Source organism: Melanerpes formicivorus, unplaced genomic scaffold (assembly GCF_026170545.1).
Source record: "Melanerpes formicivorus ecotype bairdi unplaced genomic scaffold, bMelFor1.0.p_v2 SCAF_13, whole genome shotgun sequence".
Lineage (NCBI taxonomy): Eukaryota > Metazoa > Chordata > Aves > Piciformes > Picidae > Melanerpes > Melanerpes formicivorus.
The window spans coordinates 17173901-17295796 of record NW_027142365.1 but is presented as its reverse complement, the minus strand read 5'-3'; the positions used below and the strand labels follow the sequence as shown (position 1 = coordinate 17295796).

General features: G+C 43.3%; 1 protein-coding gene across 1 annotated transcript; it reads right to left on the bottom strand.

Moving 5' to 3' along the window:
- Window positions 1–1152: 1152 nt before the first annotated feature.
- On the bottom strand, window positions 1153–120383 carry DNAJC1 (DnaJ heat shock protein family (Hsp40) member C1). Its single transcript, XM_068146341.1, has 12 exons — window positions 120093–120383; window positions 74701–74802; window positions 73753–73799; window positions 67136–67301; window positions 66112–66209; window positions 64920–65013; window positions 53861–53951; window positions 42767–42933; window positions 17623–17742; window positions 3838–3886; window positions 2720–3195; window positions 1153–1572 (listed from the first exon to the last, which is right to left on the bottom strand). The coding sequence occupies exons 1-12, from the start codon at window positions 120255–120257 to the stop codon at window positions 1504–1506; spliced, it is 1644 nt and encodes a 547-aa protein (XP_068002442.1). The 5' UTR covers window positions 120258–120383; the 3' UTR covers window positions 1153–1503.
- Between the last annotated feature and the right edge of the window lie 1513 nt (window positions 120384–121896).

Genomic DNA, 121896 nt, shown 5'->3' with positions numbered 1-121896 from the left:
TTTATGGTTCCCTCACCTCTCTCTGAGGCCTCTTGCACCTTTCTGAAGTTAAGGTTTCCTGGTATCTCTTGCAAACACCTCATTTGATCTCACTCAAGACTCCTTCCTAGGTGTATCAGTGGCACAGAACCAGAGTCATGGATCCATTAGCACACAGAGAACCAGAGCACAGCTTCTGAACAGGTTTAGTTTCCAGCGCAGTTAACCGGAGCAGCTCTGGAACAAAATTGAGATTGGTTATTTCTTGTCTAGCACATCCCATGCTGCCATTGCTGTTACCAACTACCATCTAGGTGTAACCAGAACCAGGATCAAAGTGCTCCCATGGGCAAAGGGGCACACATGGAACTCTGGTCTTCCCTGAATTTTGATGGCAATGGGATGAAATGTTGTGAAACGCTGACCTGTCAAAACCAAGGCAATTGGCAAACAGTTCCTGGGGGCTTCCACAGGAAGTTAGCAGATCTTCAGCCACCAGCTTCTAAGTTGGAGTTCATACACACCAGCCTCTGATTTTTCATTTTGAGTTAAAGCTCAAAACCTTACTAGAATCCTGGCATTCACTCAGAATTGGAGTGGTAGATAATGCTTTCACAAAGCCCTTAATGTTCCTGGCAAAAGACAACACTCACTGAGCAGATTTACTGCCATCCCTTACAGCCCCACCCCCACCTTCATTCCAGCATTTTAAGTTTTGCATGGATTTTCCCCCAACTATGAGAAACAGAAGAACAAGTAAGGGTTACTCACTTTTCTTCAGATATAAAAATCAAACTCTATTTAGTGCAAGGTATACAAAAAGCCCTAGATAGAACTCTTGGCCCAATAAAGGTAGCTTTTAAGCCTCACTCTGTACTTAAAACCTGCTCATGAAGTCTATGCCTTCTATATCTTAATGCCTTTAGTGTGTTCTTACCTATTTTGACTTTGGCAAAGTCACAGCACTATCAATATCCCTGTGGGGCTGGTAAGGAGCCTGCTGGTAACAAAGCTCTGGTACTGCAGGGCACACCAACTTAGCTGGAAGTTAAGGTCAGAATTACTGCTGCTCTCTAACTACAGCCACAATGACACTCCCAGTAGCAGCAGATGTGCTCAGAGGGCTATGGTCTTGGAGTCAGAGCTGCAAGAAAGCAAAACTGCGAGTGCAGAGCTCCATTCATCTCATGCTGAAACAGTTTCTGAGCAGTTCTCTTTTCCAGAACAAACTCCTCACATTCTGTGCATTCATTGTATCCAGCGGGGGTTTTCCTAGAGGTCCAACCATGTTTAAATACCTTGCTGCCACCGTCAGACCTCGGCAGGGGCAACTCTCCAGCACACAAACACTCCTCCATTCCTCAACACACAGAATCAGCATGACAGTAGAAGATTTATTAACACTTTCTTTTCCTAAGGCACATGATGTATAGAAATACTGAGGTACAAAAACGCAGCGGCCTGCACGTGAGCTTGAAACCCCAATCTGACCAAGGAGGGCTCCAGGTCTTCTGCTCAGCACATTCAGCTTCTGGCCATTTTTTTCTTCTGTACCAGTTCAACAAGCAGCTTGTATCTTGCTATGCACTCCTCCTGAAAGGGAAAACAAGAGTGTTCCTTCAAGGCTGGCATTTTAGTGTTGCTTTAACTCCACGTGTGCTGCCTCACTCCAGAAGAGGAGGTGGGTGCCAGGGGTTGGGGGTGTTTGGGATGTCTTTGTGGCTCAGGGCTTTGCTTTATTTGGTGGGGTCCTTTTGTTGTTGCTTCGGGGGGTTGTTATTTTGTTTGGGTAGGTTGGTTTGGGTTTGGTTTGTTCTTTTTAAGTTGTGACTGCATTTCAGGAGGAGAATCTTTGTCTAAGTGAGGAGCAGATTAGAAAAATGAACTTTTAGATTCTGTTTCTTCATGGGTAACTGGAGTACAGAACCCCCAGCAAGCAGCTGTTCCTTGCTGCTGTGAAAGCAGGGCTTGAACAGTTGTGCTGCAATATCCATTTCAGAACAGTTACTCTGGTGTGAGCCAGGCTGCAGATGGGTTCAGAGAAACCTTTATGGTGAGCAGCACAGCACCTAACTGACACCAGAGACTGCTGAACAGCTTCAGAGAAACACTCCAAGCCCCCAGCCACATTTCCTGCCCCCTCACACTGCCTGGCACAAACAAAACAAGGTTTTTTCTGGGCTACAAGGATGAGGAAGCACAACTAAGCTATCACAACTCTAAGGAGATCTAGCACAGGACCAACTCTAGCAGTGCCAACACTACTGAAAGAGATGATACTTACAAGAAGAGCATGGGACAGATTACTGAGCATGTAACACTTGCAGGTGGGTTACTCATTTTGTTTGTTCATTGAGATGGGTTGAGAAAGGCATTGCAAAAGTGTAAGCAAAGCGGCTCACCAACATTTGGTTACTAACTTTGAATCAAAATTTGGCTTAGGATCTAATTTGTCCTGCAACTGAAGATCTGAAAGGCAGAGGAGAGGTAGGTGTTTTAAATGAAACAGGAGGCAGCTCAGCAATTTCTGCAACAGACAAACTAATGAAATGAAAAGGTGTTTCAGATGAACCCAACAAACATGACAGCAACACTCCCTAGGCTGATGATGCCTGGGCTGGGAGGCTAAGTGAAGACCTCAGCTTCCTGCACAGCCCTCATTTCTCAAGGTAGATCAGGCACTGGCAGCAGATGCATTTCCCCTCTCCTCATACCTCAGCTCACCCAGAGGGAAGCATACCTTACTTTTTCCAGGCACACATTTGGCTATCTTATCCCAGCGATCTGCCGTGCCCTTTGGGTACTGCTGCAAGGCCATTTCCAGAAGTTTCTGCTGATTTTGAGTCCACAGTTCTTCTGGGGCACGGCTCTTCTCCCTTTTCCTGCTCTCATCATCACTCTCTTCCTCCTGCTCCGTGTTATCAAAATCCCTTTGGCGTCTGCCCCTGCCCTTCTCTTCGGGCACCTCTTTTGTTGCCAGCAGACCCATGTCAGGCGCTCTGGCAACCTTCCGTTTCCGATGTCTGCTTTCACTCGGGGTGGTCTCCTTGTGGTCTGTCTGGACATTCATCTGCTCTGAGATATGATCATAGCTCTCCATCTCCTCCTCTTCCTCCCTTTCTCGCTGGGTGATGATGTGGTCTGGCAAATTCACATTGGCTTTGACGTTCTTGGAATTCTGGGCCAGCGTTTTAAGCTCGGAGAGCCTGATGACACCTGTGGGAAGCACTGTTGTTACACCTGGGAAAAAGGAGAACCACAGGCAGGGGACTGCCTGCAAACAAGGTGCAAAGAGGAGAAAAGGCTCTTCTGGATTAAGAGCTGAAGGGAAAGGTTCATTAAGAAATCACAGAATGGTGAAGGGTGGAAGGAACCTCTGGAGATGTAGTCTCACTCCCCTGCTACAAAGCAGGTTCACCTAGAGCAGGTTGCACAGGAATGTGTCCAGGTGGGTTCGGTCTCCAGAGGAGGAGACTCCACCACCTCTCTGGGCAGCCTCTCCAGGGCTCCAGCACCCATGGCATTTTCATGAAGCAATGAACTTTGCCAACTAGCAGCTTTCCTGGCCTCAGTACCGGTAAATTACCACACCAATAAAACACCAGAAGAGCCTGAACAAGTGAACGGAGCCACAGTAAAGCCATACTAAAGGCTTCAGTAGAGAAGCCTGGGAGGGTGTAGCTAACTGGAAGCAGTCCCTCAGGACAGCCAGCAGTCCTCTCTTTGCTCAAAGTGAGGCAAGGCTGCAGAAGTCTCTCTGCAAAGCCTGCCTTGAACATGCCCAGTGCACTGTGTTTGTGTGGCTGCAATCCAGCCACTGCTTTGTGTAAGCATCAGTGAGGATCTAGAGGCACCCACCTGGAGAACATGTCACAGAATCCTTCAGTTGCTTGGCTTTCATGGTAACCTGCATGGAAACAACAACAACTATTAAAGGACTGTTAAAAATGACATTGTTTGGGCTGCTGAAGGGCTCAGTAGCAGCTTCCTGCAAAACACTGAACACAGATTAAATACGAGGCTGATGTTCTCTTGCTGGCTGTATTACTATACTGCTTGTATCACTGTAACCAGAATACATCACAGGTGATACTCAAGTTTCATTTTCTTTCACTGTTAAACCCTGATTCCATAAGCTAAAATACATAAATATCACACAATCATAGAACCTTTCCAGCTGGAGAAGACTTCTAAGATCATCAAGTTCAACTGCTGCTGCACACGAGGAGAGGGAAAAGAAGGCACCACATTCTCTATGTGAGTTTCTCAGTTCTGAGCAAAAGAACAATGTAACCCAGGCAGGTCCAGATGATGAAGCATGCTAAGGGACAAGCATTCAGTCCCCAAATCAAATAGAACAGCCTGACTGCCAAAGATCTCCCCAAACCCCCCTTTTCCCCCTTCCTCCTTTTTTCCTACAAAGGGTTAGAGAGAAAAGTAATTATTGAGGGAAATTCTGTTAGTTCAAAGACTATGCTAAGGGAAGAAAAGAATTCATTTCTTATCTCATTAGTAGTCAGTCTCAGTGACCCAAAGCAAACTTCAAAGGTGAACACAAGCCAGTACCACCTGCCCCCAACACAAGAACATCATGGAACTGTTGGAGTGGGTCCAGAGGAGGCCATGAAGATGATCAGAGGGCTGGACAACCTCTGCTATGGGGACAGGCTGAGAGAGTTGAGGCTGTTCAGCCTGGAGAAGAGAAGGGTCTAGGGAGAACTTTTAGAGCAGCCTTCTAGTACCTGAAGGAAAACTGGGGAGAGACTTTTGATAAGAGCTTGTAATGACAGGACAGGAGGTTATGGATTGAAGCTGGAAGAGGGCAGATTTAGACTGGAAATTAAGAAGAAATTCTTTCCAGTGAGGGTGGTGAGACACTGGAACAGGTTTTTGAGGGAGGTTTGGATACCCCCTCCCTGGAATTGTTCAAGGCCAGGCTGGATGAGGCCTTGGGCAATCTGGGCTAGTGGGAGGTGTCCCTGCCCATGGCAGTGGGGTGTAACTGGATGATCTTCCATGTCCGTTCCAACCCAAACCATTCTATGATTCTACACCTGGGATGCATAACCTTTGATTGCTGCCATTTGAGGTGTTAAGCCTTGTTCAGTGTGAGGCACTTGGGAGTGTGCTGCCCATAAGAAGAATAAGTCAGATCCCATGTGGGGTCATGCTTACCCACAATATGAATAATTGAAACCCTTAGAGCCACAGCTTAGACCTCTGCTGTTTTAGCCATCTAGTGCTAACAGTAAGTGATCCTTCACTCAGGACAGCACAAGAGAGCAAAGCTGCCAGGGGGCTCTGTGGCTGTTTGCTGGAAAAAGAAGAAAACAAAGATCCAGGAGTTTTGTTCTACAACAAGATTCCATAGTTAAAATACTTGGGTACCACCTGCTTCTGGTCTGTGGGGCTCCTCCCCCCCACCTTTCTGCCCATGAAATTGCAGGACTTGGCTTTCAAAAGAGGCAAGTGCTGGATCTCTTTAAGGAAATGACAGCAAGACTTACAGTGAAGTGGTTTGTTTCTCCTGCAAAGTAAACCTCACTTCTTACTGCTTTACTATCACCACTCACAGCTTACATCAGGAGGTTATTTGTCTGGTATTCATTGTCTTTTTTCTTTCTGGTCAGCTTTCTTCTTCATAGGGAAGACTCTGCAGGTCCTTGTGCAGGTGCTATGCACAGTTCATGTTTACTCCAGTTCTTTTCACTCAGAGTTCAGGTATCACTTACTCAGACTTATTTGACCACTTGCTTCAGCTGTCACTGCCACTGACAGAGGGCAGGACTCACAACATGTCAGCAATAAACTACTGAGGATTATTAGCAATCCAACCTATGGAACATAGGAAATTGTATTTCAGTTTGATCTGTTTGAGTTTAATCATTGCTCTTGCCACTGAGAGAGTTGGGGCTATTCAGTCTGGAGAAGAGAAGGCTCTAAGGAGACCTAATTGTGGCATTCCAGTATCTAAAGGGGGCTACAAGAAAGCTGGGGAGGGACCTTTTAGGGTATCAGGGAGTGATAGGACTGGGGGGAACACAGCAAAACTAGAAATGGGTAGATTCAGATTGGATGTTAGGAAGAAGTTGTTCCCCGTGAGGGTGGTGAGAGCCTGGCACAGGTTGCCCAGGGAGGTGGTAAAAGCCTCATCCCTAGAGGTGTTTGCAGCCAGGCTGGATGTGGCTGTGAGCAACCTGCTGTAGTGTGAGGTGTCCCTGGCCATGGCAAGGGGCTTGGAACTAGATGATCCTTGAGGTCCCTTCCAACCCTAACAATTCTATGATTGTACACAGATTTGCAGACTCTTCTGTTGCCAGCTCCTCCATACTTTCTGACACCCTTGATACCCATTTAAATCCCCACTGTGAGCAGTGTTATCTCCTAGCTAGTTCTTATCAGTGGTTTTTAAAAAGAAATCACTAAGTTATGCAACATTGCTCCTTCTACTCCATTTCTTATCATAACTTGCTCACATTATTACTTTTGCATTAGCTAACAGGTGCCATGCTTGGAAATCCTGTTATTCAAAGCATGAAGCAGTTGTAGAATTGCTCTCCTAGTCATTATTGCTGCCTGTTCTTGCATAATACTTCCAAATTACAGTTTTCATGTCTATTCAATTATGAGTTTTATCATGGCTGTGAAGAGTTATGCTAGAAGCCTGCTGTCACTGGCAACAGCTTTCACCAGAGCATTAGCCAGCCCTTAAGAAATCCTGGGGATGGAGATACCTCAAATAACAAGGATCAAGAGTGTGAAATTGATTTAAAATAGAAAAGGGCAGATCTCCTCTTCCTGCAAGTATCAGTACTGCTGAACAGACACACTGCATTAAGGTATAGGAATCCACTTTAGATGTTGCTGTTTCTATGGCCAAATCACCTAAGCATGCCTGTAGCCCACCAGGGGTAACAGGAGTCACACACACAGCCAGGTAAGCACATGAATGGTGAAACAGGTTCTCTCAGATGACCAAAAGGAAGATGCTGGATGCAAGCAGTGAAACCAGCTTACTGTGGGACCTGCAGAAAGAAGCCACAGGAGCAGTTGACTTCTGAGAACTCCTTTCTGAATTCAGTTTCAATAGCTCTTTAGCTACAAAAAGAGACTTCATTGAAAGCAAGTGGGATTAGTGGGCTGATTTGATTCAGTGAAAGCCAGACAGAGCAGGTCTCCTCATGTACTGCTGACAATTAGTCCAGATCACAAGGCTAGCTTGCTACTCAGAAAGACACCTAGCACTAAAAACATTCCTCATTGTGACCATCCAGATGTTAAATCTCTTGTTACCCTGGACACCTGCCATCTCTTTCAGATGGGACAATCAATGCTTCAGAGATATACATGAGGGGGGAAAAAAGAAATTATTCAGAGTCAGCTTAACAGACTCTCAGTAGCACAGGCAAAAGTAAATTTTGCTGTCAGAGGAATGAGAGGCTACCTTTCACCCTGCAGGGAAGGCAGGCATAAAAACCACAGAATTGTGACAGCTCTAGAGGGAAACCCCTGTAAAGTCAGGTACAGTGATCCTCTTGATGCCATCAGCCCATCACTTCAGCTGACCCCTCCAGCCCAGCTCTACAGGATAACACCAACAGGGCTTTGAAGCCTTTGCCATTTGGCTGTCTCCTATCAATCTTCTCTGAGCAACAATCCACTCTCTTTCCCATAATAGGACACTACTTTGATTAGGATTGCAGCAGATAATGGAGAAGAGGTGGCTACCTCAGCAGAAACCTTTCAATTTGTGAGTTTAATTATGGGGCAGTTTAAGATGTAGCCTGCCAAAAACAAGGCAAACTTGGGCTGAATCACCAGCTGAGGAACACTCTCCAGGTTAATTTAAAGCAGCAGCAGAATTGCTCCTGTTTTCAGGAGACAGGGAGAAGATGATCTTGGCAACTGGAGTTCTCATGAAGTTGGAGACTTCATACTATGGTGGGGTTGTTTGTTGTTTTGTCAGTTAAAATCCATGTTTGAGAGTCTTTAGCTCAATACTACAGGCACTCATGTAACAGAGGCTCCAACACTGAAACAACTGCTTGGACATTGTTTCTTAACTGCTGATGCAAAATCCATGAATGAAGCTGGAGGTGGGGAGATTCAGGCTGGAGGTGAGGAGGAAGTTCTTCCCCATGAGAGTGGTGAAGCCCTGGAATGGGTTGTCCAGGGAGGTGGTTGGGGCCCTGTCCCTGGAGGTGTTTAAGCCCAGGCTGGATGAGGCTGTGGCCAGGCTGATGTAGTGTGGGGTGTCCCTGCCCATGGCAGGGGAGTTGGAACTAGATGATCCTTGTGGTCCCTTCCAACCCTGACTGATACTATGATACCCTTCCTGGGAGTAAGAAGATTAATTCTGCAATGGCATTCTAACCCATCTCACCAGGATGTATATGGGACATGACACGGATTCAAGTCACTCTAAGAAGTTGCAGTAGCACTGCTTAACCACCCTACAAGCAACCTATTTGGAATTAGTTGTTCTAATGTCCTCTGTAAAACCTTTCTTTGACTGAGATGCATTGTTCTGCCCAGTTCTGCAAAGCCTGTAGGACTGCACAAAAGGAAACTGTACAAGGAGGCAACTGCAAAATAATTTTCTCCTCCCCTCCAAGTCTCAACAGAGGCATTCTGGTGTGTCTGTGGGATTTGACACATGTTTTGAAGACTCCACTCTTAGATTGAGGGATCTACATGACCTGCACATGATCTAAACCCCATCCTGGATATTCATAACCTCTTTTGGGCCTTGATCCAGAGCTATATTTTATACTTCAATAAGCAACTGAAGAGCTACTGATTACATAAATATATGCAAGCTGCTAAGGGTGACTGTTTCAGAACATCCACAGTATAACTGAGTTAATTCAGACAGAGGATACAAAATGAAATGTCAAACAGACTTTAGGAAACAATCTCCAGAAGCAAAAAACCCTAATAAATTAACAAACTTTTACACACTGATCACTTCCCACATAGATGTTTTCTTGCTGGCAAGGTAACAAGCTTGCATGTCTCAAAAATAAGAAACCTGTGACAGAATGGCACATAAAGTACAAGTGCCAACTCCCAGAGTCAGGAATTAAAGACTCAAAATGTCACTTGGCCATACAAGAGATACTGCAAAAAGACAGCTTGGAAAGCTGCCTGGCAGAAAGGGACCTAGGGGTTCTAATGGACAAGCAGCTGAAAATGAGCCAGCAGTGCCCAGGTGGCCAAGAAAGCCAATGGCATCCTGGCTGGGATTAGAAATGCTGTGTCCAGCAGGAGCAGGGAGGGGATTGTCTGCTGGTACTCAGCTGTGGTGAGGCCACACACACCTTGAGTACTATGGTCAGTATTGGGCACCTCAATACAAGAGAGATGTGGAGGTGCTGGAGCCAGGGCAGAGGAGGGCAAGGAAGCTGGGGAAGGGGCTGGAGAATAAATTGATGAAGAGCAACTGAAGGAGCTGGGGCTTAATTTGAAACAGAGGAGGCTGAAGGGAGACCTCATGTTTCCCCACAATGACCTGAAAAGAGGTGGTGGAGAGGTTGGTGCTGGTCTCTTCTCCTAGGTAATCAGTGATAGAAGAAGAGGGAAAAGCCTCAAGCTGTCACTGGGCAAGTTTAGACTAGACATTAGCAACAATTTTTTCACTGCAGGAATGGTCAGGCATTGGGGATGTGGTGCCCAGGAAGGTGGTGGAGTCACCAACCCTGGATGTGTTTAAAGGTGTTTTGGATGTGGTTCTTGGGGATATGGTTTAGGGGTGAAGCTTGCAGAGTAGGGCTATCAGTTGGACTTGGTGATCCCGAGGGTCTTTTCAGTATCACTAAGGTTGGAAAGATCATCGAGTCCAACCTGTCACCACAGACCTCATGACTAGAGTAGGGAGGACACTACTGCCCACTGCAGGCTTGAACTCACGACCTTCCCATTAAGGGTCTTATGTGCTACCAACATGAATGTTCCTCTGTGTGTGATTCTGTGTGAAATAAGCACTGCTCCTCCCCCAGCCTTGTGCCCTTGGGGTTTGGAATAATTCAGACTGTGTGCTCAGGTGCAGCCACCTGCCTATTGTCCTGCTGCCTGCCTTACAGGTTTTCTGTACAGGAAGCAACCCCCCATCAGCCCCTTTCTGCAGCACAAGCGCACGAGATCAGCGACTGCAGCAGCAAACAGCAATCAGTCTAAATCCTGCAAGACAAGCGACTCTAATATTACTTCACAAGTATGAAATCTGAGATCTCTTTGCCTTTAATTTAAAAAACCTGTACCTAATAATCACATTAAAGTCTGTTTGGCATGCCAGACAGATTTTACTTCCTCTGTTGTTTTTACAATTTGAACATCCTTTGTAGTCACTGAAATTAATTTCTGCCTTTCAGCAAATATTGGTTTTCAACTTTTTATCTATAGAAGGTAGCTATTGTCAAGTACAATATATTGCTATGATTTCACATCTAAGTGCTTTTTCTCTCTCTCTTTTTTTTTTCCAATTCAGTAAAAGCTGGCAATCATTAGTATAAAGCTTCATAAGGCTTAGCATTTGTCAAATCAATATCATTTCCCCCCCCAAAATAGAAGTTTTGAAGCATTAATTATTTGTGCTATGTGATAGGGTGTTCACAGCACTGAGGATATTCAAACATGACTTTTTGCTTTCAAAATGTCAATTATTTCCCCTTAAGTACTGGAGGACAGGAATGAAGAACTAACCCTGGAGCAACAAATTCAGCAAGGAAAATGGGTCAGAGAACAGATGTTTAGAGGATGACGGAGCAGTGGCACAGGTAACCAGGTCAGCAGGCAGGAATCCTGATCAGAGTGAACTGCATTCTGATTCCCTTTTAGGATCAAAATACTTGAAAATCTAATTTATAACACCAAGCAACTGCAATTAAAAAAATAATCACTTCAGAAATTGTGGAAGCAGTCAGTTGTGAGAGCAGTAAAAAAAGAATTCTACTAAAGCAGCTGGAAACCATTTGTAGGGGAAAAGACTGCTGAAGTCACAACACACGTGTATTAAAATGACAATTAGCCATTTAGGTAATTACACATACTGATCAGATGAGCACAACTAATCTCATCTATTTCATGCTGATTATCCATTGGCTGTTAAAAGATGTTTTCCTGAAGGAGAGGCCAGATAAACTTGCCCTAGATTTAACATGGCAAAAGTTAAGGCAATAAGCCCTCTCGCAGCACTTCTGCACTAGGCTGCAAAGCACAGGGGGGAGCTTGCAAAGGCCTTTCTGCTGGTATCACATGAGGCAGCATAAACAAACAGCAGAGCAGAATGAGCTCACAGTATCACCAAGGTTGGAAGAGACCTCAAAGATCATCGAGTCCAACCTGTCACCACAGACCTCATGACTAGACCATGGCACCAACTGCCACATCCAATCCCCTCTTGAACACCTCCAGGGATGATGACTCCACCACCTCCTTGGGCAGCACATTCCAATGACAAATCACTCTTTCTGTGAAGAACTTTCTCCTCACCTTGAGCCTAAACTTCCCCTGGCACAGCTTGAGACTGTGTCCTCTTGTTCTGGTGCTGGTTGCCTGGGAGAAGAGACCACCCCCTTCCTGGCTACAACCTCCCTTCAGGGAGTTGTAGAGAGCAATGAGGTCACCCCTGGGCCTCCTCTTCTCCAGGCTAAGCAACCCCAGCTCCCTCAGCCTCTCCTCATAGGGCTGTGCTCAAGGCCTCTCCCCAGCCTCGTTGCCCTTCTCTGGACATGTTCAAGTCTCTCAATGTCCTTCTTAAACCGAGGGGCCCAGAACTGGACACAGGACTCAAGGTGTGGCCTAACCAATGCAGAGTACAGGGGCACAATGACTTCCCTGTTCCTGATGGCCACACTATTCCTAATGCAGGCCAGGATGCTGTTTGCCTTCTTGGCCACCTGGGCACACTGCTGGCTCATGTTTAGGCAGTTGTCAATCAGCACCCCCAGGTCCCTCTCTGTTTGGGGCCTCAGGACCCTACAGCATGGGCATAGCTGGTTACAATTGGACTATTGGCTGGCCCTTCCCCAGGGGCCTCTATCACATTGTGTGGACATGCCTGTGGGGATGGTGAACCTGGTGGGCATACCCACGTGGTAATCCTTACTTGTGCAGTATTTGGGGAACTGCAAACAAACTTCTACAACACTCCTAATTTGAGTAGCAGGGAAAGGAAAAAGAAAATCTGAAAGAAGACTTTGTTAGGAATTACTAGATTTAAGATCAGTCAAGCTAAGGTACATGCAGGGATTACTGACCAGCTATGGGGCCTGTCTGGCTTTAATTTTCCATTTTTAAAACCGAGTTCACACATGCTTCCAATTGCAAAGAAGGTTTGGTTTCCTTCCCCTTTCCTCCTAGATAGCTTGTACTTGCTAGTCTAATCACAGACCATATGAAAAAGGAGGACCTAACCTCAGGCAGAATCACTACATTAATGTTGTTTCTCCCAGATGTTTGTGCAACCTGTTCTTAAAGGCTCATAAGCAGGGAGACTCCACAGCAGCTTATGCCACTGCCTCGCCATCTCCACTGCATTCTTTGCCCCTCGATGTCTGACTCTGCATCCTGTGATAAAATCTGGAGTAATTACTTTTTGGCTGTAAAACTAACAGTGCACAAACCACTGCTTTACAATTCTCTTTTTATGTAGTGGAATACTTCCATCATCAGTTCATAGCTTTTCTCAGTTCAACAACAGGAAGTCCTTCAATCTTTCCTTGCAGGTCCCACTTCAGAAACCCATTCTCTTCATTCTCACCTGGACTCTTTGCACTGAATCATGTGTTTAAGGGCAATACTGAAAACTGGACACAAACTAAGGGTGCAGATGCAGGGTTACCATCCTTCTGTGTGTATATTCCCAGTAAGATGCTTGCCCTCTTCACAAGGGCTTGCTAATTGTCAATGTGTGTCTAGCTTCTTACCTCTAATACCCAAGGTTCCTCCTGCTTTTCAAGAGCCACCCCTGGCCAGTTGTTTGACAGATTGAGAGAGGTTCTCCTCCCCCTCTACTCTGCCCTGGTGAGACTTCACCTGGAATACTGCATCCAGTTCTGGGCTCCCCAGTTCAAGAGGGACAGGGATCTGCTGGAGAGAGTCCAAGGGAGGGCTACCAGGATGATTAAGGGACTGCAGCATGGCCTGATGAGGAGAGGCTGAGAGACCTGGGGCTGTTTACTCTGGAGAAGAGAAGACTGACGGGGGATTTGATAACTGTCTATAAATATCTGAGGGCTGGGGGTCAAGAGGGAGAGGACAGGTTCTGCTCAGTTGCACCCTGGGACAGGACAAGGGCCAATGGATATAAACTACAGCACAGGAGGTACTCCAGGCTGAGGAGGAACTTCTTCACTGTGAGGGTCACAGAGCACTGGAACAGGTTGCCCAGGGAGGTTGTGGAGTCTCCTTCTCTGGAGACTTTCAAGACCCATCTGGATGTGTTCCTGTGTGACCTGCACTGGATTCTATGGTCCTGCTCTGGCAGTGGGGTTGGACTCAATGACCTTTGGAGGTCCCTTCCAACTCCTAACATCCTGTGATCTTTTATTTGTGAACATGGACTTGATGATCTTCGAGGTCTATTCCAACCTTATCAATTCTATGATCATCCTGCTGTGTGTCCTTGCCTACATTCCTATGGTAGCTTTACCCTAATTTTGACAGCTTATTTTTCCCATTTTCAGGGAATTTGGCCTTTTGGAATTCTACTGGGTTGCCAATAAATTTTGAGCTCCTCTTTGCTTTGTAAGATTTACGTGAGCTCAGCAGACTCTGAGGTATCAAAGTCTCATTCTAGAAAAACTAAGGAAGAATTTTCCAAGCTGAACAAATCTCTCTGGAAATGAGTTAGACACAAACTTTTGGGGCTTCCTTTGTGTGTGAAAAAGCAGTGTTAAAGCTCTAAGCATAGAAACTTTGCTTCATGCTGCTCCAAAACTTATTAATGTAACGGCAGGAGGAAAACTCAGAAATGTATTTTTAAACCCTCCAAAACAAACCAGAACCCCCAGAACCCAGTTAAAATAACCCCAGGAAGCTGAAAAGTTCACAGAAGCCAAAACCTCATTGTCCTCAATCACTTCATCCTGCTAAAAAGTGGCCAGTGGAAACGAATGTAGTTTGATGTAGGAATTTGTAGGGTAGGAGTTAAGACAATTGCAAATGGAATCTCTTTGGAGTGGTTAGGAGTAAAGGGTCACTGATGCCTTTCTGGTATGTAGGAATGGGTTCAGCTTATTCTTTAAAAAGTATTGAACCATTTCCTAATACTGAAATGTTTTCTCTGACTTAATTTCTGCTGAGGAGGAAAGCTTTGAGACAGGAGCAATGATAGAAAGATCATTTTGGAGCAGATTCCTTTGAGCTGCCTTTCTGTTAACACCTATTTAGCTAATCTACTGTTAAAAAGGGTTTCAAGACTTAAAAATCACATGGAAACACACAGTCTACCTTCTCAGTCTTTTGCACTGTAATTCTCTAATTGTGAAAGGAAAGCCCAAGCCTTACTGCCCTTGATACTTCATAGGAGGAGAAACAAGCAGAAAGTGGTCTCACATAGGTGGTGTTGGATGATAGGTTGGACACGATGATCTTGAAGGTCTCTTCCAGTCTGGTCTGGTCTATTCTATTCTGGTCTATTCTATTCTACTCCTGTGCCACAGAAAATGTTGGAAAACCAAATTCAAATTTGTCCTTGAACTTTCCTCTTCAGACCCAGTGCATTTGCCAGAAAAGACACTTCAAACTCCTTCTGACCTGTTCAGTTAGCTGTAAGCAAGGGATTCCTAAACTCCACCAGACAAGCTGGGTCAAAACAGGACCTCATACACTCAAACTCCCTGCACCTCTCCCAGTGGAGGCAGGGAACAGTTGTTTGGGCCACCCTGCCTGTGCACACAAATACCTCTTTTTCTGTGCACAAAGTTTGGCAAACCCACAAGTTTCCCCTGCAGGTTTAGTGTAACATTTCTTATTCAGTCCTGCTGATGTCCTAGCAAAGTAAGAATCTTTGCCGTAAACTTAGATGTTATTCTATGTCACCTTCAACAAATCTAAGGGCTAAGCTCTACATTCTGTGTAGAACAGGCTGCCCAGAGAGGTTGTGGAGTCTCCTTCTCTGGAAACTTTCAAAACCCACCTGGATGCATTCCTGTGTGGACGACCCTAAGTGATCCTGCTTTTGGCAGGGTGTTGGACTCAATCTCTGGAGGTCCCTTCCAACCTCTAACATTCTGTGATCTTGTTCAGTAGAGGAGTGGATAACAGAATTGTTAGGGTTGGAAGGGACCTCAAGGATCAGCCAGTTCCAAGCCCCCTCCCATGGGCAGGGACACCTCACACTACAGCAGGTTGCTCACAGCCACATCCAGCCTGGCTGCAAACACCTCCAGGCATGAGGCTTCCACCACCTCCCTGGGCAACCTGTGCCAGTCTATCACCACCCTCATGGGGAACAATTTCTTCCTAACATCCAATCTGAATCTACTCACTTCTAGTTTTGCTCCCTTCCCCACAGTCCTATCACTCCCTGACACCCTCAAAAGTCTCTCCCCAGCTTTCTTGTAGCCCCCTTCAGATACTAGAAGGCCACAATAAGGTCTCCTCAGAACCTTCTCTTCTCCAGACTGAACAACCCCAACTCTCTCAGTCTGTCTCCATAGCAGAGCAGCTCCAGCCCTCTGCTCAGCCTCATGGCCCTTCTCTGGACACATTCCAGCACATCCAAAGAAGGATATGCATCTGAAGCAGTTCTACTTTCAACAGTTCTGATGCTGATGAAATAACAGTTTGACACCCAGAGAAATTTCCAGGAAGCCTTTAAGTGTTTCTTCTCAAAACCCAATAGCTGCAGCTCTATGCAACAGGATGATAAAGGCAGCAGAAACTCCAATAAGGAGTCTGTGTCAGGAAAGCTGAGCTAGCACTGCCAACAACTGGAAATTTAGAGAAGTAAAAACTTGTGCAGAGAGTGCTTACATTTATCATATGGTTGGAGGTCACTGGAAGTAAAAAGGATTATACTCAGAGACTGTTCTCCATACCTTACAATCCCTGAGAATTCCTTTTTTTCACACAAGCACAATCTCTTTAGCACACACACCTTGCTTCCATTTATCTTTCCAATTCACTAAAAAGAAGAGCACACTGCTCAAGACTTCTCACTTAATGGAGGACACAAGCAGCTTTGTTTTGTCTTTCCAGTACTGGATGGGTGCAGGTATGGTGGCCAAAACAGATTATAGAACAGATTCTGATTAAAGAATGTTTTGACACCAGCCTCGAGGAATAAAGCAGGCAATGGGTGCAAAAGCCAATCTTAACTCAATGTGAGTTTAGTGATGCTTCCATGTAGAACCATTCTGCATGGCTGTACTATCAATATGGAGCAAATTGATCTTTTTTTTCCCCAAAGCAACCTCAAAAGATCTTCCTCATGCACACCACATGCTACCAGGCCACGTGAAATAGTTTTGCTGCTAGTATCTGGTCTGCAAAATGCAGCATCCTTTTGAGAAAGTCACTGCACTTTAGGGTTCAGGTGCTTCAAGGAGCATGATAAGCAACACTAAACAGAACAATTTCATCATGGTTAGCAGCTTCTTGCTTTCATCCCCTTATTTGCAAATCTGTGTAGCTCTGAAACAACAAGAACACAAATGGCTTGTTTTCTAGTATGGGTGAATAACAGAACTGTACAGATGCATTAAGTCCTTAAAAATAACTTCTAAACCCATCTTTTAGTGGTTATATAAAGGGAAGGGGGGAAAAAAATCCACTTAAGTAATATGTAAATTGTCCTGAAGGCTCTAATGGGTCACATTTTACTCTAGCCATTATTTAAGATAACTCCTGAAATATAATGAAGACCATCTCATCTCAAAATGTACAGCAACAGATTTAAACATTATTCTCATTAACCCCTCCAGAGCCTATAAAATAGAGTCAGCTGAAAGGGCTTTCAAATGGTCCTCAGCAGACACTACATCATGTCCTGGTGATCTATTGCTTGCAAAGGGAAAGTCTTTTACAGGCTGCCCCCTAAGGGTTTTAAGATCGTAACACTTAAAATCCGCCAGTATAAGCTTTCTTTGATACCTGCTACAATACCATAAAATATGAATTAACAGGGTATTAATCATTTTACACCCTATCATTATTACCCCTGCTATAATCCAGAAAAGGGACTGAAACAGTATCCAGTGTAGCTGGTTTTAAAGTTTGCAGAGATATTCCAGTTTAATTAATGGAAACCACCTGTCCAAACACTTTGGGCTCATCTCCTAAGGACAGCCCCGACACAGAGATGTAATCTTTACTCAAGTCACAAACACTGGCCTGCAGGGAAAGGAGGCTGCTACAGTCCCCAAAGCTCATTGTTTTGCTGTTGTTGGGTTACAGTAGCTCGAGTTGTAAGCACCAGAATCCCCCATCCAGCTGATCAGTTACAGCTGTTAATTGTGGAGGGAGAAACTGGCTGACATCTGCTTCTTGCGTGGTTAGTTAATGGTTCACTTCCAGGTCCTAAAAGGATTGTAGCCTCTCTCAGCAGACAATGTCTGCCCCATGCACGTCTGCCTTCCACACTGCCTGTCTTGTTCTGGTTTGTCACTCTCTACACAATGCAAATCCGAGTGAACTCACATCTGCCACTGATCGACCCAATTCGTGAGCAATCTTTTCCCATCGACCTGGGGTCCCCCCTGGGAACTTAACCATACTTCTTGTCAGCTGGCTGAGGTCCTCCTCTGTCCATTCAGGTGCCTGTAAAACATTTGTAAAACATTCATTACACAGGGATAGTGGAGATATTTTTGTGAGGTAATACACTTAAAAAATCCCTTTCAAACCAATTAATCAAATCATGTAAAAAAATAACTGTTTCAATTAACTGGTGTAGGACCTCCCTGTGCTACTGCCAAACCCACAGCAAACCAGCAGACCAAGAGTAAGACATTAAAATCCTTAACACCCCCAAAAAACGCATTTGATACATCGTACACATCGAGACATTTAATTTCTATCAACATTTATACAGTGGAGATAACAGTGCAGGCAAAAAGCAACAGCACTTTAATTGAAGATGAAATCACGGTCCAAGATGCAACATTTTAGGTGTCTGCTGCATTGCACATGTCAGACTCTTCAAAGACAAAGGAAATGTGCTCGATTTTTACATTTTCAAAGAAGCCTCTACACAGAGCAGTCATTTCAGCTGTTGGGCACTGTCACCATCCCGTTTTAACATTCTGGGATGACTCAGGAATGAAATCTGTTGATTCTAATATTCCATTAAGACTATTAAGCAACACCCCACAGCCGCCCAGCCACGGCTGTGCCACAAAACCAAACCAGAAGCTTCCACTACCCAGCGCCCAAAAGCTACAGGAATGTTTTGCTCGAGCACCTAAGACGATCTGTTAAAAAGAAAGAAGCTGTCTCCATCGAGGCCAAATAAAAGTGAACAAGCAAGGAACAGACACTTACAGCAGTTTAAGGCATGAAATCCAGCCTGCCTCAGAAGGCAAGATGCAGTAACCACCTCTGACATTTGCAGCATCTCTGGCAAGCAGCGTGCAGGCGAATCTTTGTCCCCATCAGCACTTTGCCGGTTTATTCCTCTTTAAGGAAGGCTTTATGACATACCTCTCCTAATCAGCATTTCCGATAATGAACAGGCACATATCAAGCAGTTTGCATTACAGAGCCATCAGCACAGAACAACAGTCAGAGGTGAGTGACCCCAGGGACCATCTCCACAACTACAGCAAAGCTTCTCCCTGACACTAATCCTGCCTGTCATTCTCCCACTGTGCTCTAACCACGCTGACATCCGCCTGCCGCACTGCAAGCTTAACGGGGCCCTTCCTGACTTTTTACTGTCTCCCCCAATCAATGGTTCAAGCGTGCTCTTTTCACCATGTCCAAATGGCAGCTTCACTCATAATCAAAGTGCATTGCTCCTGTTAAAGGGCTTCCCGAAAGGCTCCACCATTTGCATTCATTTGCAAAGCAAACTACTTTTATTCACTTTGTTCTGCTATCAAGAGTGTTCCCTGAAGCAGATAAATTGGCATAAATACAACCTGCCACTTAAAAGACAGTAAATAATAGCCAATAGTAGCAAGGATTTCATCAATCGTCCTAGTTTGGATCCATGTAGTCCTTTATTCACCGCTGAAAGCCTCGGACATTCATATTCGGATCGTTTCTAATACAAGGATAAAATGAATTATCTATGATGGGATGCTTAAGTAACCTGGGTGTGGGAGAGATCTCACACATACATTACAGGCATTATCATACAATCATACTCTGGCCTACAGAAGTAGTGATAAATACACAGAAAAATCTCTTAAGTTAACACAAGTTAACAGAATCCACAGACTTACTCATTGCACTTCACACCACGGGTGTATTTCATACCAGAGTATTCCTCAGGAGATTCTAGAAGGGAAGATTTGGGGGTAATGTTCTCACAAAAGTTTTCAGCACTGTAATTTAAATGATTCTTTCTTCCCAGATATTTGGTTAAAGGCCTTTTGTTCAGAAAAAAAACCAATCAGACAAAATTCATACCTCAAAATTGGCCTTAATATGCTGTGAGCTGTAATTTCCTATTTAATTGCTATCAAAAACTTTGTAGGGGGGGTTGGTTTGGTTTGGTTTTGTTGTTGAGGTTTTTGTTTGTTTGTGGCTTTCTTGTTTGTTTTGTTTGAAAGCAAAGCCAGAGCTATTCTCTTACCATACCCCAAGGCACATCTAAGCAATTACACATGGAAATCAAGATCATCTTTTCAGCTGGAAGTTTTCCCCTAAGTTTTATTTTCAGCCTTTTTTTCCCAGTAAGCTTTGAGTTTTCCCTGCGTGCTCACAGCTTTCCAAAGTATTTGTAAGTACTGCAGAACTCAGAACGTTATCTTCATAGAATCAATAGTTCTCTTCCTAACAGCCAAAAGTCCAGTCAGCCCTGTAGATCTAATTCCACAGCTAATTCACAGCACAAGAATTCGTCAGCTACGTTAAACTACCAACTTGTTCGTTTCATTTCAAGATGCCTGATTTTAGGATGTCTACATTTGGAAGAAAAAAAAATCTTTGCAAAAGCTTTCAGGAAACCCACTCTCAAGGGCTCAAGCTGTAAAAGAGCTTTTGTGAATTTGCAGCTCCTCAGCAACAGTTAATTGTGTCTTTAGATGCAACAGCGCCTACTGTGATCCAACTACTACAAGCAGCTATGAGGGTGGTCATGGTGTGAATGTATTCTCCCCGTTCTAATCTGTAGCCAACTGTAACTGTGAGAGTCAAATGAATGCATAAACATACTGCTTTGTCACCTAAAACCATGTGTGTCCAATATTACTGAAACGCTGGGCCAAAATTCATCTCTACAGTAAAGCAATGGAAGATACCACATGGTGAGGGGACAGCTGTTGTTACGACACAAGCATTCAGATTTTGCATCAAAAAAGCCCCATTCTGGGATTAACTCCTCATTCTGAATGCAAAATTAAAAGTACAGAGTTATGGTTCTCCAGTCTTTAAAATAAAAAAGGAGCCACAAGTGCAGATACAAAAAAAATTCATGGCATTCCCATAAATAATAATCCTTTACCATGGTTTAGCAAACAGAGCTGGCAGCACTGAAGGATTAGCTCACGCAAGCCACTAGGCACCTTCCAGAGAAAAGAAACAGGAATGTGGTTTATTGTTTAGCACCACCCTCACACGTGCATCTGCACTTAGCACTTCCACACTCCCTCCCTGCACAGAGTTGGACACTGTTAAGATTTTTTGGGGGTAAATCTCAGTCCTATTTTCAGTAAGATCCAAAGGAAATTTGCAGGCAGCAAAGCACTTCTTGCCAAGGAAAGAGATCGACTCGTTCAGAGCTCTTAACATTCACAAGCATAAAACTTTAGCCCCTTTAATTGATAAAATTAGAAAGTGGCTAGTATGCTATATAGTTTATACAGAAACTTTCAGTATGTATAGTTTATATGTAAGCTATACAGCTTATAAAGAAACTTTTACAGTCATTCATATCGACTTGACAACGTGAGCTAATTGGATTTTTTGAGAGTAATGTTAAGCTTTAGACCATTTCTTGCTGTAGATTCCATTAAAATCACTGCTGTATGGAAGTTTGGATAATGTTTTCATTCTGGCTAGGACTTTGTGCTAGGCTTCATCTAATTTTGGTGATTCACTGATTTGAGCATGCCTGGGCCATGACCTTGCAAACAGGCAGCATCTATTTAAAAATACCTGTGCGTACATTTGTAGAACAAGGGTCCTAGTAAAATCCCAGAGGTCAGGGAACATTTAACCTACAAGGTGGTGGTGTTTGCATCCAGTTACTCTGAGCAGAATGTGAAGGTTTTCCTGATTAAATTTCTTGCCCATAAGGTCCTATTTTTCTTTCAATACACTTCTATATTCTCACAATTTCTTGCTTTACCTGCAAGAAGTCTGAATTCAGTCTCACCACCTCTAACACACACCTGGCACCGCAATCCAGCTGAACACTGGGGATCTGCTACAGCTCGAAAGATCTCTTGTGAAGCTCTAAAGATCTGCTACAAGGTATTAATGACCTGAACTCACAGTATCACAAAGGTTGGAAGAAACTTCAAAGATCATTGAGTCCAACCTGTCACCACAGACCTCATGACTAGACCATGGCATCAAGTGCCACATCCAATCCCCTCTTGAACACCTTCAGGGATGGTGACTCCATCACCTCCCTGGGCAGCACATTCCAATGGCAAACAACTCTCTCTGGGAAGAACTTTCTCCTCACCTCCAGCCTAAACTTCCCCTGGTGCAGCTTGAGACTGTGTCCTCTTGTTCTGGTGCTGGGTGCCTGGGAGAAGAGACCAACTCCCTCCTGGCTACAACCTCCCTTCAGGGAGTTGTAGAGAGCAATGAGGTCTCCCCTGAGCCTCTTCTTCTCCAGGCTAAACAATCCCAGCTCCCTCAGCCTCTCCTCACAGGGCTGTGCTCCAGACCTCTCCCCAGCCTTGCTGCCCTTCTCTGGACACCTTCAAGTGTCTCAATGTCCTTCCTAAACTGAGGGGCCCAGAACTGGACACAGTATATTCAAAGCCACACGTACATAGAGCCCTTTGCTCCTACAAAGCTCTAACTCAAATCTGGGTTCCACCAGCATGGTTTGTATTAAGGAAGCCAACAAAAACAAAGGCAGCTCTAACTGTTTCAGGGTAATGGTCATAGTAGGCCAGGAAGCTCATAGTTTGGGCTCAATGTGTGCAGCTGCAGAAACTTTACAACATTGTGATAACAAAAAATAAATATTAATTTTATTGTTCACCCTTTCCAGTCCCACTCTGCTCTGGAAAAACAGGGACCATATGCAGGCTCCAACAGTAAGAGGACGGCAAGCACACAGTTTTCTCATGCTTCTTCTCAAACTCCCAATTATTTTCAGCTCAAGGAATTCCTCTAGGCTGATGTATTTTACTCAGTAACTCTCAACTAATTTTTTCAGTATTTTGTTTCCAGTCTCCCCTGATACTATGCAAACTTTCTGGATTTGCAAGACCAATTTATGAGTTGCACACATCTGCTACCCCCATTATACAAGGAACCATCTAATGTTGCCTGGTTTGAACATGGCTCCTGCTAGCTTTGATGGCACATTGCCCTTTGCTTTGAGTGAACCAGCAAATAAGACCACACCTATTGACTTCATGGTTTTGAACAAAGTTTTGTTTGCCCTCCAGACTGTCTCTTCCTGGCTAAAGAGTCCTAACTGGCTCAGCTGGCTCCTCATGTGAAAGCCATTTTATGTGTAATACAGCCCATGAAGCCTTTTCCTAACCCACCTGCCATTCCCTACCAACCAGCCTCTTTGAAATGAGGCACCAAACTGCATGCAGCAGGAGCAAGCACAAGTTTACACAGTGGAATAAGGATTCTCCTGCTTTGCTCTCTATTCCTAATTTCCAGCATTTGCATCAGTTTTTGGAATGGGCCTGAGATGATGTTTTCCATCAAGCCAGCACTGGTAACTCCTAAGATCTGACTCCTCAAGGATCATGGCTTGTTCTGAGCTCATCTTCTTGTGCATGGTTAGGACAGTCAGTCACTATATCAGCATTTGCATCACTGTATATTTACATGCTGGGGAAATTTTCTGCCAATTTATTGCCCAAGCAGTCTAACCCACAGGATGACTCTGCAGTTGTCATCTTTGCTGTTCCAAATACTGCTGCCATTGATAAGCTCATTCAGCTCTAGGCTCAGCTTTTAACCTTATTATCATGCTTGCTATACTATATGACTACACTCAGCAGCATAATTGCTAGCAGAAACTCAGCTGAACCCCACCGCTAACCTTGCTCTACTCAAGGAGGTATTTATTTCTGCCCTCCATTTCCCATCTTTTATCTAATTACTCATCTGGGAAAATATCCTTCCTCTTATCCCAGGACTGCTTTCTTTCCTTAAGAGCCTACAGGCCTTGTTAAACTCTTCTGGGAGAATCAGGAAGAGTTTCCAGATCAACTTCTCCCTGAGCATTTGTTAATCCTTCTATAAAGCCCAGAGGACTCAAGGCAGGACTTTTCTTTATAGGAGCAATATTCAGGCCTCAAAGCAGGTCTCATTCACCTGGTGTTCACCAATTCTATTCCTTATTTCAGTTTTTGATAGTTTTTCCTAAATAGATGTCAAATGTACAGGCCTGTCCACGTTCCTGAATTCCCCTGACAACAAATAGAATGACATATTTGCTATCTCAATCCTGAGACACCCAAGAAAATCAGCAATTAATTTAATTATTAAATCCTTTCCCCCACACACTTTGAACTCTTGATTGCATATCCTCTGGTCCCAGTAACTTAAACAATTTAAACAATATATTACATAGGTCTAAAGGACCATTAGAGATTAATTCTAGACTTTTTCAAAGCAGCTACATGTAAATATGAAGATAAACTCAATTATCTTCAGTTATATCATAAGCTTGTCAAGATAACAACCTAAGCATAATGACTTGGGTTCATACTAATCCTCACACAGGAAGCTTTCAGCCTTAAAATCTTAAGCAATATACATAATGTAAAGAGATAAAAGCTTTGAGAGAAGAGTGAGAACCTAAGAAAAGCAGCATGAAGTTTCAGCTGCCTCAGTATCAGGCCTTCTGCTATGTGCAGCAGCAAATGTTCTAGAATGGAGATTCTTCCCCTCAGCTCCTCAGATCAGATTAGGGATTTTCTAAGCACAAAGTCCAACCAGTTCCTGTTACAAAGCCAGTGATGATGATGTCTGCTCTCCTCATCCCATTTTTGCTCAACACTGTAAGTGGCTTTCTCCACACATTCAGTCTGCTCACCACACCTGCTGCCCTGCCATCTCTCTGGTCAATGTATTTCTGTGCTGCTTTACAGCTCTACACATAATACAGGAGGGAGAAAGCAAGAACAAAACAGAACACTTCCAGTAACCAGTGTTGTTTTCATTTCTGAACACACACTTGAAGACAATTTTGCTGCAGTAGGAGAATCTATAGGAAGAGACAGGACTCATGAGGAAAGATTTTTCTAGACCTTGCCTGTTTCACAGATGCTCTGATTAGTGCTGCCCTGCAAGTCATAGAATCAGAATAGGTTGGGTTTGAAAGGACCACAAAGATCATCTAGTTACAATCTGCCTGCAGCTCCTACTAGACTAGGTTTTTCATCCCACCTGCCTTTGAACAGTTCCAGGGCTGAAGCCTCTACAACTTCTCCAGACAACCTGTTGCAGTGCCTCATCACCACCATGGGGAGGAACTTCTTCCTAGTATCTCATATAAATCCAGCTTCTTACAGTTTGAGACCACCACCTTTCATCCTGCCACTCCATGCCTTTGTCAAAAGTTCCTCCCCAGCTCTCCTGTAGCCCCTTCAGGCACTGGAAGGCCACTCTCAGGTCTCCCTGGAGCTTTCTTGTCTCCAGGCTGGACAAACCCAACTCTCTCAGCCTGCCTTCCATAGAAGAGGTGCTCCAGCTCTCTGATAATCTTTGTAGCCTTCCTGGACTTGCTCTAGCAGTTCCATGTCCTTCTGCAATGCTGGACACAGCACTCCAGGTGGGGTCTCACCAGAGTGGAGTAGAGAGGGAAAATCACCTCTCAACCTGCTGGCCACCAGCAGAGAGGGTCACCACGCTATAGACCATTTCAGTACTGAACACATCTTTGTGGATGTCCAGGAAACTCCTCCAGGAACATTTTGCAATCATGTTTTTATTTCCTGTTCTTTAACTAAGCATTGAAGATCTTCCTTTTCATCTTACCATTACTCTGTCTCTACAAGAAGTCTTGCTGACAGAACCTGTGTAAAGCTCTACAAAATTGAAGCACTAGGTCAAGGGAGGTGATTCTCCCCCTCTACTCAGCTCTGGTGAGACCCCACCTGGAGTACTGCATCCAGTTCTGGAGCCCCTATGACAAGAGGGATCTGGAGGTGCTGGAAGGTGTCCAGAGAAGGGCCACAAGGATGAGCAGAGGGCTGGAGCTGCTCTGCTATGGGGATAGACTGAGAGTGTTGGGGCTGTTCAGTCTGGAGAAGAGAAGGCTTTGAGGTGACCTAATTGTGGCCTTCCAGTATCTGAAGGGGGCTACAGGAAGGCTGGGGAAGGACTTCTCAGGATCTCAGGTAGTGATAGGACTAAGGGGAATGGAATGAAGCTGGAGGTGGGGAGATTCAGGATGGAGGTGAGGAGGAAGTTCTTCCCCATGAGAGTGGTGAAGCCCTGGAATGGGTTGTCCAGGGAGGTGGTTGAGGCCCTGTCCCTGGAGGTGTTTAAGCCCAGGCTGGATGAGGCTCTGGCCAGCCTGATCTAGTGTGGGGTGTCCCTGCCCATGGCAGGGGGGTTGGAACTAGATGATCCTTGTGGTCCCTTCCAACCCTGACTGATACTATGATACTGTAAAGCTCTAATAATGGAACACAAACTTTTCTGCAAAGTCACAGTGGCTTTCTGCTATTATTTTAAAATTGCCCCATCTAATAGTATCACTTGCTTCATAATTTAAACAAAAAATAAATTACCCACCATGGGCTTCATGCTAACCAGTCTGTTGTGCCCAGAATCCCCAATGAGGCTCAGAAACTGGTGTCCTATTTCCAGCTCTCATTTCAGGGCTCATTTAAGTAATTGCTACAATATTAACAGCAGTATTAAATAGATTTAATATTGAGAGTTCTTTTTAGGTCAACTAATGGTGAAGACAATTGTTCCAAGCAGTTTCTTGTTCATCAGCTTCAGATGAGTGCTTGAGTTGGAAGCACTCCCTCCCTGCTTGCCTTCAATACGTGACATTGGTCTCTTCTCTGAGCTCCACTGTAGCAAGTATGAGGGAAAAGGATTTTTAGCTCCAGCATCTTCTTGAAACCTGCCTTATACTCTCTCTCATCCACTGCTTCAACAAAATCCTAGGTAGTGTTCCTTCATCTATTTTCTTTCAAAAAAAAAAAGGTAGAAGAGTTTGTTCCTGGGCCTACCTGCTTTTGGATTTGCATTTGACTTGCAAATCTTACCCTCTGTTACTAAGCCTTTCCCTTTCTGAAGCTTCCCCCCCACCCCCCCATAACTTAACAGCTATCTTCACTTTTTGGTCTGAAACAAGAGTAGCTTAATTCCACTGAAATGGGTGTACTCTACTGGCTACCACAGTGATTATTCACAAATTTGACAGCATGTCTTTAAACCCCCAAGCAGTCTGTTAACCCATCTGAACTGCATGCTAACAGATTACTTTTAAACACTGACAAAACCCAACAAATCTGAGTTCCCTTTGAGAGCTTAAGTAGATTACAAACCAAAATGCAAGTGTGTCCCCACATTTCCTGGAAAACAAAGCCAGTTGCCATCTACTCAGAAACACCAACTACAATCTTTATTTACATGCCACAGCTAATGCAAGTCAAAAAGGAATTATTATTGGGCTTTCTCATTCCTAAGCTGTGCATCTCTATGTACCTACATATATGTATATTGCTTCCTTCACCTCCACAGGAAGCCTGAGTGAGCAATAGATTGTCCCACCATCACCTTCAGCGGTATCACAATGTGCTGCCAGGTTACTAATAGACTTATAATAAGCTACACCTTAACACTGAAAGATTTGTGTCCTAAGAGAGAGACAAGAAGCAGGGGAGGGGGATGAGAAGGAAATACAAACATAAAATAGAAATATAAATGAGACTGAGCTATGTGAAGCAGTAAGGCAATTTTTTAGTTATGTATGTTCAGGAAGTTGCAGCTACTTAAAAACCATTGGTAATCAGTCATCTGGCAGAAAAAGTGGCAAACAGTGACTTAAAAATGAAGCACTGGATGAGCTATGTACTCACAAAATGATTGCTATCATACTAGATTCATGCCGGCATCTCTGGCTTTCACTTCCAACCACAGGTCCTTCTGTGTCTTCCCCCAAGACTGAACTGAGCAGACAAATGCAACAGCAAGTATTTTTCTCTCATGAAGGCATCTACTAAGCTAAAAGGTCCCTCCAAGTGTCAGTGAATACCATTTCCAACCCGTGGATATGCTCCACAGATATTCTTTTTGCAGGTAAGTCCCAGAGAGCTCTTACAAGAAGAGGCTGCGGGAACTGGGGTTGTTTAGGCTGAAGAAAAGGAGGCCGAGGGGAGACCTTCTCCCTCTCTACAACTCCCTGAAAGGAGGCTGGAGTCACATGGGGGTTGGTTTCTTCTCCCTAGTAACAAATCATAGGATGAGAGGAAACAGGCTCAGGTTGCCCCAGGGGAGGCTTAGGTGGGAGATTAGAAGAAACTTCTTCCCTGAAAGGGTTCAGAACCAGTGGAACAGGTTGCCCAGGGAGGTGGCTGAATCCCCATCCCTGAAGGTGTTCAAGGACAGGCTGGACAGAGCCTTGAGCAACCTGGTTTAGTGGAAGGTGTCCTTGCCCGTTACAGGGGAGACTGGAACTAGATGATCTTTAAGGTCCCTTCCAACCCTTTGGGGAAGAATTCTCTGGACATCTTCCCTCACAACTACTGGAGTATAAGATTACCAGCATCTATGATTGCACAAATCCCAGATTTCAAGTAAAACCAGCAATTACAGTAACCTGCAAATCTACCTCCACATGAATTTTTAGAAGTTACCTATTGGGTACGACAAAAAATTGGTTCAATTTACAACACTAACCATAGAATTGTCAGAGTTAGAAGGGACCCCTGCCATGGGTAGGGAATACCTCACTCTAATCAGGTTGCTCAGAGCCACATCCAGCCTTACAAACCTCCAGGGATGGGGCTTTTTCCACTTCCCTGGGCAACCTGTTAAGTAAAAGTTATTGAGTTCTACTCAGAGCTTACTCCCTCAGTGATTTCTGAAAAACAACTGTTCTTTCCTATGGTATAAAAGATGACAGACACGTTCCAGATTCACACACACACAAGGGGAACATGGGCAGCCGGGTATTAATTTACTTTAAGTTTAGGCTGGATGATCTGGAGGGAACGTGAGTGGAGGAAGAGAAAATCCTAATATGGAGCTTCACACATAGCAAGGTCCCTCTAGTAATAATATAAAAATAGGCTAACCAGTTTTTTGAATGCCTCCAACACCATTTTCTTCCATAAAAAGGAGCTAAAGATAAAAAGCAGTAAAGCAAAGTCTCTAGCAATACACACCTGAAACAGGTTGCTGCTCTGCAATTAGCTTTCACAGTCCAGGTTCTCCCAGGCTTTGATTCTGGATGTAATACCAAGCCTTCTTTAACCTATAGCCTTAAATATGCAGGAGAGTTTCAAAGGCCCACCTCTATCACCATACAGCCATCTGAATATTCATCCTGTGAAGTAGATTTTGCTCAAGAATGTGGAAAGTAACTCAAAGTACACTGTGTTTTATGGCTTCTGAAATTAAACTGTTCTGCCATATTTGCATAGTCCAAGGGCATGAGACTGAACACATCCAAGTCCCAGGTTCTGCACATTGGCCACAACAACCCCAGGCAGTGCTACAGGCTGGGGTCAGAGTGGCTGAGAGCAGCCAGGCAGAGAGGGACCTGGGGGTGCTGGTTGATGGTAGGATGAACATGAGCCTGCAGTGTGCCCAGGCAGCCAGGAGGGCCAATGGCATCCTGGCCTGCAACAGGAACAGGGAGGTCATTCTGCCCCTGTACACTGCACTGGTTAGGCCATACCTTGAGTCCTGTGTCCAGTTCTGGGCCCCTCAGTTTAGGAAGGATGTTGACTTGCTGGAACAAGTCCAGAGAAGGGCAACAAAGTTGGTGAGGGGTTTGGAACACAGCCCTGTGAGAAGAGGCTGAGGGAGTTGTTTAGCCTGGAGAAGAGGAGGCTCAGGGGTGACCTTATTGCTCTCTACAACTACCTGAAGGGGGGGTTGTAGACAGGCAGAGGTTGGTCCCTTCTCCCAGGCAACCAGCACCAGAACAAGAGGACACAGTCTCAGGCTGTGCCAGGGGAAGTTTAGGTTGGAGGTGAGGAGGAAGTTCTACACAGAGAGAGTGATTTCCCATTGGAATGGGCTGCCTGGGGAGGTGGTGGAGTCACCATCCCTGGAGGTGTTCAGGAGGAGACTTGATGGGGTGCTTGGTGCCATGGGTTAGCTGGTTAGGTGGTGTTGGATGATAGGTTGGACTCAATGATCTTGAAGGTCTCTTCCAACCTGGTCCATTCTATTCTAATTTAGTCTTTTTCTGTTTGTCATTACATGGAGGTAAAAAAAGGTTCTGTCTTGCTGCATTCTCAAAACCAAACCTACTTTTCTATCAGACAAGCCAGAGGAAAAATGTCCCAATTAAATGGTTCATAAATATAATACTAAAATTAGTATTTAAGTCAATGTAATTGAAGGGAAATTAAAATGTAGTTTTTAATTGCATGTTACAACTCCAATGGCAGCACTTAGCAGAAAGTGTTAACTCATTCAGTTTTTTAATTGTGAGCTGCTTCATGGCAATTGTTTTAACACAGGAGAAAAAGTGAGCAGCTCTTCAGTGAATTTGATTGTAGGACACTCAGGCATGCAGATCAAATAAACTACAGGTTGAATAGGTAATGAGGCTTGGCCTGTGATACATGAACGTGGAGACAAAAATCCCAGAGAAAGGGACTGCATGGACTTGTTTAAATCCCTCTTGCATTTTCAAATGCAGTTTGAAAAGTATTTCCATTTTGATAGAGAACTTAATGAATTCTATTTTGTTGTTCTCATAAACCTCACTAAGGAAGTTCTTAGTCCCTAAGAGTGCAGCTGGCAACTTTTTGTTTCCTAACTACTTGATACATCAAATATCTGTGGCCATGTTGTTACATTCCCTAGAGAAGATGAGCCCAAAGGCATGTAGACACATTAATGTGCCTGATTAGTCTTTATTAGTAAGGAGTATTTTTCCTTGCAAGGTTGTTATTTGTCTCCTGAAACACTAAGCAGGCTTAGCAAGCATCAAATATTTAACAGCAGTGGGCTGTAGAATAGAATAAACCAGGTTGGAAGAGACCTTCAAGATCATTGCGTCCAACCTATCATCCAACACCACCTAAACAACTAACCCATGGCACCAAGCACCCCATCAAGTCTCCTCCTGAACACCTCCAGGGATGGCGACTCCACCACCTCCCCGGGCAGCACATTCCAATGGGCAATCACTCTCTCTGTACAGAACTTCTTCCTAACGTCCAGCCTAAACCTCCCCTGGCACAGCCTGAGACTGTGTCCTCTTGTTCTGGTACTGGTTGCCTGGGAGAAGAGACCAACCTCTGTCTGGCTACAACCCCCCTTCAGGTAGTTGTAGAGAGTGATAAGGTCACCCCTGAGTCTCCTCTTCTCCAGGCTAAGCAATCCCAGCTCGCTCAGCCTCTCCTCACAGGGCTGTGTTCCAAACCCCTCACCAACTTTGTTGCCCTTCTCTGGACTCGTTCCAGCAAGTCAACCTCCTTCCTAAACTGAGGGGCCCAGAACTGGACACAGGACTCAAGGTGTGGCCTAACCACTGCAGTGTACAGGGGCAGAATGACTTCACTGTTCCTGCTGGCCACACTGTTCCTGATGCAGGCCAGGATGCCACTGGCCCTCTTGGCTGCCTGGGCACACTGCAGGCTGATGTTCAGCCTACCATCGACCAGCACTTCAGGTCCCTCTCTGCCTGGCCGCTCTCCAGCCACTCTGACCCCAGCCTGCAGCACTGCATGGGGTTGTTGTGGCCAATATGCAGAACCTGGCACTTGGATGTGTTCAATATCCTGCCCTTGGACTCTGCCTATCTGTCCAGCCTGTTGAGGTCCCTCTGCAGAGCCTCTCCACCCTCCAGCAGATTGACTCCTGCCCCCAGCTTGGTGTCGTCAGCAAATTTACTGATGATGGACTCAATGCCCTCATCCAGATCATCAATAAAGATGTTAAAGAGGATGGGGCCCAGCACTGATCCCTGGGGCACACCACTGGTGCCTGGCCTCCAGCTGGATGTGGCACCATTCACCACCACTCTCTGGGCTCGGCCCTCCAGCCAGTTCCTAACCCAACGCAGCGTGCTCCCATCCAAGCCACGTATGCTCTGCTTTAATCCACCCTGGTGCAACACAGCCTGTTATGGGTGTTTTGAAACCATTACCATGTGGTATGAAACCCAATCAATACTTTAAATCATCCCCAACTTCCCAGACTGCGTCATGACGAAGGAGATATTACTGCACAGCTAATCCTGCCAACCACCTGCTCTGCAGTGCTGGCCTCTTCTCTCTCTCTCCTGTCTTTTGTCCAGCTTTTCTGTTCTGCTTCCTGGCACATTAGCAGGTGGAGACCTTAGCTCAGTAACTTCTGGATTTTTACTCTTTTTTTTACTGCTGTCAATCTGTTTCTCCTACTTCCATTCAGCTTAAACAACTTATCCAAAATTGGGGTGGGGGGCAGGGGGGAGGTGTTGTCCCCCTATCTTCCTCAGTCTAGTTTCAACTGTCTCCATCAGAAGCACTTCAATACCACAGCTGATGTCTAAATAATATTACAGTATCACAGTATCACTTAGGTTGGAAAGGACCTTGAGGATCATCGAGTCCAACCTATCAACACAGACCTCATGACTAGACCATGGCACCAAGTGCCACGTCCAATCTCCCCTTGAACGCCTCCAGGGATGGTGACTCAACCACCTCCCTGGGCAGCACATTCCAATGACGAATGACTTGCTCGGTGAAGAACTTTCTCCTCATCTCGAGTCTAAACCTCCCTTGGCGCAGCTTGAGACTGTGTCCCCTTGTTCTGGTGCTGGTTGCCTGGGAGAAGAGGCCAACCCCTTCCTGGCTACAACCTCCCTTCAAGTAGTTGTAGGGGGCAATGAGGTCACCCCTGAGTCTCCTCTTCTCCAGGCTAAACAACCCCAGCTCCCTCAGCCTCTCCTCATAGGGCTTGTGTTCAAGGCCTCTCACCAGCCTTACACATCAAATGCAACTTAACTCCTCCACTGGCAGTGCCATCCTGCACTGCCAGTAATCAGTTACTGCCTACAACACTGGAAATAAATCACCTTTCAGGTCCCTTCCAACCCAAACCATTCTCTGACTCGATGTCCAGTCAAGACCATTACAGTTAATAAAAACAACAGCAACCACCAAACACACACTAGAAGTTACTTAGTACCTACATTCTCTATTACTTTCATTCCAGAGCTCTAGCAATCCATATTTCCAATGTGAATTACAACTGCCACCTAGTAAATTGTAAAAATTGAAGCATTTTGTATCTACATTTAGTCAGTAGCACTTGCTCTATCACCCAGTGACCCCTCCCCAGATGAGAAGGGAGGCTCAGGAAAAGGAAAGACCACCCACAGGTTGAAATGAAAATGGAATTAAATAGACAAACTAACACCAATGCACATAAAAAGTATGCAAAGTTAGACTCAGCTTACCAAAAATGCAGGAGTCAGAACATCCAAGAAGTTAATCTTCAGAAGCAGAAGGAAAAGGAGCAGGCTCATGAGGAGTCTGAGGAGGAACAGGAACCTGAGTAGAAGGCTCCTTTCTCATCAGCAAACTTCTCCACACTGAGTGTGATACTGATGGGACACACCTGTAGCAAATTCAGCTCAGCTGTCCTGGCTAACTCAGAGCTGCTGATGGCCTGCAGTCCCTGATGTTCTGTCCCAGCAAGGTCATTGTGTTCATGTGTATGTGTTTATACAAATTAGTGAACCCAGATGCACCCTTTAACTCATGATTAAGAAGAGAACACCCATAAGAGAACTTTGGATAGTCAGAATGTTGATGGTCCCTCAAAAGGGCTGTGTGAAAACTCTGATGCTATACAACACATTAAATCTGCTGCTTTTCTAAGAACAGAATAGAAATTAACCAGGTTGGAAAAGACTTTTGAGATCATTGAGTGCAACCCATCACCCAACACTATCTAATCAACTAAACCATGGCACCAAGCACCCCATCCAGTCTCTTCTTAAACACCTCCAGTGATGGCGACTCCACCACCTCCCTGGGCAGCACATTCCAATGGGCAATCTCTCTTTCTATGAAGAACAACTTCCTAACACCCACTCTAAACAGCCCCTGGCGCAGCCTGAGACTGTGTCCTCTTGTTCTGGTGCTGCTTGCCTGGGGGAAGAGACCAACCCCCACCTGGCTACAGCCTCCCTTCAGGTCGTGTAGAGAGCAATAAGGTCTCCTCTGAGCCTCCTCTTCTCCAGGCTAAGCAACCCCAGCTCCTTCAGCCTCTCCTCACAGGGCTGTGCTCCAGACCCCTCCCCAGCTTTGTTGCCCTTCTCTGGATGTGTTCCAGCAACTCAACATCTTTCCTAAACTGAGGAGCCCAGAACTGGACACAGGACTCAAGGTGTGGCCTAACCAGTGCTGAGCACAGGGGCAGAATGACCTCCCTGCTCCTGCTGGCCATGCTGTTCCTGATACAGGCCAGGATGCCATTGGCCTTCTTGGCCACCTGGGCACACTGCTGGCTCATGTTCAGCCTACTATCAACCAGTACCCCCAGATCTCTTTCTGCCTGGCCGCTCTCCAGCCACTCTGACCCCATGCTCACCTTGTGAAAGCCCAAGGGCAGCAGCAAGCCCCAGAATTTCCTTTCACACTACTCAGCTGGAAACCATGGGAGAACCTCCCCTCCTTCACAATTTACATCCCAAGGACAGACACTGCATTTAAGAAATTCTGCCTGAACAGAGGTTCCAGAGCTGCATCTGAAAAACTCTTGTGTGTCTGTCCACAGAGATGACAACTTTGTACCACTGACTTCAGCTGTTGGGTAGTTTTCAGCTGAGCACTACAAATGGAAAACACACATTGCAAAACCAGTCAGGCTGAATTATGGCAGCAAGTCACATCAATCACTTCTTCTGGGATATAGAGTCAGTTGAAAAACTACTGAAAGCTAGAATTTGACACCACAGCATCTATAGCATGGTGTTGAAATCTGTAGGTTATTATTCTTGTCTGTACAAGACAAGAACCAATGCTACTATATTTAATTAGACAGGAAGTTTAAAAACTCAATCACAATCAGGAAACATCACGCAAATGTCAACTGTATGGCCTTAATCCAACACATATGCAGGGCTGATTGGGTTTGTAACTAGTGTGTAACTGTTTATACACCATATTGTTACTATCTTTAGGAAATGTCCTTAGGGAAATATGTATTTGGCTGTTTGTTTCCTCTGCAAGCTAGACTAAATTTTGGTTGTGCTGTGAAACATATTGTTTCCAAAAAAACTTTTTCCCTAGCTGTCACATCAAATAATTTCCTCAGATCATTTAGATGCTTTTTAATAGTCTCCGTAAAGGCTCACAGCGTAACTCTCCTGGCTTGGACAGATTACGACAGCCCTCCACCCAAACTAGTTCTAGCCAGCCTGAGCATGGTACATTTGAAAGCAGAATGTTATTGAAGTGTTACTATTCTATAAACACTGTTTTACTTTCTATAAATACAAGAATAAAGAAATAAAGCTTCCCATGCTTTGTTCATGCTGGGGAGAGGCCTTGAGCACAGCCCTATGAGGAGAGGCTGAGGGAGCTGGGATTGTTTAGCCTGGAGAAGAGGAGGCTCAGGGGTGACCTCATTGCTCTCTACAACTACCTGAAAGGTGGTTGTAACCAGGAAAGGGTTGGTCTGTTCTCTCTACCAACCAGCACCAGAACAAGAGGACACAGTCTCAAGTTGCACCAGGGGAAGTTTAGGCTCGAGCTGAGGAGAAAGTTCTTCACAGAGAGAGTTGTTAGCCATTGGAATGTGCTGCCCAGGGAGGTGGTGGAGTCCCCATCCCTGGGGGTGTTCAAGAGGGGATTGGATGTGGCACTTGGTGCCATGGTTTAGTCATGAGGTCTGTGGCGACAGGTTGGACTCAATGATCTGAGAGGTCTCTTCCAACCTTGGTGATACTGTGATACTGCTCACCTATACAAACTAATAGGCTGAAGAGAGAAAGGCAGACAAGGAAAGGCAGATTCCACACTCTTACATAGCAGCTTCCCAGTTAGCTTTTATTCACTATCTTTATGTATTCCTGAACTATTTTAGGCAAAAGTCCCTAACTCTTGCTCAACTCTTAGTACTTATCCCAGTCATGACAACTTTCTCCTACCAATCTGCAGCTAGAAGAATTTATTTTCTTCACTTTGTATTTACAAATACATCTTTTTCTTTGATGTATATCTGCCATAAAACTGGGGAAAAATTACTTGAGATGGTAGTTAAAGAACAGATCATCATACTCTTAGAACTTTACTCTTCCTTAAGAAAAAGCTGAGGATTAAATCCAAGAAGTTTATTTAATATTGCAGATGGAATCAGATTTCTGAACTAATGATTTGATATTCACAGCTCAAAAGCAGAAGGGTCTTATTCTAGATTTAAAGATGTGGAAAGGATGAGCCAAGGGAAATTCAATTAAAAAACCCCACCCAAACACATTTATTCTCTCCTCAAAAATTATTCAAGTCCACAATAAAGTTCACAGTAGCTTACATATTTAAAGATGGAAGAACAAAACCAAGGTTATCATCTGCGTTTGAAGAGATACAATTCAAAAGGTCATAAATGCATTCCTTCTAAACAAAACATACACCAACTGGCTAGAAATATGCTAAATCCACTGATTAGCTGGAACTCCTCTGCTCTGGTTCAACAGTCACATAAAGAAACAATAAGAAGGTACAAACCCAACAAGCCTTTGGCTGTTAAGTATGGTACTTGAATAAAAACCTGAAGATTTTCTGGTTTTCTTTTGCTCATTAGATTGACTTGGTGGCAAGGAGAGAGGAAGAGCAAAAGGAATAGAATCACTACGATGTATTTTAGAATAAGCAAGGTGCCCATCTGCTTTTTGCTAAATCCAGTCCTGTTCATTGTCACCTCACAAACACAGGACACAAGAATCACAGAAAACATCTGCTTGGAAGAGTCCTCAGTGATCATCCAAGTCCAACCCTCAACCCAGCACTGAAGGGTCAACATTACACCCTGTTCCTAAGCACCAGGTCCACACGCTGCTTAAACACCTCCAGTGATGGTGGCTCTACTGCTACCCTGGGCAGACCAATCCAGTGTTTGAGAACCCTTTCAGTGAAGAAATATTTCCTAACATCCAGCCTGATTCTGCCCTGGCACAGCTTGAGTACCTTTCTCCACAGTGTTTCAGCTGTTAGCATCACCATTTTATCAAGATCAAACCTGCATACACTGTTCAGTACTTGTTCACCAACCTCAGGCAGGAATCAGAGTATATTATACAGCTAGATTTAAACATCTGTTTTTAAAAGTGTGTGTGCAAGGCAAAAGCTTTTTCACTAACACTAAAAATTCTTAAGCATGATAGCTGTAGGAGTTACTTCCAGGATATGAAGTGTAGAGTCATTTCAAAATGCAACCCCCATTACTCTACTCAGGCTGATTACAAAAGGGTTGCCAACGACAAAGCCTAATAAACCACAGGAAAGCCTGGAGTCTTCTGACTTCACCCTTTCAGTACCACTCCAATGCAGATTTTGGGGTAGTTTTCTTTTTTTTTTTTTTTAAATGAAGTCTCTTTTCAGTGACACTACATTGCTGAACAGTTTTGTAATGGCATTCTGAGATTTTCACCTCGGGGTTACCGAATTCAATATGGCCCAGATCAATAGTGACTCAAAGTCATCACCATTTGATGAGAGTGTGGAGCTTAGGTTAAAATGTATTATGAGCTTAGATTAGCTCCTAGTGAATAGCTTCATAACTGACACTAACAGGTATGGCTGCTGGCAGTCTCAATATAGAGCCTTCAATTCGACGGGCACACAGTGATTTGCTTTCTCCACCTACAGCAAGCCTAGGGTGAGACACCAGCAGGGCACCATGAGGAACCTCAGACTGCTTGCTTGTACCTGTCCCAGGAATAAGAGAGATTGGGAATACAGACACACTTTTCAGATATCCTACTTGTTTCACTGCTTTGAAAAAGAAAATCATTTCAAAACTAGATGACCCCAAGCAGCACACTCAAACCAAAATGCCCCTCCCGCCTCCAAGCCCAATTCATTAAACCAGCTGGTTTACACAGCACCTTAATCCTGCTACCATACAAACTGCTTGCTTCAGGAATTAACATTTTTTAAAAGCCTAGAAACTGTACTCAGGTAATCTGTCATATGATGGCTGATTAGAACAAGCACCATGTTATTTGCTACTAAAGAAAAAGCATACTCAGATTTCACAGCAGCACAGATGTGGGAAGATTCAAGGCAGAAGAGAGCAGGTGGCAGGCTAGCTGGCAATTATGAAACATGCAAGATTATAAGATGACTAAAATTTAATTGTCAAAACTATACTTTTTAAACTATCAAAATAACAACAATTTAGGATTTCTGTGGCATTTTGCCTTTTAATGTTATAAAGCAGAGAGACCTCCTTTGTACAATTCAAGTTAAGTTCCACAGCTAGCTATGAAACAAAACCTTCAGGATGAAAAAGCTCACTCGGGTATCAATATCCTATTTATGAAACACAGAGCTTTGATGGCCCAGGCTGGGAAAGACAAAAACACAAACTGCATTTTAACCAGAGAAGAGCTCAGCATAAGATGACCACAGCCTACAGTTCAACAACTGGAAAACAATGGCAACTACTCTGTTTCTGCACCAACCAATGAACTCTGTAAAAACAATGCTTATGGGTACTTTTGCTTCAGGGTACTTTTAATAGTCCTAATTTAAGGGTAAAAGTAAAGGGTAGCAAATGGAACAGATTGACATTATCTCAGCTTCTTGAGCTCTGTGCACAAAAATAGTTTTGACTATTCCTGCTTTAGTAAAATCAAGCCAGGTGCTCCTGCAATATCAGAAACACCCAAATGCCAAGACGTGCTGTAGGGTAACATGAAAAACAAAAATAATGAGAAACATGATTTTCTAGCCATACATCTGGTCCACCTGGATGGGATCAGGCACTGTCTTTCTCTGCCTTTATCTCCCCTGTACAGAGCAAATAAATATCAAAAGGTCATTAGTATCCACCCCTCATCGAGCCAGAACTTGGAACTCTATCTTCAGAGATGAGCGAGTCAAATAACGATACGGAATGAAGAGGAGATCCCGGGGGGAGAAGATGAAGAATCTGTAAACCAAAAGGAATTATAATCCTGGTCCCACTGAAGAGAGAGATAAATCTCCCATTGATTTCTCAAGGGCCAGGATTTTCATGCAACAACAACATTATTCACACAAACAATGAACTCTCGTGAAATCAACCTGTGTTACAAATCATGCGAAACCCAACCACAACAAAGAACGTGAGATAAATCCTACCGGGAGAGAAATTACTTGGCCATGATTCATCAACAGAATGATTCCAGAAATACATCTATTCTTGCATGAATAGTTGCAGATACGACAGAGCAAGATCAGATGGAACAAAAAAGGCCTTCTAAGAAGTTGCTCTTTTTCCTTCCAGCTCTACCCAATAGGTTACCCAACAGCAAAGCGAAAGTTTAGATGGTTAGAGAGTATGGCAAGAGTGGCTTAACACCATATGTAGGCCACAAAATGATGCAGCTGAGAAGGAAGCCCATGGTAACACTCCCTCTAAATTTCCCTTAATTCCTAACTGCACAGAACACTTTTTCCAGTCAATTTCTGGTGACAGATAAAGGAAAAAAAAATAAATCAGAAGCTCAAGCTAAGTAAATTAAGATTCTTATCTCCTCCTAGCAACCCAGAGGATCTAATCTGGGAGTACAAACCCTCAGTGACAAAACAAAAACAATTTCAGAAATAAACTTTTCCAGTACTTGCTTTGAAGAGCTTTGTTATCAGCATGAGAATGAGCTTTTAGCAATTGCTCTGCATTTTGTAGTCACAGTTGGCATGAGCACAGTGCTATATGAATATGCAGTTTAATGCTGGGTAAGGATGATTTCCCACCTAGAAGAGGCCCTCAAGTGTCTCACTGCTTCACTTCCACGCTCTCAAATACAGCTGAGACTGCTCACGTTGTTTTCAGCAGAAGGAGTTAAAAGAATGTGGTACATGTTCACAGAGAAGTTTCCCAACTGCTGTAGGTAATGTGTCCGCTGAGGCCAATTGTATGAGATTCAGCAAGGCCAAGAGCCAGGTCCTGCACTTGGGTCACAACAGCCTGATGAATGCTGCAAAATTGTCCAGTGGAAAATGATCTGGGGGTGCTGGTTGACAGCCAGATGGAGAGGCTGAGGGAACTGGGATTGTTTAGCCTGGAGAAGAGGAGGCTCAGGGGAGACCTTACTGCTCTCTACAACTACCCCAAGGGAGGTTGTAGCCAGGAGGGGGTTGGTCTCTTCTCCCAGGCAAGCAGCACCAGAACAAGAGGACACAGTCTCAAGCTGTGCCAGGGGAAGTTTAGGCTGGAGGTGAGGAGAAAGTACTTCACAGAGAGAGCTGTTAGCCATTGGGATGTGCTGCCCAGGGAGGTGGTGGAGTCACCATCCCTGGAGATGTTTAGGAAGGGACTGGATGTGGCACTTGAAGCCATGGTTTAGTAGTCATGAGATCTTGAATGACAAGTTGGACTTGATGATCTTTGAGGTCTTTTCCAACCTTATTGATTCTATGAGCCAACATGAGCCGAGAAGGCCACCAGCATCCTGGCCTAGATCAGGAGCAGTGTGACCAGCAGGACCAGGGAAGTGATTATCCCCCTGTACTCAGCAGCAGTGAGGCCACACCTTGAGTACAGGGTTCAGTATTGCGGGCCTCACTACAAGAAAGACATTGAGGTGATGGAATGGGTCCTGAGAAGGCCACAAAAATGATGCAAGAGCTGGAACCTCTCTGCTGTGAGGCTGAGAGAGTTGGGGGTGTTCAGCCTGGAGAAGAGAAGGCTTCCAGTGTTTAAAGGGGGCTTACAAGAAAGATGGAGACAGACCTTTAGAATCACAGAACTGTTGAGGTTGGAAGAATCCTTTGGAGTTCAAGTCCAACCATTTGCCTAGAGCTCACAATCCCACCACTACTGCTAAACTGCCATCACTCAACCACATCCCTAAGCATCACATCTATGCATCTTTTAAATACCTCCAGGGATGACGACTCCACCACCTCCCTGGGAATTCAAATTACTGTAGTAACAAATTTTAGGTCTGGCTAAAAATGGAAGGATGTAGTCTTCACAGGCTTGGAAACAACTAAGGAGTAAGCAAATGTGCAGCACAGAGGAATCAAACAAATGCCAGCAGCAATTTATTTCACTATTTTGACACAGAAGTCAGAGTGTTGCCCTAACTCCACCCCAAACACACCACTCTTCTCATCTTAGTCTTACAAACAAGGTACATTTCCAAGCCAGGAGATTAATTTGTAACCCTTCTGTTACCTGTGTTTGTCAGTTCTAGGACGAAAATTATACATTTTCAAGCCAACATGTTTTAATAAAAGTTCCCAGCATATAATTAGGCTAACTGCCACTACAAACCCTTCTCTCTAGAAAGAGCCTCAACAGTAGGCACAAGTCATATTGTTAGGACTTTGCCTTCTGTCAGATGAAACACATGATGTATATAAGCCATAATCAAGAGATAACTGCACCTGGGAATTAAGAAGTGAAGGTTGTTTCTTCCTTTTTTTTTTAAATAGAGAAGGATCTATTCTTGCAAGCAAAATATTATTAACTGCAATTAAGAGAACGAACCAAGCCTCATAAAACTTGAGAGCACTAGGTTCCACTCATTTCTAATGAGCAAGAATAGCAGTTATAGTAGAAATCAGAGAGAGCCTTCCTATATTCTAATCAATCACATCCTATTATAACAAGATTTCTGGTGTCATTGCACAAATCACATTTGTGAGAGACAAAGTTGGCTCTTGTGGTGTGACTCAACAAAGATAAAACCACTTGCTGCTTGCCCAGACAATAGCTGATATGTGTTGGGAAGGAAGGTGCAAAGATCATGTAGGAATCCTGTCTACCAATCCTGGATGCAAATCACCTTGCAATTGCATCATGATAACACTGGACTGCAGCTGGCCTACAACAATGGACCTAGGACCCAGCCATCAAGCCTTCAGGACAAGACCTAAGGATGACTTCCTGGCCACTGAATTCCTGAGGGACAATACTTGGACACATACCTAAAGACTAAAAATCTGTATAAAAGACTTGAGCAACTACTGGTTTGTTGAAGAAAAATGTGGGGGACTGTGTCCCCCAGACTGGATGATTAAAGGAAGAAAAGCACAGGAGATGAAGGAAAACACAGGAGAAGGAGCATGCTGCTGAGAAGGAAAAGCCCAGGACAATGCTGCTCCGGAGAAAAGAGGCCATGGAGCCTGGAAGAAGCAGACTGAACCCTTCTCTGTGTCCTAAGTTCCGCCTGCTGCAACTCCTGGAGCTGAAGTGGCTGCCCAGAGGACCACACCTCTTCTCCAGCCAAAGCCTCAGCACCGTTTCTCTACAAACCCAACATCTCCTGCAGCACCTTTCCTCCACAGACTCAAACTGTCTTGGAGGGTGAGGGGTGTGGTAATATAATTCCTTTCCTCTTCTCTCTCTCCCTCTCTATTTTCTCCCTCTCCCCTTCTTCATTTTGCTCTATTTTGTTAGAATTGTTAATCTTTCACCTTGTATAAATCCCTGTTGTATACAGTGATTCAATGTGTAGTGTCCAATCTAATGATGGTGTACAACAGATTTGTGCCATTAAGAAGCAGACTGAACCCTTTCTCTGTGTCTTAAGTTCTGCCTGCTGCAACACATGGAGCTGAAGAGGCTGCCCAGAGGACCACAGCTCTTCTCCAGCCAAAGCCTCAGCACCCTTTCTCTACAGACCCAGGTTGCCCAGAGGACCACATCTCTTCTCCAGCCAAAGCCTCAGCACCCTTTCTCTACAAACCCAACATCTCCTGCAGCACCTTTCCTCCACAGACTCAAACTGTCTTGGGGGGGTGAGGGGTGTGGTAATATAATTCCTTTCCTCTTCTCTCTCTCTCCTCTCTCTCCCTCTCCATTTTCTCTCTCTCCCCTTCTTATTTCCACTTTATTTATGTAATAAACAGTCTAGCTGTTGATATTTTGGCCTGGTTTGTGCCTCTAATTTCACATCACGAGAATATTCAAAAGAACCGAGCCTCTTTCCCTCTCCGGACTGAGACAACATTCATCATCAATATCATCTTTTCCATGATGTCTCTGCCTGACAATTAATACTTCTCTAGACTGCAAGGTGGTGGTACACACACAATATTCCACTTAAGAGGTGAGCAAGAGAACCAACATTGCAAATGTGTAGCAACATGAAATATTTTGAACTTACCTTCTTTTTTTGTGTCTTGTTCCTGCCTCCCAACCAATCATCCATCTGTTCCTCAATCTCTTCAATTGAAGCTCCATGATCATATGATGGGGTATATGAATTTAATTCCAGAGCTGTGTATGCAGGGAACTCTGATTTGGGTTTCCTGACTTTAGGTTTCTTCTCCTCTATACAAAAGTAGAAAAGAAGCAGGAAAAGTGATGCTACTAATACTGCAGAGAAGAACAATTCAGAAGCAGACCTTGCTCCTCACCTCTTAATGCTTTGTTAATATTTCCACTGAGGAAGTGGCTTCAATTTCTTTGTTAAACATCTAGTTCAGAGCTCTACACAATAATTCCATTTCAATAAAAAACAAATAGCAGCACCCATTAGCCTCTTTTCTCTCTGAACCATGCCTTAGAGAGCCAAATGAGACCCTCAACATCACCATTAGCTCTCGTCACTGCTGCACCATCTGGCAATTGTAATTAGTACAGGCAAAAGCACAGGGAGCTGTTAGATGATGTCAGAAGTCCAGCTGACTTCAAAGAAAGTGCCAAAGGTAGGAAGGTTGAGTTTTAGACAATGTTGCATTGGTCAGCTGTGCTGAGGAAAAGCTTCTGAGCCAGGAGATAGCTTTTGTACTCTCAGATCCTTGTAACTACAAAGAGTTCCATTCTAGCACTTACACATTTAGGAAGACTCAACGTTGGATCTCATTTCTCAACCTGATCACTGTTCCCTGCTTTCTGTCCTTCAAATGGTAATAGGCTGCACCTTGTGTACTGTGTCAGTTCTGGGCCCCTCAGTTTAAGGAAGACATTGAGACACTTGACTGTGTCCAGAGAAGGGCAACAAGGCTGGGGAGAGGCCTTGAGCACAGCCCTGTGAGGAGAGGCTGAGGGAGCTGGGATTGTTTAGCCTGGAGAAGAGAAGGCTCAGGGGTGACCTCATTGCCCTCTACAGCTACCTGAAAGGTGGTTGTAGCCAGGGAGGAGTTGGTCTCTTCTCCCAGGCAACCAGCACCAGAACAAGGGGACACAGTCTCAAGCTGCACCAGGGGAAGTTTAGGCTCAAGGTGAGGAGAAAGTTCTTCACTGAGAGGGTCACTGGAATGGGCTGCCCGAGGAGGTGGTGGAGTCACCATTCCTGGAGGTGTTCAAGAGGGGATTGGACGTGGCACTTGGTGCCATGGTCTAGTCATGAGGTCTGTGGTGACAGGTTGGACTTGATGATCCTTGAGGTCTCTTCCAACCTTAGCGATACTGTGGTACTGTGATAAATGGAAGCAGCAAGCTTAGAGGACAAGAAAGTAGTAGCACAACCACCACTACCTAAACCTCAGCAACTGAAAACATATGCTCTATATATGATGGTCTCAAAAGGTAGCTTTAAGAGTGATTGAACTTTAGGAAAGACAAGAGGATGAGGATCAGAAACAGCAGCTTGAGCATTCTTCTTGAATTCCTGAGCTGCAGAAAGCAGCCATAAACCTCAGGTATGCCAAATGGGATGCTTGTTTTTTCCTCACTGTTTTAAAAACATGCTGTACTCACAAGAAGTGGATGTCCCTAATCATGTTACTGAAACCAAAAAAGGCTTATCTAATGGCTGGCTGCAGCTAAAAGAAAGTGCTGCCACTTTTCCAATCTCCACTGTGTCCTTATCTTCTGTTTGTGCTTTGACAGGCATAGAATCACAGACTGGACAGGAACTTAACCAACCACTTAGCAAACCAATTCACTAACCTAGTAGAAAATGATTCTTTTAGACTTGAAAGGAAAAAGAAATACTCCAAGTCACTTAAAGGTGGTGGGCAAGGAAAAAGAGAACCACACTTTTCAGCAGCAGTGAGCAGAACAGCTTTGAGCCAACCTTTGCAACCATGCTCTAAGTGTTCTGAGCATCACAGGAAAATGCCTGTTTTCCATTGAAACCTTCTGGAAAAAAATCCTGAAGAGGACAGAGGGACTGCTCCCTACAGACTCTGATGCAGAATTCCTTTTCCTAACAGTCTGTGTGCAGGAACAGCAGAGTGAACAACTCCATGCATTTGACACACTCCTAGGAACTGAATATTTATAAAAACAATAGATGGGCATCTGATCCATGACTATAAATACCTGAGGGGTGGGTGTCAAGATAGATGCCAGACTCTTTTTGGTGGTGCCCAGTGACAGGACAAGGAATAACAGGTATGAGCTGGAACACAGGAGATTACAATTCAACACATGGAGACACTTCTTTGCTGTGAGAGTGACAGAGCCTGGAGCAGGCTGCCCAGCGAGGTTGTGGAGCATCCTTCTCTGGACACTTTCAAAACCCACCTGGATGCATTCCTGTGTGACACACCCTAAATGATCTGGCTCTTGCAAGGGGGTTGGACTCAATGATCTCTGGGAGGTCCCTTCCCACACCTAACATTCTGTGGAAAGTTTCATGGCACCTTTCAGAAGTCCAAAAAGAAAAGGAAGTTCATACAGATCTTTAAAGTTAAGAGAATGACTAAGGATATTGTCACCTTTTAAATGTACATTGTTTAGAGACCTGGTTTAGCAGGGGGGAAAAAAAACCTTTAACTTTGCTTGCAATTTTTAATATTTAATATGTAATATTTAATAATTTTAAATATTTATTATGTTACTATTAATATTTAATATTAATATTAAGTTACTTAAGAGTAACTTAAGTAGCAATTTGTGTCTGGAACTTTTTGGTAACCTTCTATAGGCATGCATAGCAAATATAATGGAATGGCATCTGCTCCCCCTCAAAAAAAACCCCAAAACTAAAAGGAAGTCCCAAAACCTTAACCAGAATTTCTCTCATTGTTCAGATGTTAGTGAAGATAATATTGGTGCAAATTTATTTTTGTTTCAAAAGGTATTTTAAAAAATAATCAATTCACATATATTAACAGTAAAATCACCTCATCTGTCCCCTAAACTGCCACATGTAATAACTTCTGGAATCAGAGTTAAGATATAGAATAGAATAGAATAGAATAGAATAGAATAGAACAGACCAGACCAGGTTGGAAAAGACCTTCGAGATCATCAAGTCCAACCTACCACCCAACACCATCTAATCATCTAAACCCTGGCACCAAGTGCCCCATCCAGTCTCTTCCTAAACACCTCCAGGGGTGGTGACTCCATCACCTCCCTGGGCAGCACATTCCAATGGCCAATCTCTCTTTCTGTGAAGAACTGCAGCCTAACATCCAGCCTAAACTTCCCCTGGCACAGCTGAGACTTGCAAGGATAAGTAACAATGGTTCACCTGCTAGTTACTGCCAAATGCATACTCTGGCTAAAAAAAATCTAGGAGGTGACCTTCAATGACATTCACCACTTGTGGCACTGTGTGTGTTGACCTGGAATTACTGAGCAGTGGAGACACACCAAGACAGTTGGATGTTCCTGTATCTTGCACCTCATCAGCTACTGTCTGCTACCTGTCCCTCAAAATATGCAAATAGTTACAGCCTGCATGCCTCTAAAATTTCAAAATGAAGACTACAAATCACCCAGGTTCTTTCTGTAGCCATTCACAAGTAATTCTGTGGCAGTATTTCCAGAAGACACTGCACCTTACTTTAACATGAGGTATCAAAAGTCGTATCTAGGCTTTCTTCAGGCATTTAGGTGAGAGAGGATGATATAGGTAAGACACCTACTGTTTGCTGACCATCAAAAGAATGACAAATCCCACCTGGAGAAGACAGCTGTACAATGTGAAGCAAGAACTCAACCACAGTTAAGACTTGTCCCTACCATGTCCCACACATATACAAAAAGATGGAGTTCAGCATAACCTTACTGGGATAGTAAATTTAGAAAAAGAAAGAAAATCAACAGAATTGAAGTCTCAGCATGTTGGACACAGGGCTCCCAATAGCCCACTGAGAACTGTTTCACCTCAGAATGTTCAAAAGCCACTTTTCAGAATAGGAAAGCACATAAAAGGGGGTGCAAAGGTAACATTAGAAAGGATTTGAGATAGAGGAAGGTCAGAAGTTATGTTCAGGGCTTGTACTGTACAAGATGAAGTCTCAGCTTAAGGCAGCCAAGCCGTGTTGCGCTTTCAGTGAAGAGGGACAAAGTACAGCCAGCTCAATAAGACAGAGAATAGAATAGAATAGAATAGAATAGAATAGAATAGAATAGAATAGAATAGAATAGAATAGAATAGAATAGAATAGAACAGAATAGAACAGAATAGAACAGAATAGAACAGAATAGAACAGAATAGAACAGAATAGAACAGAACAGAACAGAACAGGTTGGAAGAGACCCTCAAGATCATCGTGTCCAACCTATCATCCAACACCACCTAACCAACTAAACCATGGCACCAAGCGCCCTATCAAGTCTCCTCCTGAACGCCTCCAGTGACAGAGGAATAGCTTGCTCTCAAAACTATTTTCTGGGAACATTATGTATTTTAATTGCCAAATGAGACTGCAGTCACTGAGTTTATGAAAATAAGTAATAACTAAAACAAATTAAAAAGAAAAAAGGAAAAAAAAACTATCCACACCCAATAAACCAAACCCCACCAAAAACCCCAACCAAAATGCAAGCCATTCAAAGTACAGGGAAATTTTACTTGCTAGCTGATGTAAATGTAAAGCATTCAGATAACTTTTCAGAGGAAAACAAAAAAAAAAAGATTTCATATAGAAAGAAGAAAGAAAATAAACCAAAAGCCAAGTGCCAAACTTCTGCAAAGTAAGTATGACACATCAAGCTGGAGCTTCCTTTGTCTGCAATGCTTCTAAGCTTTAGGCAGCAACAAGAATTCACAGAATTCATAGAAAATATGGCCCAAAAAGATAGTGATGTCTTGAAAAGAATCACAAAAAGAAAAGGGACAGACTGACTGGCATCTCAGGTTTGACACACAAGAAGTATGACCACACACAGGGGTAGACAGCAGCCACTAAGACACTGCGTGGAGATCTCCTTTTCCTTCACCATTGTTCATCCACCTATGCAACTCCACCTATGCAACTCCACCTATGCAACTCCACCTATGCAACTCCACCTATGCAACTCCACCTATGCAACTCCACCTATGCAACTCCACCTATGCAACTCCACCTATGCAACTCCACCTATGCAACTCCACCTATGCAACTCCACCTATGCAACTCCACCTATGCAACTCCACCTATGCAACTCCACCTATGCAACTCCGGAGGACAACTACAACGTTTACAGACTAAAATTTGGTGAAAATGAGAGAGAAAAATAAAGGAATCACGTGCATGTAGAGCAACACAGAATATAACAGACCCAAAGAGTCATGGAAAAATGATACTAAGGTTTTGACAGCCTATTGAAATAAAAAAAGGAGCAAACTATATTCACTATTACTGCAAATATGGGACAAAAAACTTGTATGTTTAAAATAGATAAGTTCCTATACTCAAAAATCAAAGTAATTATACACAGAATCAAAAGGATTGTATGAATCACAGAATTGCAGAATGTTAGGGGTTGGAAAGGACCTCAAAAGCTCATCCAGACCAACCTCCCTGCCAGAGCAGGAGCACCTAGAGCAGATCACACAGGAACACATCCAGGCAGGTTTTGAATATCTCCAGAGAGGAAGACTCCACAACCCCCCAGGGCAGCCTCTTCCAGCATTCTGTCACCCTCAAGGGAAAACATTTTTCCTCCCGTTTCCACAGAGCTTCCTCTGCCTCAGCTTCCACCACTGCCCCTTGTGCTGGCATTGGGCAGCACCAAGCCGAGCCTGGCTCCAGCCTCCTGGCACTCACCCTGCACATCTTTATCAACATGAATGAGGTCACCCTTCAGGCCCCTCCTCTCCAAACTGAAGAGGCCCAGCTCCCTCAGTTTCTCCTTGTAGGAAAGATGTGAATGCATCACAAGTTAGAGACAGATATATACATCTGCTGTACTGAAACCTGGAGGCTAGTTTATTTTGGAGCAAATAACTAAAAATGTGCTGTGATGAATCCAATCTGAACTACAAAAAACACCCAACCAACCTCTCACAAGCTGTAGGGCTTTGATGATGTTCACCTTTTTCTGAGTACCTACTCTTCCCAAAGCTTCCTGTTCCCCCCCCAACACCCCACCATGACAATATGAAAGGGTTAGAACTAAAGCCTCTTTCAAAGGAGCCCCATAATGCTGGATGCTCGTGGAATGCTTGCCATAAAATCTGGAGGAAGGTTTGTGGAGTCAGGCCTCATGCAGCCTAGCTGAAACAATTGGAAACAGCACACAAGCTGGCAAGCAAGTTCAGAATCCTTCCAGCCGAAACAATCAGTGAAAAGGATGATACTTAGTTTCCATAATTAGGCTTCAGAGGTAACAATTAAGTCATCAGAACATTCGCACCCAGGCCAACCACAACAACAGTGCATTCCATCAATTAATTTCCTCTGAACCTGCCTGTCAGCAGAGCATTACTGAGCAGGCACCCAAAGGGTGCATTTTGGCAGGGATTAATCCTAAACACAATTACCCAAGGTGTTTCTCAATTGGTTGGAAGTAAATGTAAAGCCATCTTCAGTATAGTGCCAGATGGCAGAAATTTGCTCCAAGTGGTTCACAGTGAGGAGGGAAGCACAGGAAGAAGTAGGACTATGGACTGGCTGGTAGTCTGGAACCCATCAAATCAAAAGTATATTTGAAAATTACACACTTAAGGACCTTATGCCACATCTGCACTTATGAGAGACTGTGTGCAAGGAACCTTTGATGTAACAGCTTGCAGTTATGGTGGACAAGTGATCTGAAAGGAGGTATCAGAACAATGGGAACTGAGGTAATCTGTGATTCTGTAAGCAGAAGTAACAGAAGAAATATGGCTTTATAATCCAAAGATGACAAATAAGACTGGATGGCAATCCTGGGTCCAATACTTACCACTACACTGGAAAATTAACTAGACAGAAAGGCCACAGAAACTAAGGGCTAAAGAAATGCTTTACATCAAGAAAACCTGCAGATAAATAAAACTTCCTCTTTAAGCCCAGAAAAAAAATGCTTATAATGAAGAACTGTAAGCTAAAGCTGGAGAAATCCATAATGAAATTAAGATGTAACTAGAGAACAGTAGAAGTAATTATCTGAAACCATGAAGGGCTGAAGATATCTCAAGGTTTTCTGATCAGTACTGTAACTTGCATAACAAGATGCTAAAAGCTGAAGTGCCTCCCTGGCACACAAACAGACAAATCATGGGAATCAGTAGTTTTAGTTGATTTTTTTGCCTGTAAGAGTCTGAAATAAACACATTATACTAGATGGCCTAGTGGTGTCTTCTATTCTTAAGTTTCATGAAACAATGTAAAAAGCTAGCCAAGCAACAAGCTATACCCCAGACTGGAAAAAGGGAAGCTATAGCCCATGCTGTGTGGAAAGGGGGAAGCACCAAGCCTTAATTCAGTCCAATGTGCTAAAGTCTGGATTTTTCACAGCAGGCACTCAGGTATGGCATGTCCTACTACATAGCCCTGTACAGAGATATAAACACACTAGAGACACCATCATGATACAGGAAGAATAGCAGTCATACAGCCACAGGGGTAATAATTTTGTACTTCAGTTAAAGCTTGAATGAGGGGGGTGAGGGGAGGAAAAAACCAACCAAAACCCCCCACAAAAAAAGGGAAATCTAACTAAGGACTTTCAAGATAGTTTATAACAAGAGTTTCTTGCCATAAATTGTTCCTGGTGCCTTGTATATCAGGGCAAGAATTCTGGATTTACAAAGCAAATGCTTGGTAACTAGGATGTCGGTGAAGCTCACCTGTAGTACCCAGCAGGTCCTTTAAAGATAGGCTCTAAAGAAGCATATCTTAAAAACAGATTTATGTCTTTGTGCTGAAGGCTAGGGAAAGCAAATACAACATGAACAGAAAGCAAGGACACTATCAAGGCTAAGGATAAAGAAAGATAAATGTGTTTTCCCCCCAAACAGACGTGGCTGAAAAAAGTACTATGAAGAGCAAGAGAGGAGCGGTAGAGCTGCTAGAATTTGCCTTGCTAACTACTGAAACTTGCCAATTCCAGTTTAAAAACTGGTAATCATCTGCCTCCACTGACACTGTCTGCCTAAGTCTTCTCAGCTTAATGACTCCTCAGTTCAGTTAATACATGCTCTATTCTGCACCCTATAACTTAGAAGAACAGGGCTATTTATTGCTAGAGAAGCATTCCCTGATACACGATTATACATATGTGACACTACAGGAGAGGAAGAAGCTAAAAGGAAGTTTATTAATTAAAGCACTTCCATTTTAAAGTAAATTTTGTGTTTGGGTACCTAAACATGAAAAAGGCATGAGAAAAATATAAGGCAATCCATTTCTATTTCTCTACATGTTATCTACCCAGTTATCTGTAATCCTATACAAACCTTCATGGTGCTTAGAACCATGAAACTTGCATTGTAAGTTGCTTTTTTTTTTTTTTTTAAGGTTTATAGCTTTTTCCTGAGGTTTGGGGCTAATGGAACTGGGGTTGTTTAGCCCTGAGAAAAGGAGGCTGAGTGAAGACCTTCGGGCTCTCTGCGAGTCCCTGAAAGGAGGTTGGAGTCAGTGAGGGTTGGTTTCTTCTCCCTAGTAACCAGCAATAGGATGAGAGGAAATAGCCTCAAGTTGCACCAGGGGAGGTTTAGGTTGGGGATTAGAAAAAGTTTGTTTCCTGAAAGTGTTTTCAACCACTAGAACAGGCTGCCCAAGGAGGTGGTTGAATCTCCATCCCTGTAGGTGGCTGCAAGAGGCAGAGATTCAGTGCTGAGGGGCGTGATTTAGCTCCAGCCTCGGCAGAATTAGAGAATGGTTGAGCTTGGTCTTAAAAGTCTGTTCCAACCAAAATGATTCTGTGATTCCATACTTCTAAGGCACTAATGACAATTTTGAACAGACTGAGAAGTGATCAAAACCACTGCCTAAGTTCCAGAAAAACACATAAAAATTGTGCATAATACTGCCTTACCAAGAAGTTACTTTTTCACATGCCTTATCAACAGCATTTCAATGACACCTCAAATACTGTGCATCCTTTCTTACATTGCAAATTGTATTTTCCTCCTCCGGTACCCTTCTCTGGTTTTAGTTCAAGCTGCCTACAGAGTTTCAGCAGGAAAGCTGAAACTGGCAATTAGGTCATGAAAAAACAAGCAATGCAAAACAGCCATTGCTAATCTGCAGAGATACATTTACTCAATTAGATAGATGGAAATGTTATTATGAACTCACATTCCAGGGTCTCTAAAACCAAGAAGAATGGGGGCAAATAAAATGTATGCTTGCTGCCTTATAAACTTTCTATGCTAATTGTGAAGTGACAATGCAGACCAACACTGAAATAAGCAAATTTGACAGATGCTTTGCATGCAGCCTTCAGGAAGAAAATTATTATCCCTCCCCCCAGTAACATAGATGCAGCTCTTGCTCTTCTCTTGGGACTCTTATTTCCTTGTTAGAAATGTAACTGTCAACTGATTCTGCTGCCCAGAAGCAGCACTGCTGCAGCTGACCAAATGACCAAATTAATTCCATGTTAATTTTCAAACCCTGCTAATTACAGGTGGTGACTCTCAATCCTTCCTCTTGCTCCTTGCCAGCAAGCCTACCAAGGGAGGACAGAGTGCCAGCCAGTGAGACTGGTGACGACTGGCCCCTGCTCACATGAGTGACACTGGGTCGCCTGGCAGACATGAAGGTCACATGCCGTGTCACCATATCACATCCAGCAGCATGACAGGGGACAGGGTGGTGCTTCTGTGAGAGGTCAGGGGTGACCTGGAGGGGGATGTGTGCTAAACCTGCACCTCATGTGTGGGTACTGCTGCTGGAAGCACCAAAAAAGCCAGTGACTCATATGTGACACCTGGCAGAGGAGAAACACAGAAAAGCCCACATGTGGTCTTCTAGTGAAACACAGGAATGTCCACATTACAATTTTCATGACTTTGTACTTTCATTTGCACTTCTATTTTCAAATCCCAGTCCTTCTGGAACAGCACTTCCCAAGGAAGAACACATGCCAGCTATTCTGAACAATGGCAGTATGTTACTAGCTGACAATTTAACAAGTTTTTAATAACCCGAGTCAAGACCCTTTTCAAGGGCCCATTTTGTGGCAGGTATCTCAGACATAATAGCAGGCCTCCCTTACAAGCATTAAATGCAGTATTTTGCTAGATTTGGCCTGGGTCCATGATGTTCACTGATGTGCTGAATGTTACCCATTTTCTCAAAAGAGACTCAGCTGTGGGTAAGTTGGGAATTATCACTGGAACTGGATCACTGCTGATTTACAGAATTAATGGATTTCAAGTGCTTAAGACTTATGCATACCCCAAACTAGCAAATTATTGCAGCACACTCAGTGCAGAATAAAGCAACTCAAAAGCATGCACTTTAGTACAGTAAATAAAGCAAGAACACATACACAGACAGACAAAAAACCCAACTTTTTTAACTGTCTTCAGAAGAGGGTAGGGTTAATCACTGGCAGAAGTAAATAATTGGAAGGAAAAAATCACCTATAACTATTCTGAATATTAAGGGAAATGCTAATATTTTTCTCTGGTCTTTTATAGGAGTGTAAAGTCTTTCAGGCATTTATTTCAACAGCAGCAGGAATCCATCTTCCAAGTCTCCATCCATGCTTTTGGAAATTCCAATTGTGTTCAATTTCTACCACAGAAATCAACTCAATACAGATGAAGGAAGCATTAAACATAGTGTTTGAAACAAATATTTAAGGATCTAGAGAATACCAGGATGCTCAAAAAAGCAAGAGGTCACTTCTGAAAGCACATACTCTGCTCTAGACATCTGAGATTTCCCTCTAGTGCAAAGCAGCATTTCCAGCAAAGCATGCTTGTGGTGCTACAGTATCACTGTCACATGAGCTTTATGCTTCTATAGGAACAAACCAGCTGCCTACTGCAAAAATTAGTCACAAAATTAAAAGCTTCACATTAACAGCAGTAGAGAAATTACTATAAAGCATGTATTTTAGAAGATGATACAAATGTTTATTCATACACATCTGGTGTAGTAGGTATATCACATTACAGCTTTGTTTATTAAGACAGTGGTAAAAAACTCACTCTGAAGTGTTTCAAGTTCAGCCTTAGCCAGGGCATCTTCTTTCGCCTTCATTTTTGTTTCTTTATATTCTATATATAATTGTCTGGCATCCTTTAAGAAAATGTTGCAATGGCATTAGCATCCTTATACAAACAAGTTAGTGCAATGGCTCTCTTTAAACTTCTCAACCTCACCAAAAAGAAATATTCACATACATTCATTTCCTTGAGTTACAGCAATGTGCAGCACAGAAAGCATTTGTTCAGAGTACAGAATTCTTGTGAAAGAAAGGTTCAAATGTAATTGTATTGCTGTTACCGACTATGAGGCTCAACAACCTGCAAAGTAAAATCATTAGGACCACATTTCTGACCACTACCTACAGCTTTGCACGAGGCCAGACTCTCACTTTGCTCACATCAGCAATCTGGGAGTTCAAGAAAGAAAGAATAGTTTTTAATCAGAGTTGTGTGTGCAAGGACAAACAAGAGGCAACTGCCAGGCAGCAGTCAACTTGGTGTGCACAGATGATGGTGCAGCTGCATGCTCCAAAATCCAACTTCTTCCCTTTTGTTTTCCTTTCCTTTCCTTTTTGTTTGTTTGGTTGTGGGTTTTTTTGGTTGACTGATTGGGTTGGGGTTTTGTGTTGTTTATTTTAACCAACTTCTACACTGCTATTCAAGTGCTGAAGATATATATTAAAGCTTTTTTTTTTCCCCCCTCCAAGGATTAGACTCTAATCTGAAATCTATTTGGCAAATGTACAAATAAAACTAGAAGCCCCATCACAAATCTCTCCAATAAGGTACACATTTCCAAACTCTGATGAATTAATAAGCACAGATTTGGTCTGAAAGCTTTCCAAGGTGAACAAATAGATTGCTGAGGTTTGAGCTGTGAAGAGTTTTCTTTCTCCTACTTGGCAGTTTGAGAGATTTCTGTACTCATTCAAAGAAAATGAAACACTGAAATGGACCAATTATTAGTCATCATTTCCAAGCATGCAGAACATCTCTTGTAGGAAGTAAAAATTACAGCATTAGACAAACCTAATTTTAGTTCCTTATAGCCAAAAATAATTTCATTCTTGTTGTTACATTAACAGTTCCATTTCTTATATATAGAAGTGTAATTTCAACTTTCATGCAGGAAGTATTGTAAAGCACCAGTAAATAGTTTTGTAATGTCAACTGCAATCCCACACATTTGAACAAAATTTGGTCTCATTAAAGGCATCTTAATAAATTCTGAAAAGAAAAACTGAGTCAAGCAGCCATTGCTGCCTCTAATGGCAAAAGTCATCCAAAACCACTGGTTCCTCCAAAGTCACCACAACAGTACTCCTTTACCTTAGACTGGCACCTACCCCTTCAAAGATACTTGAGGAAGGTGGAAAAATAGGGCAGAATCATGATGCAGCTCTGAGCAGAGCTTGTGTATTTCGGAGACATCTCACCAACACAAGCCAGCACACCTGAAGGCTAACCCTGACAAATTCCCACAAAAGATCAGTAAGGCTTCACCTCCTTCCAAAATATCTCTTCTTACTCTCTAGTTGTCTCTGTATTTGGATACAGGACAAGGAAAGCTGCATTTCTCTGCCACATTTGTGTTGGAGATCACCATGCACAGAAGAAATGTTAAGGAGCCTACATAACTTTATGGTGCTGGAATGTAACAGATGAGAGCAGTTCACATGCTTACAGCTTTGGTTTTGGGGATGGGAAAGAGGTTGGGGGCTGGGGGGGGGGGTTTGGTAGTTTTACTAGAATTGGATCTAAAAAAAAGAAAACCCAAATGTGTGTGGGAGGCCTACCATTAACAGCAGCTGTGAAGGCTCTGAGGAAACATTTAGTTTCTATGTTAGAACACTGAATTACAAAACCAGGCTCGGCACTGGTTCTCCTTTCAGCTTATCTGAAACATGAATTCCCTGCCACATATGGAAACTTTTCCTTCTCCTCTCCAGATCTGGATTATTTGCATCATTAAGAAACAGAAAGAGCCCTAAAATGTAATGGTTAACTTCTGCTGCAAGTTGGAGACATTTGGGTTGTGTGGCATACTCAGGACTCAGACACTAATACCCAAAAAATGCTTTTGTTTAAGGCTACGATTTCAAAATGGCTACAATTAACTGGCATTTAAATTTAACCCATTTGACACTGAAAGCCAATATTTGATGCTAAATTCTGGTGTAAAATCCATTATTGCTTGTGGGATCTCCAGACAGCAGGCACTAGGGGGTAACTGTCAATCTCTCCAGCACGTCAATCACGGAACAATTGGAAATGTGGCTTAGATGAAAATGAGACACAAAAGCTGAACAACAAAGAAAACTAGTCAGAAGCACACAGATGAAATTTAGTGGTACTGTTGCTTTATAGATAGAAAATGGATTATCACTGCAGACCGAGTCATATGCAGGTAACAAAGGCAACATTAGCCTTTTATCTTATTAATCAGAGTTTATTATGGCTGATACCACACAAAAAAGGAGACTGCATATTTTGAGGCACACAAGAATGTGTACAGATAAAGCAAAGCAAAAATAATAATAATCAAAAGGGATTTGGGGAGCTTTGAAAAGCAAATCCTTCCCACAAAAGCCTAAGAAACATCTCTCTACAGATTGTGAAGAAGAATTAAAAGACATACCTGAGTAAAGGTTTAAGCCACAGACACAAACTGTATGGCTATTAGACCTTAAGTCAAAATCAAAAAACACCAGAGAAGAGTTTAAAACAGGAAGTTCTTTGAAGACAACTTCTGCCTTACCATAAATCAGCACACTTCAATGTATTCCTCATTAGTTTCCCATAGTATCTGTCTAAAGAGGAATATTAGTTTTCAAGCGTATTTGAGTTTGGTAGAAAGAGAATTCCAAAGCAGATTTCTCTTCAGATTTTTCACTTTTCCACAGCAATACATTTAAGCAGTCATTTTGCCTCAATAAAAACATTTTAGGGCCCCAAACACAATGGCAATACAGATACATCCCCTTCCAAGCTCAGGTTCCTTCGTCAAGATTCAGTAATGATTCTTCTAGAGGATCTTTCCCCAGACAGCTCAAAACACAACATCAAAATTATACCTGGTGTATGACAGATAAAACATAAAATCCACGATTTTATCCTTCTGGGAGTGGACAGAGGAAGGGGAGACACAAATACAAAGCTTGGAATTGTTCTAACCAAAAGCTCCAGCTCACCTAATCAGAAATATTTTGTTCTCAATTGCTGGAGTATCAGAAGTTTTGAAACCAAACAAACCCCATCAAGACTAATAGAGTATTTTTCTTTCTTCCCCATCAAAGCAGTAACATGCATGGAGTTAAGCAAAAGTAATAATGAAGAGGGCTTGTAAATGGCAGTTTATTAGACTAGGATTTCCAAACATGTTTTCCAAAAGAAACAGAACAACAACAAAAAAGAACACATTAGAAACACAAAAATGCTACTGCTAGAATGTCCATGTCATATTTCAACTGCCATGTAAAGGGAGGTCCTGTAATTACCCTCATATTTAACCAAAACCATTCAGAAACCTTGAGGAAAACTAAAACTGATAGACAAACACTTCATGCATTTTCAGTTGTAGCCAGAAATAAGAATAAAGAACACTGAAAGACTGTTGTTCCTTCTTAGATCAATATCATCTTGTGTCAATAAATCTGAGGCTGCCAAGAAAAAGCTGCACTTGAGTCACAGAGAAACACAGAAATTCCTGCTACTGGATTTTTGAGGGCTTTTTGTTGGTTGGTTGGTTTCATTGTTCTTGTTGGGTGGGTGTTTTGGGTTTGTCTGCTGGGTGGTTGTTTTATTTGCTTTGCTTTGTTTGTTGTTTTAAAAATCCCCAGACACAGGATTTAGCCAAACTGTACTAATTATGAACCTAAAAACTTCAGAGTAAGACTCAGTCACTCTCATTGGCTTCTGGGGAGGGCAATGAGGTTTTGTTGGTTTGTTTGCTTTGTGGTTTTTTTTTTCCCCCTGCCAGTTAATCTTCCTGGCTTTAGGGTCTACTTCAGAAAGACTACAGGTTAGGAGAAATAAGGCAAACATTGCAAACAACTCACTGTAGTGGCCACATGTAAAGCTTCATTACAGAATGTGTGATAGAAGCAGCTTTACATTTTAGTTCTCTAGGTGAGGGACTGATTCAGAGTTTATAGTTAACCGGTAACTTTGCCACAAACATACTTAAAATCAGTATATTGAAATAATTTTAGGTACATTAACTTTTATTAAATCAATGTATAGGCTTAATGAGAAATAAAAGGTCCTGATTAATTTGCCTGAGTACAGTGTTCTTGTACAATTTGTACCAAAAAAAGGGAGAGAAAATGGAGTCAAATTAAAGCTACTGCAACACCCAACCTTCAATTTGCTATTTCTAGGCAATAAAAATGCCTGCCATTATACCAGAGCAAAAACCACTCTTTTGATGGGTTTATAAACTAGTAATTTCAATGTGTTGTGGCAAGAAATAATGTTTTTAAAAACCCTTAAACATTATGATTTGTAATTCTCCTTGGCACTTTTCACATGTTTACTCAAAGGCAAGCTAGTAAATAAACAGGAATTACATTACTTCTTCCTTTAGAATCAGAAAATCTTGCTTTGATTAGAATGATACCTGGTGTGACCAAGCTTTTCAGCTGTCTGCAGCCTGTGGGCAGTGTGGTTCCCAAGCCTCAGATACACTGGGAGAGCAGCAGCAGGCTGGGTCACTAGACTGTCTGCTGGGTATTCCACACCTCCAGAGGGGGAAACTGAGGCCAGGCAAGGCCTCCCTGGGACCCGCTCTCATCCTGTGAGGCCTCACACAACATGGATTGGGAGGCAGTACAGAATCATAGAATGGTTTGGGTTGGAAGGGACCTCAAGGATCATCTAGTTCCAATCCCCCTGCCATGGGCAGAGACAGCTCACACTCCATCAGGTTGCTCAGAGCCACATCCAGCCTGGCCTCAAAAACCTCCAGGGATGAGGCTTCAACCACCTTCCTGGGCAACCTGTTCGAGTGTGTCACCACCCCCACGGTGAAGAATTTCTTCCTAACATCCAATCTGAATCTACACATTTCTATTTTTCTTCCATAAAAATCTTTTTGTATCACCTCTTGGAACTGTTCTAACATGTATGCTGGGATAGCAGACATACAGTCAGTGATCTGAAGGAGCTGAACAAAATTTGCTGCCACAGAACAGCAGGCAGCTGAAGGGAAATTTCTTTAGTGAATTATATTTACTTAAAAACTTCTACTATGCAGCAAAGCACATTTTGTCTCCAGAGCCTCAGACTCTACCCTGTTATTTTTGCTCACTTGCATACACCCAGAATACTTGTTTTACCATCCACTCTCCTCTGACCTGCTTCTAAGCTTCCAATTGACCTCAGGGTCAAGAGCTTCATCCCTACTTTGGTTCTCCCAACAGCTGGGAAATAGCAAGAAACAGAGCAAATTGGCAATCACTCGTGCCACACATCCTGCAATTGCTTGCTCCCCACAACTTCTATCAGCATTTGTGCTGTACAGTAAGTTGGAACACCTCAAAACCCTGTAAAGCTGGAATTAAGGAGCTTTTAACCTCACTGACTTGAATAAATCCCTTCCAAAAATATTTCTTTTTTTTTTTTTTTCTTTTTAAAGGCCAAAGTTATTAAATGCAATAAATTTTATTTTAATCTCAGATGGTGATTTTTATGTAGTCATAAGTGAAGAGAAAAAACAACCCACGTAAAGGTTTGCTGACTTCATGAAATCTTGCTTAAAAGCTACCTTTGCCAAAGGAGATGCCCTGCTGGCAAAGCCTCTTGAGTTTAATGACACATTGCCAATCCGTTTAAGGCCAAAGCTGAACCATCTCTAAACAGGTGTTGAAATGTAATCATGGATTAAGAGAAAATCTAAGGACAAAATGCCAAGAAATTAAACACCTCTGGGTCACCAGTTTGAATCTGTTCCAGGCTACTAAATCAGCTACAGTAATTACTGTCTGGTAGTCTACAGCAAAATAAATTACTGGCCTTTTTGTTTTAATTCACTCTGCGTTACACATCGGTCTTTTATAAACAAAAGCTGAAGGTTTTGGTGATAATCTTACTAGGGTCTACCCAGTGCAGCAATGGGTTGAGCTTGAACTGCTTCCTTGCTACTGGTGAACCACCAGAGAGGCTCTTCCAACAGTTCCCTGCTAAGGTGTATGCACTACAACTGCCCTGTTAGAGAATACAGAATAAAGAATTAACCAGGTTGGAAAAGACCTTCGAGATCATCGAGTCCAACCTATCACCCAACACCATCTAATCAACTAAACCATGGCACCAAGTGCCTCATCCAGTCTTATTTTAAGCACTTCCAGAGATGAGAAGAGGAAAATTTTCTTAATGAGAACCCATTCTTGTCTGAAGCAAACAGAAGTACTTTCTGCTTCACATGAACATAAGGAAACACTTTTTCACTGTGAGGGTGACAAAGCCCTGGAGAAGGGTCTCCTTCTCTGGAGACATTCAAAATGCACCCAATGTGCTCCTGTGTGACCTGTGCCCCAGGTGATCCTGCTCTGGCAGAGTTGGACTTGATGATCTCCAGAAGTGCCTTCCTACCCCTAACATTCTGCAATTCACTACACCAGGGACAACAGCAGGCTCATCATTTAACTAATAAAGAAAAATACTTCCTAGTGCTGACTGGCAATGAAGTAGCTGCAGAAAATAAAGGCATCCACTGATAAGCTCAAGGTGAAGGAAAAGTAGTTGAGAGGAACACTAACAATTATTCTTCACAAATACATCCTGCAGTGTTTAACATTTCAAAAATAGGCCACTTCTCTTAAGTTGTAGGTCTGGGTCTCCAAAGTTAAAACTCTAGTTAGCTTTTGGGAAAGAAATTGATGAGAAGCTGGACGAGAAGCTCACCAGGAGCTCTCAGTGTGCACTTGCAGCCCGCAAAGCCAATCAGAGCCTGGGCTGCATCAGGAGAAGTGTGGCCAGCAGGTCAAGGGAGGTGATTCTCCCCCTCTGCTCAGCTCTGCTGAGACCCCACCTGGAGTATGGCATGCAGTTCTGGAACCCCTATTACAAGAGGGATCTGGAGGTGCTGGAAGGTGTCCAGAGAAGGGTCACGAGGATGAGCAGAGGGCTGGAGCACCTCTCCCATGAGGACAGACTGAAGGAGTCGGGGCTGTTCAGTCTGGAGAAGAGAAGGCTCCCAGGTGACCTCATTGTGGTCTTCCAGTATCTGCTCAGGATCTCAGGTAGTGATAGGACTAGGGGGAATGGAATGAAGCTGGAGGTGGGGAGAGTCAGGCTGGAGGGGAGGAGGAAGTTCTTCCCCATGAGAGTGGTGAAGCCCTGGAATGGGTTGTCCAGGGAGGTGGTTGAGGCCCCGTCCCTGGAGGTGTTTAAGCCCAGGCTGGATGAGGCTCTGGCCAGGCTGATCTAGTGTGAGGTGTCCCTGCCCATAGCAGGGGGGTTGGAACTAGATGATCCTTGTGGTCCCTTCCAACCCTGACTGATACTATGATACTACGATTTACATGACTGTTCTCCCACAAAAGCAAAGTAAGCTTGACCCAACTCTCCATCCTGCACTAGTCCCTATCTGACCTGAAACTCTTGCACACTATCTTTAGCTGGTTTATTTCCTTGTAATGACAATTTTCAGTTCCAATAAGCATTTTAATTGAGTTTTTTTCCTCTATCTTATTACTTTTTCTGTATTTTCCTTTCTTCTTTTGATTTTATTTTAATACACAGCCTTCTTCCAGGCCATTCTTATGAAAAAGCAAACCATAAATGACCTTAGAAACAACTTACATTATCTTCTGTCTTTTACCTGAGCCTACATGATAAGGATTAAGCTTGGTTAAAGTCAATGTAATTTATACTCCACTTAGTGTTTCTTTCAAACACCACAGATATTTTGAGGTATGGTATACTGTATGTATATTTTTTCACCTTGCTTCTTCAAATGAGCATCATGATGCTGTTTTCACCCCCAAGTTCAACTGAACTAACTGTGTAGATAAAAAGACCTATGTATTCTCTCTCAAAATGCAATTGTCAATAGTTTGGAGGTTTTAAATAAAAAAAATGAAAATTAAAAAATCATTTTTCACTTTCTCTCATCCTCCTTTCACCCATTTTTCTTCCAGTTTCTTGACATAAAATGCAGACTATGACAAAATGGCACAGGCCATCAGAAGGACATGCAAACAAAGCATTTTCCTGCAGTAAAGGCCCACCTTAATTATTTTAAGTGCCTCCTCCTGAAATCTGACATTTTGAAGGAGGAGGGCAAGTAGGAGAAAGGATAAATGAGAGCCAGGAATGGGCAGAAGCTCAGCAAGCTGAGTCCTCAAACAGAGCTGTTGTAAGTAGACATTCACATTAATTAATGGGGAAGAGATGGAGGCTAAGTAAAAAGGAATCCAACAGAAGAACTCGCAAGAAGTTTAAACTGACTTCTCCTCCTCGTTTTTGTTTTGGCATTTTTGTTTCTTGGTGGTGGTATGATTTGGTGGTGTTGGGGTTTTGTTATTCAGGGCTTTTTAATGAAGTTTCCTTAGAAGGAGAACTTGCAAATGGCCTGCTTTGGTGAATTTGAGGAAGCAGTTCAGCTGTTTCACTAAGGCGGCTTTGAAAAACACAGTGGCAGAAGCAACATGTAATTAAAAGTATTGCCAACTCTTACCTTATTCTATCCCAAATGGGGCTAATTTAAATATGGATGTGTTTTTACTCTACAATGGCATTAATTGCAGATGAATGACAGCCAACTTGGAAAATAATTTGCTGGCTCTTAAATGACTGAAGAAATCATTCAGATTAACTCAATAAACAACTAAAATCTGTGGCAGACATTCTTATGTCAACCACTGTAACACCTTGTTAAATAATTTGCATGTGTAACTAGCACATATAACACTCCTTAGTATCTGTAGGAGTCTTATCTAGAAGATAAGCTGCCCTAGTGATTCTATTTACACTAAAAGCCTGCAAGACTCTGAAATCCCAAGCCTATGTTAGTGCATTACTGAGGAGAAAACCACTTCTACTCAAAACAGGATCTCTGTACACCAGGGTATAACTGTACAAGTACAGCTGCTTTTTAGCCAGTTGTTGGTAATTGCAAACAAGGTAGAAGGTGATAAATCTTAGACACAACTCCAAAAGAGCCCAGAGGTCCCTCTGTCCAAGTAACCAAGATATTTTGGAACTATTATTTCAGAAAACATTTCCAACATGAGGTCACTGCTGCTGTTATGCAGCAATACTTCTTTAAGTCTCGTTAACTAGTAAGCTGCAGTAATTTATTTGAGTTATCTCAGGTCCTGAATATTCTTAATAGCAAAGATTACTTATATTTTATTGCATTTTAACCTACATAATTAGCAGGTCACCTTAAACAAGGACAAAACAAACTGCAGATAAGCGGCAGTGTAATTTACATGTGGGGCAATTCACTCTGGAATCCCATCTCCTCCCTTCCTCCTTGCTCCAAAGCCTTCCAGCTCTGCATTCCTCTACATCATGCTTCCCTTGGCACCAAATCCCTGCTTGCTGGTTTCCAATTTTCCAAGAGGTATTGGATAGCTTCTTTTCCGCTACCATTATAGATTTTAAATCCTCAGCAAGGAGTATTGGCTAGGTGTTTACAAAGTGTGAAATACCACTCCAGTTGCATTCATCTTCTCTGCCTATTCTGGCAGACACAGGAGCTACATTTTGAGCAAGAAATCTGCAACCTGGCATACTGGCTTCTTAGCAGCCTATCTTAAAATCATAAAAATGAGACATTTACAGCTTAGAAAGATTATACCAACTCTTAATACAAAATTCTTAATCAACTTTGCTATATTCCATCACATTTTGAGTATTTTCCAACTGAGGCAAAAGCCAAAGTACTACAATTATGAAGAAAGTCCCAGAAATGCAGCAAAAGTACTTGCTGAACTTAATTCCTTTCCATCTGACTCGCCTCAATGACACATGACACAACAGTTGATTTAATTAAGCATCAGCATTTTTGCTCTAAAAACTTGCAAAAAGAAAAGATTCTTTAATGAACTCACCACGCAGTTCTAATGAAACTTTTAAGCGAGGAAGAGACATTCACTTTTGGATCTCTTCTTGGGGAAACTTAAGGGCTATAAAAAGGGATGCTGGCAGACTACACTTTATTGCATTTAGAACTTTTACAAGCCTTTTGCTAACAGATTAGGAATTGGGAATTGTTCTTTTTTTCCAACTTGAACACAGAAATTGAACACTGATGCCATTTACAATACTTACACTTCAGAATTAATACTCAGTATTTCCATAAACCAAAGTAAAATCCACCTTGTGTTCCCTGATCCATATTCATTAGCAGTGACAAGGGTATTAAAAACAAATGGGTGTATTCAAGGGCAAAGAAAAGAAAGAGCATGTGATATTAAAAGTTATTGTGCTAACTGATCTGACAATACTTACACTGCCTGAATATCAGCTGAATCTTACAGCTTATAGCACTAGGTTTAAAAAAAACCCACAACCCAGCTGTGGGCAAGTCTGTCACGCTTATGTTTATAAATCACAACCATACCTTTCTTACTTTACCTTAGTCATTTCACAGATCAATTTATATCATTATCCAGTCACTTTAAACAAAAAAAAAAGCTCACTCAGTCAGAAAAAGTAATTTCACTTTCCCTTCAAATTTGAATGACATTAATATTTGCTATGAAAACATAGCATTTGCCTATTGGAGATAAAAACACGTTTGTTAACGGATCGCTTAGAAGCCACTGCTATTCCCAATTAGATGTGTGTCTGTATCACCCCTCTCCCATCATTTATTCTAATAGTTTTGCCTAACAGGAACTGCTGCTGAATTCCCTATCATATTCAGCTTAATCCCCATTTAAAATACATTCATATTGTGATGAATTTATGATATTCAATTTGCCTCCAAAGAGTGTACACGCTCGAGCCAAAAACATCGGTGAGAACAAGTGCTACACATCCGATTATACATAATAACACCATCACGAAACATAAGACTAATAGAACTTAAAATGATTACTATTACCTGGAATAGCTGAGGTAAAGCTTTCACAGTGAGACAGAACCATATTCCCAGCTTGCAGGGAAGTAAGTCATGCCACTGTGGTTTGTCCAGTACTCTGCAGGCAAATAAAATCGGACGGTTTTCATTACTGCCCACAATCTCCAAGCCAAGCCAGAACTTTCCCCATTATAGAATAGAACAGAATTAACCAGGCTGGAAAAGACCTTCAAGATCATTGATCCTTTAAGATGATTAGCACTTGTCAAGTCCTCCAAAAATGTGCAGCTACATAACATTAAAGATATGGTTTGAATATTCAAGACATGTAACAGCTAACTTCTAATCCTCGTGGTATTTTAGTCTCTTAGAAGGGGCTTTCCTTCAAGAAAATGAATTCGTCAGCCACGTAATCACTTCAGTTTAAACTCCCCCAAACCTGAAAACCCCCCAAGCCTTAACCAAGTGTTCACAAGTGCTGACAAGCAGATATGAAGACTGTAGCGTAAACAAAACAATGCATAAAAATTAATGTCATTTGCAGTTCACTGGAGCATTACTCACTGATGTCACCAGGAAAGACGACAGGCAGAATGGTCTCTGATCTCCATCCTGCATTGATCCAGTTCATGCCCCTGCTGTGTGAACTATTTAAACCCTTTATTTCTTTCTATGAATCGATAGAAGAAATGGTGGTATCTTTTGGAGTGTCCTATAAAGTCACCATTTCCCCATGTTTTTCTTAACAAACAATGGTGCTAGGAGCCTTTACCAACAGGCTTGTTTTTAAGTTCATCAGACAGAAAGCATTAAATCAGACAGGCATTAAAACCGCACAGAAACTCGTTGATTGGTAGGGTAATAAGCTACAGCTTAAATGAGATGAAATTTTTTAATTGCAATCCAAGGCAAAGATCTTTAAGGAAAAGTTGTAAAATCAACCTGTAGAAACACTGCCCTTCTGTAAGGCAAATACCATTAATTCAGCCTTATCTTTCAATCATGGCTGAGCTGCTGAATAAACAGCCCACGTTTATTTACAAACCAAACCCTGAAAACACATCTACAGGGGCACCCTTGATGTCAGCCATGGCTGTTACTGCAAATACACTTCTTCTCAGAGAATATTTCAAAGATGCAAGCAGAAAATGACAGAGCTAAACTAGTAGCTGATAAAACATTTTAAAACACAGAAAACAAGAGAGTTCCTTCCCACCTTTCGTTTTTGTCTAGAGCAGCAAGTTTGGCTTCATCTGTAGTCCTGCTGCCTGTTTTTTTCTTCTTCTCCCTCTTTTTTCTGCTAAGTAGTTCATCCTTGATGTAGAAAGAACTACGGTTACAGGTTATCATTAACATGTAAACCACAAATGTTACTGGGACTCTTCTGTGAAGGGTAAACAGTAGAGTAGCATTTATGCAAATGCATCTAGGGGTCCTACATGATTAAGTAAAATGATCTATCTTAACAATAACTGTTGCCATGGCATCCAGTCTTTAAACACACATGAAGTCCAGTTCTGTCACTCATGTGTATCTCCATAGCAATCAAAGTTTTCTAAGGGGAGAAAGCATTCAACTTGCCTCCTTTCTCATTCATCAACTTCAATAATGCAGTGGAAAATAAGGAAAAAAAAAAAGTAAATAGATGCTAATGTATGAATATTTTTCAAGTTATGCTTAGGTTTTATTCTAGCCTACGGAGTGCAAGGTATTTTTATATAGCACAAAATAAAACAGTCACAAAATAAAACAAAACAGTGGAGTTTGTAATCCTGAGCAACGTCTGTCCTCTTAACAAAACCCCAACAAAAACAATCAAGACAAAGCAAGTATGACTTTCAAAAGGGTAAAAACTGGTTATTTTTAAACAGGGTTGAGGAAGGCTCCAAACTCCAGCAGCATGTGATTTCTGCATCAAGGGGTGACAGAAGAGGGTTTTATTCCTCTTCTTTCCTCCAGTTAAAAAAAAAAAAAAATCAAAGAAGCATCTCTTGATTTTGTTTTATTACTAAGTTTAGAAAAATTAAGTAGTTTCTATTCCTATTCCTGACATGCTGAATCCCTCATTCTAGAATTGTCACTGCTTTAAATATATTAACTTTAAAATAAAACTAAGAAAGAAACCCCAACAACCCACGGGCGAGACAGGGGAAGCGGCGAAGATCCCTCCACTACACCAACTTCTGTAGGAAATTCAATACTAATAATTGAAGCAAGTTTGATTTATTACCAATACTTACCAGCTGTTTTTCCAGGTAGATTGACCAAACCACAGCATAATGACCCACTGTGAGTATAATGAACAAGAGTAATGCCAGCTCAGCATTGCTCATTTTTCTCACCCGCCTGTAGTAGAATACAGGCTGTCGCCAATCTGGTAGTCCATTGATCAGAATATCATCATACCTACAGTAGCAAATACAACAGGCTTTCATGGAAGGATAAAAACTGAAAGAAGCCACACCATCCAATTATAAAACAAAACAGATGATAATCCACAGACTGCTTGAATAATACATACACAAATGATCATTTGGGTTTGGGGGTTGTTTTTTTAATAGAGCAGTGCCTTGTTTTGTCAGCTGCTAGGATTGCATCTGGAAACAAACAGAATCCAGAACCAAATGCTGGGGAGATGTATCTAGTCCCTTGCAAAAGGAAAAATAGTCATTTCATTGCTCCTACAACATCCTCCCTCACCCCCCCTTGCTCAATTCATTCACTCCTGAAATAACAGGCTTGGAGACACGTAGATGTGTTCTATCTGGCTGGTAATCAGTGGGCAGCTCTCCGTGACAGAACTAAACAAACCCCAAACTACTAAAGAGGTAGCAAAAAGTCTCTAACACTAGAAATATATATACATTTTTGTTTTAATTTTACAGCTTAAAAAGGAAAAGTGTTGGGGGGAGGGGAGAGGTATCTTGGCTTTTGTTTTGTCCTTTAAGAGCATGACATCCATTAAGTAAAAACGCTGCCAGACCTAACATCAATTTCATGTCAGAGAGGAATTTAAGTTAAAGGCTTGACTTCTATGTTAGAAAACCAAAGTTTGCCACTGCTAGACAATTTTGATTTTCTGTTTGAAAAAGCTGTCTCCAAACCCAGTTTTAAAACTGTTTAATTTTGCTAACACCGCTGTGCCTGCACAGAAACCAGTTCATGACAAACGCGTCAGGTTTGCTTCCCACAAACGCCTGGAAATCTCTTCGCGCGTGAGGGATCTTTTATTTACAGCCTGATGTTATCAAGGCAAGCACTACCCACAGGCACACACAACGAATATTCCTGTTTGTTAGCTTTCCAGGGGAGAGCTTCACACCAAAATCGCTCGAGCAGACTCAAAAACCCTGCGTGTTCACGACGCCACAACCTGTTAATCTGAAATTGAACGCAACTCATTACAGATTCTAATCACAGCGTTTCCAGAATTAAATCTGCGCTGAAAGGCCTAATTTGGTGCAACACATTGACCAAAATATTTTAATTAAAAATATTCTGAGTTAGGCGCAGGCCTAATTACAGGAATAGAAATAGGGCCTATATTGTCATGCAGGTCAGTAGAACTCAGTAGTAGGTTTTTCTCAAGTAAATTGACCGATCCAGGAATAATAGCGCAGCTGCTAAACTGCCAGTCTTGACATGTAAATCAATTTAAATGCAACAACTGCACTAGCTACTTTGATAGTTATTAAATTGATACCTTGGAGATGGACTGGGGGTGTGTGGGGGGGAAATAATAAATTCAACAAGCAAATTAATTTATTCTTCTTTTTTTTTTAAAGCAGAAAAAGAGGCAATCCTTTTCAATTAAAAAAAAAATGCACTTTAATCCGGTGCAAATCGAAAAGCTGACTCCTGATAAAATAACTCTTTCAAGCCGGCACCGTTATTTCCACGCAAAAGGCTGAACACCTCAGGATTCTGCGACGCTCTGAACGCTACCAGGAGTAAATTCATCTTACACAATTTGATCTTCCGTGACAATTATGAGAGCACCAAGATGAATATCCGTTATTGGGAAATGTGAAGTGCTAACTTTCTTCCTCCCCCAGTAAGTCAGAACAAATTAACTACTGATGCCTCAAGACAAGTTCTGCTCAGAAAAATTCCTTAGGCTATTATTTCTAAACTAAAACCTCTGCTTCACTTGTTGTTTAAGAATTAAGTAGAAGTTTTAGCATTTAAAACAACAACAACACATTTGCTAAACGTTTTAGCGTTTGAATCAAGAAAGTAGCTTAGAAACAAAACCATTTCTGAAACAAATTAGGTGGAAAACAACGTTCCATAAAAGGTGCTCTTCACTGAAATCTTCAAGGAAACATGTAGAATCAGGAAATAAGTTTTGGCAATACCACTATGAAATGATTGAGCATTTGCCTTTCTTAGGCACTAAAGCTTGTTAACTGACGTCCTGAAAATGTGGCTACTGATTAAATAAGGTCCATAGACGCCACTGGTAACAATATAGTGATGTGTAAAAAGAGACTGCAAACGAACATTTGGCAACCAGGTTCTTTTAGAAATTGTCTGGTAAGAAAAAATAAATTAAGACAGCAGAGACTCTTGCATTAAACACTTTAAACAGCACTCTGTATTTACTAGGCTATGTCCACTGTTCTGAACAACAGTCTCCAAGGATTAAGTCTCAGAATCAATGCTCTATTGATTTTACTATCAATGAGCATTATGGTTCACACGACTGGCCATTTTAAGGGAAGATAGCTTCTATTATAACCCACTTTTTAGAATATATACTGTTAAAAGATAAATCACTGCTTTCAATAGTAATTAAGCTCTGTATTTGAGAAATAAAGATATCAATGATTTTTAGGTTTTCAACCGGAAAATGATCCCGCAGAAAGGCAGAAGCTTCCCATCATTTTTACATCTTGACTTCCAAATTTAGGATGTGGTTTAATTAAAAGCAAGTTTCTCATTTAAGAATTTCTCTATAGAAACCTCTGTTAACTGTGAAAGGCAGGTAGTTAATCCGTGCGCATCGAGGACTACATTCAAAATGTAACTACAAAGCATTCCTCTTTTGGTAGCCCATATTAGCTGTTATTCTGCGCGAGCGAGAGAAACAAAAACCAAGCTGAAAAGGAAAACCACATCTGCAGTACTTTTGCCTCAGACGGATGTACACCGAACGCAGCAGATCTCATGCAAAGGAGCATGCCTGCCAGTTATCTCTGAAACGTAGCAGTCAGCAAGCTAAAAAGCCCCAAAGCACCACTACAGAAACAAAAAGACAATACAATTCCCATTTATAACTTCAGCTGAATCTCCTTTTTAAACTCGGGATTCTAGACAAGGTTTGTTAGCCTCGCACCAACGAGAAGCCAGCTGCAAGATTATTAACGTTTCCTTCTTCTGGAAAGTTTCATGGAAGAGTTTTTAGAGCACTTTGGAGAACCAATTACAATTGGAAGAAAAATAAATAATCCATTAGCCGTAGTAGCTAATTACAGTATCATCTATTTTCATGTAATTAGATTTTAGTTTTCCCTTTAAGGGGGCCACTGCATTCCATATTTTAAATCATTTCAGAGATCTCATATAGTTTATATACTATAAACTGGAATTAATGAGATTTGTTCTGAACTACAGGAAGGCTGCATTGAGGTTTTTAATTGTGGGAGCCCTTTTTCCTCAAGCTGTCAAAGACCATCTATTGCAACATCAGCCACAACAATTTATACCTCTGAATGCAGATATTTAATTATAATGAGAGCTAAGATAAACACCTTTCTTACTCTAAACAAGTGTATCTTGATTCCTTTGCAAATGCTTCCTGTAATCAAGCCCACATTGTTACAGAGGACAGGCTGGAAGGTGGAAAAAAAAAAAGCAGCTCTTCAAAATGGAAACAGTGAAATTAAAATCTTTTAGGTTTTTTTTGGGCCTAATTACAATTAATAGAAGTGTGGAAAACTAGCCACTTTTTTCATCAATTAAAAGTATTCAAAGGCTAATAAAATTTATCATTGTCAGGTTGATTTACCAATAAATGCCCCAAATTAAAGTGCATTTCAGGAAGTGCAGCTATGCCTCCATACCCTAAAGATCTCTGTAGAATTTCATACACTCCACAGTGTGTATACAGAAGATGAAATACTAGGTTCTGCTGCTGGCATGTTTAATTTAAGGTTAAACACTGCTACATTAAACAATGTTGCATGTGTGTTTAATGTTAGAATATTAGAATGTTTTGATTATAGATCAAAGTGTGCAAGAGAACAGCACTAACAGTAATATTACTGTATTCCACTACTATTAGTGTACCTCACAAGCAACTACACAGCTTTGCAAAGAAGCAAACCACATTTTAATCACAAAGCCCTGTGTTAGAATTGTCAGCAGAGCAACTGTAGCATTAAGGAAGGTTTCTGCCGTCAGATGAAGTGAAAATTTGCTAACAAATATGAAAATACAAAGTCTGTAGGAAAATAATGACACGTGGCTGGGCTGGCCAGCAGATCTGCCCTTTTAGGACACTGCACACAAACAGCACCTCTGCCATTCACCAAGATGTGGAAAAAGCATGTTGTTAGACTCAGTTTTATTGTTTCAAAATAAGTTTAACCATCACTCCTACAGTGCAGGGCCTTGTTCCTGCCTTTACTGGTTCCAGTCCATGAGTGCACACCAGGACCAGTGCTGGATTACATCATGTTGAGAGGCAGGTACAGCTGACTTCACTGCACAGCAGCAGAAGCTGCTGCTCACCATTTGAGGTGGTATAATCCTGTGCTCCAAACCATCTGGGTGGCCAGTTGTGAAGGGATTCCCAGCTAAACTGTCAGAATTCCTCACCAGCTAATTTGTAAGAAATGGAACTAATTTTCCTCTCATCTCATCAGGTTTTTGAACTACTTCAGAAATAAAAACTACCATGCTGCCAAGGGAAGGAAAATAACAACCACAAAACAAAACCAAAACAACAGCAACAAACAAAATCCAAAAACCAACCAAACAAATAAAGCCACAAAACCACACAAACACACAAAATATACCATCCAAACAAAACACCACAAAATCAACCAACTAACAAACCCTAATAACCTGGCAGAAAGCTTTGCTACAGCAGATGAGTCTCTGGAATCAGGATCTAAGCCCTGAGAAACAAAGTAGTCTCCCCTCAGAGCATGGGGTAAACCTTGAGCCTCTTCCACTAGATCAATCACCTCACACAATGTACAGCCAAATATCAACATCTAAAGATCCCCAAAAGCCACAGCCCTTCCCTTTTTGCTCCTTCATACTTGCAAGAAACCTGACAGCATAAACACTACCACAGGGGAAACAGCTCCCAGAATGCTTAAGACTCCTTTTAAAGACCTGCTACACCACCACCTTACAACACACAGGACAGTCCACTCTCCATTTGCAGGCTCAGCTGCAAGGCCTATCATGAGGTTGTGTAATAAATCTGTTTCCTCAAAGCAACATGACCATACAGCTCTGCTACTCATGTTACTTCTAAAATATGCATTTAATTTCCAGAAAATTCTTGGAAGGGAAACACCATTTAATCTACTACATTCATATTTAATCAGCTAAAGAAGTAATATCAACCACACATCCATGCTGCACAAGAAAAACACAACTTTGTCTATGTACAAATTAAGTTATTGACAGTGAAACCAACCCAAGTTAGAACAATCTACTGCTGCTTTAACTTCTCATTTGTAATCACTGTGATGCAGTAATTAACAAGACTCTCACAAGCAAGTTGGCCACATTTATAATGTGGACAAAGGCTTAGAAGCAGAATTCATATAAGCTAGTGCTTCACACTTTTATGCAAGGAAATTCCTGCAATCTCTGGAATTAAGTTCCAGAGAATTAGTATCACAAAGCATAGGTTAAACAAGATGATGGGAAAATCTGGAGGCTAACTCATTTTTCAAGTTGTCAAAAACTTTTCTTGAGTAGAAGTTCACAATGCAGTTCTCTTGTGAGAGGTGACCACAACCCACTAAATTTCCAGGAGTTCAACTACATTTTCATGAAACTTCAAGAGTAGGACTATCAAGAAAAAACTGGCCTCCTGCCAAGACATCCACAAAGCCAAAAACCTTTCAAGAAATGCCTTGTGAAGCCCTGTTTAGACTTGCAAGCCAAAAGATGACTTACTAAAACTCCAACCCAAGAGCAAAACTCTTTCAGTGTCTCAATTTTTCTTGATAACCATTGGTTTAAATCATCCATTTAAAAAGGGGGAAAAGATAATTCAAAGTAGGCTTCCAGAAAGCAGATCAGTTCTTAATCATATCCCCTTCAGATACTGCTAGACCTGCTCCTGAAGCAGCAAGGACAGCTGTCATCTATTAAAAAAACCATGATGCTATGTGCATTAAAGTTTGCAGTACTGTAGATAATGCATCAAGAAGAGAAAATAAACTAAGCAACAGAAAACAATGTTGAAGATGACATACACTGGAAATAATCCCTAAATATCATGCAACAAACCTTCTACTGCTACAGTGAGACACACCTGAGAGCTGAGTCTGTGGCCTGTATTTTCAAGCACAGCTTGGATAGAACAAGCAATGATAACTGACACACCTCAGCAAGAGGTGACAGAATTGCTAGGTGTCAAAAAAATTGCTCCAGACAACAGCTAGCTTTTAAAGTTCTTTCAAATACTGTTTTTAAAGGAGAATAACCAGTGCATCACACAAAAAACACAAAGCACCTTCCCCTTTTAAGCCACACACAATCTGTACTTAAACAGCTACATAGGAGTTACAAACTCAAACTGTGCAAAGAGTTACAATTAAGCCAAATGGGACTTCAATACACCAGTGGTCTGAATGCTTTAAAGAAGCTGGGCAAATCAACTCACCTCTGTCTCCTTTCTTCATCCTTCAAAACCTCATAGATGGCCACCAACTAAACCAAAAACAGAGAAAGAAAAAAGCCACAAAAGAGTTTACTTTAGGATTGAGCTTATAACATTTGATTAGTAGTATCATATTTTACATTTGCCAACCAAAGACCTTCAACCAGGTTTCACTTTTCCCTTCAGCACTAAGAAGCAAACTCAGTGACATATTTAAACTACCAGCTACTAAACCAAGCAGCAAAACCATTTTTTTCCTCTCCTCACATCTGCCAACTCTCACACACTCTCCTCACATCTGACAACTGTCTTGTCTCAGTTCCAAATTAAAAGGTATCATTTCTTTCCTCCTAAAGGTCTTAACTGAAATTAAGTAGCCTCTATTTAGTCATCAGAAATGTATTTTTAAAGGCAGAGCTAATTACAAGCCTTGTGGTTTCACTCAAAAGGCCAAAATGCAAAGACTCATACTAATTATTTTCATGAACTTATGCCTACACATGACTTGCACTGAGAACTGATCAGAAGTTTTCCCTGCTTTTGAAGACTAGTTGTAAGCAGTCTTACTAAAGTGCAAAACGTATTTTACTCCTAAAAGACTAAGCATTATGTTCTAATTGTTTTTAATACACAGGGAAACACTGAGTTATCCAACAAATTAATCCCACAAAAAGTGTGCTTGCTTTTAATTTACCTGTTTCAGGAAAAAATGTAATTCAGTGTTTCACAGATTCATAGAATGGTTTGGGCTGGAAAGGTCCTTGATGATCATCAAGTTCCAACTCTCCTGCCATGGGCAGGGACACCTTCCACTAGATCAGGTTGCTCAAGGCCTCAGCTTCTAACTAAGCCATTTCAAAGGTGTACCATGGTTCTTATTAAAGTGACAAGATCTTTTAAAATTCTGATTCTGCTTCCCCTACAATTTGTCTGGCCCCACATTGCACTTACTTGCCTAAACTGTGTTTCTGCATTTTCATCTTTGTTCTTGTCTGGGTGTAAAGTCAGTGAAAGCTTTCGATACGCTTTCCGAATGTCTGCAGATGAAGCATCCTGAAAAAGGAAAACAAAGCAAACTGTCAGAAACCAACACCCAGGATTTAGTTAAGACAGTCAGCCAAGGGCAGGAACTATGGCAACGTAGTCTGAGATGTCCAACAACCAATCCACACAACAAGCCCAGCCTCAATGACTGTATGAGCATTCAGCCCAGTTCATCTCTCATCCTGACACCCTCCATTACCAGGCATCCACTACAATGGTACCTGGCAACATTTTCAAACACTTTCTTGCTCAAAAACTAACCCAGGTGCCTCCTGCACCATTCAAAAGTTCACATAAAACCTGAAAATTACTGTGTTTGCAGGTATTCCAGCAAATTGTTTTGCTCAATTTCTCGAACTCAGGACTTGCTGTGAACTTCCCCCTTATTTTTACATCTAATTCATCACATCAATAAAAGTTCCATTCAACTTCACCATATCCAAAGAACTGTATTTTTCTCAAGTAGCGTTAAATTGGCAGTCTTGAAGCTATAATCTAGCACTGACATCAATCTACACCTTAATTGATCTAAGAATTGCAGATTTTGGGAGAGAGAAATAAAACCCAAAGTATAAGATACATCAATGATCATGGAACCATAGAATTGCTTCTGTTGGAAAAGACCTTTAAGATCATCAAATCCAATCATTCTCCAACTCTGACAAGGCTGGTGCTAAACCATGTCCCTCAGCACCACACCTTGACCTCCTTGAAATACCTCCAGGGATGGGGATTCAACCATCTCCCTGGGCAGCCTGTGCCAGTGGTTGAGAGCTCTCTCAGGGAAGCAGTTTCTTCTAATCTCCAAACTAAACTTCCCCTGAAGCAGCTTGAGGCCATTTCCTCTCACCCTATCACTGGTTACTAGGGGGAAGAAGCCAACACGCACCTGGCTCCAATCTCCTGTTTTCAGGGAGTTGTAGAGAGCAATGAGGTCTCTCCTCAGCCTCCTTTTCTACAGACTAACCAACCCCAGTTCCCTCAAGCTGCTGCTCACGAGACCTGTTCTCCAGACCCCTCACCAGCTGGACATGCTCCAGCACCTCAATGTTTTTCTTGGAGCGAGGGCCCCAAAACTGAACCCAGGACTTGAGGTACAGCCTCACCAGTGCCAAGTACCAACTTAGCTGCACAATGTACCAGTTTCTGAATGAGCTGCTCTGGTGCTGCAAAGGTATCCAGAAATGGAAGATTTAAAGAGTTGCATTATGTAGTATATCAGTATTACACTCACCAGAAGATCCACAGAGCAACACATCAAAAAGAAGCACTTGCATTCTACTACTAACATGTCCAAGGCAATACCTTAAGAAATTAACTGGTTTAATTGTCAATTTTTAATGTGTTGATTTCCTGTATTTTATGCTCCCCAGTGTATTCTCTCTCTCCAAAGTAGAGATTAGAAAACACCACAATCCAGATTGGAATTAGCTGTGAGAGGAGCAGAGCTGAAATAAGATAATAATTACTGCAATACTATAATTAGTCTGTCAGGCTTTTTACTACAAATCATTATTTTCACTTTCACATTCTCAGGTTTACAACACAAGGCTGTAATACTGCTGTACCCAAGTTTGGACCAGGGATGACTACTAGAGAAAGCCTGGAGGAGAGGGAAGAGGAAAAGGATTAAGCCAGAGAAAACGTAGAATTTGGCAAAACTGATCTTTGAAACTATATTTTAAGGAAGCTATTATGCCCTAAGACAAAGCCAAGTTTCCATGGATCTGCGTTCCAAGTTTCCAAAGTCTCTTCCCTGTCAAGGGAAGGTGCTTTTATTACTCACAGGGAATATTTCCTCTGAAAAGACTTCCATTTTTCCACTTCCCAACAGCTCCCAAGACATATGCACAGCAAAGCAGAATTCCTCAGGTTAAGCACCACCTTGCTTCCAGCATGATTACTGCCAGTAAGTTGTTTCACATCATCATTGTTTTATAGGTTTATTTTTCAGTCTTGGTGAGGGGGAAGGAAGAGACAGTGACTAAATATCTATTTTAAGCACAAAGAACCATTAAATTCTTGAGGTGTAGACTCAATGGGATTATATAAAATAATGTGAAAATGCAAAGTAAGTAAATCTTTTAAACACTAGGGATTGACACCATGATAATGTCAAGAAACTAGTACCTCCAGACCACATATTTGGGATATAACACAGCTTATTCCTTCTCTACCACACTTCTAGATGGGTCTGGTATTATTTTTGGAACACTCCCAATGAACACTTGAAAAATCTGATAAAAGTGTATTAAAGAGCTGTCCCCCAGGATTCTTGCAATTTCTTCAAACAACAATTTGCACCTCAGTTTTATTTAGGAGCAGTGTGATTACTTGTGTAAAAGATCAGGACAAAGGCTAGTTTGTCTTTTTCGTGCTTAAGCAAAGTAAGAGATCCCAAGTCAACTCAGAAAGAACAAAGCTTCTTAAATATAAATGGAGCTTCACCTTGAGAAGTTGTTCAACCTTCAGCAGTTGAAACAAAAGTTTATAGATTTACACCACCAGATTGTTCATCTTAGTTGCCAAAAATTAAGTAGAGTTTGTTTTGTTTTCCCTCATCTATCAACCCAGTCAGCCACTTTCCCCATGCAGGGCTACAGGCTGGGGTCAGAGTGGCTGGAGAGCAGCCAGGCAGAAAGGGACCTGGGGGTGCTGATTGACAGCAGCTGAACATAAGCCAGCAGTGTACCCAGGTGGCCAAGAAGGCCAATGGCATCCTGGCCTGGATTGGGAACAGTGTGGCCAGCAGGAGCAGGGAGGTCATTGTGCCCTGTACTCAGCACTGGTTAGGCCACACCTTGAGTCCTGTGTCCAGTTCTGGGCTACTCAGTTCAAAAAAGATGTTGAGTTGCTGGAAGGTGTCCAGAGAAGGGCAACAAAGCTGGGGAAGGGTTTGGAGCACAGACCTGTGAGGAGAGGCTGAGGGAGCTGGGGTTGCTTACCCTGGAGAAGACTCAGGGGAGACCTTCTTGCTCCCTACAACTCCCTGAAGGGAGGTTGTAGCCAGGTGGGGGTTGGTCTCTTCTCCCAGGCAACCAGCACCAGAACAAGAGGACACAGTCTCAAGCTGCACTGGGGAGGTTTAGGCTGGAGGTTAGGAGGAAGTTCTACACAGAGAGAGTAATTGCCCATTGGAATGTGCTGCCCAGGAAGGTGGAGGAGTCACCATCACTGGAAGTGTTTTAAAACAGACTGGATGAGGCACTTGGTGCCATGGTTGAGTTGATCAGATGGTGTTGGTGATAGGTTGGACTTGATGATCTCAAAGTTCTTTTCCAACCTGCTTAATTCTGTATTCTGTAAACAATATGGGCTTGTCTTTAAAACAAAATATATTTCAACACTATCATATCAAACAAAAAGGATTCTATTATTCTAAAAAGTTGGAAAAGGGGGTGATAATACCAAGAAGCAATTAAACATGGGATACTGCTGTAAGTCATTTAATTACCACTGCTCCATAAAAACCACAGAATCATGCAATGATTTGGGTTGAGAGGGACCTTAAAGATCATCCAGTTCCAAGCCCACTGCCATGGGCAGGGACCTTCCACTAGGCCAAGCTGCTCAAGGCCTTATCCAACCTGGCCTTGAACACCTCCGGGAAGGAGGCATCCACAGCCTCCCTGGGCAACCTGCTCCAGTGTCCCACCACCCTCACTGGAAAGAATTTCTTCCTGAGCTCCAGTCTGAGTCTCCCCTCCTCAAGCTTCAATCCATTCCCTCTCATCCTGTCACTACAAGCACTTGTATAAATTCCCTCCCCAACTTTTTGTAGCCCCCTTAAGGTACAGGAAGGCCGCTATATAAGCTCTCCCTGGAGCCTTCTCCTCTCCAGGCTGAATAGTCCTGACTATCTCAGCCTGTACCCACAGGAAATTTGCTCCAGCCCTCTGATCATCTTTGTGGCCTCCTCTGGACCTGCTCCATCACTTCAATGTCCTTCTTCTGTTGCAGGCCCCAAACTGGGACGCAGTACTCCCAAGTGACAAGCCTGCCTGCTGCCCAATTCCTCACAATGCTGTCTGACTCCACACAGGAAAACCTTACCTGTTCCACACGCTTTGCTAAGCAATGCATAGGTCATGGGTAGTGGTGGGCACCTTCAAGCAAGATTCCAGATCCTCTAGGAGCTGTCCTGAGCAAAATGGTTGGTGTTTGAGGAAAGCCTCTCATCACTACAGAGCCTCACAGCAGTATATGACCCTAAATAAGCTCAAAAAACGTTTCCAGACTAAGACAGACACATCCTACTGAAGCTACTGGTTCTAAGAGACTCATTTATAGCTGACTGATTGTTGGCCACCTTCAGTAACACTTCCATACAGGCTGAGGAAGGGACAGCCTCTTCTCACTTGTGCCTTGTGATAGGACAAGCGGCAATGGATGTAAACTACAGCACAACATGAGGAGGAACTTCTTTATTGTAAGGGTCACAGAGCACTGGCATAGGCTCCCCAGAGAGGTTCTGGACTCTCCTTCTCTGGAGACTGTCAAGACCCATGTATATGCATTCCTGTGTGACCTGTGCCAATTCTATGCTCCTGCTCTGGCAGAGGGGTTGGGCCCAAAGATCTCCAGAGGTCCCTTCCAACCCCTAACATCCTGTGATCCTGGGAGTTAAGAGTCAGTGTTTTCTACAGACTAAGTCATATTACTACATTTTTAGGGCAAGACTCCAAAGATTAGAGAGAGAAAGCCATGACCACACTAAGGTTTTGATTGTTTTCAAGAAAAAGCTCACAAGGCATGTTGGATGGCTTCATTTAAATTGAGAAATCTTGATCAGAGTTCCTCCTAAGGAGGTAAAAATAACATCTGTACAGGCATATAGGTTACTAGAAGAAGGGGCTGGTGATGTCACAGACAGCTAGTGCCTTCAGTGATATCTCCACCACTATGCTTCCAGTTGGCAAGTTTTGACACAAATTAAGGCTAATGAGTCTGTCACACTATCTCCCTCATGTGGATACAAACACCAAGAGCACTGCCCTACTTCCACAGCTATCTTTTCAAAGTGATATTGTTCCACCACACTTCCAAGGCTGAACATCTCTTCCCACATCCATTCCCTCGTAACAGATCTTGCGTGTCGAGGACTCACTGCAGCAACAGCACACACTTTGACATGCAGCATCTCCCTCCACTACCATACAAGTCACTGCTGCTCAGGAGGGACACAGGCAAGGTGTATTTTGAAAATCAAAGCACAAAACAAAGCACTTCAAAAAAGGGAAAAGTAATGTTCTAAGCTAAAATCAAACCCATGAAGCTGTCAGCTGCACGTGCACTTGCAAAGAGGGCACAGAGCAGACAAGTCAGCGGAGGCAAGTGTGTTTTGTGCTTGACTCAAGTTCTCAGAAGCACCAATCTGCAAGTCTGTGTTTGGGCTGTTCACCATTGGGCCTCCTATGTGTGCAAATATTCACATCTTCACGTGGGAGTTTTTTAATTCCTAACATTTCATGAACAAGCAGAGTGCCCAGGGGCCTAACTACATGACCTTTTGCAATCTTTTTACACTTCTTCACATAATCCCTTACACTACAAACAAGTCTTTTAGCACACAAACACCACTTGAAAGACTCACTGGTAAGTCCAAAACTAAATAAGTTTCTTAAGGTACTCTGTTGGAAGTTTTAATTTTTGCCTAAAATCAGATTCCCCAGGTGGGGGGGGGGGGAAGAGGAGACATTTTTCTCACTATTTATGCCATTTACCTTTGGCAGTTTGTTCAATTCAGACAATGAAAGACACATTATTAAATTATACTTATTCAGCATCATTTTCATAGGCTCTGGTATGACCAGGAAAAGTTTTATCGTAAGGTTACAAACATGTAAGAAACAGAGAAAGAATTTCTCTTGCTGGACAACAGGTCTGGTGAGGAGCAGCTGAGGGAACTGGGGTTGGTTAGTCTGGAGAAAAGGAGGCTGAAAAGAGACCTCCTCCCTCTCTACAACCAACCATGGAGGTTGGAGCCAGGTGGGGGTTGGTCTCTTATCTCTAGTAACAAGTGATAGGGTGAGAGGAAATGGCCTCAAATTGTCCCCGGGGAGGTTTAGGTTGGAGATTAGAAGCAACTTCTTCCCTGAATGGGTTCTTAGCCACTGGAACAGGCTCCCCAGGCAGGTGGTTGAATCCCCATCCCTGGAGGTGCTTCAGAGGCACCAAGATGTGGCGATGCAGGACATGGTTTAGCACCACCCTTGGTAGAGTTAGGGAGCAGATGGATTCAATATCTTTAAAGGTCTTTTCCAACCAAAGTGGTTCTATGATTTCTTCAGAGAGTATTGCAAATTAAATCTAAATAGGCATCTGCCTTCCTTTTAAAAACAAAACTGAATTCTTTCTGTAAACTCAAATGTGTTCTCCTCTGTCTGTACAAATTCAGATTCCCACCTACCCAGGTCACTTCCACCTTTACAGTAAGCAGAAAAACTGGGGTAGAACAGTACTCCATTGCCTTCTATTCCTAATGTAACTATGATTACTAATGAAGCTAAAAAAATCCAGCCTCACTGTGGTCCCAAGACAATTCTTGGTGAACACATAACATATCAGATATTGCCATAGGCAAACAGTGATTAGGTCAAGGGGAAAAAAAAAATAATCAATGTCTACATAGTTTTCCCTTACCAACATATACAATTCAAAACCTAAATTGTTCCCTCGAGTGCAATGCAGTTATACAACAAGACTTAGTTACTTACAATTTAGCAACTGCTGCTAACGCAGTAAATGTGCTCAATTCATCTTGGGTTTTAAAGATGCCTGCTGATGTCTTCACATAGGTGGCATTATCTTTATTAGCAATGGGAAGGCACATGGTCTAGAGGACCAAATATGCAGATAGAAATTGTGTTTCTATTGAGCTGCAGTTTGCCCCCTCACTGTTAAAGGTAACACTGATGTTATTCTCTTACTTCATTGCAGTGTTGCTGAGTAATGGTGTAGAATTTTCCACAGTGCCTGCCACTGAAGCTAGACAGCAACAAAAAGTGACAACTGTACAGAGCACCAGCTGACTGTACTTCAAGTGTGAACCTTCAGGAGGCCTTTACTCAGCCTGCCCAAACTACAAATCAAACTTGGATAACTTCTGTGTTGTCAGAGGTTTATTCAAGAGCAATTAAAACGTATACAGAGCCACAAAGATGCTGAAGGGAGTGGACCATCTCCCTTATGAGGAAAGGCTGAGGGAGCTGGGGCTCTTTTGCTTGGAGGAGACTGAGGGGTGACCTCATTCATGTTTATAAAGATGTGAAGAGCGAGTGAAGAGCGAGTGTCAGGAGGATGAAGCCAGGCTCTGCTCAGTCATGTCCAGTGATAGGACAAGGGGCAATGGGTACAAGATGGATCAGAGGAGGTTCCACATGGAATGTAAGGAAGACTGAAGCAGGCTGCCCAGAGAGGCTGTAGAGTCTCCTTCCCTGGAGACATTCAAAACCTGCCTGGATGTGTTCCTGTGTCATCTGATCTAGGTGATCCTGCTCTGGCAGGGTGGCTGGACTCTATGATATTTTGAGGTCCCTTCAAATCCCTGCGATTCTTCAATTAAATTTTCCATGCAAAATGTCTGTGATAAAGCAGGGATAGAAGTCATTTTGGTAACCATCAAGTATACAAGTTGAAGCAGAAGGGTACAGAAAAAGAAAGTAAAAGCAAGCTTTGTAAATCAAAATCTCATTTTTCTCCCAGGATGCACAGGCTGCCCCACGTTCACCCAACAAGCTGCAGCAGAGAAGTGGACAGAATCCACAGCTGCCTAATAAACACTGTGTCAACATAGCTGCTTTCTACCAGACTGTTGTCCTGTGAAGTCCACAGAAAGCCAATATCCATACGTGTCAGAGACTAACAAGCATGCCAGCAGGCCAACAATTAAATATCCAAAGCCCTCAAACCTCAAGCAACATCAAGGAAGACAGTGTCTTAAATGTCTCATTCTCCTATAGGGACAGAACAACAACCACTGTTGCTCCCCAACCCTTCTCCAGGTAATTCTTAGGTCAGAACACAAAGCTGTGACACTTCTTCCAACCCAAGTCACAGCTGACACTTCTTCAATCTGCTTGAAGGCCATTCTGACTCTGGAAGCTTAGCATCAAATGTGCATCATGCACTAGCTTGTGTTTGCTCTAGACTTTGTGCCCTTTGTTGGACAGAGAGAGGGACATCAAACAAACCAACCCACCAAAACTATTTACAGAAACAAATAAATCAGACTTTCTTAGAAATAAAAGATGTCTGCCATCAGCACCTACAGCTTTCAATGTGTCACAACACACAGCTTCTGTGCACAAGCACAAACACCTCTGTTTCCTCACCACCTTTTCAGAATGCAACTTCCTTTTAAAAAGTATTAATCACAATAATCATGATTTGAAAGTCATACCTGCATGATGTTTCTACACACACAAATTGCTCAGCAGCACAAGAGGAGACTCAGGGGTGACCTTATCACTCTCTACAACTACCTGAAGGGAGGTTGTAGACAGGAGGATGATAGTCTCTTCTCCCAGGCAACCAGCACCAGAACAAGAGGACACAGTCTCAGGCTGCACCAGGGGAGGTTCAGGTTGGATGTTAGGAAGAAGTTCTATACAGAAAGAGTGATTGTCCATTGTAGTGGGCTGCCTGAGGAGGTGGTGGAGTCACCATCATTGGAGGTGTTCAGGAGGAGACTTGATGGGGTGCTTGGTGCCATGGGTTAGCTGTTTGGGTGGGTTGGATTGGTTGATGGGTTGGACACGATCTTGAATGTCTCTTCCAACCTGGTTTGGTTTCTTCTAAAGATTATTCTAAAGGAAAAGCACTGGCTGCATTGAGCAGGCAATGCATACCTAACGTGGTTGCTCCTCTAAGAGCAGCCAACAGCACAGGAGAGGAAACAAATGAATCTTCACCCATATAAAGTTGATTCAAACACCATTCCCATACTTGCCTCACATGCATCACCTGCAACCTGCTCCTAGTTTCAGCTCTCATGACCAGATCAGTTCCAAGAAGTACACCTGAGTTTGCCAAGTTTGCACTTGGAAAAACATCTGTGAGAGAAAGAGTTTTGCAGCAAATTCCAGAGGTGGGAAGGACCTGCTGGCAATCCTGAAGAACATAACTCTAGGAAAGCAAAGCAAGTGTCTCCCAGAAGGCCAAGCACTATCTGTGAACGTTTATAGTTAACAGATGCCAGCTGAGTTTTGGCTTCGACTTCTTGCTCTGTAACCTTTGCTCAATTCACCCTTTATTTTTATTGAACTTCTTCCTAAGGCGCTCAGCTTTTCCAAGGATGTAAAAAGAGCTAAACTCCAAATCTGCTACCTCTCTGCAGATGAATGCTCCAACCACAGCCAGGCAGGAGGAGAGAGCCGCTCTGCTGCAAAGCGAGCCATGTGTCTCACGACATTCCGCTGATTTAAGCCAAATAACGGCACAGCAGGGAAATACAGGGGAACTAAAAATACTGCTAAAAAGGTGCTTTAATGCTTTTTTATGTTGCTAAGTTTTAAAGCAACTCATGAAATGAAAATGAATACAAACCAGCACAATGTATTCCTGTCAGCCTCTGATAACTGGCGCAATCCCTTCACTGGCATGTTTGTTTCCAGGGGAGTGTGTCAAATGAAAGGAGGCTGTTTTCAGCCTAGCATGCCAAATGAATGAAAATTCTGCTGCCTCATGCTTGAGAAACCAAAAAGTGTTCTCCTCAGCACATGTGCACAATTACACCAGCTTAGGTTTTCCTCACCAGTTTGAACAACAGTATTTGTATTTTATTTTCTTTCCTCCTTTTCTCTTTCTTTCACTTAGATTTTCAGAAGGTAATTAGACAGGAAAAATGGGATTGCCCAAGAAAGCACTGCTCATAGTATCATAGTGTCAGTCAGGGTTGGAAGGGACCACAAGGATCATCTAGTTCCAACCCCCCTGCCATGGGCAGGGACACCCCACACTAGATCAGCCTGGCCACAGCCTTGTCCAGCCTGGTCTTAAACACCCTCAGGGATGGGGCCCCAACCACCTCCCTGGACAACCCATCCCAGGGCTTCACCACTCTCATGGGGAAGAACTTCCTCCTCCCCTCCAGCCTGAATCTCCCCACCTCCAGCTTCATTCCATTCCCCCTAGTCCTATCACTACCTGAGATCCCGAGAAGTCCCTCCCCAGCCTTCTGTTAGCTACAAAGCTAAGTTCTGTTAGCTACAAAGCTAAGTTCTGTTAGCTACAAAGCTAAGTTCTGACTTCTCATCAGCTTTGTCTTTGACACACAGAGAAACCTCAGAAACTCTCAACATTTTTAGAGCCACTCTTCAGATTCAAAATGGAGAAAAGCTCTCAAACAACAACAGAGGATATTGTTCAAGCCACTACTGACTAATTTGAGGTCTTACCTACTGTTACACAGTTTATTCCATTTAGATTTTGATTCTGGTAGTTGAAAAGGCAGAATGAAGTAGGTCCCCTTGATTTATTTTACATTTTCCCTGGAACACTATTACATATTGGTTTTCATTCCATTGTATACATATTAGATTTAGCATTTACATATTTATATAACATTTGCTATGTATATTTTTACAGTGTAGTTATCTATTTATACCACCTGCATATATTCCCTTATAGGATAAAGTTGTTTCTAGAAAGTTCTCCTAGAATAGCTGCCTATTGCATCAGAGATTTCCAGTCTACAGCTCTCAGTTAAAAATACTGCCTACAAAATTCCTGATCCTGCAACACATTCACAGGAGCCACCTTGCTACAAAGACAGACCACTGCTTTTACAGCCACAAAAGCAAAATGTCTCCTGCAGTGCATTTCTTGCTTGATGCCCTTCTCCCTAGCTAGCACAGTCCCCTGATTTACAGGAGAGGCGACACTGCTCTAGCCAAGGAGAGCTGAATGCAGCTCACACTCACCACTTTGCAGCATCAGTGCACGGCAGCAAAGACCTTGGCATGTTGGATCTGACAAGTTCCAACCTTTCTTGCACCATAATGCCCAAAATAAGCTACTTGATTGTTTGTATCATTGTCTTGCTACAGTTCAGGAACAGGCCTTCCTCTTGCTTAAACACATTCCACCCTTCCACCACAAACTGCCATCACTGACCCATATGCTCCTGCACACCTAGCTTGTCTTTTCAAAGAGCTGCTTCACAGATTTTGAAGGGAGATCACTTATGACCACAAAACCCAAAGACCAAAATAAAGCAAAAAACAAACAAACAAAAAAATAGCCTCCCAAAAAATTGCTTGGGCTACTCAGTACTGAAGTCCTGGGTCACCTGAACTGCTGCTGGCACTTCTGTGACTACACCTTCAATTGATTTGTAAGCTCTAAAACTTTTCCTGGTTTTGCAAGGTGTTTATTATTCTCCCTTCTGAGACCCAAAGATGAATAGAGGGTATATGAGACACAGTATCTAGGATGCATGGCTGTAAAGACAGTGTTACACAGCCATACAAGAAGCCAAGAGAGAACAACACAGAAGTCTTCCAAAATCTACCCCTTATCTTGTGCATCAACATGACCTCATGAAGTTCAGTAAGAGCAAGTGCAGGGTCCTGCATCTGGGTGGAGGCAATCCCAGGCACAAATCCAGGCTGGGCAGTAACTGGCTGGAAAGAAGCCCTGAGGAGAGAGACTTGGGGGTGCTGGTGGACAAGAGGCTCAACATGAGCTCTCAGCATGCACTTGCAGCCCACAAAGCCAATCAGATCCTGGGCTGCATCAGGAGAAGTGTGGCTAGCAGGTCGAGGGAGGTGATCCTCCCCCTCTGCTCAGCCCTGGGGAGACCCCACCTGGAGTATTGTGTCCAGTTCTGGAGCCCCTATTACAAGAGGGACGTGGAGGTGCTGGAACGTGTCCAGAGAAGGGCCACAAGGATGAGCAGAGGGCTGGAGCACCTCTCCTATGAGGACAGACTGAAGGAGTTGGGGCTGTTCAGTCTGAAGAAAGCTCCCAGGTGACCTCATTGTGGCCTTCCAGTATCTGAAGGGGGCCTACAGGAAGGCTGGGGAGGGACTGCTCAGGATCTCAGGTAGTGATAGGACTAGGGGGAATGGAATGAAGCTGGAGGTGGGGAGATTCAGGCTGGATGTGAGGAGGAGGTTCTTCCCCATGAGAGTGGTGAAGCCCTGGAATGGGTTGTCCAGGGAGGTGGTCGAGGCCCTGTCCCTGGAGGTGTTTAAGCCCAGGCTGGATGAGGCTGTGGCCAGGCTGATCTAGTGTGGGGTGTCCCTGCCCATGGCAGGGGGGTTGGAACTAGATGATCCTTGTGGTCCCTTCCAACCCTGAATGATACTATGATGATAGTATGATACTATGACCTTTACATGGTGAATATTCCCCATAGGCAGCATCTTGCAGAATTATTTCTTAGCCACTCCCTCAGCCCTATCAGCAGTGAAGGACTCCAATTTCTATGCCCATACACCCACATGCATCCAGCATAGAAATTTTCATACACACACAGAGAAAACCACAGAGAAACAAGGGCACCTCCTCAGCAGTGCTTAATGCTTATGCAGTGCTCTCATTTTTTGTAATTAATGCAGTTAATTGTTGCTGAACTTCACAAAGTATGTTAAGAGCACAGGTAAATAAAAGCCGTTAAGTAAATGATCATTTTCCTATCTTAAGTAATGGGTTTAATGCACAACATTTTTCAAACAAAACATGTGAGTATCATAAAGCTTCTCTTGCAGGTGCAAAAGAAACCTGGAAGATAAATGAGCCTGCAGTGTGCCCAGGCAGCCAAGAGGGCCAATGGCATCCTGGCCTGCATCAGGAAGAGTGTGGCCAGCAGAAGCAGGGAGGTCATTGTGCCCCTGTACACTGCACTGGTTAGGCCACACCTCGAGTCCTGTGTCCAGTTCTGGGTTCCTCAGTTTAGGAAGGAGGTTGACTTGCTGGAGCAAGTCCAGAGAAGGGCAACAAGGCTGGGGAGGGGTTTGGAACACAGCCCTGTGAGGAGAGGCTGAGGGAGCTGGGGTTGCTTAGCCTGGAGAAGAGGAGACTCAGGGGTGACCTTATAACTCTCTCCAACTCCCTGAAGGGAGGTTGTAGCCAGGCAGAGGTTGGTCTCTTCTCCCAGGCAAGCAGCACCAGAATAAGAGGACACAGTCTCAAACTGCGCCAGGGGAGGTTTAGGCTGGAGGTTAGGAGGAAGTTTTACACAGAGAGAGTGATTGCCCATTGGAATGGGCTGCCTGGGGAGGTGGTGGAGTCACCATCATTGGAGGTATTCAGGAGAAGACTTGACAGGGTGCTTGGTTGCATGGTTTATTTGATTAGGTGGTGTTGGATGACAGATTGGATGCAATGATCTCAAAGGTCTCTTCCAACCTGGTTTATTCTATTCTAATAAATCATACCCTGTCCAAAAAACAAAGATGTATCAAACATATTTTATGAGGTTTGTCCCAGGTCCACTGATACTCAACATTTTAACAGGCAAGATGGATAGCAGAATTGCTATTAAACTGGTAGTTAACACTAATCTGGAAAAACCTACAAAGAGAATTAGACCTTTATAAGATCCAAATTTCTCAAAACAAAACCAACCAACAAATCAGAACATTATTTTCTAAGTGAAACACTCATGCTGTACATCTGGACAGAATTAATCACCTCCATAAACACACAACAGCAAAAGCAAGCAGTTAGCCTGATAGGATCAGTGAATCACAGGCTGGGCATGCGTCAGGAGCATGATGTGGGCTCTGAGCAGCACAGCCCATGGTGGCACAAGCGGTACGGCACCGAGCAGCCATGTGCCACTTCACCCAGCAACTGCAAGACCTCAGCAGATTAGAATCATAGAATTGTTAGGGCTGGAAGGGACCTCAAGGATCAGCCAGTTCCAACCCCCACCTGCCATGGGCAGGGATACCTCACACTACAGCAGGTTGCCCACAGCAACATCCAGCCTGGCCTTAAAAAATTCCAGGGATGCAGCTTCTACCACCTTCCTAGGCAACCTGTGCCAGTCTCTCACCACCCTCATGGGAAACAACTTCTTCCTAACATCCAATCTGAATCTACCCATTTCTAGTTGTTTTTTTTTTCCATTCCCCCCAGCCCTATCACTCCCTGACACTCTAAAAGGTCCCTCCCCAGCTTTCTTGTAGCCCCCTTCAGATACTGGAAGGCCACAAGAAGGTCTCCTCAGAGCCTTCTCTTCTCCAGACTGAACAGCCCCAACTCCCTCAGTCTGTCCTCATAAGAGCGGAGCTCGAGCACTCTGATCATCCTCATGGCCCTTCTCTGGACACCTTCCAGCACATCCAGCTCCTTCCTGTAACAGGGGCTCCAGAACTGGATGCAGTACTCCAGGGGGGGTCTCAGCAGAGCAGAGTAGATTGCTGTGTCCAGTGCAAACAATGCAGCTAAAGAAAGCTATAAGCCTGTCAGGGAAACAAGCACCCCCCACCCCCACAAAAAATAATCACAATAGTAGGAGAGAAAAGACCAAACCAAACACACAAAAAACCCACCCCAAAAACCCACAAACCACCTGGCACAGAGAAACTGAAAGGACAAGAGTTACTGAAGCCTGAGGAAAAGGAAATTAACATCTTCAAATGGGCCAAAAGTAGCTTTAAAGCAAAACACAATAAATATAGAACTGCTGGAGGAAATCCAGAGGAGGGCCACAAAGGTGATCCAAGGGCTAGAGCACCTCTGCTACAATCACAGGGGGGATATTACAGCAGCCTTTCAATACCTGAAAGGAGCCTACAGGAATGTTGGAGTGGGACTTTTCCTAAGGGTGTCTAATGACAGGATAAAGGGGAATGGGTTTAAGCTGAGGGAGAGAAGGTTGAGTATGAATCTTAAGCTGATGTTCTCCAGTATGAGGGTGTTGAGATTCTGGAATATATTGCCCAGAGAGGTTGTGGATGCCCCCTCCCTGGAGGTGTTCAGGCCCAGGACAGACGAGGCCTTGAGCAACCAAGTCTAGTTGAGAGGCATCCCTGCCCATGACAGTTGGAGTAGATGATCTCTAAGGTCCCTCCCAACCTAAGCCATTCTATGATTGTATAAATTACATTGTCTGATTTATCAGAGGTAAGCAGTAACAGTCAGACAGCAGCAGAGGAAGATCCAAGTTAGGTAGCAGGAACACTTCCTAGAAGTATCATCACTAGCATCACCAGAACAAGAGAACATGGCCTCAAGCTGTGCCAGGGGAGGTTTAGGCTGGAGGTTAGGAAGAAATTCTTCACAAAAAGAGAGATTTGCCATTGGAATGTGCTGCCCAGGGAGGTGGTGGAGTCACCATCACTGGAGGTGTTTAAGAGGAGACTGGATGCGGTGTTTGGTGCCATGGTCTAGTTGGTTAGATGGTGTTGGGTGATAGGCTGGACTCGATCTCAAAGGTCTCTTCCAACCTGGTTATTTCTATTCTGTTCTATCACTGGAACAGACTGCTCAGGGCTCCTTTACAAGCAGGTATTGCATACATTTCTCAGGCATGACTCAGATTTAACTGGCTCTGTCAGAGCAGGGTAAAGCAGGCCACTAACAGCCCTGTACTTTAGAATTTAAATCTCCCTTTGATGATCAATTTCATAATTATTTCTGAAAATATTCCAACTGGATTTACTGCATCTGTTTATGTAGTTTACAAGGTCCTGGCTGAAAGGCAGTATGCTTGTCACACTGCAGATGACAGATGCTCATGCTGGAAGAGAAGGAGTTAGTGAGATTTTTCACAACTTCCACAAGGGTTTTGAAAGGAGTGGCAAGTAGCAAGAGGCGAGAGGAAACACTTTTCTGCTCAGAATTTGAAGTCCCTAGGGGCTCTGGCTGCATGCTTTGGACCACTAGGCATTAGGCTTATTCCTCCTGTTCTGTAGCAGTTACTCTGAACTACTAAGTCATTCTGCAGTGGAAAATGACTTACAAGTGATCCACAAAATTTCAGCTTAGAATACTTTCTCCACTCGTTATCAGCGTTGGACTGAAAAGATAATACAGAACAGCTATAGAACAAGGCTGCTTGAGAATATCAGACAAAAATCAAAGCAAGCAGGCATTTCCACAGAAATGACTAAAACCTTTTCTTTTACATCAAGCTACTGCTTCAAAAATGGTCTGGATTTGGTTTATGATAAACACACTTTATTCCTGCAACAAAAACACCTAAACAAGGATATGGTAGAACCACTGCTCTAAAGCATGCCCAGGCACAGTAGTTAGAATTTCTTCTTTGAAGGCAGGCACACAAGCATCTCTCTCAAAATCATACATATAGTCATATGTTTATAATACAATTTTATATATATATCATAGATTTCTTTTAATTATTGCTTCCACCCTCCTTTCCCTATTATTTACCTAGCTTCTGTACCACACTAATATTTCTGAAGGACTCCTTTTGCTGAAGCAGTGATGTTATTTCTTAGCACTTAGGACACTTAAAAATAGCCCTGTCACTGAACTTGAGCTTTGAGCTCTAGGTGTACCTGAGGTTGCAGTCTTTCATTTGTCCTTCTCTGGTCTGGAAGAAGACATGAAGCATTTCCCGAGACCAAGAAGTTTTTTACCTCACTGCTACACAAAATTCATTGTTCAGTTTAGAGAACTCCTTAATACCTTTCTCCAGAAAATAACCACAGTTAAATGAAAGGCATAAAACTCTCCTGGAGGTGCTCATGTTTTATGGATTATGGATATTCATGTATTACAGGAACTTTGCTCTCCTCCTCCCTCAAGGAAAAATTGTTCCACCATTCCTTTCTGGAATATAGGATAGAGAGTGTCTACGAATCTTGAGAGCTTAAACAGATTAGGGTAAATGCCAGGGGGGTGGGGAGGAAATGGTTGGGGTTTTTTAACTTGCAACCCAGCTGAGCAGAAGTGACAAAACGCTGTGTACTTTTAACCAAAGTCACTACAGACTATTCTAAGGCAATCTTGAGATTCTATAGGATACTAATATCTCTGACAGCCCTGAAATACATTTATAAATCCATATAAATCAATTCCAAATGCATTTCTATTAGTTTTCTCGAATGCATTGTTTTAAACATCTAGAACTACAAGCAGCATCTACCAAATTCCTTCTTGCTTTATTTAGAATACTTTCTACTGAACTAGTTAGGATTTAGCCCTACCCATCATGTAGGAGAGTCGCATAATGATCCCTTTATACTCATTAACTACCATTTTAATGAGCTATTACTACCTCGGGACTCAGAAGACCTCGGGGAGGTTGTAACATGCCACTACCTATATAGTAATTCACTGCTGAGTTAGTACATTGCCTCCTTGAAAGAATACAGGAATGCCCTCCACCACTGCTGCACAGATGCCAGCATCAGCAAAATCTCTGTGTGAGAGACACATCCTAAAACTTCAGCTTATTGGAGTTTAACTGAGATGTTAACAGCTTGCCTACTGCTCTGGCCCATCACTTTGCTAAAAGTGTTCTAGATTCTACTCCCAACAAAGTGAGCTGAAAGCATGAGCATCCCCTGACCATTTCAACTCATTTTTGATGGCATAAAGCGTGGCAAATCTGATGAAGGGCCCGGGCAGAAGGCAAGAGACACCAACAGACTAAAAGACACTAAAAGACTATTCAGAAAAACTGCCATGAATTAGCCACACCCAAAGGCACCTGGATAAAGAGATTAAGTTTAGCATTAGGAACCTTCAATTAAAAAAACCAAACCAACCAACAAAACAACCCCACAGAAAATTAATTGATAAGCAACTGGAAGTTGAATAAAATTAAAGTTAAAAAATTGTGCCTGTATTAGTTACAGATATGCACTGAACCTGATTGTGAAGACAATTCCTTCCCCTTCCCTTTCACTAGCAGTTAGATGGAAAATTGGTATTATGGTCACTACAAATGCTTATCTGACGTTATTTCCAGTGAGAAGGAGCCAAATAATCCTTAGGGAAGATAATTACCTCTCAAGCTTTATGGCAGCTGCAGGCACATACCATCACACACAGTGCCACACTGTTCTCTGAACCACCCTCTATGTTTTTCAAACCAAACCCTTTGAACTGAGCCACAGAGGTCCACGTGAGAGGCAGAAAGATCATTTCCCTGCTTCTCATAAAGCCTTTCCCTGCAAGCGGTTACTGCTCTTCTAGTACTGCCTTGGAGGCATTATTTGCATCAGGGAAGGAGGAGACTAATTCATAGTGATCCATAAACCTCTCTCTTGGCTTGCAGGAGCCAGAAGAGAAGACAGAGACTGCCCAGTTTGGGAGACCCTCACACAACAGAGCATTCCCCTACAGAAACAGCCCGAAGAACAGCTGACAGGGGCAGTGTGTGCAGGGCTTCTGCTCTCACAGCAACATCCAGAGCAAAGCAGCAAACCCTAGCCTTTGAAAACCCAAACAAGTCTACAGGAGACACAGGGCAGGTCTGCACAAGGAGAAAAGGCTGAGATGAGTGTGAACTAAAGACTTCTCCCCCTCACTGCAAGCATTCCTCAGGTGAGTGCACACTCCTTGCTACGAAAGGCAGTGGGGTATAAACACATGTGTGTGCCTGCTTCTCTCTTTATACACATATAAAAATGATTCAGCAAAGTCAAGCCTTTCCTGCCTATTGCTACCATCGGAGGACTGAGAGAAGCAAAAGAATAGCTCTTACCCAGCATTGCCTCTGAGCTCACAAGTGACACAGATTGGGAAATGCTCCCTGCTCCTGAGAGAAAACTAAGGGGCAAATATAACATCAGTTCTTCAGCCACTGAAACTGAAAACAGCAGTTGTACAGGGCATATTTGCCTCCTGTCATCTCTCATCCATCTGCACAGACATACCAGGTCACAACAGTTGGAACTGGACAGCAAGAAAGATCAGATCTGCTTCCTCCACTCTAGTTTCATTTCCCCATCACAAGCAGAACTAACAGACGAAAGGAATTTTCCACTGCCACCTGTATTTTAAGGATACCTCCTCAGTTGGTAAGCAACAGTACAGAGCAGGACGGAGAGCAACAGCCAACTGCAGGAACTACAAAGTTGAGTGAGTAGCAAGGCAAACACTGCCAAGGCAGAAAAGACCAAAATAAAAAAGTATGACTCTTTCCATGCCTGCAAAAAAGAAGAATCAGCAGTTGAGTGAGCAGCAATAAAAACTTGGCACAGGCGACATCCCATTAACTATGCTACCAGAAATCTGTTGCAGCCAACTGACCGCAGAAGATAGTGGCTATTACCTATTCATTTAGTTGCCTCTCAACATGGGATTACAGGATTATCAGCATCAAAGATAACAGTGAAAGCTGGAAAATAAAACTCTGCTCCTACTGCCTGAAGTAGGAACGTCGACGAAAGCAGAATATTTTAGATGCCAAAGCTACAGGAAAAGTTCTGTGATCACAGTTAGGTGAAGCAAAGACAAACCCTAACATGGGTTCTCTCCCAAGTTTTCAAGTTTAACTTTTGATGCAAGTGGAGAGGACTGCAACTGCAAGCCCAGACTAAAGCATTGTTACTGATAACCCTGCAAGTATCAGTACCAGACCAAAGCCACATTATCCCTCCATTTTCATAACCTCAGCCACAGGATCAAATCTAAGAAATGAAAAAGGAAGGATCCCATCAGATGCAATTTTCTCCTCTCATAATTTGCCTTTTTTTTTTAAAGGGAAAAAAAAAAAAAAAAAAACAAAACAAAACCACCGCAACACAAAACAGTTTGTGGCAGAAATACTGCCAAAGCCCCTCTGAACAGATCAGTCACAGCAAGCACCACTGGACAAAACTAAAAGAAATGTTTGCTGCAGGGTGAAGAAACTGAGGAAGCAAGACAAAAAGAAGGGACTCTAAAATTAGTCTGTTTCCTCATCTAGCTCCCCTCTTCCAATTAGTCCCAGGACAAACCCTGAGCCAACTTCAGGCAGATGCCAGCAATGGAAGCTGTATACCCTGTGGCGATGTTGACAAAGAAGAAAACACTGTTGGCAAAGAGACAAAAGGATAAAAATTTTTGGTCAAGTTCTATTCTTGTTCTTTGAATCAAGAGAGATGGGCAGGTATCTTTTGGGGATTTTTTAAACCTTCCTCTCCTCCCTCCCCTTTTAAGTAGCAAAGAGAAGCTATTGCTAAAAAAAAACCACCAACACCCAACACCACCGTTAAAAGATGAGGATAATTGAATCTAAAAATAATCAACTTACAGTTCCAAAATTAAGGGATACGAGCAATCTGCTAAAAGATAGAGACAAGAACGAGTACTGGGGACAGGTAAAGGAGGACTGGGGACGAGCTCAGCGGTTCCCTGCAAAGCAACAACAAGCTGGCGCTGTTACTCCTGCGGCACGCAGACGCCTGCTTACCCAGCGAGCAGCCCGCCAGGATTTCTCCCCCGCACGTTTTGTTCACGTGTGGCCTCAGCTGCTCCTCGCCGCACGCTGGTCAAACCCCTTTGGGAAGCCGCGGTTTGTTTGTTCTGAAGCCCATTCACGGTGGCATCACAGCTCATCAATAATGCTATTCACCACTGTAACAGTTGAAGCGTGCCACTACTTCCCTTTTTTTTTAAATATCAAATTGCAAAATTCAGGTAAAATTTCCAGCAAATTTCAGGTGCTAATTTTATCTCAGACATGATTCCCCCCCCCCCCCCCCCCCCCCCCCCCCCCCCCCCCCCCCCCCCCCAAGTGCTCAACATTCCATAGACTCAGGACACAGACTTTAATCGACTGCAGGTGCAGCTGCAAACCCTCAGCATTTCTGCATATATGCCCCTAGTACCTCAAATTATGCAACCAGAATTGCAGAGCACTCAAATCAATTAGTCACCACTTGGGAAAAGTTTCGTTTTAAACGACTTGCTAGCATCACACAGGAATTCTGTGGCAGAGAGAGGAACAGAATCAATCCTCAAGGGCACTTTTCGTCTGACTAGCTTACCCATGAAACCATTTTTCCCCCCGCTGCAATCTTCTCCCCCACTCTCTACATACCCTCAACATCTACAGGTTAAACAGTTTTTACAGACAACAGGCTCTTTCAATACATAAGCCTGAAGCAGCGTTGGGGCCAGATCTCTCCCTGAGCCTGAATAAGTAAAGACCCTGTAGAATATAATGTAGTGAATTAAAAATCATCACAATGAACAAGCACAAAGAAACCAAATTAAGATTTGAGACATTCTGAAAACTGACATTCCCCAATTTTACAATAGGCAGTCCTGGAAATCTGTTACTGCTCCTCAGCAGCGGGTGTTAGGTACAGAGCTCTTTTAAAAGAAGGACACAGAAAACAGGCAGATTCCAAAAGGAAGAAAACATATATTTGCATAAGCAATGCAGACCTGGTTTGTAATACTAACTTACAGGCAGGGCTTTACTCCCCCTTTAAGTAAACCCCAGGCCTCTGAAGAATCGTTCTCATTTCTAACAGGCTCCACTAAACTGCGGAACAATCTGGCCAGTTATCAGCTTGCCTACTTCGAATTACAAGCCTTAATCTGAACACAACACAAAATGGATTATTCCTGCAAACAAGCAGCGCAGCAGTGCCGAGTTGGGCGGTAGCAGGACTGGTATCTGCGCACAGCTCAAACCCAGCAGATGCTGTATCGTCCTAGCAGTGCAGGGAGAAATCAGCAAACTGAGTGCTCAATTAGGCAGGGGAGGGAGACTCTGCGTAACAAGCAGATGAGGCCAGGTGTAGACAGGACAGTTCGAAAAACACACAGTGTCCAGGCAACTGATGATTCTCTTCCAGGCAAGAGCACCTTTTGTCTCAAAAGACCCAGAAATATTTACCAAGCACTTTCTGCAAGGCATATGTATTTTTATCATCCAAGACAAAGCAGCACAAGACCCAGCACCTTGCAAAAAATCTCTGGAGTATAATGAAAGTAATGAGATTCTAAAAATAATGGCAGCCACATGAGGAAATGGCTAAGGGTTTTAATTACCAATTCTGGTAGGGCACAACAAAGTTCTGCCTTAATAATTCAGTAGAACTTCTCTACACATGAGAGTACTCCGGAAGCACAAATGGAGATGTCTACTTTCAGACCACAAATGACTGCAATCATTCTTCATCCAAATTACTGGGAATCTTGTGGAAATAGGATTGAAATCCTCATATGCCCTGGAAGACAAATTCCGTCAACTGAATAAACAAGAATAATCCCAAGTCTTTTCTGAAAAGAAAGGAAAAAAAAAGGGAGAAAAAAAAAAAGGGGGGGCGGGGACAAGGGGAGGTAAAAGGGGGAGGGGGGACAAGGGGGTAAAAGGGGGAGGGGGGACAAGGGGAGGTAAAAGGGGGAGGGGGGACAAGGGGAGGTAAAAGGGGGAGGGGGGACAAGGGAGGTAAAAGGGGGAGGGGGGACAAGGGAGGTAAAAGGGGGAGGGGGGACAAGGGAGGTAAAAGGGGGAGGGGGGACAAGGGAGGTAAAAGGGGGAGGGGGGACAAGGGAGGTAAAAGGGGGAGGGGGGGACAAGGGAGGTAAAAGAGGGAGGGGGGGACAAGGGAGGTAAAAGAGGGAGGGGGGGACAAGGGAGGTAAAAGAGGGAGGGGGGGGACAAGGGAGGTAAAAGAGGGAGGGGGGGGACAAGGGAGGTAAAAGAGGGAGGGGGGGACAAGGGAGGTAAAAGAGGGAGGGGGGGACAAGGGAGGTAAAAGAGGGAGGGGGGGACAAGGGAGGTAAAAGAGGGAGGGGGGGACAAGGGAGGTAAAAGAGGGAGGGGGGGACAAGGGAGGTAAAAGAGGGAGGGGGGGAAAAGGGAGGTAAAAGAGGGAGGGGGGGAAAAGGGAGGTAAAAGAGGGAGGGGGGGAAAAGGGAGGTAAAAGAGGGAGGGGGGAAAAGGGAGGTAAAAGAGGGAGGGGGGAAAAGGGAGGTAAAAGAGGGAGGGGGGAAAAGGGAGGTAAAAGAGGGAGGGGGGAAAAGGGAGGTAAAAGAGGGAGGGGGGAAAAGGGAGGTAAAAGAGGGAGGGGGGAAAAGGGAGGTAAAAGAGGGAGGGGGGAAAAGGGAGGTAAAAGAGGGAGGGGGGAAAAGGGAGGTAAAAGAGGGAGGGGGGAAAAGGGAGGTAAAAGAGGGAGGGGGGAAAAGGGAGGTAAAAGAGGGAGGGGGGAAAAGGGAGGTAAAAGAGGGAGGGGGGAAAAGGGAGGTAAAAGAGGGAGGGGGGAAAAGGGAGGTAAAAGAGGGAGGGGGGAAAAGGGAGGTAAAAGAGGGAGGGGGGAAAAGGGAGGTAAAAGAGGGAGGGGGGAAAAGGGAGGTAAAAGAGGGAGGGGGGAAAAGGGAGGTAAAAGAGGGAGGGGGGAAAAGGGAGGTAAAAGAGGGAGGGGGGAAAAGGGAGGTAAAAGAGGGAGGGGGGAAAAGGGAGGTAAAAGAGGGAGGGGGGAAAAGGGAGGTAAAAGAGGGAGGGGGGAAAAGGGAGGTAAAAGAGGGAGGGGGGAAAAGGGAGGTAAAAGAGGGAGGGGGGAAAAGGGAGGTAAAAGAGGGAGGGGGGAAAGGGAGGTAAAAGAGGGAGGGGGGAAAGGGAGGTAAAAGAGGGAGGGGGGAAAGGGAGGTAAAAGAGGGAGGGGGGAAAGGGAGGTAAAAGAGGGAGGGGGGAAAGGGAGGTAAAAGAGGGAGGGGGGAAAGGGAGGTAAAAGAGGGAGGGGGGGAAAGGGAGGTAAAAGAGGGAGGGGGGAAAGGGAGGTAAAAGAGGGAGGGGGGGAAAAGGGAGGTAAAAGAGGGAGGGGGGAAGGGAGGTAAAAGAGGGAGGGGGGAAGGGAGGTAAAAGAGGGAGGGGGGAAGGGAGGTAAAAGAGGGAGGGGGGAAGGGAGGTAAAAGAGGGAGGGGGGAAGGGAGGTAAAAGAGGGAGGGGGGAAGGGAGGTAAAAGAGGGAGGGGGGAAGGGAGGTAAAAGAGGGAGGAGGGGAAGGGAGGTAAAAGAGGGAGGGGGAAGGGAGGTAAAAGAGGGAGGGGGGAAGGGAGGTAAAAGAGGGAGGGGGGAAGGGAGGTAAAAGAGGGAGGGGGGAAGGGAGGTAAAAGAGGGAGGGGGGAAGGGAGGTAAAAGAGGGAGGGGGGAAGGGAGGTAAAAGAGGGAGGGGGGAAGGGAGGTAAAAGAGGGAGGGGGGAAGGGAGGTAAAAGAGGGAGGGGGGAAGGGAGGTAAAAGAGGGAGGGGGGAAAGGGAGGTAAAAGAGGGAGGGGGGGGGAAAGGGAGGTAAAAGAGGGAGGGGGGGAAAGGGAGGTAAAAGAGGGAGGGGGGAAAAGGGAGGTACAAAAGGGAGGGGGGGGAAAAGGGAGGTAAAAAGGGGGGTGGGGGAATAAAAAAATAAAAGGGAGATGAGAAAATAAAAATAACCCCCCCCAAAACAACTAAGAAACATGAGCAAGCAAACAAATAAAACAACCAACACAACAACCAAGAACCTAAGTACTTGTAGGCATATTTTTGAAGCACTGTTTTATATTTGATGCAATTTCCCTGCACTATGCAAGAAGAACAGAGTAACTGGAAAATAAAGCTATACCATTCCCACCCGGAGCAATCAAAATTTGCATGCAATTAAAACAACATTGTTTTCCAGATTAAAATTCCAGCTCTGCAGGTTTCCAGGAATCCTGGGACTCATGCATGTATTAGATGGGAGTCCAACACGACTGCTGCCTAAACACTGCTAGAATTATGCTCCCAAATAAACTGACAGGCCCGCTAAGCTTTTACTCAATAATATTTATAGATCTAGAAGCAGACTTAAATATCCATGAACTGAAAAATTACAGGCACCTTTACAAGCCAGACAACTTTACACCCAGAGAACAGTTTATCTTACCCAAGAAAACCTTTCTGTTTGTATTGATCTAGAGCTGCATGAAAGGGTCTTGTTTAGAAAGGATTCTTGGCATAGCAAGCGTTCCTTGCATGAAATGAAGAAAATTCCCATAATCATCTTAATTTGGACAGGCTTCATGCACAGCACACAGGTTCTAAACCATATATATAAATTCTCTATATGTTCTTCACCTGAAAGACTTTAACAAAGGGGTGGTGTTTTTTTTTAAAGTCTTCACTACCAGCTGCCTCTTTTCAACTAATAATGTTAGATAAAACCAGGCAGGGATCAAAGGGAGAAAAGCAACTCTCAGAAATGAGGGGAACAATGAAAGGAAGTGAAATAAGGTTCCCCCAGTATACAACTATTAGTTTCCATATTACTACATCAATATTTGTACCCCAAAAAAATGAAAAGAAAAATAGTTTTTAAAAGACAGGCCAAGGATATGTGCTCAGTTAATCATTATTAATAGGAGGTACAAAGAAAGAAGAAGTAAAGAAGCTCTACTGATAAAATAACCCAAAAAAAAAGGGAATTTTGTCTTTTTTGCTTTCTTTGCTGACTGAGTCTCCAGCAATATTTAACTGGGTCTGAAATTTAGGTGCATATCCAGTAAGGACACAAACCCTACAAACTTGCTGCTCACTGAGTTAATGAGTTGCAATACAATGAAATCCAAATTCTGAAAGGTTCTCTTCTGACCAAATAAAACAAAAACATTAACAGTTAATTCCATGAGCAATTTGAAGTTCTTCATACTAGTTCATCCTTATGACAAAAGAAGCCAATTGCTTCAGTTTTATCTTCAGCACCTTTCCCCCCCCCCCCCCATATGATTCTATGATTGTAGTTAATTAGAATAAGATTGTTTAGTTCTCTCCACAGAAAGGAAATTTCTGATTATTTTCACTAATTCAGCAGCACTAATTAGTGAATCTCTTTTATCACTAGTAACATGCAAACCAAGGTGAAAACGAACCTCACAATACTACCAAGGCTTCAGTTCTGGCAGGGCATTTTCTCTTCTAAATGACAAAGTATTGCCTTTTGATACAGAGTTAATCCTTTGTTCAAAATACACATCAGTAGAAAATCCAAGAATTTCCAAGGAAATTTACTCCATCTATTGCTTGCTATTTTGTCAAGTGTTAAGCCTTTCCCAGGAATTCGCTTGTTCCTTCACTCCAAAGAAGCATGAGTTTGAGATTTGCTTAGTAGCCAAGGATAAATAAAAACACCATTGACACGGGGTTTTCTTAATGCCATCAAAGAACCTCTACATTTTAATGATAAATACAAAGGTACAACTAAGAGACAGGGCACAAATCACTCCAAGTGTTAGCACAGTAAAAGAAGCAAGCCAAAGGATTTTTAGAAGTTCAGTAGGAATTTGCTGACTTTCACCTAAAATTGAGACCCTTATTACGATCTAAAACTCTTAACCAAATATGAAGAACTAAAAGTATTATCTTGCTCCTGCTGCACCGATTAATATAGGAACTATTTAGTACAAACTGGTTATCCTCCAGGAAGTGAGAGAGTTGAATTACAGGCACAGCCCCTTTTTGTGACCCACTCCTTTTATAAAAAGTGAATTCTTGAACACAAGATTTAACAACTGTAGGCAGCCCTACAACATAAATCCCTGGAGGAATAAATTGCCCATCAGAAAGATAAGTTTATGATTTCGATGAACAAAAAAAACCCAAAAGCTAAACGGATTTTTTTCTCCCTTTTAAGTTGCACTTGCTAAAATTCTTGACAATTAACTAGAATAACAACACTTACTTTGCACAAATGTATGTATTTTTACATCTCTGATTTTGGGGCAATTATACTGTTCAACCTGTGAAGCAAACAGAGCAAGATTAACTCTTGCTTTCTAAACCAAATTGATTTCGTGTTCCAAATACACTTAATCATTTTCTTCCTACCTTTCAAATGCCCCTAAATCAATCAGCAGCTGGAAAAGTTTGCACCACCAAACTGCACTGCACCACAGCAGCTAAGATTTTCCACTGCAGCTGAAACAAATGCACCCACCCCACATGACATAATGGGGTGAAATCTCATTGTTTTCTAACAAGTCTTCCTCAAAACAGCACTGACCAGAAACTCGCCTCAGTGCCATTTTATGCCACAGATGAAGAAATGCTACAGTCCCACCAGGGCATGTCCAGCAAATGAGTCTCCACTGGTTGAAACAACCATTCTAAATATTGCACTGTCTTCAACTCTATCTTCAAACCCTTTCTTTCTACCCTTATACAGAACATGCATTTGATACTTATTTGATCTGCTAAACTCGAATCTTGCCCCCGCTAAGTGTGCTCTGGCTGCCATTATATTCAACCAGCAAGAGCAAGCTGTCCACTAGGCTAACAGATGCCAGCTAATAGCAATGTGCTTAAATGCTTTTGAAAATTAAGAGTGCTTTTTAAACACAAGAGTGGCATCTGAAACCAAAGTTGCTGATAACTCCACTAAATTTTCCGCTTCTTTTCAACTGCAAGTTTGTGTGGGGCTGCCTAGCACGGACCTAGAATAAGGTTGCTGTTGACCAAAGTATTTAATAACCATGCAAACTGCTAATTTGCTCAAGAGTTACTAAAATTAGTAACAGGCTATACATTCACAATTTTTTTTGTTTGCTTTATTAATTTTTTGTTTTAGCATTCAGCCAAAACCCAGAACTGCAAAACATGATCTGCGTGCTTCAGCAAATAAGCTCAATCGAGTTGGCTGCTATCATCTGCGTGGATGGTTTTGATACTCCTTCAAAAATCACCTACATGTCAAAGACACTGCATGAAATTGAAACCCCCACTCATGCCAAGGTTTGACCCAAGATCCAAACTAAATCTGCATGTACAGACCCTTGTACCTATACAAAGCGCCAATTACTTCAAATAAGGTTTTGTCGGTGCGCTAGAGTCCACCCATGTGGAGCCAATTACTATAGCAGGACCATTATATGGTTCATTTCCCCATACCAGCTTGGCAAGAGGTGTACATGGGTGTAGGGAGGGCAAAAGAACCTTCACTAATAAAGTGCCTCAAACACACATCTGTGCATTGCAATATAAAATATTACAACAAACACTTTGCTGAGACTAGACCGTGCTAAACAGCAAATAAGTCAGGGTAGTTTCCCACTGGAACAGTGTTTTTCAAGTTTCTCTTTTTGATCCACCAGTAAAATCTAATTCTCTTTTTTTTTTAGGAGAAAAAAAAGCTTAATATTATTAAATAATAAAAAAAAAAGCTTAAAAAAAGAGGACAAAAAAAAGAAAAAAAAAGGGGGAAAAAAAAGCTTAATGTTGCTGATCCTTAATCTCCATCTCACCTTTCTGACAAAACCTGAGAATTCCTACAAACACAGAGGCTGCAGGGTTTGAACAGAGGATGTGGAAAAAAAGATTGCCAGAATTGCAGGCTCTTCAAGTAGTGCAGTGTGTTTGTAACAGCAGAGGCACCGATATTACTTATTGATTATATCTGCTATCATTCCCTTCCTAAATGGGAAAGCTGCAATTATTATAAATAGGAGCAAACCACTTGAGGATAAAAATCGCTCCCCCATTGGAAGTACTGAAGCTCCATCTAGAGGCTTTTCTTCCTCCACTGTCATTTGGGGGATATGTAATATCACCTAGAAATGGGAACAATATTAAATGTCAGAGGCTTCCTTTGTACCTCCTCTTTTGTTATTCATAATGGGTTCTTGCCCTGAACCTTTGCCTAGTAACATTAGCTCCTTCACTGCCATCAAGTGGTAAGAAACCAAAACTGAACTTAGAAACTTAAAATCTCAATAATCACATTAAATAATCAGTATAGGAGAGAGACAACTACCACCACTGAACACTGAAAATCGCCATGGCCCTTTTCATTGAAGTTCTGGTGTGCCTACTCTAGAGCACTAGGAAGCTTCACACAATAACATTCAGCAATGGTTTCCAGCCTCCTTTTGGAAAGTTCATTTTTGCTTCAAATTTAACAAGACAACAATCTACATCTATATTCCCCAACAATCTACATCTATATTCCCCAACAATCTATTTAGAGCAAAAAGATGTCACAAAGTCATTTTGAAGCAACAGTATCTGTAACGCTTAACACTCCAAAGACACTGGATTTGGCAGCTGGGAGGAATCCCATAACATACTTTGAAGGAACAGTGCAAACATTTCCTCAGGCTTAGCACTGCCTATTGGCAGCATCTCAAAAGCAGGGAGGAAGAAGCAGCAGCCCAGCTCTTCAGCAGTCTCTAATACAGTAAATATGCAGCTATGTCAGCCTCTCTCTTTGTGCTCCACAGCTGTAATCAACTGTGGACATTTGCTATGTTAGGAGCAGTGCCACAAGCAAAAGGGACCTACAGGGAAGCAAGCATGCAACACAACAAAAAACTGGGAGGGTTTGTCTACATCAAATAATGGGGGAAAGAACTAATAAAGTAACAGCAGAATGAAGCCAGGCTGCAAGACCTTGATTACTTCAGCACAGTGATTGACTTCCCTTAGAACTGCTCCCACAGTCATCCATCACTCCCACATACAATGCTTCGAATTGCAGAAATCCCACAAGGTCTTCACCACAATCAGGAATAGCTCTAACCCAGCCCTCCTAGCACACAGAACTGCATTCACTGCTTCTGCCTGCTCTTCCACGCACACAACCTTACATCATTGTACTTCCTCTTCAGCAGTCACTCCGATTGCCATCACAGAAGATAAAGTGCAAAGACTTCTCGATGTTCTCCAGGAAAGAGCTACTGAACTATTCCATTCAAACCCCGTGTCTGCCAGTCCATAGATTAGATCTGCACCAGGTAAGTACTGGTGGCTGCTCACCTCCTCTCATCCCAGCAGAGCCAGCTCTCTGCTAAAAAGCAGGCTCACACAAAGCAGTCTGCTAAAGCCTTCCCCGTGGGGAAAGCAACCTCCAGACAGCCAAAATTCCTAGCTGGAAAAGGTCACTCTGCAAGCACTGACTTCTGTGTTTGCTTGGTGCTGCAACACAGCCTGCTCCTCCAGAGATGCCTCATTTCTAGCCCAGTGATTTTCAAATACAGTTGTGAAAAATTTTCCTTCAAAATCAACATTGGTGTAACACCTCCACATTGAAATTCAGACATCAAATATTTGTTTGAGAATGACTGGAGAAAGCCATAAGCAATAAAAACTTAGGACAATTATTACTTCTGCAGCACTGGGAAAGCAAGAGTTGGAGTGATACCGACAGGCAGATGTACCAAATGGATCATCAGAAATGGCATAAATAAGAAGAACCCAAAACCTGAAGAGAAAGGGCCAAGAAATCAGTGAAGAAGCAAAGACAGAAAACAAAAAAAGCAACAACTGAAGTGTGTGAGGATGTAAAAAAAAGGCAAGAATAAGAAATAGGAATATACAGAAGGACTAAAATTGCAGCCCAAAGCCACACACAGCTTTAAGCCCAAGGCAACACCAACAGCCTGTTTCTTGGCAATTCAATCTTGAGGCCCAATTGAAAAGCCCTAACCAATTTTAGATAGTCACAGAAAGTGCAGGGGTTAGACAAAGAGGTTGCTCCTGAAGTAACTGAAATGTAAGCTAAACAGGGCGCTGGTTCCTGAGCTGAAAGGACAGACTGAATTTATGATGAAGAGGGAAAGCCACAGTAAAATTTGATGGCAGCAGGAAAACATTTAGGGGGGGGAAAAAACCAAAACAACCACCAGCCCCACAACAAAGAGGAAAGATGACCTCCAAGATGAAGAGTGACAAGCAGAAGATGACATTGGAGATTTTAAAAACCAAACAAAACCAAACCCAACCACTCAAGTTTTACTTCCCAAACATGCTTACACGCAGACCAAGCTGACTTCAGATCTCTAAACAGATGTATTAAATAACTGATAAGAAAAAGCAACCAGAGAAAGAGTGTTTTAAAAGTAACAGATAACCCTGCAGAGGATCTCTGATTAATATCTACAGTTCTTCTTGAAGGGATGAAAAAAAGGAAAAAGAGGAAGCAGAAGATAAAGTACAAGTACATCTTGGAGCAGGACAAAGGGAACTGCCAGACTCTTCACTCCCACAGCCTCTGAAAATTAGAACGGCAACAAAACCTAGCACAAAAAACCACAGAAAGCATCAAACAGATGAAAACTATTAGCTTCAGGAGCTGCATGGACTATCACCACAAACTGAAGAACACAAGGTTCCTAAGATGTATTTACAAGCCCTAAGAATACTCAAACATCAGTCAGCTCAGCAATTCCTAGCTGTGGCCAGCAGAGACCCCATGCACTGCCTGCCCTCAGTAAAGGGCAATCCCAGCAACGACGTGGTCTTCTGAAAAAATAAGGCTTTAGGCTTAGCAAAGAAGGCATATATTAACTCACTGATTCTCCAGCGTTATCCTAGGAGTGACAGTTTGAATACAGGGATCTTATTTGGGGGGAATAAGGCAACAAAAGAGTCTCCATGATGCCAAGTGAACGAATGGCTACTGAAAACTGGGAATCTGTTGCCAAAGAGTAATCTAGAATATGAAGCCCTGGTAGGCAGGTCTAAACAGATCTGCTATGAAGTCTTAAGAGGAATTAAAAGATTAAAGAAGAATCAGCCCAGGTAATTAGTTTTGAGGATTTGTTTGCATCTTTTCATGGTAAAGGAAATAATGAAGAGTAACCACATATATGCAGAGAGCCTATGGCAAGCATCTGCTTCCTTTTGGGGGGCCACAGCTATTTATTGTAGTAGCAGCTGAAGGAAACCTGCCTTTGCCCTTCCTTGTCAAGAGAAAAGTATCAACAGGACTCTAGAAGGACGGTGTGGTCTAGAAATGAATGATCAACTCACCTGAAACAGTCTGGAGCCAGCTTTGTCAGAAAATGGGGGAGGCTTTCATACTTTACCCAAACAAAACTACCAAGGTCCAACTTAAACAGAAACCAAAAGACAGTCTGTGACTCTATGAGCAACCCTTGTGCAAGTTGAGGGGTGGGGGCTTTATACCAATAGCAAGTTGTGCTCTTGCAGCTGGAATGGGAAATACCTTGGATATTTGTCTTAGCTAGATTGCAAAATATTGAATACCTGATCAAGATACAATTCTATCCTGACTGAGAAATCAATTTCAGAAACCAGCCTAGTCCAGTACTGTCCTTCCTGGCCATAGCATCAATCTGATCACGTCTAAGCAGCTGTCATGTAAGGCTCTCATATCTCATGACAGCAGACAGGATAACCAATACCCTGATAATAATGGGATTCCATTAATTCAATGACAGTGTCTTTGAGTTAATCTGTTAGAAGAGAGCACAGAAGCTCTGGGAATGTATCTTACATATTCCAGAAATGAAGACACATTTCACAGGCTTCTGCTTTCTTTGGGTCAGGAATTTAAGAAACCATGCCCCTGTTAACAGCCCTCTAAATATCAAACAAGCTTCCTTAAATGAATTACACAAGAAAACAAAAAAATTGTTGCTTAAAAAGATGAACTTTTAGGAAGGCAACCATACAGAAAACAAAGTAGATTGTATCTTAGGAATATGTCTACCTACATTCATTGTGGAGTGGTGTTTACATTCACAAACAGGTTTACACCAGAAATTGACACCCTGCAACACAAAATGGCAACCTCTGCAAGAGCACCTTTGCAACAAAACTAGCATCCCAATTCCCAGCCTGCAAACACAACAACATGAAGGCAAACAAATGTTTTGTACTCAGAAGTTGAAACTATGGTGGTTTCGAACAGGAACTGTAGTACCAAGATTAAAGTTATCTATTGTTAGCATGCAATAGGATTACCTAAGCAGTTTGGATTTACATACAGTCTACTCAAACTTACATCTTCAGAGACTGATAGAATTAAATATTATACTTTTAACCTTCTCTCAAAAGCAAGGTAAAGGCAAGACAATTGTGATAACTATCAACTGCAACACTAAATCAGGTTTAATTGGACCTACACAAGTGCAATTCATTGTTGCACTAGGACAATCTGGAGCCTACGCAGGACAATCATAGAATGATCCAGGCTGGAAGGCGCCTCCAAAGGTCATCTAGTCCAACCTCCCCACAGTCTACAAGGACATCACCAGCTAGACCAGGCTGCCCAGGGCCTTGTCGAGCCTCACCTTGAATATCTCCAGGGAAGGGGCCTCGACCACCTCCCTGGGCAACCTGTTCCAGTGTTCCACTACCCTCATAGTAAAGAACCTGTTCCTGGCCCCAGCTGTTGAGTTATCTCAAAATAGGAGCTACTCATTGCCAACATCTCTCCTCTGAAACTGTCCATCTGAACTCTGCACCCAATACATTCTCCCTACAAAACCGACTTCCCAGAAAATGCAGCATGATTTCATCTTTCATTACTCCACCTTTCTAGCTCTCCAATTTGATTTCTCAGTGCTTCACTCCAGATACTAGATGTTAGCAAAGAGCCACATCTACCCCTAAATTCACATCCCCCAACACCAGTCAAGGCACATGCCCAGCATGGAAACTATGGGGGGGGATTACAGGGTTTAATTACTGTTGAAAGTACCTAGCAGTATGAGTTCATCAGGTCCCTGAACAATAAACAGATTGACTCTACTTGGCAGAAAATTGATTGTACATTAAAACTGTACTACACCCTTGAAATTCAGTACATTTTAGTCAATACAAATTCTAGCTTTAATATGTTCCCTTAAAGTTCCTGCATTTCAAACAAGTTCCTCGCTGCAAAATTTCGTCTGGCAAGATTCTACCTTCTAAAAACTTCCAGAAGTGAGGGCATTTCATACACCCTCTTCATGTCTTTCTCCTCAACAACGTTAGCAGGTGATAGAAAACAGGCAAATTGACATTGTCACTGTGATTTTTATAACTCAAACAAAGCAACAGTAAAATCCTGCTTAACCCAACAGGAATCAGCACAGATATTGCTAGTAAGTGGTACCATCAAAATTAGGGTAACTACAGTAAAATAATCTCACTGATTCCAGAATGATACACTCAAATGCATCACAGCAAGAAGCTTGCTGGGGAATTAATAAACCCACAGAATTACTATGGTATGAAGAAGCCATTGATCAAAAGAGGGGGGGGGAACCCCACAAATCAACTCTGTTTAACTCAAATAGTAATACAAACCACACTCTCCCTTTTACCTTTGGAAAAGAGGAAAAATTGTCCAAGACAGAGCTGTGAGGGAGTTAATGCTACTTACTCCAGCAAAGCAATCAGAAGCAGGTAGCACATTCCACTGCTCCTTCTGGATATCTCAGTTCAAGACCTGAAGCAATGTGCTTAATCACATGTGTAGCAGTGGGTCAAACAGGGAAACTCTAACAGAAGCCATTCCCCCTTCTGCAGACCAGGAGCTGTAACTGCAAGGTGGGGGATTTTATGCTGGTAGAATTCATGGAACACACAGATGAAAAATGGTGTTGACCACTTTGCTAACTTGTTCAGACTCATGTATCTGTTCAAGCAAACTTAGAATGGCAATTTGTTTGGTTTTCCAAATCTTTTTTATTTAAAACAGGATGCCAGCTACAGACTATGAAAAGTTTCATTCAAGAATAAAGCTGCAGACATCCAGCTGGCAGCCAGTCACTAGTGGTGTCCCCCAGGGATCAGTGCTGGGCCCCATGCTCTTTAACATCTTCATTGATGATCTGGATGAGGGGATTGAGTCAGTCATCAGCAAATTTGCAGATGACACCAAGCTGGGAGCAGATGTTGGTCAGTTAGAGGGCAGAAGGGCTCTGCAGAGGGATCTCGACCGACTGGACAGATGGGCAGAGTCCAACAGGATGGCATTCAACAAGTCCAAGTGCCAGGGGCTGCACTTTGGCCACAACAACCCCATGCAGAGCTACAGGCTGGGGTCAGGGTGGCTGGAGAGCTGCCAAACAGAGAGGGACCTGGGGGTGCTGATTGACAGCTGCCTAAACATGAGCCAGCAGTGTGCCCAGGTGGCCAAGAAGGCCAATGGCATCCTGGCCTCCATCAGGAATAGTGTGGCCAGCAGGAGCAGGGAAGTCATTGTGCCCCTGGACTCTGCATTGGTTAGGCCACACCTTGAGTCCTGTGTCCAGTTCTGGGCTCCTCAGTTTAAGAAGGACATCGAGACACTTGAAGGTGTCCAGAGAAGGGCAATGAGGCTGGGGAGAGGCCTTGAGCACAAGCCCTGTGAGGAGAGGCTGAGGGAGCTGGGGCTGCTTAGCCTGGAGAAGAGGAGGCTCAAGGGAGACCTCACTGCTGTCTACAACTACCTGAAGGGTGGTTGTAGCCAGGAGGGAGTTGGTCTCTTCTCCCAGGCAAGCAGCACCAGAACAAGAGGACACAGTCTCAAGCTGCACCAGGGGAAGTTTAGGCTGGAGGTGAGGAGAAAGTTCTTCACAGAGAGAGTCATTCACCACTGGAATGTGCTGCCCAGGGAGGTGGTGGAGTCCCCATCCCTGGAGGTGTTCAAGAGGGGATTGGATGTGGCACTCGGTGCCATGGTCTAGTCATGATGTCTGTGGTGACAGGTTGGACTTGATGATCTTTGAGGTCTCTTCCAACCTTGATGATACTGTGAAACTATGAACTGAATAATATATTTAATGAGCCTTTCCTGTTGGAGATGTTCACGAGATTCCCACATCAACATATTCTTTACAGTAAACAGGTCAAGAGGAGCTTGAAATAAATACACAGACACATGACTCCAAACAGATAAATTAAATGCTAAGAAGTCACCAGGACCAGGGCTTTCACCTGAGATTGCTGAAAACTTGTACATACAAAGCTGCAGACCTACAGGTGAGGAAGGTACCTCAGTGCTGGAAAAAACCTGGCAGGCTGCCAATGGGATTCCCATACACACATAAAAACCCCCAAAACAATCCACCAGAAGAGATCCTGAGAACTGCTAACCAGAAAGTCTGGGATCCATCCTTACTGAAGGCAGTAGGGGCTATAAAAATGGAGTCACTGTAGTCAAGGATAAAGGTGTTTCATTGGAAAAGATGTTGCACAGCTGCTGCAAAGAGAAATCCTGCCCCACCAAGCCACCTAAGTCCTTGGAGTGCACCAGTGAGGGCAGAGAGAGGAGGGCCAGCAGGCACAGTACAGCCCAGGTTTGAAAAACTTTTGACAAGGTTCCACACCAAAGGCTCTGAACAAAACAATCCTGCAACAGGGTGGGAGGAAAGCATCTTACAAACAGAAAATTCATGAATAGGATACAAAAAGCAAGGTTTAATGGCCAGTTTTCAGGGCAGGGAACAAGCAGCTGAAAGGTCTCCTGCTGGGGGATTGGTGCTGGGACTGGCTTTATTCATTGACAGGGTGAGGAGCAGAGCATGCAATGACAGCTCACAGGTGACACTATGTTTGGGGTAGATACCAGACACCACAAGGGAATGCCAAAACAAGTGATTTGGGGGGAAGAAAAGAGCTAAGGTTCAGCATAGGTAAAACTATCACTTCAACTAAACTAAGCCTACAAAGAGCAGTTTGGAGCTGGCAACTACAAATCCTTTAACAATCCAAAACATTGCTGAGAGTTCTCCAAACCATCAGCTGACTGAAAGACACCATCACAAATGCACTTTTTAACATTACTGATCCAGACCTGTGGAACTGGAGAGGTACAGGGGACAAATGGACTGCAGAACATGGCTAGGTTCACATGCTTTGCCCAAGTAATCCTATCTAGTGCCACTGGTTCCTTTAAGAGACAAGCACAGGGGTTATACAGCACAACATAAATAATGAGAAAGCAGGGTGGAAACCAGCCAGGACACACTGACAGCATCCAGCACTCTTTGAGGGCATTCACGGAGCTTGTGGATGACAGTGGTGCCATAATGAGACCAAGAAGGCTAGGGAATGGAAACAGGCCCCACAGGCACCAGGATCCAATGCTTAGGACACAACACTAGACTGTAACGTTTGTGAACAAGACAAGGCAAGGCAAGGCAAGGCTGTTCAGCATTCTCCAGTGCAAAGAACACTTTTTTTATCTTAATTGATACATGTTCATACAGAAAATATCTCCTGTTCAGAAGCCTTCTTAGCCACATGGGCTCACACTGGCTCATCTTCAGCTGCTGTTGATCAATAGGTCTTTCTCTGATGACCAGTTTTCAGCCACTCTGCCCCAAGCTTTGAGCATTCAGGGGATTGCTGTGACCCAAGTGCAGGACCTGGCCCTTAGTCTTGTTGAACCTCATAGCACTGGCCTCAGCCTGTCCAGGTCCCTCTGTAGTGCCTTCCTACCCTCAAGCAGATCAACACTGCCACCCAGATTAGCACCATCTTCACCAAGTACTTGAAACAGCACAATCAATACCTCCAAATATCTCCCTTAAAGCTTTTCTCTAGACTAGAAAAACATCTTAATTGTAAAATGACTTGAAATGGATCATAAAAGGTTTATCAGTCCACGGAATGAAACTAAGACTGCCTTCAAGAAGTCTCTTTACACAACTTTACAAACATGATGACCACAATCCACAGCAGCCAAGTAGTAAAAAGCCCACTCAGAAGTAATTTACAAAATTGCATGCTAGACTAATTACATAGCTGGTTTAGATACCAGCACAGGCACGTACACAAGAACTTCAGCAAAAGTGATGAATTTGAAACAGGCATAAAACATACTGCCTTGGGTATGCACCAGAGGCCACCAGCGCAGGCCACCGCTCCTCACCGGGAAGTTGGTCAGTCCCTTCAATGAATTACAGACCAAACACAAAACTTCTAGGAAGGGAAAAAAGAGTCCACTTTTCATTGCTGCAATTTGAAGATCAAACTATTATGGATACATCCTTAAAGGATTAGTGAGGTGGGAAATATAGCAAGGGAGAGCTGAGAGATCATTGTTGCTGCAGACAGAATAAAAACCTCAAGATTGCTTGTTTTATCCTTTTCACAGCATTTTGCATACTCTCAGTTCCCCTGGGCTCCCAAACATAGTCATTTCCTGATGCTAGATGTTCTTCTACACAGCAAGAAAGAAGAAAAATATAATCTGAAAGAAATCAGGCAAGTATTATATGAATGAATTGTCAGGGAAAGTTAACAGTAAACGTCTTTGAAAGTACTGAGAATGGCAGATTCTGAAACGCTTTTGTGTCTTTGAGAAAGGAGCCAACAATGAGAGGGGGAAAAAAAAACCACCCTGGATTTCCTTGGACAACATCCAAGCAGAAATTTAGCAGGAAACAATAGAGAAAAGCCATTTTTATGGAAAATACAAGTTTTACAAGTCTAGATGTCTCGGTCATTTTTAAATGCATCAACTGTGAACAGAAAGATCAGGGAGTGCTGCGCCGACATGAGCTGTCATGGCACTTACAGAATGGATTACATTAAGTGTCAGCAATTTACCCAAAAGTTCAGCATTGTTAAAAAAAAAAGATAATGCAAAACTAAGCCACACACACAACCCCCCACACATCCTGCATCCTCCTCAGTTACAAATCTGAGCAGCTATCAGAAGGGATTCTTTATGGTGACGCTCGTGAGCAGTTAAACTAATCTGGAGTTTGGAGCAACTTTGTTCTGTAGGATCCCAGTGAATGATCTCAATGACAACTTCACCAGTTTAATCATTTACAGTTTTTTATGACAAGCACTTTCCAGAACTGCTGGAAATCTCACTTTCATGATTCAAATAGGAAATTTAAACCCATGGAGGGATGCAGAATTATGTATGGGTAACACACTGAGAAAGAACACACAATTCATTTTATGGAATGAACAGAGATTACAGCTAAAGCCACTAGAAGCAAATCTTCCTTTTTTAATGCTATGGAGCTCATTACTGCCTCAGTGCTGACAGTATATCTGAGGGCTTTTTTTTTGGCTGTAACTGTCACAATAGTAGCAAATTCTTCCAAGTAAAACAAACACCTCAATACAAGAGAGATGGGGAAGTGCTGGAGCAAGTGCAGAGGGCAACAAAGCCGGTGAAGGGCCTGGAGAATAAATCTGACAAAGAGCAACTGAAGGAGCTGGGCCTGGCTAGTTTGATAAAGAGAAGGCTGAGGGGAGACCTCACTGCTGTCTACAACTACCTGAATGGAGGTTGTGGAGAGGCTGGTGCTGGTCTCTTCTCACAGGTAATTAGTGCTAGAACAAGAAGGAATGGCCTCAAGCTGTGACTGAGTAGGTTTAGACTGGACAGTAGGAAAACTTGGAATGGTCTGCCCAGGGAGGTGGTGGAGTCACCAACCCTGAATGTGTTTAAAAGTGGTTTGGATGTGGTGCTTGGGGGATATGGTTTAGGGGTGACCCTTGTAGAGTAGGGTTACCGGTTGGACTTGGTAATCCTGAGGGTATTTTCCAACCTGAATGTTTCTGTGATTCTGTGAAAACCAACACTTCAGAACCTCTCCCTCATCCACCACTTCAAATAAATGTATAGTTTCAGGAATGACTAAGATCCCTCACTGTTCAAATAAAAGCCTGCTGCTATTACCACCTAGTTGGGTATCATAGAAGTTGATTATTTTTGGCAGTTTGGAGCAAGAAAATGGGAGCATTTCATCCTTCCAACAGAGAACTGCGATATCACAATTGACAGTGCATTAAAATCTAATGCCTTCCAAAACCACTAGGCCTGCTTAGTATATATATTTAAGAAGCAAAAAACAATCTTGCAACAGGCTTAGACCATTATAGATTACATTTAATCGCTAGCCAAACAACTTTGATGCCTCAAAGATGAGTAACTGCACTATCAAGTTGCTCCATGTCATTTCAAGGCACAAGACTTTCAGCAAACATCCTCTTTATCATGCAAAGACAAAATAATCTTCAAAACTGAAGCAAGAAAAGCCTGCAGCTCATAGTTTTTACCCAATCATCTGAAAAATGATGCGGTAACTGCACACATGCGAAGCTCTGTCTCACTAGATGATGCACTTGCAAAGCCTGGAAGCAGCATTCCCAACATACATTTTCTCCCAACATTTGCAGATGATACACACTCCATGACTTCAGTAACACTGCACCCATGTATGCTAATCTCCAAAAGCAGCAGGGATGGGATCAGCTTTAAGCGTTCAAGAGCCTTTGGAGCGCAGTTCAGCCTGTCACCAGGAAAACCAAGCAAACTGCTGACTTTCTGGGGTATACCTCATTACTTCCCCTTCCTTTTCATGGTCATGTGCACCTTGCCTGTGAAGGAAGACAGAAGACATGTATGGGCACATGTCTTGGTACGAGGCTGCTCTTGCTAAAGACTTGAGAGCATTCTTTGAACAGATACAGCTCTCCCTTGCATGCCTCTTCCCACTTGAAGGGCCCACTGTGCCCTCAAAGTTCCCAGAAAGCTCTACAACAGACTCAGTTTTCTCTAGATTTCTCTTCTTTCCTGGATGGTGAACCGTAAGGCGGTGCCAGACAACACAGCACTGCCAGGCTCAGAGACTGCCATTCTCTCTAAGAAACAGACTATGCAAAAACCTATTACTGACAATTTTCTTCAGCCTCCCACAAAAGTCATGCAGATGTGGTACTAAGGGGCACAGTTTAACATCAGACTTGGGGGAGTTAGGAGAATGGTTGGGCTCAATGGTCTTATAGGTCTTTTCCAAGCAGAAGAGTTCTATGACTCTATAATAATGACTCCACAGTTTGTCATGGGGTTCATGCCTGATAATGTTCCTGCAGAGCAATGCCAAGAGGTAAAATTCAGCATCAGTCACTTAAACTACAATCTTAAAGGTGCATCTGCCTCAATCGTTTAGTGCAGAAATGCAGATGTAAAGCAAACCTCCTTATTACACCTACCAACCATGTACCACAAAACCGTCCTGGAATAGATGAGCTGGGTTCCTTTTGGGTAGAACTGAACTGTAACACGTCAAACCAGCAGCACAAACAGCACCCTTCAGCACAAAGGGGCATTGAGGCCATGCAGCCACCCTGGAGTCAGTTCAACAACAACAACAAAAATCCCTGAAATGCAAACAGTACAGCCACCAACTCCTCAGCACCAAACACTGCCTTCTCCAGACACAACCCTGGCAGACTGCCGCTTGCCAAGGTGCACACAGCTCCTCTGCCCCAGTCCTCTTGAAAGGAGCCTATTATAGCCCAATACATCCAGCTCACCCAGAGGGGTTGTGGTTTCCACAATTCCTGGTTCTCGTACCTAGCAGCTGCAAGAAAGTGCCAACACAACAGTGTCTCACAGGCTACAGGACCAAAATCAGATTCTGTGTGTGCGGTCTGACCATGTGAAGCAACATCATCTAGCAAACCCATCATCCAGCAAACCCACCATCCAGCAATGACATGGATAGGATGCTCTTAGCTCTCTACAGTAAAGCCACATGAATGGACTAGAGTATGGTTAAAAAAAAGCAAACAAAACAAATGCCACAAGGAAGGCCAATACTGAAGAAAGCACCTCTCAACATTTTGGAGTCAGGGGCCTACATATTTATCTACAGTGTTGGCCAGCAAGTCTCACCCATGTGTTAACTCTTCCTCAGAAACCTGAGCTCCCAGGGCCTCTTCTGCTACCTCAGAGGGCACTTACAGAAGCTGTGTTTGCTTTCATACCCAGGCCTAGCAGAACATTGAATACAAGCCTGTTCCCTTATCTGATTACCAGTAGAAGCCAAAGCCTTATTCAGAAATGTCTTGGTTCTAACTGGTACCTAACATATGTTCTCTGCAGGCCACATCTAGCAACACAACTCCTGCATCTTAACAGACCTTCACATTTCCTAAACATTTCTTGATCAGATCCCTCATATCCAAGAACCAAAGCATAAAGCTTCAAAAGACACCAAAAGGCCTTCCTTACTACACACCTACAAGAGCAGAGAAGGTAATTAATTCCCTTGGAGCCATGCAAACAGTTATAATCAAAAGTATATTTTGGCAAGAAGATCCAGATTCAGCTGATGCCAAGTTGGTTTATCCACAGCCTATTATATTTGTGTAGGTATCAGCTACCGAAATCTGTTAAGAGACAACAAAATGAACTTGGATCAGTTGGTTAGTTCACCATACAAGCTTGTAGCTCCCCAGATCTTTCTGGCATTTCCCCAAAAAGTTGACATCACATTTTACATGTTCTCATTCTCAGGTAAGAAGGGAATTTTAATGCTGAGTCTATAGCCTCCAGTTTAATTCTGCTGTTTCATCTGAGTTTTTAGATTAACACTGGCTATATCGAAGTGATTACTGAAGTTATCATTCCCTCTGATCTGGCAAAAGTTTATGACTCTATTTTCTTCAGCAACCACTTGGGGGACATGGAAATGGAATCTTTTCTCAAGCCAAAGGTTATCTTCTCTCACCATGCTGCTGGGTCAAACCTCCAGAGGACAGCAATGTTTTAAATGAGCAACCACAATCATCCATTTAAGAACTACCAAAGAAACAGGAAGGCAGAGCAATTCCCAAATTGTTTAGAACAGCAACAGTAGCAACACAAAACTTCTTTTATATGCTGTGTTACCATTAGCTCTGATGAGTTAACAAATTGATTGATTGTATCTGTGTATAAAAATCAGATCCTTCTTAATCTAGGCACTCAACCCTGACACTCAGGGGTTGGACAAGAAGACCTCCAGAGGTCCCTTCCAACCTCAACCACACTAAGATTTCTCACCCAGAACCTCCTTGAAGTCAAGCACCAAGGACAGTTATTTTAACAGCCAAGCCATTCTCAATCTTAGTCTTCCTCTGGCATTCCACACTCACCAAAAACTGCTTCCAGTAGCTCATCCTCTATCTCTGGCACCCTTCTTGGAAAACACTACAGCAATTTCAAACCTAACACTATGACAGTGCTGGATGACAGTCACCTGACAATGCTAGGAGGCTTCCACAAGGCCCTCAAAAAGACCATATGCAAACCCATTACTCCCACAGACAGAGACTAGCAACAAAACAAATAAAAATAGTTTCTCTCCAATGCCAAGGAGTAGCCCAGAGGCTTCACCAAGGTTTGCCTGAGAGCAACAGGTCTTCCCATAATGACTTCTGCACCCTGAGGCAAATATCAGCTTCTGACATTGTGTATGAGAGTCTACAAGCAGCCAGTACCACAATTCTCCCATCAAAACCCAAGCTGCTTTAATGCCCTATAGAAGCATTGGAGTCATTCCCTCTACTTTTTCAAAGTACAAGGTGACATGTTCAGCAAAAATCTGGCAGCTCTGATACACTACCAGTAACAAACATGTTTGAGCATCTGTACCTTAGAATGGAAGTTACATCCTGCATGAGGGAGAAGCACACAAAGAAAGAAGGGGCTATCAGAATCCAGTACAAGGCAACAGACACTAAGAGGAGTGTGGAAGGGCAGAGGAGGGGAAGGCAAGCTTTGATGAGTTGAAAAATAAGAAATACTCCAAAGACATGGCCACAAAGGCAACAGCTGACCCTCTTGTGCTAAAACCTGAGTAAAGGGAATAAAACCACTGACAGCAGAACTACACAGCACTCTAGTCAAAGGCATGCCAAGTAAAACCATGGTGACACAAAATAACCAGTAAGCTGCATTAAACCATAGCTTTAAATAGCAGAGAAGCTGAGGAAACATGAAAACAGCACATTTAGATGGTAAGGTAAAGACAGCTTTGTGTTAAGACATCCAAAGTCAGCTACAGCAGATCTGACATTTGTGCACTTCCCTTAACCCCATTACAAGACCAGTTACCCTTCCTACAGGGTAACTTCAGTGGCTACAGCTGCCTAGCCACTGCAAATCAGAACCCCACTTCAGTATCTTGTTTGAGGCTTCAAGCCTGGGTCAGAGATGCAGATGCAAGCAGCAGAACAAGACAGAGTGTGGAAAAACCTATAAACCTATACAGCACCCTCCAGCACTTACAGTGTTCTATCAAAGCTCAATTCCAACACTGTACACTAGTTCTGTACTCACAGGTATATTCTGCTGCATGTGCAAGGCTTCTAATGCCATTTACACAGGTTCAGCCCCAGGAAAAAAGGATTGTGGAAGACACTGAAGAGTTGCTTGATGATCTGAACATCACTAATTGAAACCAACAAAAATTTGTACCCCTACATTTTCTAACGCTAAAATTGCCTTTGAGGAAATAAACCCCAGATTTTTAGGCTCATAGAAGTGAAACTTAGGCAGCAACATTTGCTGTGTTGTACCTATGATGGTATTCCATAGTATTTAACATCAGGAGCTCAAGAAGGAGTGAAAGAAAGAGATGAATCTGACTTGGAACCCCTCAAGCTGTCACTAACAACCACAGCTGGTGGTTTCCAAAACAGAACCCTTACCTATTGCAGACATTTTCCCTTTCTTTATAGGCATGGCCTAGTGAAATGTCACTGAAAACACCTCTATTATCTCAAAAGCTACCAGAATTACATCAGAAGAAACTTTAAGGTCGTCAGGGAAGCCATGTGAATAGAAAAGCTAGAAGACAAACAAATAACAAAGTGTGTTTTGGGGACTGTGCATAAAGTCACAGATTGTCAAGAACTGCATATTTAATTTTTGCAGAGAATTGATGAGAGATCAAGCAAGATCACACACAGAGCAGAGCCTCTGGAGGTAAGGAAGGCCATCAACTGCAAGCCAGGACAAGCAATACAAGTTGAAGATGCCAAGTGGCAGCAACACCACCAACCACATCCAAAACACACACAAGAAACACAGGATAAAACTGTTGGGAACAGGAGTTCCCGTTTTGACTACACCTGCATGAAAATTACCCAAGGTGCACAACAAATGCTTTAAGATAATCTTAAGTGTTGCCTAGCAAACAGAGGTGAAAACCACCCACAATAACCAAGATGCAGAGAGAGTAAACAAACACAACAATCCAGAATCCATCACCATAGCAAAGGGTCACAGTCTGCCACATGGCACGCCTGAGAGAAAACGGGAGACACAACACATGGCCATGCACAACCTTAAGCAGACGAGGAACCAGCAGCTATACAAAAATAGGAAAAGATGAGGAACAGCCATATCCAGGGTATGTGAGCAAAGCAGGAGAAGCCCACAAGCTACTTTTGTCGAGCCGTAGATGCATCTGAGGAGATACTCGGAAGAGCAACAGGCAGCAGGGACACACAGAAGTGCAGTGGGAGAGCGAGGGGTGATTTATGGTGGGGGCAGAAGGAGAAAAAACTGAACAGTACTTCAAGCAGAGCTTCTGCAGAGGGCACGGAGAGGCTGAGGAGGGCACAGGAGGCTCGCTCCGAGCCTCGGGAGCCGGGACACGGGCTGGGGGCCTGAGCGCAGCAGAAGAGCGGGGCAGCCGCAAGCGCGGCCGGGCAGGAGCAGAATGACAGCGCCAGGCGAAAAGGGAAGGGGTCGGCAGCATACCCAGAGCCCGTGTGCCGCGGGGAGCAGCCGGGCGGCGGCGGCGGAGGGGGGAGGGGGGAGCCAGCCAGCCATGTTCGGCGGAGGCAGGGACGGCGGTGACAGGCGAGGCCCGAGCCCCTGCGAAGGGTCCGGAGCAGGGGGCGGCAGGGAAGACGCGCCGAGAGGTCGGGCGGCGGGCCAGGGAGAGCCCGGTCCCTTACTCACCTGCTGCACCCCCAGGAAGTCGTAGAAGTTCCGCGGCACCTCCTCCACTAGGTCGAAAAGCTCCAGGTCGCCGCTGTCCCAGGCGCGGGAGCGGGGCACCAGCAAGGCCACCAGCACCAGCAGCGGCAGCAGCCGGAGGCGCGGCGCGGGTCGCGGGCGACCCATGACCGCTTTCTCCGCGGCAGCGGCAGCAGTGGCGAGGACGTGGCTGCCGAGGAGACACCGCGGCAGCGCCGCACGCCCCGGCAGCAGCTCTGCACTGAGAGGGAAACAGACAGACCTGGCCCCGCGGCGGCCTGCCCCGCGCTGGGGGACAGCCCTGCCCGGCCCGGCCAATCGCCGCCGCCGCGCACTGTGACGTCAGGCACCCAGGCAACGGCTGGCGCTCGCGCAGTCGACGGGTGGCTGGGGGAAGGGCGGGGCGTTGGCACGAGCTGTGTCCGCGCGGCCGGCCGGGGTTGGCGTGCCCGCCCCGCCCGCGTCGCCTGCCGGCCCTTCCACCCCTCCTGCTCTTCCCGCTGCCTTCCGCCTCCGCCCTCCGAGCAGCCGGAGTCCCCTCACTGCCCCCTTCTCACCCGGGGTAACCCCGCCCGAGGGTAAGCCCCTCACAGACCTCCCGCGTCCTGGGAAGCAGGCCCTGTGCCCCCGCCCCGAGCAGCCCTCCCTCCGTCCCGAGGAGACCCTGAGACGCTGTCCCCAGGCGTGGCCTCGGGGTCAGCAGCGCTAACCGGGGGAGGTTTGGGGGCGACGGCCGGTGCCTGCTGGAAGGAAAAAGCGGCACCTGGGGAGGGGTGCCTCTGTGTGTGGCCACGGGGGGACTGCGGTGCCACTGCTTCCCCTGGTGCCCCTCCCCCGCACTAGATTATCCCGGGCAGTGCGTTGGATTTATTCAGTCTCGAAGGGTGCATCTGATCGTTGCAATAAAATCACTCCAGCATTTTGTCAGTATCAACTAACAAAGCTGTTCTCGTGGACCTTTCATTCGTTCTTTCCTTGCTTGAATTAAAGATGAATGCTAGATGAGAAAGTAGGTGGAGGCTGCATGGCTCAAAAATACAAATTACTTTTGTATTTTTATATATTTTATTTATATATTTAATATATGATATTAACTGGCTTTTCTCCAGCATGGTCAAGATTCTGTGGACACCCCATCCATTTCATTGCTCCTGAAGCTAGGCCTGCTTCATAACTCACTGCCAAATCTTCTCTTAAAGAATTAAACTCATTTGCACTCCTCCAGAAAATATCCATAAAATTAATCAAATTTTTTTTTCTCATTTAAAAGTAGTTTCTCTCATTTCCCAAAATCCCAGATGCCAATCCTGCAGGCATCTGAACTCACACGAGAGGAGGTAGGCATCGTTTACAAAATCACTGCACGGCAGAGCTCTGCCCTGCATGCTCCATGGGAATACCAAGAAGTGGCTTTAAAAAACACCCTGCTTAATTCAGAGTAAGGATTTGAACTAACACAACCATTATCAATTTTCCAACCCATAAAGTATAATGCAATCTTAGGTATTCTCTTCTAGTGAAACCATTCCCTTTTGTGTAAACTATTTAAATATTAATTAGATTAATATTTAAACTCATGTTTCCACATCCCATATGCATGCCCACTGGGCTGCTAGGATCATGATTCTGCCTCTGGCTCTGTTTTCTGAAGAGACACCTAAACCCATTTGCTAGGAAATGATAATTTAACCAACAGTGTTTGACACAGGCTTTCTGATTCACCCTTCTGTAAAGGAACACTTAACTGTTCATTCTGATCATCTTGAAAATGCTGCTTCTTGATCAC

Coding starts and splice junctions, on each gene's coding strand:
- DNAJC1 (XM_068146341.1), bottom strand. CDS start 120,257: ATGGGTCGCCCGCGACCCGCGCCGCGCCTCCGGCTGCTGCCGCTGCTG. Junction 73,800..74,700: donor CAGAAACACAGTTTAGGCAA/GTAAGTGCAATG, acceptor TTTTTGGTTTAG/TTGGTGGCCATCTATGAGGT. Junction 65,014..66,111: donor GCTCTAGACAAAAACGAAAG/GTGGGAAGGAAC, acceptor ATTTGCCTGCAG/AGTACTGGACAAACCACAGT.